General features: G+C 35.4%; 6 protein-coding genes across 6 annotated transcripts in view; 4 read left to right on the forward strand and 2 right to left on the reverse strand.

The window, feature by feature from the left end:
- LOC146740912 (uncharacterized) overlaps positions 1–8,641 on the reverse strand; it is a 14,947-nt gene extending 6,306 nt beyond the window's left edge. Inside the window, exons 1-16 of the mRNA XM_085501894.1 lie at positions 8,561–8,641; positions 8,054–8,165; positions 7,538–7,651; positions 7,253–7,369; positions 6,813–6,926; positions 5,939–6,055; positions 5,720–5,833; positions 5,440–5,553; positions 5,186–5,299; positions 4,862–4,975; positions 4,584–4,700; positions 3,661–3,774; positions 2,755–2,868; positions 1,860–1,976; positions 1,319–1,435; positions 1–91 (exon numbers count right to left, since the gene is read on the reverse strand). The exon at positions 1–91 is cut by the window's left edge and continues 41 nt beyond it. Coding sequence (XP_085358020.1) covers positions 1–91; positions 1,319–1,435; positions 1,860–1,976; positions 2,755–2,868; positions 3,661–3,774; positions 4,584–4,700; positions 4,862–4,975; positions 5,186–5,299; positions 5,440–5,553; positions 5,720–5,833; positions 5,939–6,055; positions 6,813–6,926; positions 7,253–7,369; positions 7,538–7,651; positions 8,054–8,165; positions 8,561–8,641 — 1,781 coding nt within the window. The remainder of the gene's footprint in view (positions 92–1,318; positions 1,436–1,859; positions 1,977–2,754; positions 2,869–3,660; positions 3,775–4,583; positions 4,701–4,861; positions 4,976–5,185; positions 5,300–5,439; positions 5,554–5,719; positions 5,834–5,938; positions 6,056–6,812; positions 6,927–7,252; positions 7,370–7,537; positions 7,652–8,053; positions 8,166–8,560) is intronic.
- A 60,883-nt stretch (positions 8,642–69,524) lies between these two features.
- On the reverse strand, positions 69,525–82,253 carry LOC144348142 (putative methyltransferase-like protein 24). The gene is made up of 7 exons (XM_078007641.2): positions 82,166–82,253; positions 81,912–81,985; positions 73,966–74,042; positions 73,548–73,816; positions 71,507–71,578; positions 70,892–71,042; positions 69,525–69,965 (listed from the first exon to the last, which is right to left on the reverse strand). Exons 1-7 carry the CDS (start codon positions 82,171–82,173, stop codon positions 69,651–69,653), a joined length of 966 nt encoding a protein of 321 aa, XP_077863767.2. The 5' UTR covers positions 82,174–82,253; the 3' UTR covers positions 69,525–69,650.
- A 4,021-nt stretch (positions 82,254–86,274) lies between these two features.
- On the forward strand, positions 86,275–86,907 carry LOC146740913 (uncharacterized). Its single transcript, XM_085501895.1, has one exon. The coding sequence runs from the start codon at positions 86,275–86,277 to the stop codon at positions 86,905–86,907; it is 633 nt and encodes a 210-aa protein (XP_085358021.1).
- Positions 86,908–95,226: 8,319 nt separating this feature from the next.
- On the forward strand, positions 95,227–99,990 carry LOC146740914 (uncharacterized). Its single transcript, XM_085501896.1, has 2 exons — positions 95,227–95,575; positions 96,188–99,990. The coding sequence occupies exons 1-2, from the start codon at positions 95,227–95,229 to the stop codon at positions 99,988–99,990; spliced, it is 4,152 nt and encodes a 1,383-aa protein (XP_085358022.1).
- An 8,720-nt stretch (positions 99,991–108,710) lies between these two features.
- Positions 108,711–115,233, forward strand: LOC102802006 (putative methyltransferase-like protein 24). The gene is made up of 4 exons (XM_085501897.1): positions 108,711–108,937; positions 112,358–112,429; positions 114,298–114,448; positions 114,919–115,233. The coding sequence occupies exons 1-4, from the start codon at positions 108,711–108,713 to the stop codon at positions 115,231–115,233; spliced, it is 765 nt and encodes a 254-aa protein (XP_085358023.1).
- A 6,801-nt stretch (positions 115,234–122,034) lies between these two features.
- LOC146740915 (medium-chain acyl-CoA ligase ACSF2, mitochondrial-like) lies at positions 122,035–123,750 on the forward strand. Its single transcript, XM_085501898.1, has one exon. The coding sequence runs from the start codon at positions 122,035–122,037 to the stop codon at positions 123,748–123,750; it is 1,716 nt and encodes a 571-aa protein (XP_085358024.1).
- The last annotated feature ends 20,429 nt before the right edge of the window (positions 123,751–144,179 follow it).

Below are 144,179 nucleotides of genomic sequence, written 5' to 3' on the forward strand. Positions count from 1 at the left end.
CAGAAATACATACTGCCTTCTTGATTAGTTCTACATGCACCTCTTGACTGACATGGGTTGGAGTCACAGGGCGTATCTACAGTATCGATATCTGCATTTGAAAAAAATGCTTTAAGTTAGTTGAGTGTCCAAGTAACAAAGATGGCGAGTGTGTAACGTCATTGAATGATAAAGCTTTGTTATTATCGAAATAAATCTAACGCCCAAATCGTATAACTGGTTTGAGTGTGTATATTAATGACTGACCATTCTTTTAAACACGACCTAATTAAAAACTATTATGTAACGTGACCGCAAACTGACCTAGTAAAATTAGTCATAACTGACTATTCTTTTAAACACGATATAATAAAAACTACTCTAGTACTGTGACCGCGAACTGACCTAGTAAAATTTGTCATAATAACTGACTATTGTTTTAAACATGATATAATGGAAACTACTCTGTAACGTAACGGCAATATATATAAATTATTAATGCCTGTTTATCAGCGAAAAACATTCATCAATCAGAGTCCATTGACACTTATGTTTGGGAACGAATATTTAAATATATGATTTTGACAATAATTTTGTAGCAATTATTGTCGTATTAGAATGTGCACAGGGACGGGGGATGCTTGCGATGTAACCTAGATCAATCACCTGTGTATATAGTAGTGATTGAAATGCATGATGGGAACCTTGCCCACTATATTTTCACAAATAGAAGCGTTATCCTTTTTTTTTAATTTATTGTTCAAATATAATACTTACCCACATAATAAAATGTCAATCATATTTGGAATATACTGATAGGCAGAGTACATAGATACACTGGTATGTACTTTGTTTACTGTTGTACAGTGTACTTGTAATTTCCCTACGCGACTGTAGTGATGTTCTACGGTGGGCCTGCTATTCGAATTTTGCATTAGACCCCATTACATGTTAGTGTAGGCAGATCCGGGCATTTTCACCGCCTGGCAACCATCACGGTGAAAACAAAGGCCAAAAACTCTCAGAAAACGGTACTTTGGGATTGTTGTTGAGACTTCCCTGAACGGTGTAACAAGATTAGCCCTGTGTGTGCAGAATATATAAATTTGGTTGTTCAGGATTACTTCAAAGTTACGTTAAGTTTGTACTGTTTTCTCGAATTTAGCGGTTTTCGCTGGCTCTTCGCCCGGCGTTCTACAGCAGCTCGCGCACCGCCCCTAGAAATACATGGTGCAGTGGTGCGCGTCTTAGTAACGTGGAACGTCTTGTGACGTAACCCCGCCCCGAGGTAGACAGTCTACCCCGAGAATACAATAATTACAGTGTTCAATGTACTCACGTGTCTCACAGATCTGTCCTGTCCAGCCATTGCTGCATTGACAAAATACTTCCATTCCAGAATACACGCATATGCCGTTATTGAGACAAGGCGAAGGCGAACAACTATGCAGTGCAACTAATTTAAACAAATCAAGTACAATAAGCAATTACACATATCATTTATGGTAAGTTATGGAACACAATAATATTTGCATATTATTGTTCAACAGCAACTCTGTGAATATTCCAAAGCTCTTTCTCAAGTAAGACATGTCAATGAGCCAACCCACATTTTTCATATTAACAAAGGTTATCATGTAATACATTTTTCGACAGTCCATAAATTATAATTGAAATAAAGAACCATTATTTTAGATGACAAGGCTCGGTCGGACCGCGTGTCGTCTATCATTGCGCACATGCTGTTCTTGACTCGTTATTTAATCTCTAAGTAATATCCGACAACGCCATTCAAGTCAACAAACACTTATCTCCACTGTATTCATAACAATTAAAACCACTATTGTTTCATATCATATGTATGTATGTCCGTTACTTACTAAGTTCACAATTGGTTCCAATATATCCATCAGTGCATAAACATGTATGTGAGTTAATTCCATCAATACACGTACTACCGTGTTTACAGGGGTTGTGATGTGCGCATTCATCAATATCTGCAACGAAACAACAAAGCAAAAAAGATGAGAAGCATTTACAGCTATATAAATAGATTTTCACGCCAATACAATTGCACATAATTTTGTTATTTGACCGAAAACGATATTTGTGCCTACCAAACAGTACTGACATATGAAAGTCAAATAATTCAATTAAAAAGCCTATATTTACAACAAAATTATCATTGCCATAGGCGTACATCAATGTATATTGTATTACATTAGATGTTTTTCTATTGATATATTACTGGAATATAGAGAAAATCTATTAAAAACATCTACACTCAAAACACCACTTCATTGAATATTGACTCAACGAACATATATGCTTATATGTTTAATTCTGATTGTGTCATTAAATAATATGAAAAAGTTAAAAATAGTTAAAACTTTGTATAAAGTGTTCAGTCTGGAAACTCGGGAAAGTTGACGAATATCAGTAGAAGAAAACTGAAGCTGGAAGTGCAAAACAAAAAATACAAAAAGTTGCAGTCATCACGTATTTACTACATTCATGTTACATCACAACAACAACAACAACAACAACGCTGTCTGATTCTTAGTTAATTTCACTTTACAAAGGCATACTCTCAAACACACGATATTTTCACGCAAACTCGCTATTGAGTGAAATTTAGGAAATGCCATGCCGTAAAATAACCTAACCAGACTACGTACACGTTGTTCATATATCGCATGATACCAAAATGCTCAGTATATCATATATTGCAATATATTACTCAATTATTAGGTTACTTTAAAGCAGTTCACTTACTTATTTGACAGTTATCGCCAGTCCAACCTGGTTCACATACACAGTGATACAAATGCGGCCCATCAATACACTGTAAACTATGACGGCAAGGGTTTGAGGAACACTCGTTTATGTCTGAAACAACAATACATATAGATTTGGTGTTAATACATTTTCTTTTCAGTGGATTTAGTGGGGGAAAACGCCAATCATCCTGTGAGGTAACACCGGATAATAAGACGACATCGCCCAGCATGCACAGCGTAATACAAGTATTTTACTAACAATTGCTCGTAGAGGCGAATTTCTCTGAAATCTCATTGAGAACGGCATTTGAGATCTCGTTGAGAGCGAGAGTGTCGCGAGACTTGTTTTTGGTCTTCAAATGGTGTTACTTTCATGTCCGACGTCATGCACTTTGTTCAAATTGCCATGGTAACACAGCTGATGCGATGAAGGAAGACAATGGAACAATAATCAAGGGGCAAAAACAAGGTACGTGGCATTCTCGCATTCCACGAGATCTCCACGGCCATTTAACCCTAATGTATTATTGTGTATTGAGTAAGATTTGACGAGACTCAACGAATTTATATACATCTTGTTGTGTACGTAATACCCTGCTGGTGGACAGCGTGGCTCCCGGGATATAATGATCACCAATCTTTTGATTAATCAACGGTTGCTTAGCATGATACTTCTGTCATTAGAAATTACCATGCTGCATGCGTGTGAATGTTTAGAAGGGGTGTTTTTATGTCGGATAGTCGAGGGGCGAAAGTGTGACGTATTACAAATACAAGCCATGCAAAATAAACCGACGTATATATGTTATAATATATGATTAGACCAATATTTAGCTTTATCAACACTCAGTTACTAGTCTAAGTGTCTAGTAGTTAGTCATAAAAACTGCCCCATACTTACCAATCTCACAGTTTACCCCTTCATATCCCGATGCACAGTAACAATTGTATGCATTCATTGCAGACGTGCAGGTTCCACCATGCTGGCAAGGACCACTCAAACAATTGTTAATAGCTGAAATAAACGAAAGGTACTATTGATTCTTTATAATTCAGCCGCTAAAAATCTAATTATTTTATAAAAATTAAAAAAAAGATACTCCTACTAGCGTTTACTTAACACTACATTTTAACCAGTCAGTTAGTTAGTAAAGTGCGATTTCTCGATCACATTGATACCTGCGTATGTGCATATATTGATATTCAATTGTATCCGAGGGGTGTAAACGATATTCAATTGACAAACGTATGTATATGTAACTGGCCGGTACCCATTTCACGACAGTCAGCAGTGGCATATTGTACCATACATATGATTGTAAATTGGAATGTCGATGTTCTACAATTCATGATATTCATAGCTTCTCTGATGTCACAATGCAACAGGAACGGACCGGCTTAAAGGTAATTGGACACCTCGACACGGTTCCCACAGAAATCATCATGTTTCACCAAATGTAGGCGAAAAAAACACACAAAAAAACGTTCTCAACCGCGGTTATAACACTATCCTCAACGCAAAGCTAGCTACAATGCAGTGCAATCACAACGGATAATTGCTGTGTTCCAGATAAAAAGAAAAACACACACACTTGAAAACGAAACTTAGTCAGGTTTGGTCCGTAAAATATGCTGATTCAAGTCACCAACATGCCTGATTTTCAATAAAAAAACACACATACAATATGATAGTGCTTTGACACATAAAACCCGACCAACATAATTTCGGCAATTACTACTCATATACACGTCGGTTAATAATATATAGCAAAATAAAACACAAGCTTTTTTGATTATTTAGTAATTATGAAGCAATGTTGTTACCTTCACTACACCGTTGACCAGTCATACCCACTGGGCAAATACACATATAACTATTTGTACCAGTATCTCTGCATACTCCGTTATTTAGACATGGATTAGGTATACAATCGTTGACATCTACACAAAAGAATATCTAATTTAAATCATCTGATATTAAGAAGATATGCAGTTAATTCAAATGCTTACTACAGCTCTATTCCGTAGCTAAACGATTTCTTGTAAGACTTCCGCTCGTTTCTATTTTCAAAACCCAAAGCAGGAATAAACGGAATACGTACCCTCCTCACAGTATGTTCCCATCCATCCTTGAGCACATGTGCATGTATATGTAAGCACGCGACTAATGCACACGGCACCATTCTTACACGGGTTACTGACACACGGATCAATCCCTGAAAGACGTGTAGATTGGTATCAGTACCGCAACACTATAAACCAGTTGCGCACTGTTTCAACTTACTCATGTAATATAACAAATTTATGTGAAATATATACGCAGTGATGTTCGAGCATATCTTTACATATGATTGTGCAGTTTGTTTTCAACTAACTGTTAACTTGTTTTTTCTTTCTTTTCAACAAAATAAAGTCGATGTACTCACTAGATTCGCAGTCTCTACCAGTGTACTGCGATGCACAGTGACAAGTATACGTGTTAATTCCATCAATACAAGCACCACCATTAATACAGGGATTCCGTTCGCATTCATTTATGTCTGAGAAAAGTACCGTTTAACGTATTGATAATGTTGCTTTTATGAATAAATTATATTCATATGAAGTAAAAATCTGATACATATGATTGACGCTAATGTTTAAATTTCGGTGAATGTGTGTATACATTATGTGGACTCACTTATTTCACAGTATGTTCCCGTATATCCAAGCGAGCATACACAACTGAATGAGTTAACTCCATCGATGCAAGTACCTCCGTTTAAACACGTGTTGGGTCTACAATCAGGTTCATCTAAGAATTATATGAAAATACAATTGTTATAAACTCCACATTCAACATGCCACACCAAGTCATATCTCACGATATCGTGTCGATAACTTGTTGACTGTAAAGCGAATGGTTACATCGAAATATTTGTTCTAGGTTGATGACAAGGGAGTATTCAGGCACTACTTACCCAGTTCACAATCTGATCCTGTAAAGCCCGTAACACATTTACAAGCGTAGAATTGCAGGCCATTCATACACGTTGCGCCATTTTTACATGGATGACTACCGCAATAATTAATCACTAGAACAAATGAGAATATTATTCACACCATTTTTGAACTGTCGCGTCTTAAAATGACTCCACGTATTATTTCTTGTTGGCATGACAACTGACAATGTTACTTACGGTCTTCGCAGTGTTGTCCAGTGTAACCGGCACTGCAGTAACACTCATAGTAGTCAACTCCCATGTCCACACATTGACCATTGTTGTAACACGGGTTCGGATCACAGTCGTTTATATCTGTTGGAGTAGATGCGATAATAATGCATTTATTGAATATGTGTTCTATGACAATACACTTCACAACCAATTCAAGTTTACTATCTTTCCTTCACACATAATTCCTTTAACGCAACATACCGTTGTTTTAATTGTCGTATATACCACTTACCGTTTTGACAGTAAGCTCCTGTCCACCCAGACGCACAGCTGCATGTGAAATAATTCAAGCCGTTTACGCATGCGCCACCATGCATACAGGGATTTGATGAGCATTCGTTGATGTCTATATACAAATATAATTTATAATAAATAAATGTACGCTGCCCGTTCATTGGCGCAACGTGGTGACAAGATCTACTCAGACGATAATGAGGAACAATATTATTATTGTGCATCAACAAAATACCCTCTAGTTATCATACATTTCATTATTGACTGTGATCTTAGCTAGGACTTTCCCACAGATAGAAAAACAAAACCGAGAGTTTTAAAATAAAATCGCGTGTCTAATAACCTCCTTCAGTTACGTTCTTCAATCAACCCTTTTATGACGTTCTCTGATGCTAATGGTCAAAGCAAGTTTGATTGACGCATGCGTGTAAATTGTATGAAATCTACACCGCATGTGACCATACTTTAATAGGAATATCGAATGCATGTATCGTTATAAATCTTTGTGTAACATAGTCCCACCAATCGTTAAAAGAGTATACATTGCTAACCTGATGATCACTGTCACATTCAGGAATTCAAAATAACAACAATAATACAATACCTAGTTCACAGTTTTGACCAGTCCACCCAACCTCACAAACGCACACGTAGGAATTTATGGTAGATATGCACTGTGCACCATTCATGCAGGGATTGCTTTCACATCGATCAATAACTGTTAAAAAAATAACATATAACGAATGTGGAATTGTGGGACAATAACAGAACTGTCTCATGGGGGAAATCTCAACTAGACAGTAGTGTCTTGTTAAAAATAACTTACACGCCTATTTCGAATTGTTCTTCCTTCGACGGCGAATGTGGCGTGGCCAGTAGCAGGTGATCGTAAGTTCAAATTTTGTATTGAGCGCAATTATTATTCATTGTACAGTATACTGAATTGTTCAGTCACCAAAATGTGTACATGTTACTGACAAAACACAGCAGATATTTCGTATTCAATGATATTGACAAAAATCAATCAGAATTGTATTTTCTTACCCGTTTCACAATTTTCTCCGGCGAATCCTTCGCTGCAGAAACACATATAGGCATTTGTTCCGATATCGTGGCATGTTCCACCGTACATACACGGATTCGGCGAGCAATCGTTTATATCTTAGACGAAACCAAAAGTTAACGATGAAAAATATTGCGTATAAAACACAACGGATAGGGGGCTGGGGACACAAACAGTGGTGAACTATATGTTTATGCTGATCTACTACCTCTTCGATTGGGCAGTTACTGATAGTAGGCATATTAATTAGTTGGCATATAACTTACCAAGTTCACAGTTATTGCCATTCCATCCAGTTGTGCATGTACATATATAAGAATTGACATCGTCATCGCATGTACCGCCATGTAAACAAGGACCAGAAAAACACTCGTTTATGTCTGCAAATAAAATGAAAAGCGTTATTCGTTACCGAGCTCCCGATTATACAATATAAAAATTGATCTTATGAAGTGAATTCTCTGTTATGTATTAAATATACGTTTAATATTATATTTGTTTCCATTACTAACCTATTTCACACGTATCACCGTCCCATCCTGGAGCGCACTGACACAAATAACCATTTACCATGTTTTGGCAAATTGCGCCGTTCTTGCACGGGCCACTGGTACAGCGATTTATGGCTGATTAGAACACGATTGTATATTATCATTAAACGAATATACCAGTTAATGAGATGTCTGAATAATATGTAATTTTGTAGATGGAAAAAAAAATATCACGAGTACAATAACACAATTACATTAGTGCTTTTGTAAAATTACACAAATAATACTTACTTGTTTCGCAATGTAATCCAGTATATCCAGACAGACATATGCACTCATATGCCCCACCAGTATTGTAGCATAATCCACCATTAAAACACGGATCTGACAAACAGTTATCCACCTCTGAATAAATGTATAACTAGTTATTCCAGTAGTGTCGCACAAATTTATTCAAATTGATTTCAGGTGAACCTAATGCATTCTTGCGCCTATGATAGATATGTGTATTTTACCAAATAAGCACGTGTATAATATAACAAAATATAGAGGATTAAAGGAATGACAAATGTTTTGATTTGGAGATACCTATATGACAGTATCTTCCTAAATATCCCTCCGGACAAAGACAAGTAAATCCAACAATTTCGTCTTGACACGTCGCTCCGTTTTCACATGGATTGGGAGAACATTCATCAATATCTTTGAACAAAATAATAGTAGATACGTAAGTTTATGTTGTTCAAAAGTGATAATATGAATGAATATGTTTATACACTCTTTTTGCAATCAACTTACTGATGTCGCATAGCGTTCCAGTCCACCCAGATGAGCATACACAAACAAAATCACTTCCAGTTTTATAACAAGTTCCGTCATTGTGACATGGCCCACTCAAACATGCATCTACGTCTGTAAAATACAATATGCATTACTTCATAAATCTACATGTGATTTTGAAGAGACATGTTCGAACCCTGAGTCAGGCTTCTTAACAAATGGTTCTACAATCGAACTTAGTTTATTTTTATTTTGACTTCGTCCAAAAGTCTAAACAAATGAAGCCGATTAAACATAAAAGTGTTTATTAAAACATTTCTGGTCAATGAAATCTTATTCACCGTTTTCACAAAATGTTCCTAAGAAACCTGGCAGACACTGGCACATGAAACTGTTTGCACCGACATCAGTACAAATACCACCATTCACACACGGGTCAGGATCACAGCCTCCTTCAACTGAAATAACAATAACCAACATTAGTCGTTTAACCCACCATTCATATAAACGTACTTCTTCTACTATTTTTTTTATTCAAAATTAATTTATTTTGTAACACAAGGTGAGGTATCGTAGGAACATTCAGATTATTGGGAAGTTTCAAAACGAAAGATTACAATTATACACCAGAATGTTGACACTATTTATTGCACAGTACGTGAATTTCGTGGTTAATTCGCGATTATAAAATATAAAGGTTTAATGTACGATCCGGATGTGCTATGACGAAAGAGACATGAATAAAGGTAAAATAACATACTTTGTTAGCAAAATAAAATGTAAGATATCTCTAAATAAAGATAAAATAAAACTTCAGGAGATAATTTCAATTTATGTGACATACAATGGGATTGCGTGACTATATTTTAAACTTGACACTGAGATACAAGCAGCATACAGTGCATTAAACGTGTTATGTCATTGATAAAAAACACAGTGCAACTGTTAATAAAGTACATGCAAACCTTTAGTGCAATGAAGTGCCTGTGAAACACCAACTACCTGGTGTATATTATCATAGTTTATATATTTGAGCACAAATTACAACGTTTTTTTTCAATTATACTCGAAGATGGTTTAGTATATATATATATATAATTGAGTAGATGGGCATTTTATAGATGAATGCCAATGCTGCACACAAACTGGTAGTAAATAGATTGTAAAAAGCAATGATGCACATGCAAACTCCGAGTGCATTAATCAATAACTACAACTCCAAGAGAGAGTTCCAAGCATATCGTCATATTGATAGATTCCCAACATCTATTCTCCATAACTGCTTAACATAATATTCCACGTTCTATATTTGTGTTGTGTTTTTCAGCCGTAAACTTAAAATACACTGATTGATGTATTGTGAATGAATCGTTCACAGTAATTATCCATTATTCATGCCATTATTCCTTTAGTACTCTAAAATGTAGTAAATCGGTCTGATATCAACACTTCAGCCGGTTTAGTGTAAGAATATTCAGAGTAATATTTAATATCAAATGTTGTTGTACAATGCAGTATTGTCTTTAAGCTGGAAAAACAAATACATACAGACAATATCTGCCACAATTATAAACATTTAGATAATGATAATTATCTGTCAGGAAAGGGTTGTCTTTGTTGAAATGTTCGTAGTCGTAATCTCGTTCCGTAATTATTTGCGAATTGACCTTATAAGCTCTGCCATTGAAACTACAAGAAAAAGGTATCAATTATTGCAATTAATTAACGTGAATCTTTCTTATTTGACGAACATGCATATCTTCTTATCATACCGTACGTCGCTGTTTATTATAAAACCTGGCTGTACAACGACGTAAGAGATACAAATATATAATTGCGCACTGATTATTACTTGAATGTTACAGAGTATTTTAAAATTCATGCACTTTTAGAGACATCGACTTGCAGTGCACAGGCATGTATGCAACAACTTGGAAGATACCATTCATTATCTCATTCCCAATCGTGAAATGTATACTGGTTACCTAGCTCGCAGTACGTCCCTGTATATCCCGACTCACACGCACAAAGAAAACCACCATCCACAATTTGACAATAAATAGAATTTGCAGAACAGGGGTACGGTTCACAGGCGTTAACTTCTGTAACAATTTCAAACACATGTGTAAAGCTGAAGAATTGTTAGTATATTAGAACGGCTAACCAATAGTTCATTCCTGAATATGCAGTGTCATTGAGTCGATAATACTAAATTGTACACGATTTATTAAACTTACCATTTTCACACAGTAAACCATTATATCCTGACTGACAGACACACGTATACGCATTCACTGCGTCGATGCATGTACCTCCATTTAAACAGGGAATGGATAGGCATTCGTTGATATCTGAGAAACAAGATCAAATAGATAGTCGATATACACTGCACTGATGTAACGTTGAGCAGACTTGTCAATTCTAAACCTAACAATGCACGACATTGTCAGAAACAAATTTTCAGTCAATATGTCACAGCTTAAAATGTGTCGATTTTGTACCAAAAACGTATTTGTTAATATTTAAATATACAAAATGCAAATAACGTTACACCAACACAATTATCGATCAAACAAAGATAACAACGAGTCGATTGCAACAAATGCATTGTTGCTGACCTACACTAAGTATGTTATTATTTAACAGTTATAATAGTCATAGAAAAATCACAAATAAATCCAGTGAAACATAAATCCACTTCTAAAATCTTAACTGAACAATGAAATTATATTTACCGTTTTCACAAACTGTTCCAGTGAAGCCTGGCAGGCACTGACATGTGAAAGAGTTCACACCGGCATCAGTACACGTAGCGCCGTTCAGACACGGATCGGAATCACAGTTACCTTCAGCTGAAATAATGATAATTTTGATTAATGATATATTGATGTAATATATAACCGACTTAATTAATATTAGGTTCATGTAAACGTATTTTCGAAACTAGTTTTATTTTATGGAATATATGTTACGGTCTGAGAGTTAGTAAATTTGTCACTGAGTACAAAAGATTAAATATGAAACTTTGAGATATAAAACTCAGACATCATTATGGTGATACTATTAATATACAGTGATGACATCCGTGATTCATGCGAGAATGGGAAATGTCACTGTTTTTTATATGACTCTGATGTAGTATGACGAACGAGAACTAAATATATATCCCGTGGCATGTATTTCTTGAATATTACATTCTATCTTATCTAAATACATAGTAGTATTTTGTTATTTATTAATCTAAAACTACATAAAATGAAATTGCAGCAAACAAATTCAATACATATGATATACAATTCGACTGCATGCCTATGATATTTAAACTCGGCATTGAAATAGCAATCAGAAGTCAATGGTGCAGATTTGAACTAGAGTACATTAATTATAAATTACTTAATAATTTGACGTCAGTATATTCAGAATAATGTAATAATATGTCAATGGTGCAGCTAGTGTATTAAGAATGATTTCCAATGATGCACATGCGTCCTGCTGTAAATTAATTATTGATACATACCAAATGATACGCATGCAAACTGTTGTTACATTATTTAATAATAAACTGTCAAATAAACTCAACTCGCAATGTGCGTTTCTAATTGGCTAACATCATTTTTCACCTTCAAGGGTGATGGTTTGAATTCTTTTCTTGCAAGACGATGCAGAGTAAGTTGGGTGCAGATTTATCGAATATATATAATAATAACTAATTCAAACATTTGCACCTTATTCACTTAGGTAGTGTTTTTAAAGCTCGATGATACGTATGTTACAAAGTGACTGCCTTTGATGTTTTGATCATAGATCCCTTTGATTATGTAACTGGACAGGTAGTATGATGTAAGGCAATACGTCGTTCTCGATCTACTTTCATTATTAAGTTTTTCCGTGGCCGTCAGATTCACTTTTCATGCTGGCAATCTGCTCTCTGTCATGTTGACTAGTTATATTGCCCTAATTATAGATGGTGAGTTTTGTTAAGTGTTCTCATTGATCTAAATTTAATATGAATCTCTCCACTTCACTTCACCATTTCCATAAGGGCATCCTGGTATCTTGTGATGTTTAAATGCGAGATCATTTGCAGATGCAGCTTATTTATTACTAGTGAAAATCAAACTATTTCTGGAAGAAACAGTCACTGGCAATACGAATAACGAATATAATTTAGGAATCACTGCTCAGAATAAAGTTGAACATATAATTTCCAACACTAGGTAACGCGTATAGTCTGCGGTCACCATTTGGCAAATGTCGATATTAACTTCGTTTCGCGGTTCCTTTGATAATGAGCAATAAATCAAACCATTTTCGTTTGTCGCTGTTCGGTCATGACAATTCGTCGTTGGAATCCATGCGCTTTGTTGATAACATCTTGATAAAATCTTCCAAGATTTTTAATTCAATTTACTTATGTGTTTTATTGCATGTATTTTTAGGTGATTACGTTAACTCCTGACATCTTCGTCGCCAATATAATGAAATGATATTTTTTGAAGATTACATAGTCTTATGAGAAACATGCACTATTATGCAATTACTTGGAAGATACCATTCATTATCTCATTCACAATCGTGAAATGTTTACTGGTTACCTAGCTCACAGTACGTCCCTGTATATCCCGATTCACACGCACAAAGAAAACCACCATCCACAATTTGACAATAAATAGAATTTACAGAACAGGGATACGGTTCACAGGCGTTAATTGCTGTAACAATTTCAAACACAAGAAGTAAAGCGGAAGAATTGTTAATATAATTAAACATCCGACCAATGGCTTATTACTAAAGACGCAGTTTCATTGAACCGATATCTGCATGACCTTTTAGGCTTACCATTTTCACACCGCAAACCACTATACCCCTGTTTACAGACACATGTGTATGTGTTTAATGCGTCAATGCAGGTGGCCCCGTTTAAACACGGACTGGATAGACATTCGTTGGTATCTGGGAAAAAAATATATTTGGATACAAGTTATTCTGAGTGATCGATTTTTTTTACGTTCAATCTAATTATTCACCACATTGTCAGATAAATAGTATTACTAGTTTCAGGGTGATATAGGAAAAATATGTGATAATATATTAGGGATGAGTAATAAGTGGAACATTCTATCTTGTTGTTACTTATGGTAACTATTATTTATTTTTGCTATCTTACTGAATTCACAGTGTGGTCCGCTGAACCCCTGTACGCAAACACACTCGTAGCCGTTGAGTTCTTCCAGGCAAGTTCCCCCATTTTGACAAATACTGGGACCACAGTTGCTGATAACTGCCAACAAAAAAACGTAACGAAAAGTAAGTATATAATGCATACACTATTACCAATCACAAGTAGCTTAGATTCTTGTGTCTGAACGATATCAGGCTTACCTAGTTCACAGTTCTTCCCACCATAACCAAACGGACAGGAGCATGAATAGTCGTGAACGCCATCGACGCACGTTCCGCTGTTCAGACAGGGACTTGGCAAACAGTCGTTTATATCTATTGCGTAATAGGAACACTAGAACGTTATGTATTATACAAGATACATATGGCATTATGGCAAAATATGGCATTAAAGATTTTCACATGTAGCCCTTCGCCACTTGGGCTTTTAGTGTTCCATTTAAATATGACGTCATCATTTTGTAATTCATACACTTACTGATTTCACAATGGGTTCCAGTATATCCATTAAGACAAGCACAGAAATAGCTGTCAGAAATTATGTCGTGACACAACCCACCATTTAGACACGTGTCAGTGGTACAACTTGTCATAGCTGTAAACGTGAAGAGAAACTTACAATGAATATACAACTATATATGTATTATTCAACATAGTTACTTTAAGCTCATTGGTGGACAAATAGTAACTTGTATGACACATGGATGGTACTAGTACGTTCCGTGTATGAAGTAAGTACAATATTTCTGTTATCAAATATATTATTATTGAAGGAAGAATTAACATCAACTAAACAGAAATTAATACTGTAAAATTGCGATTGTTGTAAACATAATAGTAGTGTATGTTGTTATTATATTCCTGTGTACTTACTAACATCACATAGTTTACCCGCATAGCCATTTGGGCAGTAGCATGTGAAATCATTGATTGAATCAACACAGAGTCCGATATGACATGGGAATGGGTCACATTCGTTGATATCTGAAATTAGTCACAAAACACTTCAATTTATGCCGTGCACAACAATGTTACAAATATTAATATCTGGATACGACGACCTAGACACATGACTGATACATATTTGCATATGTGTGTACTCACTGATTTCGCATTGATCCCCTTCAAACCCAGCGACACATTCGCAGTGGTATCCATCACTTTCATCAACACAAGTACCCCAATTACGACATGGGTTCATCCCTGAACATCCACTTACAGCTAAACACGAGATGATTGACAAACAACATTATACTTTGCATGAAATACAACAATAATATTGTATATGAATAAGTCACAATTGTATATATTATGTTTTATATTTGATGTAAATGACTCACCAAATTCACATGTATCTCCCATGAAATCGGCAGGACAACTGCATGTGAATGAGTTCAAATAGTCTGTGCACACCCCGCCATTAATGCACGGATTTGGTGAACAATCGTCTATATCTGAAGAATTCACCAGAAAAAAGAAAATATTAGTATTTTTTATGGTACATATTTCACATCGATATGTTATAATATGCGGTTATTACGAGGGTACCTCAAAGGATGCACGAAGACAGTACAGCGAGAGTATCCACCGACGCGCAGCGAAGGTCGATGCGACGGCGTACTGTGAGTGCATATCTTGTGGTATCCTCGTAATAACCTTATTATTATCTTTTGCTTCCAAGAATACATCATGAGAATCCCGAAATCCAAATTGTTTAGAACAGAATCAGCGAACTTCTTCTGGTCACACCCACACCCCGGTGGCAGCCATGTTTGTTTTTATCCATTAGAGGACGCTTACACGCGTAATCATTCCATATTTGGAATTCGCATTTCCTAATAGGGTAGGATGAAAATACCCTGTAAAATACCGCAAAATTAGACACATTGTGACTTATGGCGATACGGTGACAGATGTATAATGATATAATATACTAGTTTATGCAATGTGCACTACGATATGAAATGCATGTACTCACTGATGTCACAGTGCTCTCCGGTATATCCCAGGAGGCAGAGGCATGTGTATGTACTCTCTGTCTCCACACACGTCGCACCATTGTGGCATAGCCCATCCAAACATAGTTGCACTTCTAAAACAATACAAACGAATATTGTTCTCATGTCACAAATTCTTTAAAACCCAACTTTTTTAGATTATATTCTTGGAAAAAAAGAGAGTATTACCGTTTTGACAAGTAGTTCCACTATAATCACTTGGACAAATACATGTGAACTTGTTAGTTCCGTCAATGCATGTAGCTCCATTATCACAGGGGTCACTGGCACACTCGTCAACGTCAGTAACTAATTCTGCATAAAATACAATTATGTGTTAGCGAATGCGTTTATAACTATGAACTGACATACTTATTTAGGTAACCTTAGTAGTTTATGTATGTGGCAACACATCATGTGCATCATACACACTTCTACATTCATTATATGTCAGCTCTCGAGCAATCATCACTCATAACATGAATAGGCAAGCAATCAGCGAAAATAAAAAAAAAATCCCTAATTGCTTCAGAAGACGTAGATGCTGGGTTGTATGTGTTTTTGTTTCATTGACCATTATCTAAAATTTAATAGTAGATAACTGATAGCCGGGTCTATAGATTTTAGATAGATATTATATAGATACAGTAGTATACCGGCTGTAACTTTTGATAAAATTCCAATTATTGATTCAATTTTGCACGCTGCGCATGTTGAACTCTCGAGCTGAATCGATTTTCGCTGTGATAGGACATGCACATTATCATTTATGAGCATCATGCAGCCAATCAGTTACCTCTCATGAAACACAAGGATTTAAAAACAGCCAATCGACTAGCACGTAACATTATAAACTCTACATACCAGTTTCACAATTTGTTCCCGTGTAACTACTAGAACACGTACAAGTATACATGTAATCGCCATCGATGCACGTGCCTCCGTGCATGCAAGGTCCACTTAGACACTCATTGATGTCGACGGGGATGACTAGATGTAAAACAATGTGTAATATATTCATATATTTGCTACTACGAATGACACAAGCATAAGTTGCAACGTTGATTCTAGACATTGTATAGAAACATCATATATTCTACAAATGTAATGACGTAATAGACATACCATGTAGTGCCGATACACATATTGTTAATTGATAGTTTATGTGCCATACCTGTTTCTCAATTGACACAAACTGTTCAGCAGGATTATGTGTCAACACCTTAGTCATATTGTGGATTGCGTGATGTGTGCATTTACCTGTTTCACAGTAAACACCCATAAAACCGTCCGAACACTGACAGCTATACATGTTTACAGCATCGATGCATGTCCCAGAGTTTTGACAAGGACCACTAGCACATTCATCGGTATCTGCAATGCAAACAAATAAATAAATAAATAAACGAATCAATAAAAATATTGTTTGATGGTACACATTTAACTTGATGTATATTAATTATCCCACATTTGGTATAGCAGAAAGCTGTATGTATATTAAGCACGTCATTCTTTTCAGATTGGCGTACTGAATTATGCAGATGGAAAAATATGTTCGCGTAAAATACCCATGGACATAAATTCATACCTGTTTCACAGTTTGTTCCTTCATAACCAGGAGGACAGCGACATTCATAACCATCACCGGTATTTAGACACGTGCCACCATTCTCACATGGACCACTTGCACAATGGTCTTCCACTGAAAAATAATGTTGGGATACAAAGAACGTTATTCAGATATTAAGATCACCTTGTATACAGAAGCAATGATTATCGTTGTTGTACTACATATTACGTTGTTTTAATTTTGCTAAATACATTCGTCTATGTTAACCCAGCAGACACATATTTTATATTTCCATCTTAGTAAATTATTTTAACTAATAAACAATGAAAACACGAGTGTCTTTACCAGTGGTGCATACGTCATTGACATATCCAGATGGGCAGTAACATTCATATCCATTATTGCTGTTGTTGTTAATACACGTAGCTCCTTCCTTACATGGACCACTAGCACAAAAGTCGATGGCTGTAAATCAATAATACGATCTGTGAATGATTGATTGTGTTGATTTCTATTTTTCCCCTGAATTAATAATTAAACGTCCTGATTACATTAAATAGTGTTGGTTCCGTAATAGAAAGTCAGTATGTATTCAGAAAACTAGATTTAGGAATTTATGTGTAAAATTTCAATGAAAAAAAGCAAATATTTACGCAAATAGAGTATCGAACATACCCGATATTGGATATTCTTGAATACACATACGGGACTCTGCCCAATAAAGTATAATACGGAAGATTCTGCAAAGCTAGCGTAAAGGCTAATTTTGAGCGTAATGCACTACATGCGCCTGTTTGATTTTGTTTTCGGTAAACAAACAATACAATTTACACGGGTTGCATACGTCATATGAGACCTCTATCGAGCACGAATTTCCATATTTAGTAGGATCAGGCTTTATTATACAAAACAATATAATACGCATGTAAATATATTATATGCAAATATAATAAAAAAATCGTCCTTACCTACGTCACATGTATCACCTTCCCATCCCTCTGCACAGTCACACGTGTACATATTGACGCCGTCAAAGCACGTGCCGTCATTACGACATGGTCCGCTAATGCATTCATCAATATCTGCAAACAATAATACACATGACAGACAACTGAATAATGGACCCCTAACTCGCAATGTCATTGTGAAATTAAATTGAAAAATATTGCAGGAATTTATTAAAGTTCGCCAAACTCAATCACTGTGTATTTATTGCAGCATACCCTACCTGTTTGACAGTTGACACCGGTGTATCCACTTAAACAGGTGCACGTATACTCAGTATCGCCATCCTCACAGATTCCGCCATTTTGACATGGTTCACTTAAACAGTAATTTTCATCTACAGGAATAACTAAGTAAAATATTAAGAAATTTGACTTACTTTATTCATAACAGAATTACCCGAGATTTTGTGAACATGTTTTATCCAGATTTAGTTCTGAAATACTGTGTTGATTGTTTCCTGTTAAGCACTGTATTATATTAGTACAGCTATGTTTCCCTATCATATAACTGCACCGGTTATTGACGCCAAAATTTGGCTCAGTTAACATCATAATTTCTTTTAGAATTTAATCTCAGGAAAGCGGGTGAATGTTTTTGGATGTTAATTACGTTCTGGGAAACCCATTGTTACGGCTTTTTCGTATTTAAAGACATCGCCACACTCACTGATCCATTAACACAATGCAACAACGTACATTAAATGTAATTGACTTTACCTATTTCACAGTTAACGCCCTTAAAACCATCCCTACACTGACAGCTATACCTGTTCACATCGTCAGTACATATGCCAGCATTTTGACAAGGACCACTAGCGCATTCATTTATATCTACAAATAACAAGTTATATTTGTCTTCATTAACACAGAACTACGCCTTTATTGAGCTAATAATCTCAACAATGTGGTGTTTACAACCATTCATTGACTAGCGTATGAAATCCTAATAATCGGTTGGTCTTACGGACGGGGATTACACCAATGCAATTTAGATATATAAGTGTCTTTTGTATTTCGAGAGTAATGGTATATATATTCATAGTTCCAGGCCCGTTGGCACTTAGTGCACAGCATGTACATTATGTGTAAAATTATACACATAATATATAAGTTGTATATCGAAAGTCAAAGTTTATTGTTACAGTGTTCTTCGAGAATGGATGCTGAATCAGTGCACATGTACACAGCTGCAACCGGGATCCGTAGACCACCATGCATCTTCCGAAATACTAAGAAGTCGTACGCAACAGATAAGAACACACACACAACATGCTACAGTCACAACAAATAAATGTTTTTGGATACCGTGAGTGTATTATAAATATAGTCTTACCAAAGTCGAATGCCAAAATATTAACGACAAGTATGCCCATGCCATACCTGTTTCACAGTTTGTTCCTTCATAACCAGGGGGACATCGACATTCATAACCATCGCCGGTATTTAGACACGTGCCACCATTCTCACATGGCCCGCTTGCGCAATGGTCCTCCACTGATGAAGCAACATAACAATAAAGACAATCATTCCGGAGTGAGCAATGTCAATGATATAAAATAAAAGACAACACAGGTATGCGTCCCTGTGTGGAAGTTTTAATTACCTGTGGTGCAAACGTCATTGACATATCCCAATGGGCAATAACATTCATATCCATTATTGCTATTGATACACGTAGATCCTTCCTTACATGGACCGCTCGCACAAAAGTCGGTAGCTGTAAATAAAAATCAACATTTGCGAATGATTATTTCTTCTAGTGTATATAATTCGAGATGTGTGTTTGGTATCAGAAAGACCAGTATATGACGTCATATCCAGGTTAATACTATTTGAGAACTGCAAGAGGCATACCACATAGAACAGTGTGCATACAATGTTACAAATATATCAATTTGTCACAGTGAAGTGATATAATATACGTATTTGTTCATCGGTATTTGTACATTCATCCATATCTGCGAGCATCAAAGCACATGGCAAATAATTTCAACACGAGACCTGTCTAATGATCTACCAAGTTAGCTTGCGATGTTAAATTTAAATTATAAACAGCAGTGTGGTTCGAATATAAGAGGTTGTTCGAACAAATACTCGCACTTATACAACCACTAAATGACTCGGTCTTTAAGACGACGCAACACTGGCTGACCAAACTGAAATAACAAAACTACTTCATTTCGAATCACTGCTTTGCATTCGAGTATGCAATTATTGTAGCAATTATATGTGGCTATCATATGATAAAACATGTACGATTATTGATTTAACTTGGTTAAAACTGAAACAGTGGGGTTTGTATGTGTAACATATTGCACCTGTTTGACAGTTTACACCAGTGTATCCACTTAAACAAGTACAGGTATACGCTGCATCGCCGCCTTCACAGGTTCCGCCATTTTGACATGGTTCACTTAAACAGTCATTTTCATCTACAGGAATAACTGAATATAATACAAGAAATAACAGTGCAGATTCGGAATTACCCGAGACAAAATATGGTTTACAATATTGCACTATAATTCATAATCCCACACAATAAATAGATAATATGTATATTTCAATAATTGCAAAAATTGATTTTCGAAATTTCAGATTTTGGTTCGACTATATTTTATGCACAACAAATAATAGAATTAGTTCACCAAATGGCGCAAATCATGTGAAATCAAACCATCTGAACAAGACGTTTTTGATTATAAATATACATTACCTATTTCACAGTTAACGCCCATGAAACCATCTGCGCAATCGCAACTATACCTGTTCACAGCATCAATACATATGCCAGCATTTTGACAAGGACCACTAGCGCATTCATTTATATCTGCGAAATGAAATGTTTGTCCCGGAAAACTCAAAAGTTAATAAACTACCGCATTATTGGTTAACCATCTAAGCATGCGGTGTTTACAGCCAGTCATTAACTTAGATTTTAATTTACCTAGATTTGGGAAGGATTTTTACGAGCACTTAAACCCACTATTAATGTGTATCAAGTATACACACAATATTAGTTACCCATACCTGTTTCACAGTTTGTACCTTCATAACCAGGAGGACAACGACAATTATAACCATCACCGGTATTTAGACACGTGCCACCATTCTCACATGGACCACTTGCACAATGGTCTTCAACTGGTATGGAATATTTGAAAAACACAGTTATAGTTAAATTTTTAAACGACAAAGTAAATATAATAAAAGTGCAATAAAATTTACCAAACCCACAAAATTAATACATATATTAATACATTGGTACATTAATTTATGTAATTGGCAATACCGAATATTTTTATTAATATAGTTAACCTAAGTTACAGCATTATGAATGCGTAAGTTGATGTATATAATTACCTGTAGTGCATACGTCATTGACATATCCAGATGGGCAGTAACATTCATATCCATTATTGCTGTTGTTGTTAATACACGTAGCTCCTTCCTTACATGGACCACTAGCACAAAAGTCGATGGCTGAGAATAAACAAACAATAACGATATATCTACAAAATGTTCCAGTCTACACTTTAGCCACACTATAGGTTTTATTCAGTGAATCGTCACTAGTTACCGTCCCTTAGTTTGAATAATATAACATCGCACCAACTGTTTAGAGTGTGCATGCCCTATTTTTTGTCACACTCGCACGTTTCCTATGTGATACCTAATCATGCAGCTCGACTCGTATATAAATCTCATAATGTGCACGTGTTTCTTGTCACTCACCGGTTTCACAAAGCTCTCCTTCCCATCCAGCTGCACACTCACACGTAAATCCATTGACCCCGTCGACACAAGTCCCTTCATTACGACAAGGCCCGCTAACGCATTCATTTATGTCTGCAGAGACCAACATACAATATTACAAATTGATATATTATTATTGGACGTGATGCACTTCAGATATCATGAAATGTAAACCAGACACAGCAATCATTAAAAGAAGGGTAGGAAGTATTGTTATGATTACAGATAGCTGTGTCATACATACCTGTTTGGCAGTTGGTTCCTGTATAGCCACTGGAACACGTGCAAGTATAACCATCGTCAACATCGGTGCAAGTTCCGCCATTTTGACAAGGTTCTTCTGAGCATGCGTTCACCACCACCACAACTAATAATAATTAAGAATAGGTTGTTTGAATATCTAGTTGCAAATTAACGAGACCTTTTGAGGGGTTCAAATTTACGGGAGTTTGTTACGTCATCCTGACTTAAATATTCACCGCCATCTTTGATCTGAACAAATTGTGCCGGCCGGTATCTCTGATGTTTCCAATCACAGTTGGTCAGCATTTCGATGTAAACGAGTCGGAGGCAATATCGCCTAGCTGAACAATGGCGCCATTATACCGACAAAATATCCGAACCACGAGGTCGACAATCTGTTCACGCACATCAACAAACCATTTGTAACTGAGCTCAGCACAGCTCCAATTCCTTTAACGAAGGCTTTGAGTCCACACACACCAAAGCTCAGATATGTGCGTAGAATAACATAATTTTATTTTTTTAATGTATATGCCAGATAATGCTTAAAGCGGGAGAGTCGTCACCTGCGCATGCGTCAGCTAGCCATAGCCTGTCATTGTTTACAAACAAGCGTCTACCCATGAGCCTTTGCGTTTTTAGCGTGTGTTGTTATCGTCGCTTGGGATTCGATTACTCAGGTGACGACCCTCCCGCTTTAATAAGCATTTATAAAGAGATACGTAGGGATTTTAACAAACAACACAACCTTCAAAAAACAGCAAAAAGACTAAACAACTTCAACAACTTGTAGCTTGGTACAATTACTTAGAGTTAAGTTAATTAGAAACATATAATTATTCATTCCAAATTAATCAGTTAGAACTGTCGATCATTGTCTGTTTTCAGTCGACATGTTTAGAGTTCAGCCATGTTGAACAATCTCGCACATAGCGGGCGCTGTATTCCCGTTTCAGCGAAATACAAGAGATCCTATTCAATGTAGGAAAATATGAAACGATTAAAAATTAAAAACTTTGTTTTTTGAAAATATTGTACTATTTATATATCGGCACATTTTATCCAGCAAAACTAGGCAATAACTCTCATCCGATAAAACAAAAAAAAAACAAGCAAAGAAACATTAGACGAGTGCGACTTTCAGCAATTTTTGTACGGCTAGATTTTCACGGAAAGTACAAAAATCTACTTTCCACAACATGAAAAGCCATAATTATACCTGTCTGGCAGTTGACCCCAGTGTATCCTTCCGTGCAAGTACATGTGTACATATTGATGGCATCTTCACATGTAGCTCCGTTTTTACATGGATTGCTGTCGCATTCATTGATATCTGTATGCAAATGAAATAGAATGCAAGTAATGAAGTAAAATATGATGTTAAATAGTCCACAATGTACAATCTCTGAATCTGTCAAATATGTTGTCATACGTTCACATGCGATGCAGTTCACAATGATTCCCAATTCTTGTGAATTTGTTTGTTGTATAAGAATTCATTGGAACAAAACGCTAAATACCTATTTCACAGTTAACGCCCATAAAACCGTCTGAACATTGACAGTTATACATATTCATAGCATCGATGCATGTCCCAGAGTTTTGACAAGGACCACTAGCACATTCATCGGTATCTGTAATGTAAACATAAATGTGGAAAAATCGCCGTTTTGAAAGTTTTTGTTTGTCTTCAGTTATTCGTTCATTTACCAAATAGAAAATTCATACCTGTTTCACAGTTCGTTCTTTCATAACCAGGGGGACATCGACATTCATAACCATCACCAGTATTTAGACACGTGCCACCATTCTCACATGGACCACTTGTACAATGGTCTTCAACTGAAAAAACAAACAAAAAACGACTGTTATGAAGTTTGGAACATGACAATAAACGCGCATTTATATATATATATATATATATATATATATATATATATATATATATATATATATATATATATATATATATATATATATATATATATATATATATATATTAAAATATGTATTTACTTTTGTAAACAATTTTAGTTGACAAGCGTGTATAGTTTTCTTAACTGCTGTCTATATACAAAATATACATTGAATATTTGCTGCATGCTATTTTTTTCTCACTCAAACTCCATCAAGATATTAGATACATATCTAGTATACTCTAATCATATAGCTGCCTCACAGATCAGAGTACACGGTACTTACACTTAAAATAAACATTTACTATTATGCCAGATAATATGTGTTGTACGGCGATGTCTATCTGTTGTGCTTGTGTTGGCAGTAGGATGTATTCTTAGCTAACTCGTTAACTACGCATTGTAGTATTATTCATCATAACATTGCAGTGAGAGATGCATGCGGGTTTCACTCATCAAACTATAATTACCAATGTAGTTTACAATAATCATTAATAGTGCTACAAACTATTCTGTGACAGTCCTACATAGTCGACAATATGTATAACATGAAACACAGAAACCGGCATGTTAATTAACTGAAATAAGCAATAGACGAGAAAAATCATTAACATATTCTACTTACCAGTGGTGCATACGTCATTAACATATCCAGATGGGCAGTAACATTCATATCCATCATTGCTATTGATACACGTAGCGCCTTCTTTACATGGACCACTAGCACAAAAATCGGAAGCTACAAAAGTATATAATTATGTATTTTATTATAAACCAATAAATATACCCTGGGAAGATCATATTTATATGTTGGCATGTCAGGTTTGTGAATGAAATCAAACAATGTCATAAACTACTCATTTACATAGACAAATAGTGTTTCTTTCACAAGTAGTACCTGTAGCGCAATATTCTCCTTCCCAGCCTGCTGCGCACTCACACCTATATCCGTTGACGTCATCGATACAGGTTGCACCATTCTGACACGGGCCACTGATGCACTCGTTTATATCTGGTCGGAAATTAATAATAACAGTAATGTCATTTATGTGACAATTACACAGGTGTTATTTGTCGGTGCAGTTCTTCATCGCAATTGGCAAAATGACAGGCTGTGAAGGTTTGTGAACAAAAGATATTTGATTATATTTGTAGATGTTGATACACCTTAGCGTGCAAGACAGATGTCCTGAAGACGCACTTTTGATACATTATGTAACCACACTACCTGCTTCACGTACCTGTTTCACAATTCTTCCCCGACCACCCCTCAACACAGGCACATGTATAATCATTAACACCATCCGTACACGTACCTCCATTTTGACACGGGGCATTAACACACTCGTCGATATCTAGTATAAGCAATGTATTGAGGATTTAAATGCGCATATGATACACTAAATATGCACATATTTTTATATCGATATATATATATATATATATATATATATATATATATATATATATATATATATATATATGAACAAAAGTAAGTGATACTCTAGCTGGTGTTTTTTTTTTGAAAGGAAAGGAAGTATATCGTGAAAAAGAAAAAAAAACCGAACATTCAGTAGTGTCTACAGTAGCTGAAAATCAAATTAACATGTTGAAGATTCATTTCTTGTGAGAAACTTCAGCCAATGACGGTACCAACTAGTTACATAAATTTTCAGGTAAATTTACCTAATTAAGTGTAGTTAAAGTTATAGTGTAGTGTACTACCCACCTATTTCACAATGTTCTCCCGTGAACCCGTCAGCACACTGGCAAGTGTAATGGTCATTTTCATCGATACACACCCCGTTATTTTGACAAGGATTTTGTTCACAGGGGCCAGGTGGGCCCTGCGTTTGTTCTCCACCTGGAGTCACTGGGCTTTGAGTTTGTCCTCCGGCCGGAGTCACTGGGCTTTGGGTTTGTCCTCCGGCCGGAGTCACTGGGTCTTGGGTTTGTCCTCCACCCGGAGTCACTGGGCCCTGGGTTTGTCCTCCACTCGGAGTCACTGGACCTTGGGTTTGTCCTCCACCCGGAGTCACTGGGCCCTGGGTTTGTCCCCCGTCTGGAGTCACTGGGCCTTGGGTTTGTCCTCCGTCCGGAGTCACTGGACTTTGTGTATGCTCTCCACCTGGAGTCTCAGTCACCGGAGGACCCTGCGTCCCTCCTCCGCCCGGAGTGCCACCACCACCGCCACTTTCTGAAATAATTGTAGAGAAAACATAAATACATTGCAATTTCACATTTTCATTACAAGAAAACATTGCCATGTTTTGATCATTGACCGTGAATGATTCGTAATTATTATTATATATACATGAATGTCAATCTTGCTTTTTCAAATAAAATGCATATTCATCTCTCAAAACCACAAAAACTGTACAAGAAATGTGAGGAAAAACCTATCCAACTATCTTACGTAAGGTCGTTACAATAACTTCTTGCGGTGAACTCTTGACACCAGCCTCGCTAATGGTACTGATTTCAAAGGTGTATTCGGTGCCAGAGTCAAGGCCAGTAACAATGTTGTTCGTCAATTCTTTGTCTACTATAACCGTTTCAACCGGTTCTCCATCAGCCGTCCTATAAGTAACTTCATAATGGTCGAATTCCCCCTCAGTCACTGCATCCCAGCTGAGATCAACACTTGATGACGTCACATCATTCGCAATACCATTTGTAGGACTTATCGGACCTGGTTAAATTACACAGTAAATATATTTGATGTGATACACACTGTGGGCGTAGCTAGTCGCTTTTTCGGAAACCTGCGTTAGAATAGCGTTAAAAATATACTCCGCAGAATACCGATACACTAACCGTGACCGATGCTGACATGCTTTATAAAAACTAAAATTATTTTATGATGTTTAAAAGCGTTGCCTCATGTCACAAGGAATACCGCAATGAATTCTGAGAGATAACACAAGACATTGAAGTGGCATTCAAATGAATAATTAAAATGACCTTATTCAACAAAGTTCTACTGCACAGATATAATATTAACAGCAAAATGTCTCGGGATTTTTGAATATTAAAAATATCAATACGCAATTGCTTAAAAATACACATAACAGACAGATTAGTAGTAAGATTTTGATGTAATGAAAGAATATTTTAGTTCGAGCTCACTTACTTGGCGAAGTTCTGATGGAGCGCGGTTCACTTGTTACACCGCCAGTCGTTACTGTACTGACGCTTATATCGTACGATCTACCGGGCACTAAATCATCAATAGTAAATGATCTTTCTTCTTTCGTCAACGTTGCAGGTATTCCATCCACACCTTCTACATTTAGACGATATCCAGTGTAGTCCCCGTCCGGCTCACTCCAGTCGAGTGATATAGAGTTGATCGAGCTTGTGTCAGCGTTCAGAGTATCTGGCCGATTCGGAACTATAACGAGGTATTATATGTAGCAGGATAATTACGCAACATCAAGAAGCGCGAGCATGCGTGAACATTTATTTTGCCAGCATGAGAAATGTGGCTGTTGCTTATGAGATGTTCAAAAATGAAAAAAATACACACAACAATAGCCCAAAACAGCAAACATTTGTGGATTTGTATTATGATAATTTTCAGGAAAAATGCATAATATTGAATCAATTATTCGATCACATATCTAGCCTCCATCTAAAAAATGGCGGACAACATACACTCATTCATTCGTTGCTAACAGGGACGAACAGACATGAGTGGTGGTTATATAAAACTGCGCCAAGTATATAAAAAGTCTTACTCGTTATGGCATACGTCTCTCCTACCAATGTTCGGTTTCCATAGCCGTCTATGGCGGTCACCGAATAAGAATAGTTTCGTCCAGCAACCAAACCGCCAATGGTGGAATTGTACATGAATGTTCCGTTAGATAAATATGTATAATTGTAACCATCCCACAATGACGTAATGTTGTACAATTCGTCGTTGTAATACAGGTAGGTGAAGTTTGCACGGTCCAAGCTGATTGGCGGCGGAGGCATGCCGCCGTCTGTTGGAGTGTAGTCTACTTCGAGATAATTATAGTCAATTGCCGGCTCTTCCCACGTCACCATCATCGACCCGGTCGTGGTGAATGCTCCCATCTCAACTGGGGAATCAAGATCAAAATAATATCAACTCTGTGAACGGCCCATTTTTATCCATTTACGCCATAGAGGCACCTTGTCGATAGAGGATGCTATTTATTTTAATCTGTTATATTAATTGACTTATTTGTTGAAATCCTTCAGGATGTCTTAATTTGTTCGCTGGAACATGACAATAAAAAATAACGACGATATTTATTAGTGGGCGAATATATGAAAACTCTTATAGTTATCGATAGTGATTCGTGCATATCTAATGAGTATTTCCTGTGAGTTAGTACTGTACCAGTTTTAGTGTTATGAACAGCGTTATAAATGTAAACACACAATTACTACATTGATATTATTTCCATATCCTAAATGTGTGTGTGGTCTTTGGTACTGAGGTCAATTACAATCTGATTATACCGACAATATGTATCATGAACTAGCCCTCATGCTCAAAAAACGGGCGATAGGTATACACCTGAGGTGAAATGCATCATGGGATTTTCGCTGTACACACACCGTGGCGACTTCTTTAAATGGTGTTAACGAGCGCAGCTAGAAGTAATTTGTTTTTAAAGCGGAGGGATCGTCACTTGCGCACGCGCGGGAATTGAGTCTCAAGCGACGATAACAACGCATGCTAAAAACGCAAAGACTCATGGGTAAACGCTTGTTTGGGTAAACAATGACACGCTATGGTCGTCTGGCGCATGCGCAAGTGACGACTTCCCCGCTTTAATTATTTACTTTTCTAATTGTCTGTGTATGGGTCACTGAGTCATGTACACATACGAGAAACAACGCAATGTAGTCTTGATTTTTAAATAATGGATCATTGACTAAACACGAAAACAAGACTTACGTGTTGTTGCATTTACTGTGTTTGCATCGCCAGCAATCTCCATTACTGTCCGTACAGAGTAATTGTAGGCAGTTCCCGGCTGTAGCCCTTCAAACGTGTAGCTGTTACCTTCCGATGCGTTCAAGAAAATTGACCGGCTGTCTATGCCATTTTGCGATTCGTATTCCAGCAAGTATCCTTCAGCGCCCTCTACGTCGCTCCAGCTGATGGACGTACGGGTTGCCATGACCATGTCTATAGTGACATTTTCCGGCGGAGGAGGCGGGTCAACTGTGAGTAATACGCTTAGGTTACAATTATGGGTCATTTTCAAAAGTTAATCCGCGTATTTGATGTGAAAGGGCGATAGTCGTCGCGCTGCGCATGTGCGACATTTGTGTTGATAAACACTGATTTTCCCACAATCCAATGCGCTCTTCTAATGGAAATCACAAGTATAAGGTTTGACCTGGGCGCGACTGGCAATAATTACCACTGGTGACGCCTTCGATACCTTCCAATCACCTACAAAATACCTAATTAAAGCTTGGTAACGTCTTAGTTTGTCCTCGTTGATTTGCGCAACGGCCAAAGTCGTCATTTTTGTTTATATGATACCCATATATCTAGCGCATGCGTTGCGCGACGACTAGCGCCCTTTAACGTTTTACTCGAGCAAAATATGACAATTACACGACTAATATACAAATTATGTAACATTACGGTGGAAAGTTTAAAAACACTATGAATAGCACATGCAATGAAATTGCCAATAGCTCAATGTGAGGGCGCCATCATACTAGTATGCAATTTCTCACACAATTTAGGAAGCTTAGTACTCACGTGTAGTTGCTGCAGCGTACGCGGCGTCTCCTTTGGCTGAACCAAATGACGCCCTCACAGAGAAATTATAAGAGCTAGAAGGAGCCAACCCTTCGAAAACAAATCTTCTCTCCCCCTCTTCCGAGCTCACAAATTGAGACTCTCTCATCGAACCATCTCGCGGGAAATAGTCCAACCAGTAGCCGTCAGCGCCTTCTACGGCGCTCCATGTAATACTTGATGTAGTTGCAGTTACGCCAGTGACGGTGACATTATCAGGAGCTGGACCAGCGCCACCGGATTCTCCTAAACAAAAAATATTCATGACATTAACTATTCCTTTCTGATTTTCTTTTGTATCTTTGGTAGAAACATACTAACACAGGACAACATTAAAAACATTTACCAAAAACGTTCGTGGAGCGCCAATCTATCATTTTAGTTGAGGTTAGAATTGAGTGAATGACGGCCATTTTAACAAGATCAGAATGATTTGACCATACGTTTCTATGGCAGACATGATGAGATAAGAGGACAAATTAGTGATAGGATAATTGTTGGTATTCTGAAATGATTTTTAAAAATGGGTTCTATTAATTTGTTATATATCAGTATAATGTTTTGTGTTACCATGGGATTATAGTTCATTGTACATTACACAATTTATGACCACATTTCTCAAATGTACTGATGGGCTTTTACATTCGTATGAAATTTGAAATCGTGGCAAAGCTTTTGTGTTCTAAGTGAGTCACGGTTGATAGACATCCTGACCCGGGTATCCTCGGGGGCGGACATCCGGGCATTTTCACCGCCTGGCAACCCGCGGCGGTGAAAACAAAGGCCCAAAACTCGCAGAAAACAGTACTTTGGGATGATTGTTGAGACTCCCCTGAACAGTGTAACAAGATTAGCCATATGTGTGTAACATATATAAATTTGGTTGTTCGGGATTACTTCAAAGTTGAGTTTGTGTTGTTTTCTCGAATTTTCACCGGCTCGACCAGCGTTCCACAGCAGCCCACACAGAGCCCATAGAAATGCATGGTACAGTGGTGCGCGTCTTAGCAACGTGGAACGTCTGTGACGTAGCTCCGCCCCCGAGGATAGACATGCAGATAACGTCGGGATTAGTTTGTGCGTCCTCTTAGATTTGTTTCCACTGCGAGACATATTATAACAATGTTGATATAATAAAAACGAAAGTAACACGGAAGTACGCTTAAGTGTTTATATTTTTAATGTTAAACTCACCTGTGGTGGCCCCCACATACGCGGCCTCGCCCTTTTCCGAATCAAACGAGCCCCTCACGGAAAAGTTATAGAATGTTGACTGGCTTAATCCGTCGAATAAGAAGCTTCTGCCTTGTTCAGAGCTCACAAATTGAGATTCTTGAATCGACCCATCTCTTGGGACGTAATCCACCCAGTAACCATCGGCGCCCTCTATTTCACTCCAGGCTATCGACGCAGAGCTATCAGAGATATCGATAACAGTCACGTTGTCTGGAGCTGGACCATTTCCTGTACTGTCAACTGTAACATTTGTAAAATAACCCTGTTATTATAGGAGGTAGTATTTGCATAATATATATATATTAACTTTTGTCATTGAATAGCTAAATAGTTTAAATATGACTTATGTATAAAACGGTTCCTCTATTATATTTTTATCGGATAGTCTTGTTTCCTTTTGCTCTTTTTTTTGTGTGTGATTAAACCGTACAGCCTCGTTTAACGTAAAACTATTACACGCGTACATGGATTATCAATATGGAAATAATGAGTTACCAACATCGACGTGTACTTACGTGTTGTGGCTCCAGCATAACCTGCCTCTCCTATGTCTGAACCAAAGGATGCACTGACAGAAAAGTTGTAATATGTTGACGGGCTCAACCCCTCAAACATAAAACTTCTTTCTGTTTCAGCGTCCACGAATTGTGATTCTGTCACGAAACCATCCCTGGGTGAATAATCTACCCAGTAACCATCAGCGCCTTCTACGCTGCTCCATGTGACTGTGGCAGTGCTGTCAGTGACGTCGACAATACTGACGTCATCTGGAGCGGCCCCAGCACCAGAATTTGCAACTATGATAACACAAAAACCAAATTAATGGATGAATTAATGAATTAACCATCGCACTTTGTTTACGCAAAGTACTAGCGACATATTTCATTACCTGCACAGTGCTATAGGGCGGTTGTCGTTCACGTTCTGTACAAGTAACAAGCATTATTATACATCTGTGACAGTAACGCCATAAGTTGCTGCGTGCCGTAATTTTGCGGTATTTTATTAGGAAATATTAGGAAATGCGAATTCCAAATATGGAATGATTACGCGCTTAAGCGTCCTCCAATAATAAAAACATGGCTGTCACCAGGGTTTGGCCGGACTCCACACACAGAAGTTCGCTGATATCTCAAAGTACGTACTCGACCTCCGCTGTACTGTCTTCGTGCATACTTTGAGGTATCCTCGTAATAACTTCATATTATTGCAAGTTTTGATCTGGTCGCATATATCAAATCAATTTGAGTCTTTAGAGTTATTTATTTGATGCGTCAAACCATCCCCGAAATTACCTAATTATAATTGTTGACAGAGCCTCATTCTTGTACACGTTGATCTGTGTTAATATATATTTTCTCATGCAGTGTGTATTTACAGTAATAGAAACTTGTATATACTTCTAACTCGTTAGAACGAGGTTACCTACGGGTCGTTTCACCAGCGTATCCTTTCTCGCCCACTTCTGAACCAAACGAAGCACTCACTGAGAAGTTGTAATATGTAGAAGAAGTCAGTCCTTCAAATGTGAAACTTCTATCTTCCGATGAGCTGACAAACTGCGACTCTGTCATAATACCATCTCTCGGAAAATAGTCCACCCAGTAACCGTCAGCGCCCTCTACCGCACTCCACGTCAACGTTCCGCTAGTAGACGTGATGTCAGTAACAGTGACGTCATTCGGTGCGGGGCCACCAGCAAGGTCCACTGCGATAAACAAACATTTGTAACTGACACAATCATTAGAATGAAAATAAATAATAGCTATAACTAGAAATTACCCCGAAAGTGAAAATCTCCGCCATAGATTAATACCTCTATCCTATTGTATGTATGGTATGATAAAGCATATTTATCATTATTTACACATATTCAATTTCTTTATGCACAGTGGTAACACATTGAATCCTTAGTAGTTTATTAACTCAACGAATCATACAACGACACAATCTGAAAATGACGATGATTCAGCTTGATTCAGATCTGTCAAAACATATATGATTTTCACCAATAATAATAACAATTCTAGTAATCTTATTATAATAATAATAATAATAATAATAATTTCTTGGTGTGGACCACAGAGGTAGTTCATCCGAGCTAATCTAGTCTGTGGCCCAATCCTAACCAATATACATTTCTATGCAGGCTATATATATATATATATATATATATATATATATATATATATATATATATATATATATATATATATATATATATATATATATATATATATATATATATGTATATATACGTGTACACACATACATATATACACATACAAACAAAAAACGAAATACAAAATCTCCAGAAATAAATAAGTAAAATAATAATAATAAAAAAAAATGAGAGAAAAAAAGAAAGAAAAAAAAAATGGAGCTGTTAATGCGCTACTCTGCACATCATATTATTAGTGGAACAATCGTGGGCAAGTACAAATAAAGTTTAGCTGCAAATAATAGTTGTATCATACATATGATAAAGCTAGTATTTAAATATTAAAGTACGGTGTTCAGTATATGTTGTTTTAGGGAACTTTTGAAAGTTATTCTATTAGTAATTTGTTTGATTGGCTTAGGTAGAGAATTCCAATGTTTTACGGAAAGTGAAAGATTCATCCTGGGGACATAGTAGTTATTACCTGACGCAAGTCGTGTTGGATATAAATGAGGTAGAGGGGAGAGATAGTCATTGATAGTATGGGCATAGCGGCTGCTTTTCAGATCATAAATGAACAGACATATCTTAAATTTACACAACTTGTGAATATCAAGTATGCCCAGTTTTTTAAATAGAGGGGCAGTATGTGCATTGTAAACAGCAAATGAGATAAGCCGTACAACTTTCTTTTGCAAAAGAAGAATAGGCTCTAATAGTGTATGATAGACGTTTCCCCATACTTCTAAACAATAACTAATATGCGGGAGAATCAGGGAATTGTATAACAAAAGTAAAACTGATTTGGGCACATAATGTCTGATTTGGGAGATAATACCAACTTTGGGGGCAATTATTTTTTTTACTTTTTCAATGTGAGGTTTCCAGTTGAGGTGCTGGTCAATGGACACGCCAAGATAATTGATTGAACAAACGCCCTCTATCTCAAACCCATTTATATCCAAGCTGCCCTCAATGCCCAGGTGTTTATGAGGCGTTTTAATAGTCATGCATTTGGTTTTTTCTACATTGACTGTAAGTTTGTTGGCACTGCACCATTCACAGACTCTTTGAAAATCGTTGTTAGTATGTGCAAGTTTGATTGTGTTACTTTTAATATACTGTTTATTAACAATTGATTCAACAATTTTACTAAATGTAGGCAGGATAGATATGGGTCTGTAATTGTTGGTATCTGTAGTAGGTCCTTTTTTATAAATTGGGGTAATTTTAGCAGTTTTGCGAGAGTCTGGAAAAATGCCTTGGCTCAGTGAACAATTGATAATATGTGCGAGAGGATGAGAGATTAGGTGCGCGGGGTCTCTTGCTAGTTTTGGGTGAATGCTGTCATGTCCAACAGATTTTTTCGGGTCAAGGGAAATAATTTCTTTGAAAACGTCGATGTCGCTTACATGATGAAAGAAGAAAGAGTTTAGAAAATTGCCAGTGAGGTAATCAATGAAATCACCAGAGCTAGTAATTTGAGCGGCAAGATTTGGACCGATATTAACAAAGTGGTCATTGAACTCATCTGCAATATCTGAACTAGTGGTCAGTATTTTGCCAGAATTGCCTGAAATTAATTTCTGTGGAACGGTTGAACGATTAGACTTATTAAGGACTTCGTTGACCACTTGCCATGTTTTGTTGCTATTGCCACGGGATGCTGAAAATTTGTTTGAATAATACCGTTTCTTGGCCAATTTTAGTAATTTAGTTAACAATCGCTTGATTTGTCATGGGAGGCAATCCCTCCGTAAAATATTAACTTTTAACGTTATCTTGCAACGATTAGTCATTTAAAACATTGCTGTTTACAGGTCAATCAAATTTATATCTCTACAAACATTCAAACAGTTGATCCTTGTTACCAGGGCAACCCTTCCTAACAATCATAGAAGTCAGTTCTAAAATACTGATCAAATGGAGCCGCACCCACATCACAACCAAAATGTAATTTGTTGGTTCTCGTGTCAGACAGACAGACGTATGTTGCAATAAAAACATAATCGCTTTGGCGGAGGTTAACAATGACTTCATGCCTTATTCTATATATTCAAATCGACAGCTAAACAACTAAATAAACCTAAATTCCACTGGCAAAAATGATTCACGAATTAGCACATATGTCGCTGCACAGGTCTCTCAATGTGGCCATTATTTGTATAGAATGTAATTCTCTTCAACTGAAATATCATCGTTATAACGAAGTTACTTACGGGTAGTTTCACCAGCATATCCCTTCTCACTTACTTCAGAACCAAACGAAGCACTCACAGAGAAGTTGTAATATGTAGAAGAAGTCAGTCCTTCAAATGTGAAACTTCTATCTTCAGACGAGCTGACGAATTGCGACTCTGTTATAGTACCATCTCTCGGAAAATAGTCCACCCAGTAACCGTCAGCGCCCTCTACCGCACTCCACGTCACAGTGCCAGTACTGGACGTGATATCAGTAACTGTTACGTCTTTCGGTATTGGTCTAAGTTCCTCTGTTCATTACAAACAAGCGATGTAACAATCAATATATTTATCAATATATTTTTAAAAAAATATGCCGATGTGATATATTGATCTCATTTTTATGGTAATTATTAAAACATTATACATATTTAACAGTTTGAGCCTGTATATCATGTCACGCAATCGCAGGAACTATTACTTCAACATACATAATATTAATTAAAATAAATCATTTTAATATCATAATTGTCATAACTAGTACTCGACGCGACTTTATCACTAACGAGATTTTGGCGTGAATAAACTATTGATACGAATAAATATACATTGGTGTGAAAAAATTACCCGTTTCACAGTTAGTTCCCGTGTAACCCTCCGCACATTCACACTCGTAACCACTCGGTGTATTAGTGCACTGCCCGCCGTTTTGACATGGATTGCTTGCACAGTTGTCCGCAGAAGCCACTGAAAAAATAGAAGGCTAGCTTAGAATTCAGCGACGAATATCTCGACGCGAAACAGCCATACTCCAGCTGTAGTAATATCACATCCCAAAAAAGCAAAAACACATTTTCTATATTCAGAATATGATAATGTCATTGTTATAAATTATAGTAAATTAATCGGATTTAATATATATACTTCAGCGATAAATATATATAACATTATATGACATTTAGATAGTGTTGATATTAACGTCTGTCCTCGGCGACAACATTACCCATAAGCGAGCAAAGAACGGATATCATTTTCAATATAAAAAAATAAACAGAGAAAACGTCTTAATTGAATCCCCTGTGCAGTTAGAGACCTAAATATAACCCCCTACATCTCAGCTTTCGGACAACGCACACGTAACCGTTTTCACAACATTATTGTTAGATTACTTTAAATGTCATGACATTATTTGTCTACGACAGCTATAAAAATAACATGTACTCGTTGCACCACGTGAAACGAAGTTTAATGAGGTGACAAAATATGGCTGCCATAGGAAATAAATGTCTCTCGACAAAAGTCATGCTTTCTCAATTTTTTCCTTCGTTCTTTGTGACATTTAGTATCGCTATATCTTTTTTTTGTAATTCAAATCACCGGAATAGTCACGTACACATTCAACTTATTCAGATACTACTAAGTAAGTATCATTGACCGAAATATCTGATTATATTGAATAACTACCGGAACTACAATTACAAACTTCCGCTTGCTATAAATTGTGTTTAATTGTTTAAAGTTGAATTGTATACATTGACAAGTTCATAAAATAGTTTCGCTATGAATTCCATACACTTTCCAATTACCTTAGTTACGAAGATTTGTGGAAGCACTCGTATACTTCATTCACGATGAAACGTACTGCTCGATTCGTCGTTTTTATATAAGTATAATAACATCCATGACTATTTTCCTTAGCAGGCGTCTAAAAAGCGTGCATTGTTTAAACCGTATTAACGAATGTTTTTCGAGACTTTTACCTGGAGTCTATGAATTTATTATTACCAGTTCTAATGAGTACAGAAGTATTAATTTTACCTAATCCCTGTCTTGTTAAAAACATATATACAGTTTTTGTGTGTAAATTCTTTATATTTATGAGTCCCGTTCAATATTGTGTATATGCTTTATGTTTATGTTTTTAATTGGTCATTTAATAATTCTTGCCTGTTTGAATTGAACAAAAGAAAATCCAGTCACTAATTAGTTATTATTTGAATGATTTGCATGCACCCCCTCCATCGCCATTAAGCACAATTCTATATCATTAACAGTCTTGTAATCGACGGATGATATTCAAAACTTACCTTTCGATGCATTAAATGAAATACGGAACCCCGTGAACGCATTTGTGAAATCCGCTTCGAATCTAACGAATCCCCTGTTTCCAGGAACTGTAACCTTCGTTGAAGGAAGGTCCGCTAATGTTCCGCTAAGTTCATTCAGTTGAATTACGTCATGATCGAAAGAATCGCTATCAGATCCCGGACCGATCTCGACCCAGTCTTTATCTACTTCTGTGTCAAATTCCAGCATATAAAATCCTATTTCCTCCGCTTCGGGTATCATTACTAACCACACGCATTTTAATTTATTCCTGTACAGTGCTGGGTAACCCGGTGTCGTCAGCTCACCGGGACCCAGAAAACTGCCTCCACATCGCATAACTGAAATTAGTAATAGTTTCTAAATTATTGCAACAAAAAATCGGCATAATTAATAACTCAATACATCATACTTATCATTAATTTCTAGTCATTCGCAGCTTGAAACAGTAACAAAGCCACTTTAAAGTAAACGTACCACCTGTCACCGGATAACCAATCATGAAGCATATAGCTATATAGTTCAAATTAAAAAAAAATTACATGCTCTTCTATGATAAGTTTTCCCAATCGCAAATCAGGCGACACCTTGCTTGTATATTTGTTTACGAACAAATAATTTCCGGTTTGTTTACTAGTAAATGTATATTTAATCGGACTTATAATAGAGAATATGAAATAATGTATGATTATAGAATGTTATGTGTACTGTATTGCATGAATATTGTCTAATTGTCTACCGTCTATTTTGCGCGAATGAAATAAGAAAATCGTTCATTGTGACGCAATTTGTAATATTGTAGGCTAGAAATGTATTTCACTGCTTACAGTTGGGATCGTCGCATAGATCTCCTTCATAACCCATGTGACAGCTACAGAACTTCTCTTCATTGTACTGAACGCAGCTGTCAGCGTCGTCACAGGCAGTGTCACAGAGATCGTCTACAGGAATATAGCACAAACAAGAACAATATAATTTAGTGTCGCTGCAGACATCTTTTTTTTTCAAGTTTCATCAGGTGTACCGGCCACTCACAGCTATGTATAGCCAAGCATTAAAACAGGCAAGGGATTCCGTGCGATGAAAGTATTGTTCACGGAGTATCAATTTCAAGTAATTCTGTATTTATATATACGTGTGTGTACTTACATTGTACGTCTTGTAAGTCGGAACCGGTTATCATGATTAATAATACAAATATTACTAATTTTCCTTTATCCATCGACGCCATGGGTAATAATAAACTGTGGCTGACACGCGGATTCGCGGCCTCACATTTGGCATATGCTATTTAGCAAAATAAATGTAGAGTTATTTTGGCGATCGCGAGTGGCGAATTGGAAGATATTAAACAAATCAGCGATAAAAACTAGTTTTAAAACGTAGCAACGATGTGAATATTGTCATAGGGTAAATGTTGATTCGTTTCTAACGTTTATCATAATTATCTCACTTGAGGCTGTTTTGAGGCAATTAACGCAACGCGCGTGTTACTAATGAGTTGGTATGCAAATGTTTTGCCATTTATATATTATGTTATTTCTACGCCCGCCATTAATTTACTATGACTGTTTCACGACTTCGGGCGTACACCAATAAAGTTGGCATAACCATGTCAATATGATTCATTCTCGTATATAATAGACTGACTGTGGGTGGAATTAACAATTAACACAACAGACACAATCGGACATTAAATAGACAAATCTACGGACTACATACACGTTTAGCATGCCCTCACAGTCCTAGTGTAGTATATTTGCTAATGGTAAAAATGAAATTATAGGAAATTATTACCCGGATAACATAGCGTTTACCGTTGTCGCGTCATTATTCAGACACTAACTTTCAAGCAGTAAACTTTATTAGTGGTGAACTTTTCCAGTAAAACGTGTTATAAACATTACACGCAAGAAACGTGTTTTGTGTTTCAAAATCGACGTACAATCATAAACTGAAAGTTCTTAGCGTCTCTGGGAAACAATCGCATGCGCATGCGCGAAGATCGTTTTGTGTTCTGTCTAAATATCCGCTTATTAATGGGCCATCCGTACATATTTATGTTTTTGGCGAATTAGAAGTAAAAAAATATAAAGTATCCTTGGAATGTTTTGTAAAATGCCATTGTTACTCCCAATTCAACCGTGATAAATCATGGGAGTTGTGAAGAATTTTACTGAAAACGCGTTAATATCGATCATGAGATTAGTGCTTATGGTAGAAAATATGTAAAATACATTCTCAATTAGTGGGGTTGCATTGTTTTACTCTGTATTATAAGTATTATTGATAAACCGTTTTTCTTTTTGAAAGTTCGTGATCAAGTGATGACGTCACGCTGTTAAGTCATGTCAATTAGGAATACCATTAGCATTGAAATAATGGCTCATTTCATTAAAACAATTGTACACACTTTAATAACAATTGGTAGCGATAAACCGGGAAAACATATGATTGAGAAAAACGGTACCGTAAATAGTGACGTGGTTGCATCAAAAGATACAACATCATAGTACTACCTTCCCTTCCCTCGGAGCTATATTGGATCACAGTAGGCTAGTAACCATGCAATTATTGATATTTTAACGCTACGTTCGGTACAGAGGTTCGGTAACTCTGTGGCCATGCGAACGGCAAAGCACCTATATTCATGACCGTAGCGTCCTGTCACAGGCGCTCGGTACGTCTCTAGGATAATAAAAAGTCGGTCGGTATACTTAATCAGTCACCGGTACATTCGTCGATCCCGGTCGTCGACACACTCGAACGTATCGGCGGCTGACTAAATGTGTCGACCCTTTTAATTATTCAAGAAACGGCCCGAGCGCCTGAGTTTTCTGTGGGACAAGCTATAGCCAACAAATTACTCGAATCCCCTAGTAGTCCGTATATATTTTAAAACCAGCATGCATAGAATTTGGAAACATAGTGTACTTACTGGCATTTTTATTCTCAGCGTACACTACAAATAGTGGGCACGTTTCATCTCATTCATTTCTTGGAGGACACAAAACTCCGCAATCCAGTTTGATGCCACAGAAACATCCGCGGTCGTCACTTGTAGTTTTTCGTGGCCTGTACCGTAAACCGGATGCCCCGGGAAATTGTGCCTGTAGAGTGCTTAAGAGCAAGATTCTATTGTGCCCTAGAGGCAATTCAATCGTAGATACAATTACTAGCAGTCGATACAAAATGGCGGTCAATTTGCTCGGGGAGTTCTGGAATATATTGCCAACTTCCGTTTCCATAAACAAAGTTTTTAGAAAATTATAGTTGTAGTCTTAGAAAGGAAATTTGTGTATGAGCTTAATTTTCTGTTGCGAGAATGTAAAGCTTGTCGTGTATTCGGTGTTTTTCCCTTTTTAAATTCAAATTTTGTTTTGTGAGAATAAAGTTGTGTTACGATAAATTGGATTTGGTGTTGTAAAAAAATAAGTTTTCATCGCGTGTAGTTAAAGCATTGTTTTGTTTGTAAAATAATGTTGTTCAAGGGAGAAATTAATTTGTGTCACTGGAAGTGTGCTTGTGAATTAAATTTGTGTTTCGAGAAATAAAACATGATGTGACGTCTGTGGGCCACCGTTTAAAAGTTAGACAGTAATTACCATTTATGAAACTTTGACGATATAAAATGACAAATTTGAAAGATGGAAAGCAACACTGGGTGTTATTGTTTTCCGATACCAGGTTAAACCCCTGCTATCACTTAATAATTTATAAAGACTGGTAATAAAACAGCACGTTAATATATGTATTTTAATTCATCTAATCTAGCGACAAGAAAGGTGCACCCTTATGGAAAAGATACACGTATAATAATTAATCTTAGTATGTTACTATTTTTATTAGCGTATGTTATAGTTCTATATTATGTGCCTGGACACAAGTCATAGTCATTGAGAAACGGAATGTTGCAATTCAACCGCTCTTCGTTTCTACGATTTTTTATATACTCATGTCTGTCATATTTTGTTTCAATTAATACAAAATATGAACAATATGAAAATAAAAATATGTGGATGGTACTACTTTTAATGTCATTTTAAAATAAATAAATAGGTAATTGTAGTGTTAATTGTAATAATTGATCTGTGAATAAGACATTAGTTCAAGGTTATTCCACTATAACTAGCTAGTGTATTTCATCTGAAAGCTTAGGTATAGGTGAATACGGCAATGCACGGCCCAGGATCAAGATGGTTAATTTCGCTATTGTGTTTTCAAACCATTTTGATTATTGAAAACACATTTTCTAGCACACCCAGTCACGCGAACGACTCGTGAATTGCACAGGTTACACCTGACTCCATATTGCTGTCGGATACTACAGACACTGCTTTTAGTTTTGGGATGTATAATACTGTACTGCCTATTGGCTTTTACTAGTTTCTTGTTTGACGTACCTTATAACTCAGATTACAAGTGAAGCACCGGACTACTTATAGGGTGTTACACGTTTTGTTTGCAAAGACGATTTCTGTCAATCAGTGACTTTTTACGGCCATTGAGTCTTTAAAATCATTGGGCATACATAATTTTGATTGGTAGGCACATGAACGTTTAGAAAAGGTGAATGATGTGTTATAGAGTTAAATTAGTGTAGGTAGCCACGATTAGTCATGTGCATTCGGGAGTGCAAGTATAGATAACAATACACATGTTTACGACCTATTTGTGCGATATGTTATACATTCTAGGAAGGATCGGTTAATTAACTGGATTACGATAAATTATTAGGAATCCGAAGCAGAACGTCTTGAAAGTATATGACAGGATATCATATTTACCATTGTTGCACTTCATTTCATGCGCTTTTCACATTCTCATCAACAATACTACTTTTTGGCTTGTCTCCATTGTTCTAACACTCCGCTAAACTTCAGTAGAGCAAAATTTTGTTAAAAAATTTCTAAGAAAGTAGTGTTTTGTACTGATTTCTTTGTTCTTAATAATGCGCGTTTACTAGGAAAGAACTGTTTCTTTGATGTAAACAGTATCCGTTACTGGTTTCTTTGTCCTGAACAATACTCGTTTAGTAGGAGAGAAATGTTTTTCTCAGAACGACCTTATTCTCATATCATCTAATTGGAGTGTCCAACTGTGTTTCCAATATTTAAAATGGGACATTTTTTAAGCTTGACGGAACGATCTAGCCTCGAATGTTACTTAATCCCCAACCCCTAAAAAGCTGTTAACTACATAACCGTTAGCGAAAACACTAGTATTCAATGTTTATTTACTGATTCAAGCAAATATACAATAAAAATACTACAACAGAGAAATGACGAAATAGACTTTGAAAATACGCAAAAGAAGAAAACAATTTAATATATATATATATAACCTCGATTATTTTAATTGTTCGAAGTTAAAAACAGAAAAGTAAAATTTACGTATAATAACAGTATAATGAAATTGAAGAGAAATCTTCGGTTAATTTTATTGAAACATTAATTTTATCTACCGTTTTGAGATATTCAAATACCACGCCATACTACATGTACCTAATTTCAGCCAAGATATTTTAAACATACCTAAACTGGGTAATCTTATCACACTTTTCAATGCAAGTAAGATTCTTATCACACAATTAATTAATAAATTATATTAACATATTAAATATAATACATCATATTACAGCATTTGACTGATATGTTTAGTTAGTGTACAATCGTTTGAAGCGTTGAGACATAGAAAGCGGATAATTACTTTACGGTGTACATGCTCCAGTCGGTGTTACCCTGGCAACAACTTAATTGATTTGCTTGTGATCAACCACTTTCCCGGTTTTGGTCTGCATTTCAGACAAAGACATTGTCTACGAATATCCTTTGTAAGTTCTATATACGCCTGAGGTTCATTTCATTTCATATGTACTAGGGTTCAACAATATCCACATAAAGTACAGCAAATTCATTTTAGACAACCATCCGGCTTAGTAATTATAAATTGGTGTTCGGGAGCATTGCAATGTACCGGAGGCATCAACGCGTTTGTACAAAACAATTTCTGAATTAATTAGAAATATAAGGGAATAATAGCCTAGCATGAATTTATCACCTGCATATTTCCACAGTACAACATATAATGAAACGGCATCGGTAGAAATATTACTTAAAGCAAATATATTATTGCATACTTGTATGATATATTTGTTGACGTCACGGTGTTTTATTTACCGCGAACGCATTGCGTACGCTGTATGTCGATTCAGCTCTTTTGTTACATTTGCTCAAATTTGTCAGATGTTTTTTTTTTTTTTAAATTTCAACCAACTTTCGGCGGGACTGAAAAATAAATAATTCCAAAAATACACACATAAACTTGCCAAAATGAACTAGTGATACTACGATCAGTAGTTAACGGACCGTATGTAATCCTGACATTGGTGATACTATATTATAGGTCTAACTTAGTAGATACAATTTCCACGACTATTCAGTGATCTATTATAATTCTAGAAACGGGGAACTTTACAGGTGCAAATTCGTAAAACGGTGTCAAACTTAAAACAATCTATTGTCTATAAAATATAGGTAAGTTTTAAACCATCATGTAACCATCAATCAATACACAAAGAAATGCGCATAGAAAATGAACATGTCAATCTGTGTATCAACAGATTTGCACCAACATTATCGGTTACAACACATTTCTGTTATTATAAAAAAATCACATGGTAAACTAATACACGTGTGATGTATATCACACATTGAAAATCCCTTGGTTACTGATAATATAACATAAATTATACTTATAACGATACACTTGTGGGTATTATTTGTACTGTGTCAAACATGACTAAAAAATCTTTATCTTCATTTAATCAGTTAATCATCTACGATTAAGTCGAACTGCTGAATGGCGTAACTCGATTATTACTTTGATGGCAGAAGAAAGCAGTTTTCAGACCTTTGCGGAATTTCGTATAATGTAATGTATATATGAAAGGATTCACACACATATTACAAAACACTAAAACAACAGCTGTGTTAAACATTGGCCCATTGAAATCCGTTGCTCCACCTAGATTGTAACGTAGATACAATATCTGATTAACGCACCAACATACTGCATACGTAATGGACACGAAACACAACGTCTTTGTGACATTTTTCTTCGCTCGCTGTGTAGATGTACTTTGTTGTAATGCGTTTGCCTTCATTTTCATCAGAATACGCGTATAGGAAAAAAACATAACAGAAATTGGGGCGAAATATAGTACCAAAAAGACGAAAACACCAAACATTTTTTGGACATTTTCATTCGGCCATAGAGGATAGCAAAACCCACCAGTTGCCTTGTTGACGAGCAGCCAGTGCAGCTCAAAGGCAAGAGAAGCAACCCAAATGCAAGCAACAATGACCTTAGCTTTGTTGAATGTAAAATGGTCCCGATAGAGTAACGGACGTACTACAGCGAAATATCTTTCCATCGTCATAGCAACCAAATTGAAAGTGGACGCAACAAAGAACCACCACAATATAAATTCAGATGCCCAGAATCTGCACAGTAAATCGCCTTGTAAGCCGTACGGCAGTAATAGAGTAGGACCAAATTTCAGTGACAAAAAACAAAACGCACTCAGCAAATCAATCACGGACTGGTGTAGTATGAGTGAATTGGTCAATGTCTGTAATGAACGTACTCGAATGAACACAAATAACACAAGTAAGTTGCCCAAAACACCCAATCCTCCTAATATTCCATACACCACGTGCAGTAATATGTAAATAGCGGGATCGGGCATCACATCGGTAGTCGGGATTGATGTAGCATTACTTGTCCACATCTTCTTTTTGATTGACGAACGGCTGATTTAAGGCAATTCGATGATATGTCTCACTGGCGTTGTAAACGTAACAAAGATGTTGTGAATCCTGGAAGAAATGAAACCATGAAGGCTTGGAAACGAACGTACGGAAAATGGTTGTCATTTATCAATGTGCTAGTTAGCCTTAGTTTCTCATTTATACGCTACACATGTACATGTAGGATTTCTGATGTAACACGAGCCAAGACGTGAAAACTATATATTATCAATTAATATAGCCAACTTATAAGCTGGAGTAAAAACTATCGTTGATTTAAAATGTTGCTTTTACCTTGATGATAGTGTGTTCTCAGCTACATACAAATATACCGTCTACTAACATTATCGCCACACCTGGACATGAAGTACTTCTTAGATTTGATATCTAATAAAGAAGTACAATCACGTTATTAGATAAACACTATGAGTACTGTGGTACGGCTTTACTTAACCTGCTAATACGCAGATATGTGGGTTTATCGCTATCCACTTTGCCCAATTATCGCAATTGTACGGCAACCGAGGTGGCTCACAACATGGCATTTTACAAAACCATTTTTACAATTCATTTTTATTTTATAAATCTTTTTTAATAACCATTTTTTAGTTCTGAAATCGATTTTAAAAACCCACTTTCGTTTCTGGTATCTGTTTTCATTTTCAAAAACAATTGTTTAAATCCATTTTCGTTTTCAAAATTCATTTTCATTTTTAAAATTCATTTTCAGTTTCAAAATCCATTTTCGTTTTTAAAATCCGATTTCATTTTTAAAATCCAATTTTGATTTCAAAATCCAATTTCGTTTTCAAAATTCATTTTCATTTTTAAAATCTATTTTTTTTTAAATTCGTTTTCATTTTTAATAATCCGTTTTCACGTTTTTGTTGACATTTGAAGTATATAAGTATATACGTATTTTTCACATTGAAGCAAATTTTCCATCGGAATTTACATAAAAATCACTGTTGTTTCCCGCTTATTGCGTTAACTTTAACTGATTTTAATTGCTTTTACTAAGATTCTCATTTCGATTCGATATTGGATTTGTGTTTTGTTTATAATTTCAACTTGATCAATAGACCCTCTATTATCATGCTTGATCTGATAGTTTGTTTTATTTCAACCAGTGATGTTTCCATGGTTCTTTACATAAGTTACTCTTCACGCTATAATTTATTTAGCCGTGGTTCCGCGGCGACTTTGGTCCAATAAGGGTCTCTGGCTTCATCGGTCGGCTTACACTTTGGCGTCAAATGCATTTGTGGTCAGGTCCACCGACGACGCTGTCTTGTTTACCCTACCTGGTACCAAAACGAAGCAAACCCACGGCTATAACATATTCTAATCAATCTTGGAGCTCTCATTTTATCAGTTGTAAGGTCAGTGGCGGATCCAGAGGGGGGCATGGGTGCCATGCCCCCCCCCCAACGCATGACGATTCATATCATCTGGATTACGCATAGCTTCTCTGCGATTTTCGCTCCGTATATCTTAAGCGAAGCTTGCCCCCCCCCCCCCCCCAAATACATTTTGCTGGATCCGCCACTGTGTAAGGTTGATAATCAGATTAGAACAAGTTATAGCCGTGGTTCTGCTGTGTTATCGTATCGGATAAAGGTACTGTCGGTATACAAGGCAGCGCCATCGATATATGTATAGGAATTCGACGCCACAACGTAAGCCGACAATCGAAGCCAAGAACGCTCCAAAGGACCCCAAAAACGCCGTGGAACCGCCGCCAATTTGGTTATAGTCTGAAGAATAACTTACGTAAAGAAGCTTTATCATGGAAACGTCACTAGTGGAAATACACAAACTACCAGAATCCGAGTTACAATTTATAGTCACGTCGTATGAGGTCAGAGGGCGAGGTCACAGGTCAAAAATGAAAATGGATTTTGAAATTGAAAGTTGCAATGAGATTGAAAAAACTAATCGAAAATCGAATCAAAATGAGAATCCCATTAAAACAATTATTATGTTTAAGTTAATGGGATAGGCGGGAAACAGCAGTGATTTTTAGGTAAATTCTGATGAAAAAATTGCTCGAAGGGTAAAATGCATATATTCCTATAGTTCAAAGGTCAATGAAATGAATTTTAAAAATGAAAACGGATTTTGAAAATAAAAATGGATTTGAAAACGAAATTGGATTTTAAAAATGAAAACGGGTTAAAAAAATAAAAACGGATTTTAAAAACAAAAATTGATTTTTAAAATGAAAATTGAATTTGAAAACGAAAATGAATTTTAAAAATGAAAACGGATTCCAACAATGAAAATGGATTTAAACAATTGTTTCTAAAATGAAAACAGATATCAGAAACGAAGGTGGGTTTTAAAAATTGATTTCAAAATCGAAAATGGTTATTAAAAAGGAATTATAAAATAAAAATGAGTTTTCAAAATGTAAATGAATTGTAAAAATGGTTTTATAAAATGCCATGCTGTGAGCCACCTCGGTTGCCGTACAATTGCATCAGATTTGAACGCGAATATTCATGCATCTATTTGGACATCGAATGGACTTGCACAGTCCTAGTAATGTTATTGCTTAATTATATCATTTCTGTGAATAACAAGTTGTTGGCAAAATTACCTCCAACATTTTGCTAATCAAGTTAATTTTGCTAATCATGTTAATTAACGCATAATTGGGATATTAAAATATGAATTTAAGTAATTATTCTTCCTTATACGAGCATTTAACAGAAAGTGAACGCGATATATATGAACAAAAAGCGCACAAGCATGAACAAAAAAAAAACTGGTTGAATTAATTGCTATTTGATTGGACTTTAAGATTTATAGAAGTGCCCATCATCATGAGATATATTAATTGGATGCAAACAATATAACAAGAACTTTTACTTAGTTACTTCAAATAAAAAAAGTGACAAAGTACAAATTAAACTAAGAATAGGTACCTAAAGTATGTTGTTCCCATAAATAATGAAGGCAAATATCGGCTCATATTTTAAGAACACTTCGTATCTCGGTAAAAGTACGTCACTTCGGTCGCATATTTAAACACTAGATATCACGGTAAAATGTATATAACTCGCGATATTTTGTGCAAACCTTAACTATCGTGCTACCGTGCTACACATCGCCATTTCCGATATTTTGTTCTTTAGCTTACCGCGCAATGTTACACATCGCCTGATTGGCCGACTTTCCAACTGGCGCATCCAATCAAACTACTTGCATCGTCCATTTGTTTAACATAACATACGCGTTTACCAGCAGACTGACCCCGCACGGGTTAATGGAGTTGGCACCAACAAACTGTGCGATTCGGACGATGCTCACAAGTTTTCTCCAAACTTAGTGATGTTTTTCCGTGCGTCTTGTGTCCTGACCACTAAATAATATGACTGATTTAGTTCGACCCGGACAATGGAGTTGTAGTTATTTAATGTTACCTATATACATAAATGACATGTGCTCGATGTCTATGAAAAACAAAACAAATGAGATCGTGAGACATGTGAGACCGTTTACACCTTGTCTATCGTGCGGCGAGGGCATACAGTGCATACACATAAACCAATACAGATCGGTACGAGTGTAAATAGGTGATCCCACGAAGGGTGATAATTGTAATATGCAACAACTATTTATGTAAACTGGATCACATACAATAATAAAGTACAAATATAATAATATATTCAACCAAAACAAGATGCAATAACAAATTAAAAACAAAATTGAAACGTTCAGCTATTGTCTAACGGATATGGGATAAACATAAACCGTGTCATTTGCCGAGTTGCCTCCACATACTTCTTCTTGCATGGTTTACTTAAGTACGTGTGTGCTTTGTGAAGTAAAGATCCCCAAATTTACTGCAAGGTTATAATACTGCATGCGTGACTCGAACAAATGTTATATTATCTGTAGAAATCCAATCAATTTCGTCCGAATACTAACTCGAGGGCCTTACTACAAACAAGACTTACATACAGTGTCTCTTTTTTTAATAAAATAAAATATGAAATGCATAAATGCATAATACTGCATGCGTGACTCGAACAAATGTTATATTATCTGTAGAAATCCAATCAATTTCGTCCGAATACTAACGCAAGGGTCACATTACAAACAAGACTTACATACAGTGTCTCTTTTTTTAATAAAATAAAATATTAGAGTGCATAAATGGCCTAAGTGCATAAAAACAACACCAAAAAAAAAAAAAAAAAAAAACTAGCCTACACCCAAACACGTATCGAAGTGAAACGCGTTTCAATGGTTATAATCGTGGCTTTTATTATTTATTGTATTATCAGCAATATAATCCCCTTTATCATATTACATGAAAAGCAGTCTTTTTGCATGGAACGTTCATAAAACAATAGATTGTAAAACAGTTGTTGAAATTCCAACTTAACAATTTCGAACGTTCGGTATTGCGTTCATACTCACGGTCTGTTCAATAAAGCTGTTCCAAGACAGTAATACCTAAGAGAAAAAAGCGATACATCTAGTACCGGAATATTTCGAACGTAGAAATGTTCGTACTCACCATCTGTTCAATAAAGCTGTTCCAAGACAGTAATACCTAAGAGTAAAAAGCGATACATCTAGTACCGGAATATTTCGAACGTAGAAATGTTCGTACTCACCATCTGTTCAATAAAGCTGTTCCAAGACAGTAATACCTAAGAGTAAAAAGCGATACATCTAGTACCGGAATGTTTCGAACGTAGAAATGTTCGTACTCACCATCTGTTCAATAAAGCTGTTCCAAGACAGTAATACCTAAGAGTAAAAATCGATACATCAAGTACCGGCATTTTTTGAACGTAGAAATGTTCGTACTCACCGACAATAAAGCTTTGTCAAGACAGTAATACGTACGTACATGTGTGCTTTGTGAAGTAAAGATCTCCAAATTTACCGCAAAGTTAATCATAATACTGCATGCGTGACTCGAACAAATGTTATATTGTCTGTAGAAATCCAATCAATTTCGTCCGAATACTAACCCAAGGGCCTCATTACAAACAGGACTTACATACAGTGTCTCTTTTTTGTAATAAAATCAAATATGAAATGCATAAATGCATAATACTGCATGCGTGACTCGAACAAATGTTATATTATCTGTAGAAATCCAATGAATTTCGTCCGAATACTAACGCAAGGGCAAGCTGTTCCAAGACAGTAATACCTAAGAGAAAAAAGCGATACATCTAGTACCGGAATATTTCGAACGTAGAAATGTTCGTACTCACCACCGATAAAGCTATTGCAAGACAGTGACACTTACTGCATTTGGATGGAAGTTGAGATAAGCTTATATTTGCGGTGTATGTGTAACAAATCGACATACACTGGCAACTTCCGGATGTACGTTGCATGGCAACCCTTGACGTATAAGACGAAAATAGTCCAATGAGGCAATACGTGCATTACGAATCATATTATACAATCTGGAGAAAAAAATAAATCCAAACAATTTGCTACTAAAACAATACAGAGCTCGTGATAAAATCCATACATCAACCGTATATGTAACCACTTCTTTCGAACACTCACTTTCCAACAACACCAAAAACAAATCAAGTGATACTTGATAATATCACAAATAACATGTTCAGTGGTAAATTGGCGGACAAATTTAGTTAGTACTATACCGTGTCGCTTGTCGCTACACTACATCTCCAGACATCTCCACATTACACCAGCAAATGATGGGTACCCTATGTTATTGTACGTGCGTACGACGCCGATTGCTTTGTGGAGTAAAAGACTTCAGATCTACCGAAAGTTTCATACTATGTACTGTATGCGTGACTCGAACCGACTTACCCATGAAGGGTGATAATTGTGAGCGTTGCGTAAGTAACTAAAGTATTCGGCATTATGTATTTGTGACACGCCGTGTAAAAAGTGCCAACCAAGTAAACAATTAAAAGAAGCAATTGCTAGTTATATAGCGTACAGAAACACATATTACAGTAGAGCACACATAAAATACAACCATATAATTGTGGCGGGGAGAAGAAAGGTTTGAAAGATTCAGAAATTATCTTACCGATATGAAATAACCCTAATCCGTTCCGTTTCTGCTGCATCACATCTCTTGTGGTGCCCTTCGGGAGTTTACCTCCGCACGAGCTTGCTCTGCGAAGAAAGAACTCCCGAATATCCGGTATACTTGCGTGCGTGACTCGAACCGGCGTAGACGCAGGGCACCAATCGTCTAAACTATTACTTTGTGATTAGAAATGCAATTAATTTAAGCCCGAGAGGCTTCGCTGAAACGAGCGTGGATACAACAATGACTAGTATTAGTAGTCTATGTATTTATATAGTAATTCTTTGTATAATATCGTAATAACTAAAAAAAATGGATACATAATCGTTTCAAAGGTTGCCATTATGTGTTTATGATGGTAGAAATGATAAACGTCGCATGGAAAGTAGTAGCCGTTTCCTTATTTGCAAATGCACGGTACGTTCAATCAATAAGTGTGTTTATTGAAATTCTAACTTTTTTTGGAAGTATTCTTAATTTCCAACAAACGATTTAACTGATGTTAAATATCTCAAACAATGTGTGCTACGGACAAGTATATATGTCATACGCCATGACAGTATATTATCACACTAATAATATTCAGAATGTCATAATATTTGAATAGTCGGAAACCTGCGCATTGTTGTGAATTTAAATTCAGTAATTTAGTTTTTTGATAAATAAAACAAATAATAACATAATAATATGAGTAAATTAAAACGAAACATCTGACCGGGCGGGATATGGATGAACTATTTTTGACATTTGTGCGTCTTTTGCAGGTCGCTCCAGGGTCGTAATCATAGTAAAGGACGAAAATTACAGTAAATAACTAGAGGTAGGGCGAGATAGGTCAGGGTATAATGATCAATAACACATCTTTTATAGTTATTTAGAATAATACTGACAATATAGTCTTCAACAATCGTACTGCCTCCCCTGCACTATCAATAAAAATTTAAATAGTTTTTACATAAGCAAATATCAGCGTGTGCACAATTATTATAATGTCAAATATATGATCAGCTACAATACGTACCTTTCTAATTTTCTCCTTCACCTTGTTTGGATATAAGACCCTAATCCAATGTAACACGTCAGGTTGATACTCATAGTGGCATCCCATTGAGACACTTGGCCGACAATATACACCGTGACCCAAACGAAAAGCCTGAGACCAGCAGCTGTAAGAAAAAAAAAACGTATGCGTCTTTGTGTAAGCATCCTGGTTTTATTTTGTTTAATCTCCACATAAATAACATAACCGATTCAATGAAGTTAGAGCCGTCATATCTGAAATGAAAAGTGAACTAAATGTAAGATACCGGCAGCGGCTGTTATGATACTATGTATTACGCGTTATATACGGGGAAAGTTTTGTCCCAGCAGTTTTGGGAACTAAAAAAAAACAGAAAACACGATTTATGACGAACGAATTATTTTACCAATCTACAAAATAATAACGGCGCATCTCCTGATTCAGTTCAACGCTCGCTGTGACTTCTCTCCCATCATTGCCATTCAAATAAGACAATGCAGATCTTCGGCCAGACATCTCACGTGATAAAAAACATCCAGCGTCCGAGAGAGCAAGAGAATGACCTTTCGTGAGGGTCGGCAAGGGGTATTTTCGCAAGCTGTTATTATCATTTTCGTAAGAATGTAATTTAAATAAATAAATAAATAAAAAAACGTAATTTCATAGACTTCGGCAAGGTGTAAAATGTATGTATTTCATTCGTACAAAGATCTTATTGTTTAATTTTTAAGCGTATAAAGCACAATTGTCATGAAATATCGTAATTCGTATGTACCGGTAATTTCCAACTTGCATTTGTTTTTTCGAAGCCCGTTATTAGGCGAAAAATCTTCAGTTCGCAAAACGTGTTTTTGCAATATACTTCCCGTTAGGTATAGTTGATTCTCGTATATATTGTGGATTGTTCAACGGAAATAGACACTTTGCTTGTAGTTCATATTGTCTATATCACCAAAAAACGATGGAAACTTCAACTATTATTGAATGTTGATGCATCAACGGCGTTACTTGTATCTCGAATGTAATAAGTTTGGGCTACAGACGTATCAGACACACTTGTTTTATATCATCGACTGAATCCTTGCAATTCTATATGTTTATTAGTGTTATTTGTGTATTTACTAATAGCCCATGCGTTGCAAGCACGCTGTATTTATTGGAGTTATTAATAAATACAATTAAAATAAATAATTAAATATAAGTATATGTAACTATACGTATACTGCCAGGCTTATTCAACAAGAAACACTTTCCGGGTGTCAAATGGTGGCCAACTCCCGCCCACCGTATATCTCATACATATTACAATTATCTTGTTAAAATTATCTGATAATTAAAATTATCTGATGCTGGAAGTCACAGGATTCTCTGAAATACTGATACCAAAGTGCTTGTAATATTGGAACTATCAGTAATACAAATAATACAATTATAAACAAAATACAACAACCTAGCAAAATAACGAACACCTGTTTTTATGCCAGTTTACAAGAAGTTCAAAATACAAACACTGGACGTGTCATTTTACTTAAAGGGTTGACATTAGTGTTATGAGCACAACAAACGTTGTGTTCGGGGATCAGGGAACTTCGTCTCGCTTGGCTGATGTCACTCAAACCTAGAGATACCAAATTATACCCAAATAAATAGACATTAGTTCATTACAGATAGTCCAGCTGAGGTAACCCCTCGCTGTACAGTTCTCTCGTTCTCCCTCCTTACAAAGGTGAAAAACACTAATGCGTGGCGGAGTAAATATGTGATCAGCCAATCACTGCAGTCGCTGACACAATCACGTGATTACCATGGATGTGTCTCACGGTTAAAGCTTTGCAAAATTGCCACTACTAAATACAATAAGTAAATTTCTTTATCAAATTCCTGTTATATATGTTTATAATCCCCACCCTAAACATGCAAGTTGTTGATTCTAAACAATAGTGTGATGGGAATGTGCGATCGTGAAGTCGCTATCATAACAAAATCCCTCTCTGACAAATTTGAGCCGTCCCTTAGTTCAAGTGGAAAAAGCTAAAATTACAAACAATATAATTCTTTAAATGATCTACTCTACAAAGAATACAAATAGTTAAATATACAATGTTTTATATAATGAGAGTAATGATAATACAGTGTTTACATAAATGTTTTATAAATCGCTTATTTACTACGTTTTACTACTATTCTTAACTTTATAATATAAGTAAAAACAAAATTACAAAGTGATCACATGAAAGTAAACGTATAATAAGCGTATATTACATAGCACGACTTCGATTGTTGACGGGGTGCTTAAGGCTACACATGGAAGTTAGATGTTTCTCGTACTTGGCCTCCCCCGCATGTCTACACGACACGGAGATATAGCTGTGTAGACCTGAACTTGTCCCAACAACAAGCGGTACTCCGCCTCATTATTCTCCAAGACAGGTATTAATTCGGTACTTAGTCTAGGCAATTTAAGCCATTGTGGAAACTTTCAAACTTTAATTGTACACGACTTCAGGCCAGGCAAACTTTATTTCGTGTCCGAATCTTGTTTATCCTATTTCGCAATTCGAGAAAAAAATGCCTTAGCAACCACGTGTGGTAATTTGGTCAATTTCATAATTTGCAATAGTATTCGTTTATTTAATCAATCCCGAGTATCAATTTAGTCATTATTTCTCGTGTTCCTGTCGGGATTTAAAACGAGAGTACAATTTGTTTATTAACAAAATTCATAACATTAAAATTGCAAAAACAGTTAGTATTAAAACTGTTTGTGTCCTGTTTTTGATGTCGGTATAATGCTGTCTTTGGGAACAGTTGTCTGTTTAGGTAGATTATTTTTGTCTGTAATGACGCCAATAGTAACATTATTGTTATCATACTGTGTAGGGCATATAGTGCAAGTACTATTGATATAATGGACATTTCAGCTATTTACTACTTTCAGTAATTGACACGCTAATTATATTTGAAAATATTGAATCGTTGGTCTGGGGTTCCCAGCGGTCAGCGCTCAATTTGTCTGTTTTTGAATAGAACACAGTGCTATCTGATTTCAGTAATTCAGCTGTCTTTTCTGGTCAACTACGATTTGTTTGTCTACGGCCGCAAAATTTGTATAGTTCCAGAGTCCCGTGTGTCAGGTGAGGTTAGGTAGATCCGCTTCCCACGAGATTTTATTTAAATAATAACACGTGTTTGTGAGGGTAATATCACTATTTGTTGCCTGTCCAAGGGATGGTGGCCATGACCATAATATTACTGATGCCAGAGACGACGGTGAGGCATCATCAATATTATGGTCATGACCAACAGCCCGGTGGCATACAACAAATCGTGATATTGCCCGAATGACCATGTGTTATAATTTATTTTATCACATGGAGCAGACATCAACCATGCACAACTCATATATACATCACTCACATCCGCTCTCCCGCAAAATACCAACACCTATATTTGAAGTATGCAATATTTATTTCATGTATTATAACAAGTTTCACATTACTCAATAGCATAAATACATTTTCTGCGAAATACACACAGTAAATGTTATATTCAGTCATGGATACTCGTTTTAAAAACCGTGTTTCAGTTATGTGAATCACTCAATTTATCAAGTATAAACATTTTGAAATGAATGGAGAAATTCTTAAACGCCAGTTAGTTGACCACTTGCCAGATACAAATGTCAGAGTTCCGTGGAAGTGACTGAAATCACTTTCTCACGAACGTACCACACCTGCTATTCACAAGTCACACAGCTTCGAGCATCTTCGGTTAGCGTGGAACGCGTAGTATTACAACGATCCCGACGCAGCTGTGGCGTTTCAGTGGCGGCTTTGCCTATCATTTTTGCTTCATATAAAAAATAGCCTAGAAATCAAAACACAGTATCTTACTTAATATCTATTCTCACACGTTCTGAATATAGGCTACACGCACGTGGTATTTTTATAATACATAAAGCACATTCTTGAATTTTGCGTATGCTTACTGTGAATTAAAATATTTCCTTCTCCGATGTCCCAAATTAACGGATTGTAATCTGGGTTTGTGATCATATGTACCTTGCAAAACTTCTGTATATTTGTTCGGAAACTTTAAATAAGGTACCACGTATGTGTGATGCTAATATATTAGGATATTGTCAATATTCATCACTCATTCAAGTAAAATTCCTTTCTTTGGTCGTAATATATAATCTCTTCTAGTTTCGGTTGGGTCCCATAACATAAACAGCATGACGATCCCGAACAAAATTGTAATCTTCATTCTATCGGAATACAAAATGCTAAATTAAATTACACGCCTACTTTTGGAATAATACTAATAAAATGTGGATGTTATATATGACACAGTGATATCATGAATATATGAAGATGAATATTTTGAGCTCGAAGTAATGACACAAATCTGATATTATATCACAATGAAAACCGTTGGCAGGCTAGTTCCTTGCCTGCTTTGATGTGTTTTTCTTTTGTACACAGGGACCAAGTGTTCCGAATGTGACGTGAGTTGTGTGGGATGACTCCACGCGTAATGGCACGAATGATATGATGCGGTTATTACATTAGTAAAATATCAGAGTTATCAGAATGAATGATAGTGTAGGAATAGTTTCGTGTTTACGCAATAGTATTGGGTGACGTAATTTGTATATAAGTTCTAGAATGAAGAGTTTTGCAAAATCTATTAATGTTTTGGCCTTTGCATAGTAAATGTATTTTGGTTGTTTTGAGGTCGGGTTTTTCGTTGTTGCCAGCTGGACATTTTTTTTCTTTATTGAATTCTGTTCGAATGGAGGCTTTTTTCAGTCTATTGACGTGTACCACGTTTCTAATTATCAAGCCGTCGTTGATTTTTTGTAGTTTAAAGTTAACTGGCGATTTGTTTGCGTATAATTTGAATGGTCCGGACCATAAATTTTGTAGTCACAAAGTTATTTCCAAACTATAATGTTAGATATATATCTCAAACAACGCAGAATGGTGGTGGGCGTTGTCTTGTTGTTTTGTTGCAAATGTTTGTTCATTGTTTCAATAATCTTTTAACGAAAATTGCTTTCTGTGTTTACACAGAGATCACGTGACTACACATGTCCATACACACATTAACTTTCCATCAATATATAGCTTTGCATGGTTCAGTGAATATTTCATACATAAACATCAGTTTAAAAAATAAATACCAACAAGCTATACAAGATCATTCAAAACATTGTCGTAGCAAAACACATACTATTCGTTGGATGCAATATTAAAAAGGTCTGCGTATATTATTACACGTACACGGGGTACATCCAGGGCACACACAGCAATTGGCACAAACAACCTTCAATGGAGAATATTTGTCATTGAAATCGCTATTGTAGAGACGTGATATCATGTGAATATAGTTCTATCGGGAAGGGATTTATTCCGAAAAATGCTGAATATAATCAGTTTTCCATCTCCGTACGTTATTAGCGTGGGCTAACAGAAAATTAGGAACGATTTGAACACCCTGTACTTGAATATTTATAAATCAAAATGTTGTATTCTCATTGCCTTTTATTTTGTTTATATGTATATCTTATTTTGAAATCCAAGTAATGTTATGGGTCACTAAATATGTATGTACAAGCATCTAAATGGATAACACAAACATATTCCATATGCGTATGAGTTAATGGCGTTATTTTCTTTTGAAATGCTGAAAATAAATAAATAAATAAATAAATAAATAAATAAATAAATAAATAAATAAATAAATAAATAAATAAATTAATTAATTAATTAATTAATTAATTAATTAATTAATAAATAAATAAATAAATAAATAAATAAATAAATAAATAAATAAATAAATAAATAAATAAATAAATAAATAAATAAATAAATAAATAAGTTTATTCTCCTTATTATAACCAATACAATTATAGAATCAAAAACTAAAGACAATGCAAGAACATAAGTGAGAATAGGATCGAAAAATAGCAGTCATGTGACTGCTAATCTAGTCCGTTCCCATCTTCTTAAATAAATAGTCATAATAATTAATTATTAGAGCTAGTCAAAGAAATAGCGAAAAGAAAATATATATAGATATGTATATATATTTTATGTACAAGAAAACACTAAGTTAACTAAGTATACGGAAGATATTTTTTGTATTCTTTTTTAAATATGTTTCTCGACTGTATAGATCTAATATGAGTCGGAATTGTGTTCCATATTTTTGGGCCAATATATTTTGTAGAAAATTGATCACATCTTTTCTTAATTTTGGGAAGAGAAAGATTACATTTGTAGTTTTGTCTTGTGTTATAATTATGCTCAATCTGCGGGAAGTAGTTGTGGACAATTGGTGATAATCTATCATAAATTGCATCATGCACTAAGGTTCCAATTTGTAGAGAATGTTGTTTATAAATATCTAAAATGCCTAATTGTTTAAACAAAGGTGCTGAGGGTGTATTGTGATTTTTAAAGGCGATAATGCGAGCAATGCGTTTTTGTATATGCAAAATGTTTTGCAGGTGAAATTGATATGTATTTTCCCAAACCTCTAATCCATAAGAAATGTGGGGAAGAATAAATGTGTTGTATAACATTATTAATACTGTCCGTGGAACTAAAAATCTGAGCTTAAAAATATATCTGCTAATTTACTGATTTATTTCTTTACTAGTGACATATGATTTTTCCATGTCAGATGTTTATCCATAGTAATTCCAATGTAATAATACTACAGGTTTCACTTAATTGGTCACCTTTAAGATTGAATTCACCCTCAGTTTTGATTTTGTATGTGTATTGGCAAAATACATGTAATTTGTTTTATCGGAATTGATAGTAAGTTTGTTAGCATCACACCACAATACCACCTTTTGAAATTCACAATTCAGAGCGTTTATGTTGATTTGGTTAGATTTGTTTTGAACTGTGTGGAAAATATTGGAGTTGTCAGCATATAGTCTGAAGTTAAAATGGTCAGTGGATTGTGGTATGTCATTTGTATATAACAAAACTAGTATGGGACCTAGAATGGAACCTTGGGGTACTCCACATGTTTGGTATTTAGTGTTATAAATGAAAACATACTGATTTATTGCTGTCAGATAACTTTTAAACCAGGACAAGGCAACTTCCCTTATACCATAATGTTTAAGTTTTGCAATTAAGACTTTATCGAATGCTTTCGAAAAATCTATAAACAATCAAATTGTGGCATTACCCTAACCATATATAGCACATATAATAGCAAATATTGAATTAAGCTAAGGAGTGAAAGTTTGCAGCTATATTTTTCCCGAAAGCCATATTGGTGTTTGTACAGTATATTATATTTTTGTAAGTAATTGTGAAGATCTAACCTGATAGTTTAAGTTTGGATATCATGAACAGTTACTGGGCGTAGGAAAATTGATTGGGTAGCTCGTTCCCCTAGAAAGTTGTAGAAAAATTTATTATAGTTTGAAGTTATTTTATTGGCTAACTTTTTGCCAATTGTAACGAAAAACTAAATTAAAGTCATTCGCAATATTTTCTAAATCTGTGTGTATAATTGGTGCGCGCCTATTATCCAGCTTTATCTCTTTTGGTTTGGTTTTGCCAATGAGTTCATTGATTACTTCCCAGTTCTTGTTCAGCTTTCCTTTATTAGAGTTGAATAAATATGTAATACGTCATGGCAGTACATTATCACACCCAATAATTATTCAGCATATCATATTTAATTAGGTTAATGGCGTTATTTTGTTTGCGAAGCTGAAAATAAGTCGTACTGGCATCCACATAACATGCAACTCTGGACTTGAACTAGACTGTCGACAGTTTTTCGGGCCTAATAAAAAAAAACTTATTTTCAAACGCCCTAGGCGTTTTCACGAAATGCCGAAGGCATTTCAAGCGAGGGCCGTAAGGCCAGAGATACGGATATAGCATGTAACGCCCTCATGCGGCATTACTCGGAAATTGCCCGGTGACGTTTCTACTGAGACTCTTCACTCAAACTACGTCATATACCGATCAACCAATCATGAGCGAAACGGGTCACCAATATTAGTAGTAGTTTGAGTGACAAGTCTACAACTGTCCTGAGTCTGTATAATTTATAGACATGATTCAGTGACACCACCTGGGTTTCAACAAGTCTCACAAAATGATCGTTGTAGCCTGTATCACTTGTCACACAATATCGTAGCAGCAACATACAGTATACTAAGTTGAAATGATGAACCACAACTGTCCTGAGTCTGTATAATTTATAGACATGATTCACCACCTAGGTTTCAACATGAGGCAATCAGAATGTGATCTTGCTAGCTGCTGTGTCACGTAGGCTATTGTAGCAACATTTATGATAGTGTCAAGCCATGCCTAAAATGACCTTACTTGCTTTACTGTTTCAGGTCTGGCTGCATGCTGTATGGATTCTATTTTATCTGACAAAACATGCAAAATTTCGTCACCTACCTGGTGACCAATAAACTCTAAATTAGTAAAACACTTTGAAGACCTTGTGGTTAATCATGCCGTCCTTAAACAGCCAAAATGTCCTGTAATCTGTACATGCTCCTCCCAAGACCTGCAAGACCTACCAAACAAATACGCATCACACATGACAAAATAGGCTGGTGCATACACACGCCCGAAAGGCATGCGTTGAAACTGAAATAGATCATCAGGTGTGAGAAAGGCTGCCTTTAATTTAGCCTCGTAACTCATAAGTATCTGTCAGTACCAATTGGTTAAATCAATTTTGGTACCGACCCCCTTTTAATCGTGAAAATAGGTCTTCAGGTGATGGCATTGGTTCTGTATCGAACACTGTAATGCGATTGAGTGTGCGAAAATCAATGCAAAACCTAACACCCCCCTCCGTTCTTATTTACCAAAACAATGGGTGAGGCATAAGGTTAATTTGATGGTTCAATCACACCTATCTCTAACATACACATAACCTCTGACCTCACTATATCTGTCATGGCGAATGGTAAAGGGTATGGTTTTGACCTAATTGGTTCAGATGTTACTAATTTAATATCATGCTCAGCAATTTCAGTGATTGTTGGACAATCAGTGAGAACATCAGAGCATTCTCTCATAACTCCATCAATCTCACTATGTTAGTCGACATTCATCTCATGGCCAACAATAGGATTTTACCTAACTGGTTCAGATGTTACCAATTAAATATCAAGCTAACCAATTCATCTCATGGCCAACATGACAATCAACAATTGTTTCTTGCACTGGATTGGCACAGACTCCAATTCACCACTAACATACAGTATTTTGTCACTGTCAGTAGTATCATATTCACCAACTGCAGTGCACACACAGTTCATCACACCTGTAACCATTTTCTTGTCATTCATTTTGTCCCATTCATAATATGCTTTCAACAAGTTAGCATGATAAATTTCACAGGACATATTGGTATGTAGTTTTAACCTTTGGTGTAGTGGCCTCCTTTGTCCGCAACTCTCTTAAAATCATCATTGCCCCCCCTAGGTCTACCATAAATATGATCGAAGGGTGAAAACCCCAAACTCTCCCGAGGAGCTTCTCTGTAGGCAAACAGTACTGGGTCAATATACCTATCCAATCCTTGGGTCGTTCTTGACACATGTGTTTCAACATATTTTTCAGAGTAGCATTAAACCGCTCAACCAAACCATTATGATATGGAGTAGTTACTTTAATAGATAACAGTCTACTCACTTCTTTCATATCGTCATAATGTCAGATAAGAACTGTGTCCCTAAATCAGTTAAAACTTCTTTGGGTACACCAACCCTACTATTTATACTGACTAATGCATCAGCAACCACTTCAGAAGTCATTTTCTTTAACGCTACAGCCTCAAGGTATCGTGAAGCATAGACTACAACATATAAATGTACCTATGACCTCTCTCAGTTGCTGGACTGATCGAGCCAATCAGATCTATAGCTATCATTTGAAATGGAACTTCAATCAAGGGTATATCGCCTAATTGTACCTTGCTAACACGACCCCTAGGAGTAGTCTTCTGACATATATCACATGACCTGCAAAATCTAATAACATCACCCTGCATACCAGACCCATAAAACTGAGTTGCTATTCTATCTGTAGTCTTTTTAGCACCCATATTACCTGCCATAACTGATTCATGTGCAAGTGCTAATACTTGACCACGGTAACACAATGGTACAACTAATCGGGAACACACACGTCCTCTATCAACATGACGTTACTGAAACTCTCTATACATCAGCCCCTTGTTCATCACAAACCTTGCCCGATTTCTACGACCAGTGACCAACTCCTCACCTGTACTCACTAACTTACTAGCACACTCTAATGTGGAATCAGACTGCTGTGCCTCTCGCACTGCATCCACAGTAATATGTCTTTTACCACCATTAATATCTCCTAACCCAACACCTGGAGAACAACCTTCATCCGTATATGGCACACTAGTCTGACTACTAGTAGATGTACAACCTTCATTACCTGAGGGAACACTAATCCTAATACCCGAAGGACAACAACCTTCACCACCAGAGGGCATACTACTCCCATCACTCGAAGGAGTACTATGTTCACCACTTGAGGGCGAACTGAGCTAAACCTAGCTTACAACCAATATCAGGATAATTGGGCTCCCTTGCTCCACTAATATTACAAATAATAAGATCATACACTCGGGTCCTCATACACAGTGCCTCGACTTCACCAACATAGAAGGGTGTATATATTTATAGTCTAGCTACTAGTTTTCCGACATGTACCATCCACCATCATACAGGTACGACTCTCCCAATTCGATTGACTATCCTCTACCAACTCTCTACGTACTACAACCGAACCACACCCACTATCACAAAGGACCTCTACCTCAGTACTGCCAATAAAGCCTTGAACAACTGGCACACCACTCACAAACCTATTAGCTGATGCATCAATGGCAACACTAATAATTGGCAGCTCATGGCCATATTTCAACTCAACTTTATCTCGTCCTTATAAACATGTATGCCTACTTGCATCTGTGACTTCATGAACTACACAAGTAGCACTGATTTGCTGTGAATCATTACAATTCTGATCACATGCCAACACAGCAGCTGACTTAACCTAAGGTTTGGAACTTTTATAATGCTTAGGACAACTGAGAGCACAGTGATTTGGATAACCACAGACATAACAGCCTGACTTTGGCTTAGAATGACCAAATCGAACCTGTCCTTTATCTTTCTGACTACCACCTTGAAATTGGCTAGATTTCAGGATTTTACCACATGTCTGTCTACGTGCATCTCTAAACTTATCAGCCATTTTTTTAACTGTCTTGGCTGACTTTTCACCTACGAAAATAGACAACTCATTACAAAAGGTAATCATCAATAGATCTCTCGTCACCAAGTCCTTAGCTCCATCAAAACTTCATCAACTTCAGACAGCTCTACCCATCGGTCAAAATAACTACTTAATCTAGCTGCAAATTGCGAAATGCTCTATCCACCTTCTGCCATATAACTTTCTTCATTCATATCATGACGCTTCAACAAAGCAGCCTTTACAACATTGCAATCGATAGAGTCTGCTGCAGACAATGCAGAAAACACATACAATGCTTTGCCGGTCAATAATACACTAAGATTCATAACCCAACTTTCACGCGGCTATTTCTGAGTTGCAGCAAATCGCTCGAATCTTGAAATACATGATTCCATTTTGTCCCCAGTCTCATCAAACAATGGTAATTTGAACTCTTAGAACTAACAATATACTGTGACAACTGTTCTAAGCCTCTTTTTTGACCATTAACTTCCGCACGCAATCTCAACACTTCAAGTTCATGCTGTCCCTCTGCTCATGCTTTTTTGTCTCACGCTCTGCCCTCACAAATTGAGTCAGGTCTCCCCCCTTATACCCAATCTACTACCTAACTTTTCGAGTTCAATAACAATATCCATGCTGAAAAGGTGTAGTTCAAGTTCCTGTAGTATTAAATACAGCAATTTAATGTCTACCTAACAGTACAAGATGGTCTGACACTATCGCGTTCTCCAGACCTGAGCAGTTACGAAACAATAAATTTAGTCAGGGGATTATTAACAATAGAATGCCAATCGATAGTGAATCAGTATCCCATTTCTGACACCAAAAATGCCCCAGTGTTAGGCCTGTTTTATAGCTAATATGAGGGTACCTACAGAACTCACACTGGACAGGGGGTTCTTACACTACTAGTATGGGGTAGACAAGTACTGGAAATGAAATACACATACACCAAATATCCAGTTAAAGGCTTTAATACCTCAAATAAAAAATAAAGCACAGGAAAATACAGTGAATAAAGTCACTAAAATAGGGGATTGCTTAGGGAAGTGTGCATTGGTGATAACTCACATTTCCAGGATGAGCAAATAGACGACAGTCAATGGCTTCTGCAACACAACAACGAAGAAATACAGGAGTTATGCTTGCAGAAGAACGCTTGAGGGCACCGCTGCAAGCAGGAGATCATAGAGCAGTTCATACAAGTCGCACAGAATGATGGTTGAAGCCTGTATCACTTATTACTTACAATATCGTAGCAGCAACACACAAGATACTAAATTGAAATGATGGACCCCAACTGTCATCAGTCTGTATAATTTATAGGCATACATGGCCCAAATTCAGTGACACCACCTGGGTTTCCACATGAGCCAATCAGAATGTGATCTTGCTAGCAGCTGTCTCATAAATATCTATGTACATAGAGGTGTATCTCTGAAATTGCTACCTTGAGTACATGTCCGACTAAAAGAAAAACTTTTGTTAAAATGTTTTGGAAACCCACCCTATTGGGATATTGAAACAATAATGAACGACCGGCCAACCTGGAAAGCTAGTGGGTGTTAGCCATCCTAGAAGGAGAAAGAACAGTGATTTTTTAAAGCTGACTGTATAAATAAATAATAATACACTTGGAACACAGACACTTTCATGTGTTTATGCAAACTGTGTGCGGACTTAAAAATACCAAGAGGTTATCGCTGAGGAAATACAAATCACGTCGGTCTTTCGTCGATCTCGTTTAGCAAAACAAATTCATCTCATCTCTATGCACTCGCGCTCTGCGTTACACTTACTTCGTTGACCGCATTTGCTTGAATCAAGATTTAGAGCAGACGACGATATTCGATATTGATATTCTTTTATTTGATAGCGATTTTAGTATTAAATATTTTTTATCAAAAATTTTCTCTTCTTTTTAAATAGTTTCTTCTTTATCCGTTTTTTGGAAGAAAAAAACATTGTATTCATATAAATGGTACGTGGCCTTGATGTTTAATAGTGGGATACATTATCGTGAATAATCTGATGCAACGACGTCATAAAATTCACTCGTATTGATAATGCTATATAATTTAATATAATATTATAATAATGTCATCAGGCAATATATAGGCAGTAGGAAATATATCTATTATGTATATCCGCGGGGGTTCTGCTCAGTGTTTTTTATATTAGAATTTTAAGAAACCTAACTTTTCGACTTGTTAATCAAACAGGAAATTAATTCACACATTCACTATGAAATCCTTAATTGTCCACATAAAAACGAGTGGTACATGCATACAAAATACTGAAATCGATAAATTTAATGATCATTGCTGCAAAAACTGAGCCAAATGCAGACCTTATTTTAATATAATATTTCACATTTCACTTCAATTTTAGACAAAACTAAAAAAAAATCTTGGTTTAATTTGAAAATAAATATCATTTCCAGATTCTAATTATAGCAGAAACTGGAATGAATAACATGTATGAACAAACGAAATTTTCATGATGAATATATATTTGCAAATAAGTGCCAGTGAAAATACGTGAACGACTATAAGTATGCAGTTTGGCTCATTTCTAAGATTCGTGATGTGACGAGTACTAAATCATTTGTTTTCTAGATTTCAAGATATTTTCATTTTTATGGCATACTAGGTAGAAACAGTTCAATGAGTTATGTATGTATGGATACATACAATGTATGACTTTAACATTTACCACTTGGTCTTAGCAATATACATAACATTGAGTAAAATACATGAAACATCTCGCAAATAATAATGACTAGCACCTAAGCAGATATTGTACATCAATAAATCAGCGGGTTAACATGGCTAAACAAGTTCGATTTTTTTTGCTTGAAAACCACTGTAAGGCATACATCTAGTTTTAACAAATACTGAGATTAATTGGTTTCAGTAATTTAAAAAACAACCTATCAACCACAAACTTGTGTTATCATAACACGATATCTAATGAGGGAATTCCTAGAAACATTATTTTATATATATCATGTTTAATGAGTTGTCATCGCAATTTCATGAAATTTCCCTACATTTTGTGGGGCCATACTTCGGTTTATGTAGTGTTCCTCTTCAATGTTTTACTAAAGGAACAATTTGGAACAGACAACATATTTTAAGTGAAAATCGCGGTGCAATGTAAAAAGGATGTTTAAAAACGATGTGTGTGTTTAAAAACGACGTGTGTGTTTAAAAACGACGTGGTTGTTTTAAATGGTGTGTATATTAAAATGACGTGCCTGTGAAGGCGTCGTCTCAAGTGGTAGCAATTTTCCAACTGCTAGGATTTAGACATTCTTTACACTGCACATTATAACTGTGTTTATTACTGTAGACTGTGCAGTTTTAGACATATGAACTAGTATCATTCAATGTGATTCAACTGCATTGAATATGTATATGTATATGTTACGTACATTATATAGTTAAGAGATGTTGCAATATAGTTTATACTGTCAAACATTGATAATATCGAGGCAAACTATACTGTGTTTTACTTGTTATAGTAATGCACTTGGCTCTGACGAACGACTTTATCATTCGTTAATACAATAATGCCAGTGTGTGGAGTTGCAGCTGCAAATATACAACTCGAACATAGTCTAAGTGTATTTGTTGTTGGAATTATATTGTGTACTAAGATATACTTGATTAGTCTAGGAGTTGTAGTCGTAAATACTGGTAACATATTCTTTAACGGCATAACATGTGCAAAATGGTAAAACAAATGTAAATGTAATAATGTGATGTTGCAATATTATACTCGAATTATTGAATGAACGATTTAGAAATTGATTGGATGGTGAAGTTAGACACCACAACTAGCAAACAACTAAAAAACAAACAAAGATTGTGTTTCAGGTATGAGTAAGTGAGTGAGTCTATGCCTTGAATGTATTTGAAAATTGGTTATTTCAGTTATATTTTTTATATGAAACTTGTTATGTTGGTATTAAGGTAGAGATGCAGTTTACCTGACAGGTATTTTAATTAGTTAATTAGGAAACCAAGATGTCCCCCCTTGTCCACTAAACTATATATTTTCGGAAAGCTTATTGTATGAATTTTAAAATTTTGTTAGTATTTTTTTTCTATGGACACTGTAGTTTGAAATATGCACAAAAATGTGCTTTTTTGGTCAAAAGTGATTTAGTGATTAGTTTCCTGTTAAAATTGTTATATGGACACATCTGTTTACTATGAAGAAATTGCCGTCTTGAAAACTGTCTACCAGTTCTCAAGTTTACAGGGCGGCAGCTAAAATTTAACTACTTCAAGTGTATGCATAAATTAACACCCAGGCTTGTTGTCTGTACGATTGTTGTAACACTGTTCAACCAAAAACAATTTTCCGATGGTCTGCATCTCTATCTTAACTGCCACTTTGAAACTTTTCACTAGCGGTAACGGTATTGTGTGTTATAGACTGGCGGTTCCACTGAATACTCGATAAACAAGAGAATAAACCCAAATAGCCAAATAAGCACTTTGTATGGGAAAATAGTCTTAACTGGTTCATGGTGATATGAATGGACAGCAACACCCAGATAAACCGCAACAATCTAGTAAGCTGACTTTCATTAAGCTTTTGGATAAATCATACAAATACTATCGAGCTATCGAGTGACCTGAACATCACTACATTAAACTACACTACACTACACTACACTACACTAAACTACACTACACTACACTACACTACACTACACTACACTACACTACACTACACTACGCATTGAGACATTGAATGAAGTAGTGACCTTAAACCTGTTTATCATGAATGGTAAAACCTACCTAAGTGATCACACGATCGTAATTTGTTAAATTTGTAACACATAGTAAATATTTAGATAATATAGAGCAGAGAAGACGAATTCAAGGCGGTACGTTGGGAGGATAATTCACAGTGTACGTTTATTAAAAGCACTGTAGCTTTGACAATAGAGTACGAATACGAAATATATTTGGAGTCGCACTGGGACTGATCATTAACATTCCTGGGGAACACCATTGAGAATAGGCACTTTGTTCGAAATGCTACATAACATTATCCCACCATTACAGGAGAATGACAAGGTAAAGTCTGGGTTCATCTCTAGACGACATAAAACATGGTGAACTGATATTTGATACTACAGTGCGTATAGCCCCACTGAGTGTATGACAATCGACACCTTTTTTAATTGTATAGCTCAGCGCGACAACGTTTTGTGAAATACTAATATCGCGTTATAGCCGTGATTTTATTGTGTGTAAGATCACACTACATTCGTTTACTTGTTATAGTGAGTAGTGGAATCACATCAAATTATAATTCTATTTAATTAAAGTTTTGAGATTCCTTTGAAAAACTCATCTCCGTTATTCACAATAGTGTTATATTTGTTTGTATTGCTGTTTTGTATAACTTGTTACTTACCTTTGACACAGGGTATATATACTTGACTGATTACGCTTGATTAATGTGAGATAAGCATAAAGCAGCTATATAGAGCAAATAAAGCAATCGACGGTTATATTTTGGGGATTGGGATAATAAACTGATTCGTTACAATAAGTAAAGAAAATACATTTTATAGCAAAATCATTAAGATTAGTAATAATAAAATGAGAACTCTTACTTATGTTTAGCACTATTTATTAATACATGACCACACGTGTACGCGTTACAAAACGAGTAAAATCCAAGCGAACAAGACAGACGTTATATCAGAATATCAGCATTCCCACAACACGTGATGAAAGATTTAGTTTTTCTTTTCAATAAATTTCATATTGACCCAATAAAATTCGACCCAGCAGAACGGTAAATCAGGGTGCTTCCTCGCCATACTTTCATTTTCATGCCATTTCCATAGCTTGAAACCATTTTGTTCAAAGGCCATCTTAAGGCCCCGGTAAAAGCTTAAGACCAGGTCTTTGTCGTTTGACGTCATAATATATGAGAAGTGAAGTTCAAATGCCACCACTTTTATATCACTGAGAATACCACTTTCGATCACTTGATGTAATATCAGATATTCACCACCCTCAATATCGAACTTCAGCACATCAATGATTTTCTATATGAGTAAAAAAGTTAATCCTGAACAAATACTAAACAATGAACGAAATGTCAAATATCAACAATAAATAATTATATGCGAGGCATTCCATGTCTTTTACTAGATTTTATGTATATTGCTAAGACCAAGTTGTAAATGTTAAAGTCATACATTGTATGTATCCATACATACATAACTCATTCAACTGTTCCTACCTAGTATGCCACAAAAAATAATATCTCTCGAGATTTAGAAAACAAATGATTTAGTACTCGTTACTCCACACATCTTGGAAATGAGCCAAACTACATACTTATATTCGTTCACGTATGTTCACTGGCACTTAATTGCAAATATATATTTATACTTAAAAAATACTTTTCTTTTTAGTTTTTTAGTTCATACATGTTATTCATTTCCTGTTTCTGCTATAATTGGATTCTGGAAATGGTATTTATTTTCAAATTAAACCAAGATTTATTTAGTATAGTCTAAAATTGAATTGAAATGTGTATTATATTAAAACAAGGCCTGTATTTGGCTCAGTTTTTGCAGCAATGATCATTAAATTTATCGATTTCAGAATTTTTGAAGAAGTCGGGGTTTCTTTCATTCTAGTAATTTTATGTACATATGTTTTTCTAAATGACACTTAGAATTAATAGAACAATAGAATTAAAATTCTGTAAAAATGATTTCGGACTGATGTGCTGTTTCTCACAAACAGCGTTGAATGACTTCATCAATTGTGTATATTAGATGTAAATACATAACCATATTGTTATTTCAAAATACCAAAAAATGGACACTATTTGGCGGTCTGTGTACATAAAATAAAAGAAGTAAAATTTTCTAAAAATTGTCGGTGTGATATACATTTGTTATGGCTTGTGTACTCTATATGATTTCGTATATACAGGGAATTAATATCTAGATCTACTCACATTTCCGTGGTGTAACATTTCTCTTATTGAGGATAGAGTTCTAGCTTTCCAATGGCTCCCATGAAGCTTTAAGTTATTTACGTTATCTCCATATAGACCAATATTATAGAACCAGACACGTTCTGAATGTTTATGATTCTCTAAACCAATTCTATGAAAGAACAAATGATGATATGGCAACAACACTTTTGCAAAGGTAGCTACTATGTATGTGATGTGTAAAACACACGACGTGCATTCGAATGTCGTGTAGTTCGTTAAATTCGCCGGGTGAAATTTATCCAAGCATTCATGAAACCTGGTTCTGTTACGTAATTCTTTATTACAGATCGAGTCAGACCTCTGGAAACGATGGCCGTGAACAAACAAACAAACAAACAAACAAACAAACAAGTCATGTTTATTGTAATCTATTAGTGCAGTGTGCGATTTGTTGGTTCAATGGATTATTTTACGTGAATTATCATTTGATGAAGTTGTGAATGTGGAATCGTTTATAGTTGTATCTTTGCGTATTTTACCAAAGTGACATACTTCATCGAAAAGAAAAGTAAACTCTCAGTAAGCACGACTTGCAGTAATACTTATATTACAATAACAAACGAAAACACTCACGTGGGGTCAAATGCGTAGACATTGCATCCATAATTAGCGATAGCATCGTCAAAAGACCAGTCATTATTAATACTATAATGATAGAAAACACATATTTATTAGTAAAAGCGGATACATAAAAATGTTGAATCGGGACGGAATGTCAGATAGTGGGTGCATGGTTTTGACAATTATTAGTTCTCATAAGAACATTAACAATAAACAATTGTATCTTTTTCCGAATTTACTTCATAATTATTATTCAATTCATGGTACATCAAACAAAACATGCTCTCAAATCTACCACAATTAGTGCTACATGCATTATTTCCAGAAAGATGACAAGGAAGCAAACTCATTTTCCCTACATGGATACAGCACATTGGTAAGTGCAGCTGTTTAATAACATATGAATATATCAAGAATATAGTGTAACATCTTGCAAATGGGATGATGCCATATATAACTATTAGTTATCACAGAAAGTGTCAAAGTTCAAAAATCATGAACACAAATATAAAGTGAAAACTACATGGTGATCCAGTAGGAAGATCTCGAAGACGGACAAAGAGCCACTATGTATATAACAAAAATGTTCTTGACACCTGTGAAATGTGTAAAGCATTTCAATCTAAGATAGTATAACTTCACTACATAATAAAGATCTGAGAAATGCAAGGATACTAAAAGGTGAAACCGATGTTGAAACTAATGTAAACAGTTGATTAAATCCTTTTGAGCAACATAATCGAGTTCTAATCAACCTTTCAGCCACAGTTACTGCACCATGCATTACGATGGATATAAATGTGGTCATGAAGCAAAAACAAGCTTTGTTCAAACTCTTCTTATTGGTAATTCACCAGTAAAGAATATTTATGGTCGGATACCATGAATGAGATCTAAAACTTTCAAAGTTTCACATGGTAAAATGTATTGGCATAGGTCAGGTCAATTATCGTGATGTATTCTTACCGGTGTATTCATAATGTCCCTTACATTTTTAGGACAAATTGTAACCCTGGTGTTTCAGTAATTGTGGAACAAAAGTCATAACAAGATGTGTTGATATAAAACAAATAGCACAAAAGGTACATGTATAGCATTTGTTGGTTTGCATGCACTAACTCGTTGTGCTTCGGTAAACGGCTTCGCTGGGAAGGAAAGGAGTCTAGCATTCCATCTGATAAAAACACATCCGTGATTTGTTTGTCACCTGTATGATTTTAAGAATACTCATTAAGACATTAACACATTCAGACACAAGGAAGTCACATAAGCTCCAACCAAATGATGGTTCTCTGGAGAGTCACTGTCAGCGTGCAAATTACCAGGCCTGCATCTTGAGAATATACATTAAACCAATGCCCAAGATTGACAATGCTCTAGATTATGTAATCTCATAAAATGTGTTTGTATGCAAAACGCCTTAAAGTGCACAGAGTATACTGAACAAAAAAGTGAACTATATGACAGTTCTGAAGATGATAATGATAATGATGATGAAGGTTGATAAGTGATAAAATAACACATAATATATTGAACATATTTGTTATTGGTGATTAATCAATCGATTATCTATTTAACTGTAAACATGCTTTTATATTGGTAACAAATGCGTGAAATATTGTTGATTTAAATTATTAACATTGGCAACCCAACTCGTGTCCATTACAATATACAATTATTTGCTGGTGGGAAAACGTTGTAAAGGTACTCTCCATGCATAAGCCCTTCAACAAAGTGTATGCAAATTACAGCAACGTGGCAAATCAAATCATGATTAGCTTTTTCACCTTTGATCACATTATTTAAATGTTAATGAGTAGCAGACTATATATTTATAAAGAGAAACACCCATGGCCACAGATGTGCATGCGTGAATTGTGAAATATTATTGTATACGCTTTACTCGAATAATAAGGCTAATCAGTCAAACAATGCATACATAAATCATTTATATGTGTTGACATGATCTTTACCAGGACTACATAAAGTGTGGTGCCTTCTCAATCTCACCTATGATATGATTCAGGTAATATATAATGATACATTAACTCACCCAAATGAATAGACAATGCAGTTATTAGGAAGAATACCAACGTCCATGCAAATGTTCCATCCACCGTCTCCAGATTTTCCGAATCGCGTATCATTCTGACACTTGTACGTGATAGTGTGTAAATACTTCACCATTGTTTCTTTTATCTGGCTCAATGTGAGGTTATCATCAAGTTTCAAGTCGTAATTAGTGGGTACTTTTAAAAGTGCGCTTGGAGGTTTCAACATCGACAGATTTTGTTTCACAGGAGGTTCCAGGTATTCATTAAACTGTCGTTAAGAAAAAAAAATTGAGACGTTTTAATGCTTAAGGTATGTGCGAAATCAGTTTACCAAAGGTATACAAAGTTTTTTCCGATCATCGCATATATATGTTCATATACGTTTTCATTCAATCACGAAAAATCATTATAAAATACCTTATTGTTTGGACTGAATTGTGGCACCATTTTTTTCGAGGTTGGAGATGTCGTTAATGTTTGTGACATTTTTGTTTCTAAAATAAAGCATAAATAAAGGACCACAAGTTCATGACAATTTGATATGGGACACATTGAACGAAGTTGCACATTTGCAAATTTATCCAGCCTTGTGGTTAAAATAGTAATACTGTTTCACAGAAGATCTTATTTTTTACACTAATTTAACCGTATTTTGAAATGTTTATCTCTATACTATCTATATATATTATATATATACTAGTGCAGTTGTATTATTCCCTCAATATAACATGATGAATGGTGAACAGTCTTGTGAGCTATTTACACTTTATGTGTAAAAATGTAGTTGGCCAGATATTACTCAAAATGTGTCAAATATTAACCAAAAAAGTTATTTAATAGCTTAAAGAGTATAATCGCAAAGTTGGATATTATTCAAATAAGAGTCATATTATGTGTATAGCTATGTATATATTATTCTATCTGTATCATTAAACATTATAAAAATATCATTCATACTCTGGAGTGAACAGCCTTTCCTTGTAGGACACAACTTTAAAAACAGCGTTTTATCTTATGTATAGTGCTCATTTAAAAAAAAATATTCTAAGTCTTTTACATCTGGTACTGGAGAGAGTGACACTATATAGTTGTTATATTATGAAAATAATTATGCAAATTTTCTATCCTGTATATAGGTTTCTGAATACAATAACTTAATTTTCAACAGTGCTAACCTTAACGCAATGATTATTCATATTGCTTAAAACATACATGTTTCCTTCCGTCAAGGTTCGTGGAAATTACGTTGTGCATTAGCGACATTATTCTATTAAAGCAAACGCACGCAACGTGGATAAGTATGATCTCGGTGCTTATATTAAATATGTGTAAGTAAATATATAATATTACACTTGTCTATAATGCAGATGATTTGTATAGTATTAGTTATTTATACATTCAAGCATTTATTTGAGAAATCTGTTGAGACATTGTGAGTAGCAGGCGTCATCTAGTGGCGAGTTTTTAATCATACTGAAGTTAGAGGTCATCCGACAGCTACAGTTTTTGTTTTATTTGACACATGTAGGAAATCTGAAAATTATTCTTAAATGGTCTGACAGAGGGATCTTACTCTGATATTAACAAAAGTGGAAGTCCTTATACCCGGAATACAATGTTGTTCATGGGTTAGATTATTGTTTCAGTAAGATACTGGAATTTCTGTTTTGTTTTTTGTTTTTTTTGCATCTTGACAGAGGAGAATGTCCTGTATCTAAAACCAGTGAGAACGTTAGTATTCAGGGATGTAGTTTTCCCTGGCTTGAAATATTGTTAGAATTTATGATACGTGCTTTAAATTGTGTTTATAGAATCGGTTATGTTATCGTTAAACTCAGGTCAGTGTTTTATCGAAATATTTTATTTAACTTTAAAGTATGTCATTCGAGCATTAAGCATTTCGAGCTTATGAGCACCGTGAACAATTCTGTTATTATGCTAATAAAATTATGCTAACGAGTGACATAAAGTTTAAAGGTCGGATGTCAAAGTATATATTCACAAAACAGAATACTTAGTAGATTATTGAAGGTTCATTTTATGTATCTCTGGGAACTTATTCATTTGTGAACAGAAATAAAGTGTGAAGAATACATTGATCAATTCTTGGTTTTGTTTACGAGAAAAATCAGCCCGGAGTAGAAATATATTATTGAACGTGACAATTTAGTAAGTCAGTTTGTGAAAATATATCACTGTATATGTATTTATGTGAGCAAATAGGTAGATAGGAACAGATAGGTCAAAAGACACGTTAATAAGTGAGAAAATATTAAATTAACACCATGAAATCATTTCTATGAAATCGTTGGTTCCATTCAGCGAATGTTGACCAGTTCCCACGTGTTGTCTCATGCATGCCATGTAGACAGTTTTATATAACTGCACAGCTGTCATGAACACATTGTCTGATAAAAAACAATGACAATATTACTAATATAGATACAAGTAAATTGGCACGTCGTCAAATTCTATTTACTATTTAGAGACTCCCAGCAAGGCGTTTTATTATTGTATAAACAAAATAGCAAACCATGTTTGTATTTGAATGAATACACCTATACACTCATATTTATAGACATAAATAAGTTTTGCATTAAATTTGAATCACCTATTTGATGAATCAAGGCATATTTGAAAATTCGTGTCCCATTAATTGATATTATTACACATCTGTCAGCGTAACGTAAGTTACAGCGTGCCCTAGTTGTGCGGTATTTTACTGGGTATTTCCATCCTACCATATTAGGAAATGCAAAGTTCAAATATGGAATGATTATGCACGTAAGCGTCCTCTAATAATAAAAAGAAACATGGCTGCCACCAGAGTTTGACCGAATTCAACACAAAGAATTTCGCTGATACTGATCTGAACATTTTTTTACTTCGGCATTCCCATGGTGTATCCTTGGAAGGAAAAGATGTATACTAATTATTATTACTTATTACTAGAATACCTCATGTACTCAGACATTACATTGCGCATCAACCTGCAGTTGTACTGTCTTCGTGCATACCTTGATGTATTTTACCCAAGATACCCTGGATCTGGAATTTGCAGGTGGCAGAACTAGAACTGCCCACTGCTGGGGGCATGGTTGTGGGTACTGGCTCAAGTCACATGGAAAAGTATCCCCGAAACTGAGATCCGTAGTTCTTACTAAACTGGAATTTTGCAAGCTGAATGCATAACCAGACTCCTCTTTGATATGTTGATGATCAATGTCTTGGCAGTGTTGAATATTTGTACGTCGCACATTGTGACGCCAGTGTCACGAAATATGGAATGATTACGCGCGTAAGCGTCCTATAATATTAAAACAAACATGGCTGCCACCAGCCATCTAATCATTCAGGTGAAATTTCTGATGACACAGGTACTAGTGTCCAAACATGAAGTCCCTGAGCAGTTGCTCAAGAGGATTTAATAACAAAATGTCAGATTATTTGTAGGGCTATCTGGGTATTATTGCAAATTTGTTCCTTTACAACCTTTCTGCCATTGCTGCAAAATGCGGAGTTTTATCGCCAACTGGCACTCACACTACTCAAAAATATAGTATTATGCGAATTCCCGATTTAGAGCGAACTTATGTTTTGCGAATATATGCCTCTGAGCTTGGCTTTAAAGCCATCCTGTAGCAATATTACTTTGCTATGATAATGTTGCATTCCCAGTAACATGTGCTAGCCAAAAGATGGGCCACGAAGAGTCACATTATGCAGTGATTGAAAAGGAATATCTTGCAATGGTTTGGGGAATAAAATGGTTTTAGTCGTATCCGTACATTGGTGAATTTAGGATTTAGACAGATCACCATCCTCTAATCTATATGAAGAAATTACTAATAATCGTATTATCGGGCTGTCAAATAATCAGCATATAGAGTCCTGATAATCTAGGATGATATTATTTGCTCAAAAACCCATGGTGTGTATCCTGTAGAGATGCAGTTTACCTGACAGGTATTTTAATTAGTTAATTAGGCAACCAAGATGACCTCCCTTGTCCACAAACACTTTTCGGAAAGCTTATTATATGAATTTTAAAATTTTGTAAGTATTTTTTTTCATGGACACTGTAGTTTGTAATATGCACAAAAATGTTTTTTTTTTGTGGTCAAAAGTGATTTAAAAAAAATAGCTTCTAAACCATGTTTTCTGTCAAAATTGGTTTACGGGTACATCTGTTTACTATGAAGAAAGTGCCGTCTTGAAAACTGTCTACCAGTTGTCAATTTTGCAGGGCAGCAACTCAAATTTCATTACTTAAAGTTTATGCATAAATTAACACCCAGGCTAGTTGTCTGTACGATTGTTGTTACACTGTTCAAGCAAAAACAATGCCCGATGCCATTTTGAAGATAAAAAAATAAACTGCATCTCCACCTCAAACTATAAATTAATTTAATCGATATTTGCTGATTTGATGCTCCAGTTCTCCGTAGCCATGACAACACTAATTGCATTGTTTGATGTGACCACAGTAGCAACTATTATTGCATGGTTTTATCTTATCATGGGGTATATCACAATGTATCTTGATTGTAATTATAAGATTTAATTATTTATTGTAACGAATCATATGTTGTAAACAAGAGTTTCATTGATGTATTTAATTATGTCCATCCTCAGATGTAGAGTTTATAGGCAAGTGTTAGGCGCGTTTACCACTACAATTATACATGTTGGCCGTGATACGTGTTCCTGATGGCATACTGGTCTATGGGTGCTTATCTGGGTGATGAATGTACAGGTGTTGTATACCAATTAAAGATTGACACAACAAACTTTGTAACGTCATGGCCGGTATTTAAAATTACACGGCGTGTTTCTATAAGATTGATGCTCAAGATTTTAGCCCAACGAAGTGAGCGGATCCACAAACTACCATAGCCAAATCCAGCGTTTAACATTATAAAAGTTAAAATCCACATAATTTCTCACGAACATGACTTTTATTTCTAACTGTTATTGAAGATCACGAGGTTATTATGAAGATACCTCAAAGTATGCACAATACAGCAAGAGTATCGACCAACGCGAAGAGAATTCGTATTTCCTAATATGGTAGGATGAAAACACCCCGTAAAATACCGCAAAATTACCGCACGCTGTAACTTCTGGTGTTACGTTGACATATGTATAATAATAGCATAGAATATAACGTCCTTTGAAAGTTGAAAGTAGATTTTTTTGTTTTTAAAGTGCAGCATTGTTTTTCAATTGTAATTGCATATGCTTCACAATATATATAATATAAATAATGTTCAACAATGTATATTTTCAAAACTGTTAGGAATCAAAATATACAAATATTGATGGTTTAACATATTAAAAGAAAAAAACACATCAAAATACAGCGAAAATACAGGTTTGATATTTTAAAACCCTTTTCCAATTTGTTAGTCTTCACCACGTTTTTGATGCTTGTAGATGCTTGTACTGGAACAAGCTGGCACCAGAAACGAGACAGAAACGCACAGCCGGTGGGGTTTATGTCGATGTGCGGTCTGATTACCAAGTAAAATGATAACAGTGGGCCTCGAGTTGTGTCGTTTATTTCCGCCGGTAGTTCGGTGGTTCTCCGATGTCGTTTTCAATTATACATTCCACATTTGTATAAATTGAGAAAAAAATAATAAAAAATGACAGTTTATCAACGTGTGAATTGAATATATTAGGCTATGTGACAAATATGTATCAAGGTGACCAACCGAGATTGCACCCATTATCTGTAAAACCTAGCCGAGCGAAACGACCACTAAGCGACTCATCAATGATGGTTAGTGTAAGTAGTAATTTAAAATAATAATATCATGATCGATTGGCCGATAAGCATTACGCGATGCTTTCAATAGTACACAACTATTTCTGTTTAGAAAAAACTAGTATTCGAACTCGACGATTAATGGCACCCACACTACCTGCAGGCTGACGCTAGCATAGTAGTTCTATGCAGAATCAGTAAAAACCAAAAGCCAATCGTAGAAACGCAGATGATTTGAAACTAACTCACCTATGAAACAATTTTACAAGAAAGCGCCACCTATTATTACAAAGTATAGTATAGTATAGTATATTTTACTTGAAATGAAATCACAAAGTTAATACATGAATTATGGCCAACAGAACATAACACAATATACACACAGTTCAAAATCATTGCCACATATCACATAATATACCCAAACAGCAAAAATACGACACCTTTCATTCCTAAAAATGTCACAAAGGAGCCCCTTGAACATTGAAAATGTCAAAAAGGACTCCGTGCCAATTATAAAACATAATTTACAACCGTTAGTAAGAAGCTCATTGAAAATGAACTTGTTGATTATGAAACGATACATGCTACGTGACTATGGGGGGGGGGGGGGGTAACACATACTGGGTTCTTTCTTATGCTCATGTGTTACCGGTATTAATTATACATTCAAAAATATACATATTCTATTCATTAACAAGAAGATATTGATAGCGAGACAACAGTATATTGAGGAAGGGGGATTTACCAATAGATCGTATTGAGGTCACAAGTGGTCAAACAGGTCGGCGTTTAAGTTTCCGCACTCTGACAACCTTTTTTGAAACAGCTAGGCTATGGTAACAATACGCTACTAAACTTCCAATGCAGTGAAACTGCTCACAATCAATCTGTACTAATAGGTCTGATAGAGCATGAAATAACAGCATGTTCACATGTCCTTCAAATGTTCTTAAATTAACACACTCTCTTTATTCATATAGAGTTATTGGTCTATGGCCCTAGTAATGTTTCAACCCTTCCTGAAGTATACACTGTATACGTCTGGGCTGGCCGTCGACAGTCTTGCCAGTCTTACACACACTAGTCTTAGTTAAGAGTAAGTGAGTATTGTACTTGATTATCGAAGACTTGGGCAGCTCGTAATGGTATTATAATATTATACATGGTCACGTCACTCACTCTCGATCTAATTTCAGACATTAACTTTTGAATGCATTGTGGATTTGTCTTTATATACTTCCGACTATTTCTCACACTATCTGCGGTACAGTTCGAATCAGTAAGAAGTGTATAGATACCAGATTAACTCTAAAAATTTAGTATTAATATATTTAATTTTTTTCAATACATAGATCAACGGAGATCTTGAAAAAACACAACACAGTATAGCCGATAGACACTACATAAATAACAAACAAACAATAAATATGTATAACATTGAAAAGTACTGTTGATGATAAAATATATTGGCCTGGAAACTATTCACTGCAGAAAAAATATGAATATTATTGAAGAATGACATTCGTTTAAAAATAGCTAAGATTTATTAATATTGACTCTTCCCAAACCAAATTTAAAGAGTTATATAAGCAATGTATTGTTATGAGTCAAGCTACTGAGACTGTAGCATGGAAATAAGTCAGCTGTATATGTTTCTGACATATTGTTTCCTGTTATCGAGTTACCCGCAAAATCTTTGATTGACAGTTCGTGTTTAATTCCGCCAATTTTGTGAAGTGGAAATAACATATCCAATAATAGATTGTTTGTGGTAATTGGCCAGTCCACGAGGGACCAATAACACAACACAAATAACAGTTGACAAAATATTCACTAAAAATCTAAAAATATAAAACAACAACTGATTAGTACTGATTACTGAGGAATCACAGCAATATCAGTCTACAGTTTAACAACCAAGCTCAAGAAGCAAAAATATTTCTGGAGATTAAAAAGCAACTTGAACTATAGCTATACACGCCAGAATAGCGCGCTCGTGGTGTATTGTATTGGATTATATTAATTAGTTATGGTATTAAAATTAGTCTATAACTCATGTCCCAATCAAATAAGTTATCCCGGAGCTTCCCCAATTAGTTTAAAATGTTCAACCATAACTGCGCATTCTCGTCTCTCCATATCCGCTCATGGATTTCTCTCTCTCCTTTACAGGTTTGTGTTCATGTAATTCAAATAAAAAAACTAACTATCTGGAGGGAATATGTTCCTAGCCACATGCGATGTTTTTGCCAAAATGTTGCAAATTACATGAAAATTGGGCTTTAATCATGTTTAGCTTTAGTTGATATTGATGTGCTATGCTGACCATCGTTATCAGCTATTACCCTGTAAAGCTGTACGGCTGTTGACCATGGGCAAACTCTCCAGCAATGCAGTTAAACAACCTACAATATTGGAAGACACTTAAATTGCATCATGTGGTTGTACTCCAGAATAGGGATTGAAATCGATATAATCAACTGTTCTGTTGTAAGTGAATGTGAAAAAGAAGAACAGCAATGTTTATTTGATTATGACAACACTCACATAATTTTTAAATATTAACTGTCATGGTACATAACTGGTAACTTACCCATCCAATAATGTATCACACAGACACATATGCACAATGCGACGCACATAAACACACCTTTAAACGATAACCACCTAAAAATAAAAAAATAAACGTGAACCTCCTTTGCTCAGAAAACAAATCAAACTACCCGTCTTGAATCTCATTTTCTATTCTCAAAGTATTTCGACCAGGTATACAATTGAGATGTACTAAACATTATAATTACGTAATTATAAACATGAAATAACTGGTCACAAATGAATCAATCTTACCTATTCATTTTTCCAGCAAATGTATGAGTTTAGGTGCAGTCAAACAGTAACGCTAAAATGACACACCACCACCGAGCTAAACCAGCTGTTGACCAACTAAACAGTGTGCGTGCTTTTGGTTAGATGTGGAATTACTAATTCACGTGATGACAGACAAACTAACAATCACAGTACAATCATACAGTTTTTATCACCATCAAACACAATGACAATTAAAGCAGTCTTGAGGCAAAGTCCAAGCAGGGAAAGCCATGTTGTACAATGAAAGTACAGTTTAATTGGTGAAGATGAACGTGGTGGAGGTTGCCATGAATGACACGTTTTCGTCATAATTATCTTTCCCTGACACAGTCACAGGTCAGAGTACTTATTGTGTGTACTCAATCCAAAATGGTAACCCTTGTAAACGACTAAATTAGTGTGATTTGTTTACTACAAATTAAATGTTATATCATTATGAGAAATAGGTTGCTGGAGATTTTGTAATTTTCTACTGAAATATTGAGTTCAACTGCTAAACCCCTGGAATTATAAATTATTCTCAATTTCATGGGGAACTATTTTTCATAAAATTTTTCACTATGGCGACTAAAAGTAATAGTTCAGAGCAACTAGTCAAAACATTAATTTGAAATATATGCTTGAATTCTGGGCCCGTCATACGGGACATTCAAAAAGGAAACATAATAAAAGTGTTGAGACTATTCACAAATTTAGCTTTGGGAAATATATATAGTTTCTATATAGTTGAAACCGCCCTTAGAGGGCAGACATCATCATCTGCTAGATACGTGAATGTTATGTTATGCAAGCAACAGCATGGAAGACCATGTGCCATTAAGGTAGAGATGCAGTTTATTTTGCAAATTTTGACAAATTTCACTTTTTTTATTTTTGATGGCATTGTATGAACATCTGTATTCTGTGAAAATTTGAAATTAAAATCATTAGTGGAAATTCAATGGAGATGTAAATCAGCATATATATTTTTACTTAACTATAAAATATGCAAATTAGCAATTATCTCAGCTTCTAGACGCTTTGACCTTTTCTTTTGAAATTTTCACAAATGATTGACAATGTATTTATCTTCAAAACGCCGTCGTGGCATTTTTGTTGGTTGAACGGTGTTACAACAATCGTACGACAAATAGCATGGATGTTAATTTAGGCATAAACTTGAATTAGTTAAATTTTAGCTGCTGCCCAGCAAAATTGACAACTGGTAGACAGTTTTCAAGACGACATTTTCTTCATAGTAAACAGATGTACCCGTAAACCAATTTTGACAGGGAACAGAGGCATGTAGAAGGTATTTTTTTTAATTTGTTGACCAAAAACACTTTTTTGGCATATTTCAAACTACAGTGTCTATAAAAAAAACTTACAAAATGTTTAATTCATACAATAAGCCTTAGTATATAGTTTTGTTGACAAGGGAGGTCATCTTGGTTTCCTAATTAACTAATTAAAATACCTGTCAGGTAAACTGCATCTCTACAGGATACATACCACGGGTTTTTGAGCAAATAATATCATCCTAGATTATCATGACTCTATATGCTGATTATTTGACAGACAAAATGATTGAAGATATATAGCCCGATAATCCGACTATTAGCAAATTTTTCATATAGATTACAGGCTGGTGATCTGTCTAAATCCTAAATTCAAAAATGTACGAATACGACTAAAACCATTTTATTCCCCAAACTATTGCAAGATATTCCTTTTCAATCACTGCAGAATGTGACTATTCGTTGCTCATATTTTGGCTAGCACATGTTACTGGGAATTTTTAAATAAAATTTTTAAATTCATACAATGAGCTTTCCGAAAATATATAGTTTTGTGGACAAGGGAGGTCATCTTGGTTGCCTAATTAACTAATTAAAATACCTGTCAGGTAAACTGCATCTCTACCTTAAAATCATGTAATCAGACTGTCAGATTAAATTTTGTATGTAATGCAAGTATCTGAAGACTGTGTTTACATCGCTGGGAAACATGCCCTAGCTGCACTCCCTCATCAGCATAATTTTAAATCCAGTGACTAAAAAGCGTTTTACGCATGCGCAGAAATCATTGACACGTGATTGTTTTGGTTAAGTGATACCATGCACCCAAAGTGTTTGATCATGTCGAGTCAGGGTCATGGTCAAGATCACGTGTCAAAAACACGACCGACCATTCGTCCTGCTGCTGAGACAACGCTTCATTAAGGTAAGCCTGATACAATTGATGATATTACACTCCTTTTGATTGGATTTGCTAAACGTGTTTATCTGTTTATTTGGGGAACCATATCCTCAAAACTTTGTTGAATTTTTTTTCAAATATTTTGGTTGATTGTGTTTTGTAAAATTGTATTGGTGGTCATTGTGGTGTTTTTTCATGATTCGCCATCAGTTAGTTTGGCGATATCATAAACGCTGGAAATCGTGTCAACAACGGGCATAACGCTAGCATATGAGACTCATTGTTTTTTCTTCATTTATTTTTGTTTTTTTGATGAACTTATTTATTTGTATTTGCAAGGTGCGAACTATTTTTTTCTAAGATTTAGCTCTGCAGATGTTTTATCTGGTTTATATAAGTGTTATTATAGTGATTATTCTAATCTGAATATTCTGATTATTCTTTGAGAGTTTCTTACAAATGAGAAACACTCACTCCATGATGTCACAAGAAAGACGGATGATTGGCAGAATGGTTCTGTTTAGTTACCTGTAAATCTTATGTTTACATCTCGTACACAAGATAAGACAACGCAACAGACTAACAAGACGTTATACAAGAAAATAGCTTCAGTAGTGAGCGATAACGCGCAGTATAATTGCACTGGGACATCAATTAAGAATCATTTATTTCAGTCATTTGACTAATTTCTAACTAATCATCGTGATGAAAGCTCTTGAAAGAGGTGTAACAAACGATTAGCAAGGGTTTACTATCTTGCTTTCTGAAGTGGAGGGCGATAGAAAGATTCCTAAAAGAAATAAAGTAGCAGGCTGAACTGCTTCAAGAAAGTGGACTAATAATAATAAACTTTTATTTGTCTTACAACCAGTTAAATGCAACGAGCATCAATCTATGGTATTTACAATTATATTGTGGCTTTAAAAGGTTAACTTCCAATTAGGTGATTATTTTGCGTAGTTTATACTCCGGTAGTGACGATTTCTGCTCACCGATTCAACCGAACACCGGTAAATTTTGCCGTCGATTGCACTGGAGATGGCTGATGTTTTGTTGTTGTTAATAATCGGAGAAAATCGTGAATACCAAAAGTTCATCAAAATGTATTGTGCAAATTGAACAGGAATTTTAGCTTTCAAAGACAATAGAAAAGTTCATTGGAGTATCTAACCACTTTTTCCTTGAGATGATAATGTCTTCATCGCCGGAGGGCGTTTCCTGATAATGTTCGTAACAGAAAACCACTTCGTCTAAAACATATAATCGGTGCTGCACAGACAATTTGTTGTTATGTACTCCGTCAGTGTCAAAGCTACTTTTTTTCATTCATTCGTATGGATTAATATGATTTAAGACGTATTTGAAAATAGGTTTTGTCAATAGTGAAATAATGAAGTGAAATAATTTCAACTACGAATCTAAAGTTGAAACTGATTTTAACTGAAGTTAGAGGGCGCTGTCCGCGGTACATGAAGGCAACAGGATCGTCTCCGGTAAACACGTAATTTTGCTTTCTATTATAGCATCTATACCTCGGACAATCACATGTTCATCTTTTATAAAGCCTGGTGAGTCTATATAACCAACTTTTAGTGCCATATCTACTGACGATTTCCACGTAAAGCAAGTTTTACTTGCACCGGCTTAGTTGTCACTGTGATCAAGTACGGCTCTTTGTTCTACGGAGATCATTACCATATTCTATTCAAAGGTAGATTGATAGAACAATGCCAAAAACGTGCCAAGATTGTGGTGGAGGATGACACATTTCTTTGTAATAAGAAGCGTATTCCCCTGGCAAAGAAACTCCTATACTCCCAACAACAATTGAAGATCGTTTGGATGACATCAGCCGTCAACTAAGCTGTATAACTGAACTTACACTCAGTATAAGAGAAATTAAGGCCTCAATGGACTTTCTTAATGATATCGTGGAAAATCAAAAAGAATTAATCATCACACTAGTAGAAAGGAATAAGAAATTGAAAGATTGTAACGCTAATCTTGTTCAGCGTAATACTGTCTTAGAAAAGACCAGTGAAGAGCAAAATCAGTATAGTAGAAGAGACAACATCGAGATACGTGGTATACCAGAAGTCACAACTGAAAGTACCAATGAAATATCACTTAAAGTTATACAGAAGATTGTTCCAAATGTGACATCAAGGGATATTGAAATCACCCACAGAATAGGAAAGATCATCCCACCAGAAAGAAATGGCGCAACAAATACAAGACATTGGTTAATACCTAGAATTGTTAAATTCGCTGGACGAAGAAAAAGAGATGAAGTGTGCCGTGAACGAAAGAAAATAAATCAGATAACCACAGACAATCTAGGGTATAGAGAAACGTGTAAAGAATATATAAATGAAAATCTGACACCAACTGGTCGAAATTTACTGAAATTAGCCAGTGCTAAATGCAAAGCTACAAATTACAGATTTCTGTGGACAAGAAATGGTCAAGTCTATGTTAGAAAGGCAGAAGGTACACCACATATTATAATCAAGAGTGAGTTTGACATTTCAAAAATAGTTTAAATTACTTGTAAATATATCCTATACTGTTTATACATATAACTAACCATGGAAGATGACAATGATCACCAATTATTCAATATTCACTGTTCGTCATATACCATTCCCAAGTTCAATACTGCATTCTCCAATTCACTCGACACATTCTCTATATCTCATATTAATATTCGATCTCTTAGAATTAACTATGACAATTTTAATTTATTTTATCAAAATTTGGCAAATTGATAGCAAAAATATTTACAGTTTAACAAATTATTCTTTTGAAACACATTGCAGTGATGATGGTAGAAGAGGTGGAGGGGTAGGCATTTACATTCACAATTATCTACGGTATTCTGTTTTGAACTCAGTTTGTGTCAATAATGCTTTGTTTTTAGAAATCTCTATTGGCAAACACAAATATATCGTTGGAGTATTGTATAGATCCCCAGCTACACAAATTGACAGTTTTATCAGTAATCTTGAGATTACACTGAATGAGATCAAAACACAATACAATGGCTGTATTTTAGTTGGAGATTTCAATATTGACCTGAATAACAATTCTAACCCCAAAGTAAATTTCCTTCTCAATACACTGTCATGTTTTCACCTAGAACAGTTAATCAAAACCCTAAGAAGAATAACAAAAACAAGCCAAACAATAATTGATCACATATATACTGATATATGCAAAACAGATATTTTTTCAGGTACTATCATCTCAGATCTTTCTGATCACCTGCCGGTTTTTGAATTTTTCCCTCTACTGCCAATTCATAAAGATAACAATTATATGTATTCCCGGGATTTCTCCAAATTCCAAGTGAACTCATTTAGATCTGATTTGAGAGCAGAAACATGGGTTGAAGTATTTGATTGTCAGGATGTTAATGTGGCGACCGCTAAATTCAACGATTTTTTTTAAATATGCCATGAGCATGCACCTATGAAATTAAAAAAAGTCAGCAAAAAACGGAGCAAAGATAAACCTTGGATAACATCGGCAATTAGGAAATCGATTAGAACAAAACATCGTTTATTTGGCAATATGGTTACAATTAGATTAGCAGTCACTTGACAGCTATTTTCCGATCTTATTCTCACTTTTGTTCCTGCATTGTATTTAGTTTTTGATTCTATTATTGTATTGGTTATAATAAGGAGAATAGACTTATTTATTATTTATAATTTGCCCGGTGGAAAGTCTCTAAAAACACGGGATTTTGCGGTTTTTTTCGTGGTATCTTCCGGAGACAGGAAGAGGACATCAAGATTAAAACTTTAATCCAATTCACGGATTATAACCCACAATAACTCTAAGAAAATACACAGTTGCCTGTCCCCGTATTTGTAAGGTCTATGACAGGAAGTAGAATTTGCCTTTGATGAATACCGCACTTAGCTGTCCCTGTAATTTTAAGGTCTTTGCATTGGTATGGACACTGAACAGTAAGCACTCTCACGTGTTTCTTCAGGTGCCATGACTGGGTAACATTGGTGTGGTCGCTCATTTGTATGTACTCTTGCATATTATTTCATGTGAGTTGCCTTGTTAAATCGTATTAAATTGTATTGTTGCTCCAAGCTATGCACACACATGTGCCTTTTCAGATTGCATATATTGCAGATTATAGATTGCAGATATCCAGATTACTTCGGAATTGGTTGAAAACTGAAAAGCGTCTGTTTCAGTATAAATTAAATTTAGTCAGCCTATATACTAACGGAAAACTAACAATCGTTTGTGTTTATTAGCATGTAAGTATGATGGGCGTTGTCGTAGCTGATTTGTTGTTGTAACTGGCAACCATGAAGTGTCCACGTGCTTAGTGTGACCTGATTGGTTAATGTTACTATCAATCACCTTGTATTCTCATGATCACTTAGAGGCAACCAATGATGGTAACTCATTGAGGCAACCATTCTATGACGCAAACATAAGGCAGTGCAATTTCTCACTATTTGCAGAAGCGGTGCCTTTTTTCAGAAATATTAATTTTTTTTGCTAATACTGAACCTTACTTTTAAGGTTTATGGAATCAAACTGGTAATTTCACAATGGAATATTACGCCACTACATGCAAAGGGGTTAGATAGAATGTGCAATTATGAGGTCACTTCTAGCATATGACCTACAATTTCATATAATATATGTATTCGTATATCTCGGGCCAACTTATGTACTTATGTTTGAGAATCAGGTTTTGAAAAAAAAAATTAAATACATTTGTTTACAATCCAAAATTGTAGACCCCCTTTCACTGACTGTTTTGTATTAAAAATATCATGGGTGCTGTAACGGAGACATATTAAGTTATGCGATATCTAAATGTTAAGTGCTCGGGTCAGTCAGTTACCCGGAAATAACAAAGTGAACTGCATACGCGATAACTAATTCGGCAAATTGCCATCGCAACATATTGGATGAAGAGAGATTAACTAGATTGGGTCATTGAAAATGGTAACTCGCTTTTACCTTTAAAACCTCCTTTTCACGCGTTTTCGTTCTCAAGTACAAGATATTCCTTCCTCCGTGTTGCTCCGTGTCGTATATCGCGCCACTATAACACCACTCTTCAATTTAGCTACAATTTATATTTCGAGGGATGTACACGAACACAAAATGTTTAGTGAGCTTCTATTTCAATTTGAGACCGTAAAGTGTTTGTTTGCCGTAGATGAAACATTGCAATGAAGACAAGGCCACGTGTACTGACGACATACTAAACATAATTGAAATAGCTTATCTACTATTGTCTTAATTCATGTATAGCATTATATTTTACGCAATATATTTTGGGTGTGGATACGTATAAGAAACGACTTATACACTCCAAAACGCCTTAGCAGCCCCGTCAATGAATATTTGTGAGTTTCAAAAGGTGATATATATATATATATAATTAACTCTTTTAAAAGATTCCTCTCATTAGTAAATAGCGCCCTCACTCAACAATAATTTGAATGAGTGGTTGGTTAGTCAAAAGTTTGATGAGTCAGGTGCATCTATTGACTAAGTTTGTTGTACATAGATGCAAATGAGTATGGGAACCATTAATGATGTAGAGTGTACTGGGAGGGGTGGAGGATTTCATGTTTGTAATGACTGGTTATAATGTGCTATCTCGTTGTTTTCAAGATGCAGCCTGATATTTGTTGCTTTCTTGGTTGTTCAATTATGGCTATGGCTATGGCTATAAGAAGCCATCTTAGACCATTGCACCAAAGATTGGAATTGTTCAATACATGTTAAATTTCATTCCTCGAGTCAGGAGGTATCAGGATTGTCAGCTGTTGAACAATATTTATACCGATGTTTGAATCCATTAATTTCTTTTACTCTGTTAGCAATGAATAAAGGCAATTTCTTATTACTGTTGATCCAATGTAAGGTTATTTGGCTATCACATCACAATACGCGTTCAGTAATGTTCAGTTTTGAAGATAACGCATTGTAAACGAACTTGTTCAATCGCGTGGCAACTAAGACTGCCATCAACTCTGGACGAGGTAAAGTCAGTGTTTTGCAGTTGATCGGCGCGACTCGGGTTTTTTCCATAACAACAGCACCATATGCTTTCATGGAAGCATCAGAGAAAACGTGCAGTTCACAATCGTTTGTGTTGTTGTGTGAGTCATATGTTGTTTCACTCAAATATTGACGATTCAAAGTAGTATTTTGTGATCTCATTGAGATCGTCAGCAATAGATTCCCAATTGTTAGACATAGTCTCATTTAAAGGTTCATTCCAGTGGATTTCCTTTTTCCAGATGTCTTGAATGAGCAACTTTGCCTTCACGTGCACTGGAGATACTAAACAAAGCGGGTCATACAATGACGCTATATGACTTATGACGTCACGTTTCATAATTAATTGTCCCGATGATTGAATGTTAATGTCTCTGTAAGTAAGTGTATCATTCTCGGTATTCCACTGTGTATACCAAGAATACCGACGTCTGGCGCGTTCTTCAGTTTATTATCATTTCCAGCAAGTTTTCGAATCTCACTATTGTTCGAGAATCACGAGCGAAGGTTGAAACCACAAGAACTCATTAGTTGATTGAATTATTTGTAATATTGTACAGGGTCCGATTCAAACATACAACCGGTTATGACGTCATTCACATATATGTTCTGTTTCAAATCGGAGGAGGTCAGAATGTCAAAATTTGCTTCCACCTGCATTTTTCCTACGGCATTCAAAATGAAAGGTGAATACAGAGCGCCGAATAAAACCGATTTGAAGTGACAAGTGACGAATTCGCTCTTGATATCTCTTGGATCAGAAAGCTACAAGAACTTTGTAAGCTTACGTTCATCAGGTCCAAGACGTATTTGGAAAAAGCTTTCTCAATGTCACTTGTCAATGCGATAAGATTTGCGCGGAATCGTAGTAGTGTCGAGATGAGGTCGTTGAGTAACCGTGGTCCAGTCATTAGGCAATCATTTAGGCTAGGAGAATCAGCGTTGTTCTTACAACAACATTCGTATACAATGTGAATTGGCGTGGTCTCGGAATCTTTTTTCACGGATCGATGTGGCAAGTAATGACCACACGCAATGTTATCGTTCTTGACGACTTCAATGAAGTCTTGTTCTTCTTGATCGGTAATTAATCTATCGTAAATGTCAACAACATTTGGCGGTAGACGACGAATCATGGATCGAAACGTTGTAGTTCGTAGGTAGTGGAGCGTGGTCTAGTTTCCGTGGTAACTTAGCAACACAAAACTTTGTCCTCTCGGCGCAAGTGGGTATCGCGATACGACTCGAATTCGGTTTCCTTTGTAGGCGTATTATCGGAGCGTGTATCATCTTTGATGCCAATGGACTTGAGATCTCAGTATGAAGTGATAGCAATGTAAGTTTTGCAAGTGTCAGTCATTACGTGTAGTACATTAGCAGCAGCGGTAGATTTTCCATTAAGTTTGAGACCAGATAATAAGTAACCAGATAAAGATGACAGGGCCGTAGGGCCTTTACCACGTCCAACTTCGTCCCCGACGAATTTCAGTAGTAGTTGGCACCGATTAAAATGTCGATATAGCCCTATCAGATATGGAAGTGTCAATAGTTCGGAATCACAAGATCGAGACGAGGCATTGAGACTCTCCGTTGCAGATTTTTTCATGCGAGAAATTGTCCGATTAGTTCTTTTCTCTCGGAGAACTGAATTTCTTATTCGTCTGTCTTTTCTATGTCGCTGCTCAGTTAGGAGTCTTGAGTTGCGTTGAAAATGTGTTCATCAGTAACGACGAGCCTTGCATACCTATCTTGAACAAGTTTGTACGTCTACCTCCGATTTCTGCTTCCGCCTTTTTGAAGATATTCGTAAGTTGGGCACGGCAAACTGTGCGTTTAATACCAGATGTCCAGCAGTCAGACACGACACGTACTTATCATTGTATAACATGTTGTTTATTACTACGTGAACATAACATAGAAGAGCCCTGAATAAAATACATATCACGGTGTTGAGGGTCTTATCCCGTTTTGTTACATTCAAGCTTACGCGGTATAAACGATGTATATAGCAGTACCATAAACGATACAATATTAGTAATAATAATAAAAGGTTATTACAAGTATACACGAAGGCAGTACAGCTAAAGTATCGACCGACGCACAGCGGAGGTCGATGCGCGGCGTACTGTCTGAGTGTATACTTTGAGATATTCTCGTAATAACCTTGTTATTATACAGCCTTTCCTTTCAAGGATATACCATGGGCATGTCGAAATCTAAAATGTTTAGAACAGAATCCGCGAACCTCTTTGTGTGGAGTCCGGTCAAACCCTGATGGCAGCCATGTTTGTTTTTTTGTTTTTTGCAAATACCCCGCAAAATTACCCATTTCTATTTCCGACACCCACATAGATTGGTTTGGAGGTGTTGCAGGTGCAACCTCTGTTGGTCACCTGATATGTTCAACTTCACACGTACAAATCAATTGTATGTACACAGTAAACAAACAGTTAATATTTTTTTATTTGCCCTCAATTTATAAAAATGTGGAATGTATAATAGAAAACACCCATAGGACACCACCAAACTACGGACGGAAATAAATGACACGACCCAGGCCAACTCTTATTATTTTACGTGGTATTCAGACCGGCTGTGTGTTTCTATCTGGGTGGTGGCAGCTTGTTTAAAAAAAAAATGAAAAGAGCTTTAAAATAACAAATCAGTATTTTTGCTGCAGATTAGCAGTGAAAAAATATTTTTGAATCAGTTATTTTGTTTTTACATAGTCATCACCATCACATTATGGCCAATAATTCAACTTTAAAAAATTTCGTATATTTTTGACCCCAACAAACATTTTGACAATACTTTGTTCAAAATTATTTATATTACATATATCGCTAAGCACCACAAACCGTCAACCACAAACTACATTGACATCAGAATCACAACTGAATGCTGTGGTGTTGCCTCTCACGTTTGCACATATCATGGTGGGGACATCTATCAACCGAACGCGTCCTCGTACACACAGCACTGTACGCAGGGCTAGGTGTTCAAGGTCTTATCCCGTTTTGTTACATTCAAGCTTAGGCTGTATAAACGATGTATATAGCAGTATCATAAACGATACAATATCAGTAATAATAATAGAGACATTAAGATGCGCATACGAGAACGGATACGTCACTGCTTTTTGCATAACCTCCGCGCGAACCAAAGACGTCATCGGTTGCCTGGTCGTACGGCAGTCATTTTGAACGTGATCAAGATGACTGACTCGTAGTTAATTTCCGAGAGCTTTTCTCGCTGTCAATTTTGATTAATTTTCACTGAAATTGATAATACGTTTTATATTAGAGTGATTTTGTATATTTATGATGAAATAAGAAAAATATTGGATGCATTTTAGCTGATATTTATACCCACTGAAAACGCATGACATTGATCTGCTAAAAAAAGATTCGGCAAACAGGCATGGGATCTCAGCAGAGTGGCTGGAAATAGCGATAGATAGACGTGAAAGAACTTAATACATTTTATTGGATAGTTTTATTATGGTTGCCCAAAGAGACGGATTGATATGGTTCTGTTTCCGTTACGTTCCCGTCGTGGGCGCTTGTACTTAATCGTTTCATGACACCTGAGAACGTAACGCAACGAAATTAGAACAACACGTTACGTTCCCGTTACGTACGCAAATCTTAAATTCTCTAAGATTATTACGAGAATACCTCAAAGTATACACGAATGCAGTACAGCTGAAGTATCGACCGACTGATGGCAGTCATGTTTGTTTTTTATTATTAGAGGACCTTACGCGCGTAATCATTCCGTATTTAAAATTTGCATTTCCTAATATGATAGGATGAAAATACCCCGTAAAATACCGAAAAATTACGGCGCGCTGTAACTTATGCGTTACGGTGACAGATGTATAATAATAAACCTATCCATTTCTATTTCCGACACCCACATAGATTGGTTAGCACATTAGATTTGTAGAAAATTACAATATATATATATATATATGTCGCGCGCAGTTATCTAACATGAACAAATTTTACTTTCTGTATGATGTTCTCTAAGCTAGTTTGTAATTTCAGACATTGTTTTGATAACCACGAGTTGAGTCCTGAGAGACTAGATCGGTTTCTGTAGCAACCGTGACGCTATATCCAAACGTTCGCTACATTGTTTCCCATTGCGTTCTCGCAGTATTTGTCTGTTTACCGCCCAAAATTCCCACCAAAGTTCTGCCTCGTGTTAGTCGCGTGTCACTCCTAATATGGAATGACAGCGCTATGTTTCGTTTGTATGCGCCAATCATTAGCGTTGTTTTATTTTCGGAACGTTTTGGCATGATATATTCTAGAGTACAAACACGTGTTTGGCACTTCTCCGATTAGCTGTCACCGAGACAAATGCTGCTCTAACGTTGACAATTACATTAACCAGGCAAAGCGCTGTCGTGAGAAGTCCGATTCAGGCCGTCGCTGTAATTCCTTCTATGGTAGCTTCGCAACTTGATGCTCGTTATGCACACCCTCCTTTCTATGCTCTCTACGATGCCAACTCCTCATGGAGCTATTATTTAGCGATCTATATTTCATACCAAGAAGTATTTGCTGTACAACGTATTGATGTTCATGTTGAGTACAAATAAACCAATTTGAATTATATCTCACGTCTGTTCAACTCAAGAAAACACAACGCAATCGATGTCCGTTTCAATAACAATTCCGCATGATTAGTCAGTTCGTTTTATGTGACGAAAAGAACACCCCAACGCCTAGTTTTGCGATATAAACTTATCCACCACATAAATTTGGTGCCGAGACCAGGATATCCAATACTGATTCATCATGCCTCGAAGAATCCTAAACAAAGCAATAGATAGACTGAACAAAGTTGTGACTCAATTAAATATCGCGTTGACACTTGCTGAGGATAGAATCCAAGACTTTGAAGTCACTGACAACAAATCTGAAGTATATCGGCTGATCAAAGTAAGCATACTAGCACTTGACAATCGTATCTCAAACTTACAAAAGGCCTGCGATGAAGTCAGAAATTACGCCGATGTTCTGGACGCAGAGTTTACGGAAACTGAAGAAATCGAACTCAAATTACTAGAGAGGTTTAGTTCGATCAATTTATTCCTGACAGAAAACAAGCCAGCGAAGCAAGAATTACATCCAGTCCCACAACTTGGTCAACACGAAGTAAATCAACAACCAATCCCTCCAGATGATCAACAAGCACCGGTCCAACAGCTCGTACCGCCGCCGACACCTCAAGTCGCACTGCCGCCGACACCTCAAGTCGTACCACCGCCGACACCTCAAGTCGTACCGCCGCCGACATCTCAAGTCGTACCGCCGCCGACACCTCAAGTCGTACCGCCGCCGACACCTCAAGTCGCACTGCCGCCGACACCTCAAGTCGCACTGCCGCCGACACCTCAAGTCGTACCGCCGCCGACACCTCAAGTCGTACCGCCGCCGACACCTCAAGTCGCACTGCCGCCGACACCTCAAGTCGCACTGCCGCCGACACCTCAAATCGTGCTGCCGCCGACACCTCAAGTCGTACCGCCGTCGACACCTCAAGTCGCGCCCCCAGTACCGACGTTTCAAGTCGCGTTTCAACCACCTGTACAACAGTTCGATCAACCCGCTAATGCACCAGTGCCTCAAGTAGAAGTTACACAAAATAACTTTTTGAACAATTCAATTCCAACAGCTCATATTTCAGGTATGAATCCACAATACACTCAATTTAATTCTGTTCAATTGCCACGTATTGATTTGCCCGTCTATTCAGGCGAGTATACGGGGTGGGCTGAATTTTGGGATATGTTCAATGCTGCTGTAGGTTTAAATCCACAACTTAGTCCTATAATCAAATTTGCTTATTTGAAAAGGTCGTTAGAGGGGGAGGCTCTAGAAGTAATAACCGGCTTAGATCTTACAATAGTAAATTACAGTTTGGCACTCCAGCTTCTGACCGAACGATTCGGCCAGCCTCATCAAATTATCGCTGCTCACATGCGTGCATTACGCACAGCAGACGCACCCAATTATGATGCCAATTCTTTACGGAAATATCATGATACCCTGGAAAAGCACATCAGGGCACTTCGTTTATTAGGTGTACCAGAGGCGGGCTATGAGAAACTCCTCATACCCATGATACTGGATACATTCCCAATTCAATTTCAACAAAGTTTAGCGCGATCCAACCCAAGCGGGGAATGGACATTAGTCACACTCAGTCAGCACATGTTACACGAGGTTAAAATCCTCGCCATAGGACAAGTAGATTACGACACAAACCCTTCAGCAATACATGCTTTCACCCAGAGTACACATGACTCAACACAGTTCAAGTCCAAACGATATGGGCGTCGTAATTACAATAATACTGACAAATCTTACAGTGGTACCACATATTCTGATCAACAGAAACAAAACCATGTCACACAAACTGATCACACTCATGGGAGAACACAAATTGGTGACAGAACCCCACATTGCATATATTGCAAAGGCAAGCATTACACCACAAATTGTACAAATATTTCAACTAGGAAGGATCGAGTCGAATTTATTACCCAAAATAAACGATGCTTTAATTGTTTGGGAAAGCACATGTTGTCTCAATGTAAGTCGCATTTCACTTGCCGTGTTTGTATGAGTAAACATCATACGTCAATTCATTTTGATAAATCTGGAACTGCGCAAACAAATTCAACGAATTCTAGCACGGCAAACTCGCATTTTTCACATTCAGCAAATACTGGTGAACAATCGCGTTTTACCGGGAGTGACTCAAAAATTAACTCTGACAGTCCGCGACGCGCAATGCTTCAAACCGCACGAGTTAGTACGCATTTTCGAGGTACTAACTGTGTTGCTACCCTCCTATTTGACAATGGCAGTGATAGAAGCTTTGTCACAAACTCTTTCGCACGTAAACTAGGTGTAATCCCAAATTATAACGAATTATTGAGTCTGAATTCGTTCTCCAATCCGCGTTCCGGTGTGCAGTCCATACCGAGAACCACGCTGTCACTACAAAGCAAAGATAGCATTAAATCCCCGATCGATGTACTGATGGTCGACTGTATTTCCGAGGGATTGGAGAACACTGTAACTTACGATATTGCACGTTTGCCACATTTGAGAGGTCTATCGTTGGCCTATCCGCCGTCAAATCGATCCACATTAAACATCGATATTTTGATAGGCGCCGATCACTATTGGGATTTTGTTACACACAACTCACGCATAGTTAGGGGCAAACCAAACGCTATACCGACTGTCTTTGGGTACCTATTGTCAGGGCCTTTCACTACACACAACAGGACAAACAAAACAAATTCATTCACCATTGCTTCTATCCGAGCACATGACAGTGTAATGGATAAAATGATTGCTAGTTACTGGGACCTGGAGTCAGTGGGTGTTAAAGATACGATTACAAGACAGCAGGCACTCAACATTACACATGAACAACAATACAAAGAATATACCGAAAAATCCAAAATTGAAAATAATATTTCGACCCCAAAAGTGTCCGAGAAATGTGCCCAGTGTCCGACCACTGGTACGAGCGACACCGTTAGCGATCGACCGCTACTTTGTACGCCCCCAAGTCAATCCAGAGGACATGTAAATTCGGAGAACGAAATTAGTCCTCATTTCCATAAATCAGCAGAAGATTTCATAAAAACTGCTGAAACAGTGTCAGGAGATATCATCGATACAAACCGCGAACCTCCTGAGCTACAAAACTCCAAAATTAATGATCAGATCGTTTCGTTACATGTCGCCTGTGAATCTGACAATTTACTCGGCCACCATTTTGAACTTCACAATGAACCAAACATCGCGCCGAAAGAGATTTTTCACGCAACTGAATCAAACTCAGAACCTAGTCTTGAAAAGATTATCGATATTCGCCGTTTCAACGATCTACATCGTCTGTTGAAAGCAACTGCTTATATATTTCGTTTCATTTCGAAACTCAAATCCAAATTGAACCACACTCCGAGTAATTTGTCAAGTAGACTTGCTCTCTCAACACAGGAGATATACGACGCGGAACACGCTTGGTTGACATCGATTCAGTCAACACATTTCGGAGACGTTGTCAGTTCTATTCGGAGACAACAATTTAGACATGGCGTACTTCAAAAACAACTTAAACTATTTCTTGACGATAAGTCAATACTGCGAATTGGTGGTCGGCTTCAGAATACCGACTTTCCTTTCGAAACCATGCATCCAATACTCCTTCCTGGTAAACATCGGTTTACTACGCTCATAATTCTTGATGCTCATCATTTATTAAACCACGGTGGGCCGTTAACCACAGTTAACAAAATTCGGGGAAAATATTGGATCACCGCGATTCGCAGACATGTGAATTCTACATTGAGATCTTGTGTCGTTTGTAAGAAGGTCGATGGAACTCCATTTCCCCTTCCTACTCAAGCTCCACTTCCTGATTTTCGAGTGAAGGAAGCAGTCCCATTCGAATTCTGCGGAACAGATTACACGGGACATTTGTTCGTTAGGGACCAACACACTGGTCTTTCTAGTAAAGTTTATGTACTAATTTTTACGTGCGCCTCAACTCGATGTATTCACTTAGAATTAAATCAAGATTTGACCGCCGCATCATTCATTTTGGCTATGCGACGTTTCACTGCTCGACGGTCAACGCCCCGGAAAATGATCTCAGATAACGGTTCCACATTTATAGCCGCCGCTAAGATTTTGAAAGGACTCGAGTCCAGTCCTGAGGTACAAAACTATCTTACCAAAAATCGTATATCGTGGCGTTTTAATCCTAAACGAATGGCGTGGGCCGGAGGCCTATTCGAGAGAATGATAGCCATAACAAAAAATTGCTTGAAGAAAATTCTAGGTCGTGCCAACGTGACTTTTACCGAACTATTCACAATTTTAGTCGAAGTCGAGTCGTCAATAAATGACCGCCCATTAACTCATCTCTCCGCAAGTGTCGAAGATTTAGCTCCACTGACTCCATCCCACTTGTTAAATGGACGTCAGATTAGAATGTTACCCCCAGCTATTCCTAGTGTTTCTGAACCCAATTTTGAGATTGATAATATTACTGCAAATAAAAGAGCTATGTATTTATCCTCCCTTCACAATGCTTTTAGTAAGAGATGGCAAAGAGAATATTTGACGTCACTAACTGAGCGTCACTTGAATCAAATCAAAGGGACAACCAATAATTGTATAAAGGTGGGGGATATTGTCCAATTACACCAGGACATCAAAAAACGATGTCATTGGTTACTAGGTCGTGTAACTAAATTGCTTCCAGGCAAGGACGGTATCGTCCGAGTAGTAGAAATACAGACCAAAAACGGCTCAACAAATCGTTCTATACACCATCTTTATCCACTCGAACTTAATGCAGAAACACCAGAGAATACACTCTCAATTCCCGAAGAAGTTATTGGTAGTCCGTCCGTTGAAAATGAATTTTCTAGTCAAATCCACGACTTTTCTAGTCGGCCCGAACCAAGGGCTTCAGCGCTCAAAGCGAGCGAAAGTATACGGCAAATGTGCCGTGATGGTGTTGTATAACTTTGTAGAATTTTGAACTTTGTATCGCACTGTAACTTTATTTCAAGTTTTCAATGAGAATCATTTGTTCCGTGCAGTAAAGCAAAATCTGCAATGTGTTCATGATATACTGTATTGTTTTGATATACCGTGTTATTTGCTGTTTTAGCTAAGATTGAAACTCACAATTCATATCTGATGTTCAATGTGATTGACATGTGTTTATTGTTGAGAGTCTGTCATTTAAATTTCAGAGATTTATTCAAGTTAATTTTAAAATTTATCATGTTCGATTCAGGTTATCCCGAGATCTTCTCGTGATTTTTGCGCCCCGGAGTATGTCGCGCGCAGTTATCTAACATGAACAAATTTTACTTTCTGTATGATGTTCTCTAAGCTAGTTTGTAATTTCAGACATTGTTTTGATAACCACGAGTTGAGTCCTGAGAGACTAGATCGGTTTCTGTAGCAACCGTGACGCTATATCCAAACGTTCGCTACATTGTTTCCCATTGCGTTCTCGCAGTATTTGTCTGTTTACCGCCCAAAATTCCCACCAAAGTTCTGCCTCGTGTTAGTCGCGTGTCACTCCTAATATGGAATGACAGCGCTATGTTTCGTTTGTATGCGCCAATCATTAGCGTTGTTTTATTTTCGGAACGTTTTGGCATGATATATTCTAGAGTACAAACACGTGTTTGGCACTTCTCCGATTAGCTGTCACCGAGACAAATGCTGCTCTAACGTTGACAATTACATTAACCAGGCAAAGCGCTGTCGTGAGAAGTCCGATTCAGGCCGTCGCTGTAATTCCTTCTATGGTAGCTTCGCAACTTGATGCTCGTTATGCACACCCTCCTTTCTATGCTCTCTACGATGCCAACTCCTCATGGAGCTATTATTTAGCGATCTATATTTCATACCAAGAAGTATTTGCTGTACAACGTATTGATGTTCATGTTGAGTACAAATAAACCAATTTGAATTATATCTCACGTCTGTTCAACTCAAGAAAACACAACGCAATCGATGTCCGTTTCAATAACAATTCCGCATGATTAGTCAGTTCGTTTTATGTGACGAAAAGAACACCCCAACGCCTAGTTTTGCGATATAAACTTATCCACCACAATATATTTCCCATAATAATCTAACATTTATTTCGTAGTAAACAAATCACAATAATATAGTCGTGTGCAGTGTTTGGATTGAATACACACAAGTACTCTAACCCTGACGGCTATACAGACACATATGTGTCAGAGTAAGGTAATTATGACAAAAAGGTGTCATTGTTTGCAACCATCACCATGCTCATCTGAACCAATTAAACTGTACTTTCATTGTATAATATGATTGTTCTTGTTTGGTCTTTACCTCGAGGCTGTTTGGAGGTGTTACAGGTAATTTATGGGTGCAACCCTTGTTGGTCACCTAAATACCTGATATATTCAACTTCACACATGCAAATCAATTTTATGTACACAGTAAACAAACAGTTAACATTTTTTTGTTTGCCCTCAATTTATACAAATGTGGAATGTATAATGGAAAACGCCCATTGGACACCACCAAACTACGGGCGGAAATAAACGACACGACCCAGGCCAACTCTTTTCATTTTACGTGGTATTCAGACCGGTTGAGTGTTTCTATCTGGGTAGAGAGCTTGTTCCAAAAAATCTACAAAAGTCGAAAACGTGCTGAAGACAAAAAAAATACCAAAATTGAAAAGAGCTTTATAATAACAAATCAGTATTTTCGCTACAGATTAGTAATAAAAAATATTTTCGAATCAGTTGGTTTGTTTTTATAAGGCCATCACCATCATATTATGACCAATAATTTAACATTAAAAATATTCGCATATTTCAACATTATCTATATGATATATATTAAGTGCAATTAAAACTAAATTCACAGTATTAAATGCTTACGGTCCTTTTCATCAGAATCCCAACTTGCGCAGTGGTTCTCATTTTCAATTGAATACAAAAAATACGTACTCTAATCTCTTACTGTTATACAGACACAGATGTGTCAGACAAAGGTAGTTATGACAAAAACATGTCATTCTTTCCAACCATCACCATGCTCATCTGAACCAATTAAACTGTACTTTCATTGTATAATATGATTTTTTGCTTGAAAGTTGCATTGAGACTGCTTGCAGTTTTAATTGTCTTTTGTCTGATGACGATTTCAACTCGACGGATGCAAACTGTATGCATGCTTGTACATTGTTTGTTTGTTGTCATGTGTTAGTAATATAATCTGACTCAGTAATTTCACATCAAGCCAAATGCGCAAACACATTGTTTAGCAGATAAACAGCTGGTTTAGGCTGACATTCTGTCATTTTGGAGTTACTGTTAGATTGCTCCGAGTATACATTTGCTGGTGGGATGAACAGGTAAGATTCGACCAGTAATTTCATGTTTATAGTTACTTTATTATAATTTTTAGTACATTTCAATTCTATGCCTGGTCGAAATGTTTTTAGAATAGAAAAAAGGATTACAACAATTCAAGACTGGTAGTTTTATTTATTTTCTATAAACAAACCGGGTAACCTTTTTTTTTTGTTTTTTTTTTTAGTTTGGTAATGTTTAAAGGTGTGCTTGTGTGTGTCACATTGTGCATATCTGTCTGTGTGATACATTCTTGGATGGGTAAGTTATCAGTTATGTACCATGACAGTTAATATTTAATAAATATGAGAGAGAAGTCATTATGTCATTATATGTTTTTAATATGTTATATTCACTACAATAGAACAGTTAAAAACAACGTATGTTTGTGAGGGTAATATCACGATTTGTTGCCTGCCCAAGGGATGGTGGCTATGACCATAATATTGATGATGCCTCGCCGTGCATTTTTGCTTCTTATAAAGAATAAACATCAAAACAAGCGTATCTTACTTTATATCCATTCCGGCACGTTCGCTTTTTATTTTGAATGGCTACATTTTCGCCGGAACATCACCAGTGTAGCGAACGACAATTTGCTATGCCCAGTATCGTTGCGCAGTAGTTTGAGTGACGTCATCCATGTGATATACATGAACACGAAACTGTGAAGAAGAGAAGGAAATTTATGGGCGCATATGAGAGATACGTAGTGTTACGGTTGCAAATTTTAAGCGGATTGAGTAAGCTTTTCTCCAGGATAATTCTTTTGATTATAGACTAATATTAATACCATATATAATTTATACAGTGCAATACAATACCTCGTGAGTGCTCAATTCTTACGTAGCGTTTTAGTTTTAGAATGTATTGTTTCAGTGTTTGAACAGCGTATAAGGAAAGCACACAATTAAATGTTTGGTTGAATTCGCTTTTTCTGACATTCGTTAAAATAGGAAACTGTGATTTCCATGGAAATTGTACAATTTTGAGTGTGTAATATTAGCATGACTGTCAAAGAAGGTATACAGTATATATAATATACCTTTAGGAAACAACGTGGAAAGAACTTGACTCAATGCCACAAGGTTACTAAGACTAAAACGAATAAAGAATGTTACGGCCTAAAAACAAATAAACAAAACAAAAATACTATAAATAAAAACACAAAAGAACTCGCATTTCATTTATTTCATTTTCAACATCCAGAAGGAGCTATATTTATAGCATTTTACAACAAGCAATTTAGTTATTTGAAATAACGTGGAAATTACGTGGCTTTGCACTTTTCTAAATAAAAATTATTGATGAATTATTCAAAAGAAATTAAAAAAAATATTATTTAAATAAATTATGACTGGAACAAAAACAGTGCAGCTAACGTCACGTAGTTCTTCTCAGGGTTACATGCAAATTATGTCATTATTAACAAAGCTTCACTCTGTGCAGTGCCAGCGATGTCAATAAGTTACCAGTGTTCAGACGGAAATCATCATTCAGTAGTAATCACGCATTAATCACGCAAAATAACACCTAAATTGGAACTTTACCAAGCCACAATATAATTATGAAAATCATAATATAATTAAAATAAGCAGCCTGTCGGCTGAGGTAGCTTCGCTGTTAGCAATGCACATTTCAATTAAAGAACTGAAATCATTGTAAAATGAACAATATGTATATTATTAAAAAAATTGGACTTGCTGTTTTCAACAAGAAGTCGAAAATATCACTTTCTACAAAAAATAACAGAAATATTCATCAAAATTAGAGAATTGAAGATATCGTCATGAAATGAACAAATCTGAGAACGGCCTACATGTAGTAACTATATATGAAATATCAAAGCAACCAGACTTGCGGTTTTTAACAAGAAGTCTAAAATGACAAATTTTTACCAAAAATTGCAAAAATATTCACCATTATTAGAGAATTGAAGATATCATCATGAATCTAAGAGAGGTCTACCCAAGGTACATATACACCATGTATCAAAGCATTCAGGCTTGTAGTTTTCAAGAAGAAGTCGAAAAAGTAAAACATTGACACGGACGGCGGCGACGATGACGGACGACGGACAATTACTCATATGTTCCACTCTGACAGCGGAGATAAAAATATTAGAATCAAATTAGGTTCATTTGATAATGATAAACTGACCGATGACGCCACTAGGCGCGATATAAAGGGGGCTATGATTTGGTTGACTAAACAAGTCCTAAGAATGTTTGTGTCGATAGTTAAACTAATACTACAATACGATGTACGTAATAATAATAAAAAATATATAGTCTGCTACACAGACCAGATGTTTAAGAGTAAGGTAACTGTGACGAAAACGTGTCATTGTTTGCAACCATCACCATGCTCATCTGAAACAATTAAACTGTACTTTCATTGTATAATATGGCTTTTCTTGCTTGTACTTTACCTCAAGACTGCTTTAATTGTCATTGTGTCTGGTGAAATCTAATCAAATGCGCACAATAAACATATACATATACAATATACATATCCTGGCGAGGTGAACAGGAAAGATGATTACCAGTTATTTCATGTTTATAATTAATTAATTGTAATGTTTACTACGTTTTAATTCTATTTCTGGTCGATATGCTTTGAGAATAGTCTGGTTTGTTTTCTAAGCAAACCGGGTAATTATCGTTTTTACCATAACTTGTAGTTTGGTAATGTTTAAAGGTGTGCTTGTTTGTGTCACATTATGCATATCTGTCTGTGTGATACATTCTTGGATGGGTAAGTTATCAGTCATGTACCATGACAGTTAATAATTATGAGAGATATCATTATGTCATTATATCTTTTTTAAATGTTATAATCACTTACAAAAGAACAGTTGATTATATCGATTTCAATTTCTAGAGTACAGTGACAGGCATTGTGTCTTCACAAGTTGTAGGGTTTCTTAATTGCATTGCTGGAGAGTTTGCCCATGGTCAACAGTTAGTACAACTTTACAGGGTAATAGCTGATGACTATGGTCAGCATGGCACATCAATATCATCCAAACAATATAAGTGTTGCAATTGGATTGAATTATTGGTTGGTTCAAGTTAAGTTACAACTTTGAACCTATTTTAGATAATAAGTACGATGCATTTTGATATGGATTATTTAAAATAAAAGATCAATAATTTACTATTTTCGTTTTTGTGAGATGATCTTGGCAAAGCAGCTCAATAATATTTGGAAATGTTTTCTTGGTGTGGGTCTTCATACATTCCGGAATTTACAACGAACAAATTATTAACTGGCAAGGTCGGTTTGTTAATTACTAAAGCTTCCATTCTTCAATTATTTGCTTAAAAAGGGTCTAGTGGCTTTGGTAATATCAATCGTTTATTACAACGAACATTTAATCCTGAAATTAATGGGGTTTGCCAAGCCTATTTTTAATTATCGAATAGAATATGGGTATGTAGATGAGATGTTATTAGCAATAACATGTTATATTACATAGTAAATATCATGAGTCAGTACCAGGTTATGCCGTTATTAACTGAAATCACCAAAATGGCAGTATAGTTTCAAGTAACTGTTTCAGAGTAACGCATAAAAATGATGATTACCTTCTGCAGTGGCTTGCACAACCATATATCAATGTTGACAATGAAGGGGTTTGCCATCAAATACCCGAGAACTGAGCAGACACATTATTCAATTTTCAAATATGCCCTGATTCAGTAAATAGGTGAATAACTTATGTCTATGAATATGGGTGTATAAACCTGCTCTGCTATTTTGTTTATACAATAATAAAACACCTTGCTGACAGTCTTTACATAGTAAATAGAATTTGATCTGTATTTATAATATTGTCATGCTTTTTTTGATCGGACAATGTATTCATGACTGCATTCAGTGATAACTGTTCAATATAACTGCATACATGGCATACATTAGTAAACATGTAGGAAATCTTAAACATTCGCTGAATGGAACCACCGATTTCATAGAAATGAATTCATGATGTTAATATAATCATAACGCATTTCTCTATTATTAACGTGTCTTTTGACTTGTCTTTTGACCTATACTTATACAGTGATATATTTTCACAAGGTCAGGGGGTCAAATATAGACAACTGACTTACTAACTGTTCACGTTCATGTTCTCGTAAATAAAACCAAGAAATGATCATGAGTTCAATGTATTCTTCACACATTCCCCAGAGATACATAAAATTAACCTTCAATAATCTATTCTGTTTTGTGAATATATACTTTGACATTCGACCTTTAAGCTTTATGTCTCCCGTTATATACTCAAGTAAACTGTTCACAGTGCTCATAATAATAACATGGCACATTACAATAACATGACACATTATCATGAACACCATTTAAAGCATGTATCATAAATTCGGACAATATTCCAAGACAGATAAAAATCCCTGATCACTTGAAATTCAATCTCCACTATTTATAGATACGAAACATTATCCACCTGCAAAATGTAAAACATAACGGGTCTAAGGGGTCCCAATTCTGTTAATATCAGTGTAAGATCCCCCAGTCAGACATGATAGAACATTTTCATAATTGTATGTATAATGTAACAACTATATAGTGTTACTCTCTCCAGTATCAGATGTAGATGACTAAAAATATTTTTTTAATGAGCACTATACAGAAGACACAATTTTTAAAGTTGTGTCCTGCATGGAAAGGCTGTTTCCCCCAACATATATATGATATTTTTCTAATGTTCAATGATACAGATAGACAAATATATACATAGTTATGCACATATTATGAACCTTATTTGCAATATGCAACTTTGCAGCAATTTTCGTGGTTGTTATTTGATACATTTTGAATAATATCTGATGCTGCCTATTTATTCCGTTATATATATACATATATATATATATATTCTTTAAAAGATTCCTCTCATTAGTAAATAGCGCACTCACTCAATAATAATTAAAATGAGTGGTTGGTCAAAAGTTTGATGAGTCAGGTGCATCTATTGGCTGAGCAAATGAGTATAGAAACCATTAATGCTGTAGGGTGTATTGGGAGGGGTGGAAGATTTCATGTTTGTAATAACTGGTTGTAATGTGCTATCTCGTTGTTTTTAGGATGTAGCCTGATATTCTTTGCTTTCTTGGTTGTTCAATTATGGCTAAAATGTGTGTGATGGGTGGAAAATGTGATTATTGGTTGTTGAGTCATTGTTTAGACACCCTGCAGCTTGAAATGGTATAATCCAAATCAAAATTTGACATGCCGGTGTCTTCTAAAAACATGCATTCAAAATGATTTATGTTTATTTATTACTGATGTAGATCCTGAGAACTAGCCACTGAATATGATGTCGGGAATAAATGGTATTCTGAACGAGCTTTATTAATTATTGCTGGCAATATTCCAATATGAATTGGGAGCGAACTGTGACACCAAATCTAGTCGTTGTATTGTTATGCTTCTAAAATAGGTTTTTCAAATGGCTTGAAACATATTCAAATATAAGGATATGGATTGTAAAATATTAAGATGAAATGGTGCCCAGCAAATTAATTTGTATATGGTAAATTTATTTCAAAGAATTCAGTGAAAATATTATTAAATAAAATAAATTAAATAGAAATATATGTATTGTTGTATGTGGAAGCTTGGCTGGTCCACTCAAATATATAAAGATGCCAAGGTCGAAACTTAACAATTGCCCCAACTTGGTAGTTTTCGATTTACCAGAATATATTATTTGAACATTTATACATATAAAGTGTAAATAACTCACACGACTGTTCACCATTCATCATGTTATATTGAGAGAATAACACTGAAATTGTATATATATTATATCTAGATAGTATATAGATAATACATTACAAAACACGATTAAATTCAGTGTCAAAAATGAGATCTTCTGTGAAACAGTATTTCACATTTCACTACAAGGCTGGACAAATGTGATCCTTTCTTTATTCATGCTTTCCGCTTTATTTTAGAAACACAAATGTTACACACATTAAGTTTACTCCGTGTGCCATCTCCATCAATTTCTGTAACTGACAATGTTAAAGATGCAACACATGTTACCTCGAAAAAAATTGTGCCAAAATTCGACAATATTACAGAGTCACAATTCAGTCCAAACAATAAGGTATTTGATATTGATTTTTTGTTATTGAATGAAAACTATATATATATATATATGCAATGCGATGATCGGAAATAACTTTGTATACCTTTGGTGAACTGATTTCACACATACCTCAAACATTAAAACGTCTCAAAAATGTTTTTGCCTAACGACAGTTTAATGAATACCTGGAACCATCTGTGAAAAGAAATCTGACGATGATGAACTCTTCAAGCGAACTGAAGTTGGTACCCACTATCTACGACTTGAAACTTACTGATAACCTCACAGTGAGCCAAATAAAAGAAACAATGGTGAAGTATTTACAAACTGTTACGTACAAGTGTCAGAATGATACAAGATATGGAAAATCTGGAGACGGTGGATGGAACATTTGCATGGATGTCGGTATTCTTCCTAATAACTGCATTGTCTATTCAGTTGGGTGAGTTATATTAGCAGTAAGACTTGTAACTTGGTAAGTAGATAACGTTGGTTAACAGATTATTCATTTCTTCACAGAAGGCTGGACTTCTTCTCCACAATCACTTTCTCACCGTGACGTTGATTGCGTTGATAACCACGAATCGCTAATAATTTCAAAATTCGAACAGTGGAGAACACGTTGACCTCATGCGCTATTTATAACGTATTGCGAAGCAATATGCTTTGTGTCGGGAACGCAAGCGATAGTGCGCCATCAACGGTGCTTATGTGTGAAGGGTGATGTCACTCCTCGTTGCGCGAGGTGTTACGTCACTCCTCTTCAAAGCAGACACCACAAAAATGTAAGTGGTTTTTCTTAGTGTGGTAAATTGGTGAAATAATACTCATTTCCCCTCCCTCCCACCCATTATTTGGCCCCACTCTCAGTGACGTTAAGTTTGTCATTTGTCATTCAACAAGCTTGATTTGCTACTTTTAGTCAAGAGTTAGGGATTTTAGGGAAACTTTATTGTTTATTCAATTAATTGGATATGTTACATTGTATTCAAAATTTTTCAATAACTTTGTCGTGTATTCAAGCAATTTGTTCACTTTACCCAAATAGTTATGGTCTTTGAATAAGCCGGCCACAACTGGGGTATCCAAGTTGCGGTAACCCAGTTGTGGTCTATTTTTCAGGTGTATTTTATTGTGTAAATGGTTCCAGACCCAAAAACTGATATTAGCCACAGTTACACAAATAAGCAAATTATCACAGGCTTAGGAGCAAAATCGTAGCGGGACGCTGTTTGTTTACCGGGTTATAAAATAAAAAAAAATAAAAAAAAAATTTGTAATAGCAATTACCTCGCAAAATTAGGAATATAAGGGGCATGGGTTGCAAATATACATTACCTGAATCATTCCATAGGTATGTTTCATTAATTGAGTGATTTCAAAGTGTCTAATAATCGAGCCAAACGTATATAATAATATATTTCACAAACCACGAAAAAAACATCTGTGGCCATGGGTGTATCTCTTAACAATTATTGTCTGTTACTCATTAACATTTAAATAATGAGGTCAAAGGTCAAATACCAATCTTCATTTGTTTTCATGGTTGCTATGATTTGCATACACTCTGAAGTTGAAGGTCTTATACATGGAGAGTAACTTTACAACGTTTTCCCACGAGCAAATAATTGTACAGCGTAATGAAGTTGTCAATGTTAATAATTAAAAATAAAATATTTCACGCATTTGTTACCAATCATCATCTTCAGAACTGTCATATAGTTCAGGTTACCCTGTGCACTTTGAGGCGTTTTGCATACAAACACATTTTATGAGATTACTTAATAGAATCATCTGTATAAAACAGCATCAATCATTGCACTGTTATTGCCTTTACTTCAAGGGTGCCAATACATATTTCAGGTCAAATTTCTAATTCATCTGGCACCGTGCAGGAAAACGTATTTTTTTGCTTTTATGATGGCTTCTGATACTTTTAGACTTCATCCTTGGTATCCGATCATAAAACTTATATACTGGTGACTTACCAATAAGACGAGTTTGAACAAAGCTTGCGTATGCTTCATCGCCACATTTGTATGCATCAATTAAACTGCATCGAACATCCACTGATGCAAACACTGCGGCTCACATGTTGACTAAATCTGTTCCTGTTGCCCAGAAGGATTTTTCCAACTGCTCTGAAAAATATCTACAATGGTTTCAACATCAGTTTCATCTTATAGCATTCTTGTTCATGCAAGATCTTTAGTGAAGTTGAAGATCAAGTTCGTGTCCCATTTCTCATTTGTGGTAATGCGTGGCTTTCTTCTCAATTTCTTGTATTATCTTAGATCGAAATTCTCTACACATTACAATTACATTTCATGTATACTTAGGCTCCTTGACAAAATATACAAATCCTGGAGGAGGATGGTTTCCCACAAAATCGTCTAACTGGATCATCATGTCGTTTCACTTCATCTTTGTGTTGTTAAATCTTTAAAGCTATGATATCTTGTTTCATTGCAAGATGTAACACTATATTCATAATGTATTCATGTTATTGTACAGTTGCACTTACCAATGTGGTCTATGTTTTGCTCTATGATTTGAATAATACATATAAGGTAAATTCTGGAGAAAAACCATGTTTTTTATTGTTAATGTAAGTTTATTATGAGTGTTATTACAATGAAATCACGAGGATACCTCCAAGTATGCACGAAGACAATCTAGTGGGAGTATCGACCGATGCCAAGCGGAGGTCGATGCGACGGCGTACTGTTATTATACATTTTTTTGTGTTCAAGTATACATCACGATAATGCCAAAATCCCAAACGCTTAGAAAAGATTCAGCGATCTTCTTTGTGTAGTGTCCTGTCAAACCCTGGTGGCAGCCATGATTGTTTTTAATATTAGATACCGCATCCGCGCGTAATCATTCCATATTTGAAATTCGCATTTTCTTACATGGTAGGATGAAAATACCTCGTAAAATACCGTAAAAATACGGCACACTGTAACTTATGGCGTTACGGTGACAGATGTATAACAATTCATATTATTTCTGATGTTTGATGAAAATTTTCATTAATCTTACAGCTGATATTAATATTTTAGTAATGCTGATTGCAATTGAACATTATTTCATCATTTAATTTATACTTATATAAAGAATATGATCACTTCTTATTTATTTGAAATCAATAAAAAAATACCGATGCTTTTATAATGCGATAGTGGTGAAGGCGCCAAAACTTACTGTATATGATCTTAAAATGAATACAATTTCTCGAGGGTCATTGATGTTTGACCTTCATATATCGTGTGACGTTTAAGTTATTGGCTTTTTTGCAATTCAACTCATTGTTTGATATGAATGTATGTAATAACAAGCCAAAAGCACTAATTTGTTTTGAATTTGTAAACTAATTCCCAATCACTGTCTCCTGGAAATCTGTTATATAAAATATAAAATGGAACACAGTAATTATGGCTTACATTGCCTCTGAACACTCTTATTTGTTTGAATCCGATCAGTATATATAAAACACTAATAATATCAAGATGGAGGATTGTTATTAAAGTTTCTATCCTGAATATTGAACATAAGATATATAAAAAATATTTATTTTGATACGTTTATCGCTACGAATGAATAACATTTCCGCTTAATATCAAAAATCACAAGCTGTGGCAACTGCAAATGTGTATTACCAACACTGTCATTACATGATACACGATTGAGCACATTTTATACATTTGGTGCTAATTCTATGTATGTTAAGTTCATCAAAGAAACACATTATATATGTACCTCCCAATGCATGACGCAAAAACGTCATCGTATTCTGTCCCTAATCATCATTTTAATGTATCAGCTTTTGCTAATAAATATCTGTTTTCTATCATTATAGTATTAATAATGACTGGTCGTTTGACGATGCTATCGCTAAATATGGATGCAATGTTTACTCATTTGACCCTACGTGAGTGTTGTTGTTTTTTTCTTATTGTAATATAAGTATTATTGCTTACATGTGAAATGTGTACATGGACTGCAAAACTTATCCTCTCATCTTTATATGATCTCTGTCGTTTTGAAGTGATATCTCTAAACATACACAATACAGGAATCTCGAGTGATGCCATAGTTGGATTTAGCAAGGATTTAACTGCCAGCGTGACAAGCGATTCCACGTACAATCACATGGAAGATACAAATATTTCAATCAATGTCTGCACAATTTTGGTACCACAATGAGCATAGGCGTGTTGAAGCATCTTGGTAACGTTCTGCCTTTTTCTAATAGATTCTCAAAACAACACCCATGTTTACCTGAACATGCCACAAGGGGGCCACAAACGTTCTCTGTCTAAATAATCTAAATATAAGTTACAAGGTTACAAATTATCAGTGTTAATGTTCTAGATCAGCAAACTGTGGTCATAACAAATTAATGGGAAAACTATGGGATGAATGTAACCTTAATCACATTTCCAAACGCTAGCTATAGGGTGTTTGGGTATCATCATTAATTCCATTTTTAACATGCTTGATCAGTGCCATACATTCCCCATATTTAGAATACCCTAAATAGTATAATCTGTGTAAATCAGCCAAAATTGATTTTTCTGGATTATGTTGATTAGTCTCGGCTCGTCTAAACTGGTATTATCAAAAATTACGATGATTATACATAGCTGAATGTGTATGTCCTCAAAGAGAACATGCCCATATTTATCACGCCCCCCACTGGTTTGTGGCAGTTGTGCAACTCTTATGTCATCTTATGACAAGCTTGATCACTGTATAGACTGTCGACATTTTATGAAGAAAATTTAAGTGACTAATGTTTTATTCATTTTAGTTCCCACAAGTCAAGCGTCCAGTCTCTACTAATCGAGCCAACATTCACAAACCAGCAACAGAACTTCCACAAAATCGATACATAGTTGAACACTGTCAGGCTTCATTCCAATATCGCCTTTTTAGTGTGAGTCACCATGTCTTGAAAGCGGTGACTTCAAAATGAAGACATAAACAAGCAATTAGAAATAGATATGCCGATTTACAAGCATTTGGAAAGCAGGTTACAAAGCGTGTAAATAGAAAATTATCTTCTGAAGTGTCGTAATATACTGCAGTGGGAAAATCTGGTGTGGGGTCGTGTTGTACTGTCAATCTTGTGAGTAGTCCAGCCACTGATATCAGACTCAGTCGGGAGTCGGATGATAATACATGAGATTGCCACATTGTGAATACAAATATGATAATAATAAGATAATAGTTTTTTTTTTACAAACGAAAGGAAAAGTCATTGAAAAGTAAATGCTTGCGTAAATATCACCCAGCAAATTAACAAAGGTACACGGTATCCCAACGCACACCATGTTACACAGATAAGATACATAGTAGCCACCTTTGCAAGAGTGCTGTTCAAAAGAATATTATACCTGCACGATTGATAGACGACAATGTTTGATATAAAAGATAAAATCCAACCAGCTTCACTGTCCAATACCCACATCTCAGTTTTACATGGTTCTTATTTTGTCCAATGCGGTACATAGAAAGCCAACTTTCAGACTGTGTACATTTTAGTACATTATAAAATAAAATTGCAAGCATATATTACATGAATAACACAGATTGGCGCAAAGTGGTTTACTGGTGGTATACTCGTAGACTTAGCTATATAAAGACCTAAATTGCCACCAGTTTTATATATGCCACCGGTGATTATATTCAGATCATATATACATACCACAATGTATTTATGTTGCATCTTGCAATATTCTTACAATACAAGCATAGGAGAACCATGCCATATCATCATCATTTTTTCTTTCATAGAATGGGTATAGAGAATCATAGACATTCAGAACGTGTCTGGTTCTATAATATTGGTCTATATGGAGATAACGTAGATAACTTACAAGTTCGTGGGAGTTATTGGAAAGCTAGAACTCTATCCTCAATAAGAGAAATGTTACACCATGGAAACGTGAGTAAATCGAGATATTAGTTTCTAGTATATATGGAATCATATAGGAATATAAAAACACACTTGAATATGTATATCACACCAAAAGCCATGTTTTCTTTATATTTTTAGACAATTTAACTTTTTGTTGTTTGTTATTATATATGTTATGTTCATACATTTTTTGAAATTTTATCTCATATGGAACACGTCATACAAAATCAACGCTGTTTGTGGAATACATCACATCAGTCAATACATACACATTTTTACAGAATGTCGATATATTGATTCTATTGTTTATTTGACATGTAGAAACATAATACGTATATTGCGTCTTAGAATAGCTAGAATGAAAGAAACCATGATTTCAATGACATAAATCGGATCTTCAAAAATTCCGAAATGGATGATTCAATTATTATTTCTGCAAAAACTGAGCCAAATACAGGTGTTATACATAACCACGATTAACTTTTTTACTCATATAGACAATTATTGACGTGCTGAAGTTCGATATTGAGGGTGGCGAATTCCTAATATTTCATCAACTGATCAGAAGTGGTATGCTCAGTGATATAAAAGTGATTGTATTTGAACTTCACTTAGCACAGATTATGGCGTCAAACGACCGAGACATGGTCTTAAACTGTTACCGAGCTCTTAAGATGGCCTTTGAACAAAATGGTTTCAAGCTATGGAGATTACATGAAAATGAAATTATGGCGGAGAAGCACCCTGACTCGCCGTTTCGTTGGGTCGAATTGTATTGGGTCAATATGAAATATATCAAACAGAAAAACTAAACCAAAAATGCCTACTCATGTATTGTTGAAATTCTGATGTAATGTTTATTCTGTTATCTTTATTGATGAGATTTTACTTGTTTTGCAACGCATGCACATGTGGCCATTCATTAATAAAAAGTGCTAAACATAATTAGAATTTGTTATTTTATTATTATTAATCTCAATGATTTTGCTATTGGCTTTTACATTTGAAACAGCATGGTTATTCCTGATAATGGTAACACACAGGCAAAACTAAATAAATGTTTATAACCTCCCTGACGTACAGAAAAATAAATTCAATTCCCGATCTTTGCAATGGTTATTTGTTCAACAGAAACCTCTCACCATGGTACCTATATTCACCACTTGTAGAATTTAAAAATGTATTGTTTGGGAAATAAATATTGAGTGTGGCGCTGTTGTGCGAAACGACAACACAATAAAGCCATTTCAGAGCTGTATTTACTCATCTGGTTTAATTTTGTGTGCTTTTGAAGCATCGTCATATAAAAATAGCTAAAACTGCAAAAGTTGTATTCAGTCCACAGAAATTAGTACTTTTTAGTTGATGTTCATATATGTATTATTATATGATCACTGTATTTACATTATACCTGCTTTATGTTTAAATATGACTATTTGCAATCTAAGCGACTGTAAAATAGTACGTTTATCGAAATTATATTGAGCGTAATATCGTGTTCTAAATCGTCATCACAGCAATATATATCCGATAAGGATACGTTATGACTTTCGCTACCATTAAACAGTTAAACAAAATAATGTTTTTCACACAGAATAAGTTTGAAAACCAACAAATACATACATCTGCATCATTCACTGTGAATGCCAGGGGTGACGTAATGTTAATCACCGCAGCTATCATTGGTTGAGTAGAATTAATTTGTATAACCCTCAACATAGACAGTTCAGCAACACATACTAATTTGTAGTTATACTAAATGTGAAATTTTGTATTATTTTTTCCTAACCAAATTCCGCAACATTCATATCAGCTTTATTTCTATGTTCTATGTTTATCTGAAACACATTGTTGTCAGTCTTCTTTTTTGGTATACAAATCATAAAAGATATAAAAGATATAGTTATAATTATATAACATATAACGGTAACGTAAAAACTCACTATACCTAACTAAAATATAGATTTACAAATACTTTGTTAATAACCTTCTTAATTCCTTAATTTCTTTAAATTTTTCTCCAGTCATTCTTTCCAGTAAAACTATGAAAAGAATGCGAATGAGATGGAAAGATTCATGTAAATAATAAAAAATCATAGCGATGGCATCCAATATATATTGGTCTGATGACAACTGTATATTGTCTAGGAATTCCCTTTTTTGATATCGTTTTATAATAGAAGTTTCTAGTTGTAGGAATTCAAAATTTAATAAATTTGTCACAAAAAACAGTAAATATCGTGTAATTCGTATATATATATGTATTGAAAACATTCCATGCGCCAACCTGTTGAGTCTTGTTTTCATTTTAATTCATCATTGTTCATTAATACAAATTTTAATTTAAGTAATATGAACTAGCTGTTATCAGAATAGTAAATTGTTATTAATTAATATTATTTATAGCTCAATTTATTACTTTTAAAAATATTATTCGTGAATATAGAATTGATAAATTGACTTTATTTAAGTATAATCTGCAACTGTCGTGTCCGATAAGATGCCAGCACCCATACATATTTTTTGCATGTATTGTAGCGTATGTAGCGTGTGTACAGATTGTCATGTGTGAACATTACGCAGCATTGTTGTTTGAGAATGATAGCCTGACAAAATAATAAAAATAAGTATAAATAAAAAGTTCAGATTGGTATATCACGCGTGTTGCATATGAGGGTTTGATCTAAGATCAGACATTAACTCGTATAGTGAAGCATACAATGGGTGTCAATTTGAAGCTACTTTCAAAGGACAGTTATTTTATCCACAAATTGACCGAAGAAGTAATAGGCCAGAGCTAAATTTAGCCTGTGCGAGGCTATGTTAGGAGTGGGCTGTATATCACCATTTGTATGGTATATAATAAAGTTGGCATGCTATTGAATAAATCGGAACTATCTAGTGAGTCGGGGATAAGCCCAATATGTCAAACACAATGATGAATGTTTAACCATGGATAAATATCAGTTAATGGTGAAAGAAGGGAGTTTATATTCCTTGTCCAACTAGGACAAGATCCAGCATTGACAACAACGACATCAAATTATAAATAAAAGTATTGTAATGACAACATTGGCCACGATTAACGATCGAACGTGCAACATCAAGGATGCGGTAATGGCTATAATGAAAAATATACGATTTGTAATGGTCCTTTGAATGTTATGTGATATACATTGAATTAACAACACACAAGTAACATGGCGTAGATATTTTGTATTAAAAACTCATTGTACTTGCTCATTGTGCTAACTTGCTGAATCTCTCAGCTTTATCGTTTTCAATGTGCACTACTAAAATGCAACTGATAGTTTGACTAATAAGTATTCTAGTTACATTTCACTATGATTTCACTAAAAATCCATGTCTCTTCTATCCAAACTACTCCTTTTGGTAAAAAAAAGAGAAGGACATTAATACTAACACACAGTAACAGAAGTATGGCATTCCAAAATGTAGGGGAAATATTATCAAATTTTTATGATAACTGCATTAAACATGACATAGATGATAATGTTTCTATAAATGTGTTTATTAGATATTATGTTATGATTTAAGATAACATATCACACAAGGTTGTGGTTGATAAGTTATTTTTTAAACCGAAACCTACTAATCTGAGTATTTGTTAAAAATATATATATATGCTTTACAGTTGTTTACAAGCCAAACAATACTAGTCCATGCACTAGCTTGTTTAGTATTGTTCACCTGCTGATTTATTGGTGTACAATATCTGCTTTAATTTAGGTGCTAGTAATTTCTTATAAAACAGGTAATTAATTATTCACAAAATATTATTTATATCATAATTTATTATCTTCAAAGGAATGGTATGCAAATACGATAAATACAAATTCGTTTAAATACGACTTTATTAAAGGGTATTCTACATTCGTTTGTCCGATCAGAAGCTTGCGTCTACCAATATTTTTATTATTTCGCAAGAGATAAACATTAACTATATGGAGAACAGGTGAGTAATTAGAAATTTGTATGATATCACGATATAGTGTGTGGATGACTTACATCAGATTGGTGTGTTATGGGTAATGCATGTCGCTTGTGAGAATTATATGAGATTGGCATAAGTTCACTCAGACCAGGAAAGTACAATTGATAAAAGTAATTAACATCTTCATATTGATTGTAACAAATATCTTTATATTGATGTGAAACAATTTTACTCATGCCGTATAGTTTAAAAATTGTTGAATATTCCTAATATGTGAACACAAATGATTACTTGGATGTTTCGAGTTCAGCCATTACCTTAAACAATAGAGTACTCGGATATAAAAACGTTCCAATTATATTTGCTTAGGGAGGCTTGATAACGTTCGATAGCTCATCAGAACGCCACGAACAAGGTAAACCAGTGAATAAAATGCGCGAATAAATTCTTCGCTTTTAGATCATAAACACGTAATTATAATTTTTTGTGTGATAATATCTCGGTGTGTGTTTAATGTGAGAGCAGAATTCAACAAGTTGAATTAAGAAAATGAAGTTGTCCAACCATACGGAGTAGATTTCCATGCAATACGTGACCATGATAATCTGACTTTTCACTGGCGACTTACTTACTTACTTACGATCATTATGGGTCACATTGTTCATTATTAGGTTACATTGTGATGAGAAAACATCTATTTTCAGACACATGTAGACAACAAGTTTTATACTGTGTCACTTGTATACGTACATTTATATTGCAAAGTGTTTTAGAATTGGATACATAATCTCAACTAGATCTGCCGTTTCCAACTTTGTTCTGCCCACAAATATGTTATAACATATATTATCATGTTATTCTTTATACACTGTGTGGTATTCTGGTATTACAAAATATGTCTTTTTTTCATTAAAAAAACGCACCCCCTCCCCACTGAAAAACGTATAAAAAAACATGGCCTTTATATACATTGCTTCTAACAGTCTAACTACGACGTGAAACTTTCAGGGTTGCTAAACACTTCATTACCTCGACCAAGGAGGTTATGTTTATATCAGCGTGTGCTTTGTTTGTCAGTATTATGTCCAAAAATGAATGGGTAAATAAATATCACAAACAGTATGTGAGATAACTAAGATAACGGGGAAGTTTATGAGGCTATTTTAAGTACATAGTTTTCAAGAAAACATTTGAACCTTGAACGTGACTTTAGGTTTTTGATAGCATACGGTGGGTCGTTCGACAGATACATTATTGAGTACGGCAATGAACTATGGATATTATGAACGTTTCAAAAAAGTCATTATTAGATTTTGACCATGTATTGTAGGTAATTCTTGGATATAACGTTCAAGAGTGTGTGCATAGCTTCGATGTTTGTGGTCGAATGTAAAAATATTAGTTTGCATTTTATAAAGTTAATAGATATCTAGAATGCGTAGTTTCCGGAAAAGGCGAGAAGTGTTGGCATTGGGTGTCGATAATGTTTTTAAACGAACTAACGTTTTTGCAATTTAGGCAGAGTGTCAAACATACTGTTTACATACTGTGTACGCAATTGTAAGTAAGATTGTAATCATTTCAAAGTAAACCCACGATTGTCTAATTGTCCGATTGTTTAGTGAATAAACTAAGACCCAATTTAATCACTCTATCAACAAAATTAAAGCTTATATAAATATAATAAGTGTGCTTGGCATGAGAAAATATATTTAGACAATGAAGTAGAAGTTTGCTTTCTCAAAATTCTTTCAAGTTGTCAATATTATTTCACCTGTGTTAGCAATTCAGCTTAAACATCATTTCATATATGGAAGCTACGTGTTTGTTCCGTACATGTCTTAAAAATTGAAATAATGGATATTACAGGCATTTAACCTGATTATTTATAAATTCATGGTATGTTTAGAATTTCTGTATTTACTATTTGCATAACGTGTTTATATACATCTGTGTTTTTATATTATCAGATTATGAAATTATATGCCAGTTTAAAACTCCAGTTAAATATAATTAGCTATAATTAACATAATATATTTATATATACAAACAAATAATTCACCATAAAACATTTCCATGCAAGCAGCCTGGAATTAATTACATTGAACACTTGTGCTGGTAAAAAATGTATAGTTACATTACTTTTTTAATAAACATATGACTACTTGTTTAGTGAGTATATATATACTTTCACGTATTTTTTTTTTATTTATTGTTTCAGATTGAGAAAAATTACAATACACGAATGGCGATGGTGTGTAGTTTGCATATATCAATTTAAAAGGAAAAACTTTTTCTCCACCATTTCCCTCACGTCATAATATTCACAAAAGAGTCCCGTTTATAGTCTGCACTTTCCTTCAAAAGATTGGGACAAAAGTAGCCACATTTCTTGAGTAAAAAACAAACAAAAAAATTTGTCTCAAAATTTGGGTTCATTTCCAGAAATATTGCAGAATACGCTATCGAAAAAGAGCTAATGCTCAAAATTTCAGCGCACTTGATAGCAGTACCGTGATATTGAATATGCCCAATTGAAGCAATTTTGTTGAACATTGTCACACAATAGATTTAATTTATGACAGTTTGTTTAGTAGCTAGTGTTAAAGTCTTTTCACAAGTCGATCACGTGTAGTGTACACCTCAGTAAAGATACACATGTGGGATTATTAGAATGTCTGGCGAAATGAGACACACAGTTCCAAACGTAATGCGTCAGTTTGTGATGTTCAATAATCAACCAAGTACGCAAACTGTCGTGTTTTCTGTTTTATCTTTCGTTATCAATCAACCATAGAACGCGCTATGCACAATTTATAAATGCTGCTTTTCGCAGTACCACAATTTGTCTCTAAGTGCACACCAATGTGGGAACAAAAGAAAGCCGTACGACAGCGGGCGATCAGCGCTGTCAACGCAGCAATAATAAAACCATAGTTTCAAAAATAGGAATGCTGCTACACAACGCTGGGTAGACGAACAAACTTTATTTTCATTTTGATATCAATACTATTTTGTTTTTAATTGATATCTCGCCTGTAGAAGACGTGTGTGAAATGTTTGGGAATGAAATTCTACCGGGATTTTGTGCCTGTAACATACTAGACATCATCACATGAGCGGGTGTGGGACATCTGCAGCTTTTCTTTTATACGTAAATATATATGTTCATACTAGTTTGTGGGCAGTGAGGTAGTCAATCAGCAGATAATTTGTTTCGGCTTGCAACCAATATAAACACGTCAAGCTTGGTAATCAACGTGTTGAGTGGGTACAATTAATAACACAAGTGATCTAATTTACAATTCTGAAGTTGGGAGTCTATTTTTAATCATGTGATCGATCTGACTTTTGAGAGTAATTTGTGATTGTATATAAGTGTTTGCACGGTACTGAACTACGTGAGGGCGATGTTTTCTATGGTGTATATCACTGGTTGTTTATCATGTTGTACTTCTGCATTCGATAATGAATTACTACTTCTAATTCCACGGATATATACGGATACTAGTATTCAGAGTATACGACGTGTATGTATTTTTGCACAGTATGTCTCATTATCAACGTGCAATTGCAGTGAATTAGATAAACATGATTGTATATCAAATAATAGGTTATGCCTATTTTCTTTTCCTACAGTACTAAATCAGCAGTAAAAATGTTGAGTGGAAAATTAAAGAAGAGTTACTATCACTCAACAACCAATGTTCCTCTAGCAGCTGTTACAACTAGAGATATGTTGAACAATGTTGTAAAGAAGACACCAAACAAAGTAGCATATATATTTCCAGTAGAAAAGATACGCCTCACATTTGCTGAATTACAAAACCAAGTCACTGCCTTGGGAACTGGGCTTCTCTGCTTTGGGTTGAGACGAGGAGATACTCTGGGTATTTTTTCGTCCAGTGCACCTGAATACATATTGGTACAGTTTGCTGCTGCACTGATAGGAGTGGTATTAGCACGATTTCACATCGGCTTGCCAAATAATATGCTGAAAAATGCTATAATTAAGAGTGAGTGTGTTGCTCTGGTAGTTGGTGCCAAAAATGACGAGGTGTACAAGCAGTTGGAGACAATTGTTCAAGATTTGAAAGCATCAGATTTTAAAATATTGCAAAATAATGAAAAATCTAAACTTCAATCAATAATTACCAACGTGGCGGCGTCTCAAGACAAATGGAAGTCTATTGATGATATCATGGATATAGGCAGAACAAACCCCGAAAAGGGTAAACGGCTACTAGAGGAAACCAGCAAAATGCTGGAGTTTGGTGACCTGTATACCATTTTCTACACATCTGGTAGTACTGGGCCATTGAAAGGCACTCTCCATACTAATGTCACAAATCAAAACATGTACATGGTATGTGTAGACAGATATGGATGGACGAATGACGACATTCTTCTGTCAGCGTGTCATTCATTATCTCATATCTGTTCAGAAATGTCTCACATCGCTCCACTCATACTGGAAATGACATCAGTCATACTTTCCCCTGGTGCAAACATACAAGATAATGTTGCAGTTATACAAGATGAACGCTGTACCGCACTTTTTTCTACATATCCTGGTCTTTATAAAATGCTACATCATGGCAACATAGATCAGTATGATTGTTCGTCTCTTCGCTACGTTCTGACTGGTGCCAGCACAATTCCACCATACTTTATTCGGAAAGTCAGTACAATATTCCAAGCTATAGTACTGAATGCATATGGCTCATCTGAAGCCGGATTCGTCAGTGGAAGAGATATCATAGCGAGTGAAAATGAGGTTATTGATAAAGTTGGGCGCCCATTTGGTCACACTGAAGTTAAGGTAGTGAATGAAAATGGTAGGATAGTGCCAATCAATACACTTGGTGAGCTGCATGTCCGTAGCAATTTCCTATTTCGTTCTTATATTAATGATGAAGACGAGACAAGGCACGTTAAGAGCGTAGATGGATGGTATAAATCAGGTGACATAGCTAAGATAAATTGCAATGGTTATATTACTATTGTTGAAAAACGCCATGATATCATCATGAAAGGAGGACAAACAATGTACTATTCTAGCTTAGTGGAGTCTTTATTGAGTCATCCAAGCGTTAAAGCAGCATACATAGTGCCAGTGCCAGATGAAGAATTACAAGAAGACTTCTGCGCATGTGTCTCATTGATTGGCAATATTTCACTGTCTGCAGACGAGTTGAAGACCTACTACAGTAGTAACATTGGAATGTCGGATTATATTCCAAAATATGTGATCATTTTTAATGATTTTCCGAAAACATTAGTTGGTAAAATAGATCAGAAGACGCTGTGTCTCGAAGCGTTCAGTAAGTTAGGTTTGGATGAAGACTGGCTTCTGCATGAAAGACAAGCATAAGTATGTGCTCACTCTAGTTCACGATCCCTAAACAGAGAAATTGTTAAGTAGAAACAATTATAATATTTTAATTTAGTTTTGAGAAAGAGATATTTCATTAAATTGTCTGTTAATTATTATATTAGAATATTCCCTGGACCTGAATAGTTCGGTAGATACACTTCGCAATAATCATGTGTTATTTTATCATCACTGAGTCGCTGTGAAACGAACACTTGGTAATTAATATGAGAAGTTAGTTTCAGTCATCTGCAATTATGTGTGTGTGGCTGGATAACACATTATACAATAACAACTTTGAAGCCAAGATGAAAATTGTAAAAACAGAATACAAAGTTTGAAAGTGAAAACAAATGAAGGTCGACTCCGCTGCTGAATGTTTGTTTTTTTGAATTTTGGGGGAGTTTTTGTATCAGTTGAAGAATGTTTTTGGAAAGTCAGTAAAATTGGCCTGACAGCAACGTCACAAAATTGAAAAGATAATTTTAAAGTCGACAATTTTGGTTTAAAGTTTGTAAAATATTGCTGAAAAGTTGTAAAAGTTAGCTGAAGGAGAGTTATTGCCTAGAAGTCAAAAGTATGTTAACAAATTAAATCAAAGAAAGCTTAGAAAAAACTCCCATGTGCTTGAGAGTATTGGAGACACATTAAATATAATTCAAAATTACTTGTACTTGATTGAGATAGTGATGGAAAAGCTGAAAACTAATAATGCAAATCAGAAAATTAGTATGAACAGATTTGAGTGTAAAACTAATGAGGTCTGCGCAATGTAACAGACCATCCATGTACCAAGTTTTATTGAAATGGGATTGGAACCCAAAAAAATGATGAATTATTATGCTAGTTAGGGAATTAATATAAACAGATTTTAACCCCAAACTAATCAGGTTTGTACATTGTCCTAGAGCATCTTTGTACTAAGTTTCATTGAAATGGAATAATTAGTACTTTAGATATCAGTGTGATAGCTTAAAAGTGGTTAATTATGCAAATTAGCAATTAATATGTACAGATTGTAACCCACAATTATCCAGGTCTGTCTATTGTCCTACAGCATCCATGTACAAAGTTTCAATGAAATGTGATGATTAGTACTTGAGAAATCAGTATGAAAGCTGAACATAATTAATTATGCAAATTAGGTAATTAATATGCACAGTTATTTACCTTAAAACTACTCAGGTCTCTGGATAGTCCTAAAGGATCTATGTACCAAGTTTCATTGAAATGTGATGATTATTACTTGAAATATCTGTGGTAAAGCTGAAAATTAACTAATTATGCAAATTAGGTGATTAATATGCACAAATATTTATCCCAAAACAATCAATCTCTGCATAGTCCTTGAGTATTTATGTACCAAGTTTCATTGAAATGTAATGTTTACTACTTGAAACATCAAAAGCTGAAAATTAATTAATTATGCAAATTAGGTAATTAATATGCACTGATATTACCCTAAAAACTATCAGATCTGTGCAGTGTCCTATAATATCTATGTACCAAGTTTCATCGAAATCCAATGAGTTGTTGTTTAGATATCAGTGGAACAGTCATGGAACAGCTAAAAATTAGCTAGTTATCATGCAAATTAGGTAATTAATATGCACGGATTTTTACCAAAAACTAATCAAATCTGCGCACAAGTTCAGAGCATCTATTTACCAAGTTTATCAAAATCCAATGAGTGGTTTTTTAGATATCAATGGAACAGCTAAAAATCAGCTTATTGTCATGCAAATTAGATAATTAATATGCATGGAATTTCACCAAAACATAATCTGCGTATTGGCCCAGAGCATCTATGCACCAAGTTTCATCAAAAACTGATGTATGGTTCTTGAGATATCAGTGGAACAGATGGACACACATTCACACACACATACATACATCCACACACACCCACACGCACACTCACACACACCCACACACACACACACACAGACACACTAACTGCAAAGACTCTCATGTTGTGCTTCGCACATGGGAGTCAAAAATTGTACTTCCAGATTAGCTCCTTTTCCCATTCTTCAACTTGTTTTATCCTTGGGAAACTTCAGTGATATTTTCACTGCTGAGTGATCCTGGACTTATTACAACTTTATTAACACTGTTGAAGATCAACACACAACCCAGTCTCCTCTGTATAATAAGAGGTCTGCCTATGCCGTGAAACTCTTTTTACGCCTAGATTGAGTAATCGCCAACAATCTAATTTATTTTATCTATCTATCAGCTTCTTCATGGTTTTCCCGATTCCTTTCAAATTCTATCAATGTAATTTATATTCTTTTCCTTATTTTGAATTATCCACAATGAGAAAACCATTGGTCTAGTACTGGGACAATGTGGCGTATATACTTATACACATTGACACTTTTCTTGTTGGATATACTGTCTTTATTTTTTGTTAACTCGTGTTATAGTATATAAACACCTGTGTTCTTATAAGATACTATTCAAATAAAGTTATGGACACAATACTATTGTAATGTCAAATCGATGTGTCTTAGAAATATAATTGCAATAACACTACAAGTACAATGAACTTGTCTAAGCAAATGTATATCAAATGCCACTACTGACCACATCAACTTTGATACGTTGCACGTAAAATGTCTGGCCAACGCGTCTTATAAGAAATTTACAAATTGACCGAAATAACTTCACAATAACCTAATGCAGTGATGTATTGTGGCACTGTACTACAAGCTATCATTTCACATTCAACTTAAATGAATTCCATTCCCATTGAAATCATCAGGTCATTGACATCATTTGCTGCTTTAATTTTTATGTTACTTTTTTCAATTCAGCTTCTTTAAAGTATGAATGAAATTCTTCCCCAGTAGCCATTACGAATTTATATTTGGCCCATTCTGGTATTATTTCAAATAACCATCCCTAAAAAGAATATCAAAGGATTCATTTGAAAGAGATATATGCTAAATGTTCTCAATATATGTTCTCTATGTGCAATAATGTAATGCATATTCAGCTATATACTAATATGTAGTCGTTCTCAAAACAAAAACCATGATTGTATAATCTTGAAAGTATTCACGTAAAAGCGTAATACATTGCAACTACAGATTTTATTCATCAACTTTAACGAAATAACCTTGACAAATCTAGAAATAGCGACAATGAATTTAATCAAATGAGAATTTATAGAAGCTAAAGCCTGCAACAAATGATGGAGATAGCAAATACCGGTGACTTCACCTGTATCGAGTGAGCAAGGTAGCCATTGGTTCTGTGTTCTAAACCAACTGTCTGCAGGGCACTTTTAGTATAGTCTGTTGGCGTAGGTATCATTAGATTAGCATTACATAATGCAGAAATGTCAAATTTCTAGACGTTAAACTAACCTGCACTATTATGCCCATCGGTGAATATTCCTTGTGTAGACCCCGTGAAAAAAAATCCATAAACGCCTGTAATATTTCAAAGCGAGGGAAATTACGTGTTACTATACCAAGATATATGAGAATTAAGTGTTTGCATTCGGTCAAACCTTGTAAATGTCGATTACAGTGTGTGGAACTTCGTTATTTGAATTGAGGTGACAATATACACAAGGTACTAGTATTATAAAGAAGGTATTATATGCATACATTGATTCATTGAATTTGTCTAGCCTTGTGGTTAAAATAGTAATACTGTTTCACAGAAGATCTTATTTTTTACACTAATTTAACCGTATTTTGAAATGTTTTATCTCTATACTATCTAGATATATTATATATATATATACTAGTGCAGTTGTATTATTCCCTCAATATAACATGATGAATGGTGAACAGTCTTGTGAGCTATTTACACTTTATGTGTAAAAATGTAGTTGGCCAGATATTACTCAAAATGTGTCAAATATTAACCAAAAAAGTTATTTAATAGCTTAAAGAGTATAATCGCAAAGTTGGATATTATTCAAATAAGAGTCATATTATGTGTATAGCTATGTATATATTATTCTATCTGTATCATTAAACATTATAAAAATATCATTCATACTCTGGAGTGAACAGCCTTTCCTTGTAGGACACAACTTTAAAAACAGCGTTTTATCTTATGTATAGTGCTCATTTAAAAAAAAATATTCTAAGTCTTTTACATCTGGTACTGGAGAGAGTGACACTATATAGTTGTTATATTATGAAAATAATTATGCAAATTTTCTATCCTGTATATAGGTTTCTGAATACAATAACTTAATTTTCAACAGTACTAACCAGAACGCAATGATTATTCATATTGCTTAAAACATACATGTTTCCTTCCATCAAGGTTCGTGGAAATTACGTTGTGCATTAGCGACATTATTCTATTAAAGCAATCGCACGCAACGTGGATGAGTCTAATCTCGGTGCTTATATTAAATATGTGTAAGTGAATATATAATATTACACTTGTCTATAATGTAGATGATATGTATAATATTAGTTATTTATACATTCATAAATAACTCATCATTCAAGCATTTATTTGAGAAATATGTTGAGACATTGTGAGTAGCAGGCGTCATCTATTGGCGAGTTTGTTAACCATACTGAAGTTAGAGGTTATCCGCCAGCTATAGTTTTTGTTTTATTTGACACATGTAGTAAATCTTAAAATTATTCTTAAATGGTGTGACAGAGGGATCTTACTCTGATATTAACAGACGTGGAAGTCCTTAGACCCGGAATACAATGTTGTTCATGGGTTAGGTTATTGTTTCAGTAAGATACTGTAACAGAATAGATTATTGAAGGTTCATTTTATGTGAACAGAAATAAAGTGTGAAGAATACATTGCTCAATTCTTGGTTTTGTTTACGAGAAAAATCAGCCCGGAGTAGAAATATATTATTGAACGTGACAATTTAGTAAGTCAGTTTGTGAAAATATGTCACTGTATATGTATTTATGTGAGCAAATAAGTAGGTAGGAACAGATAGGTCAAAAGACACGTTAATAAGAGAGAAAAGATTCAATTAACACCATGAAATCATTTCTATGAAATCGTTGGTTCCATTCAGCGAATGTTGACCAGTTCCCACGTGTTGTCTCATGCATGCCATGTAGACAGTTTTATATAACTGCACAGCTGTCATGAACACATTGTCTGATAAAAAACAATGACAATATTACTAATATAGATACAAGTAAATTAGCACGTCGTCAAATTCTATTTACTATTTAGAGACTCCCAGCAAGGCGTTTTATTATTGTATAAACAAAATAGCAAACCATGTTTGTATTTGAATGAATACACCTATACACTCATATTTATAGACATAAATAAGTTTTGCATTAAATTTGAATCACATATTTGATGAATCAAGGCATATTTGAAAATTCGTGTCCCATTAATTGATATTATTACACATCTGTCAGCGTAACGTAAGTTACAGCGTGCCCTAGTTGTGCGGTATTTTACTGGGTATTTCCATCCTATCATATTATGAAATGCGAATTTCAAATATGGAATGATTATGCGCGTAAGCGTCCTCTAATAATAAAAAGAAACATGGCTGCCACCAGAGTTTGACCGAATTCAACACAAAGAATTTCGCTGATACTGTTCTGAACATTTTTTACTTCGGCATTCCCATGGTGTATCCTTGGAAGGAAAAGATGTATACTAATTATTATTACTTATTACTAGAATACCTCATGCACTCAGACATTACATTGCGCATCAACCTCCAGTTGTACTGTCTTCGTGCATACCTTGATGTATTTTACCCAAGATACCCTGGGTCTGGAATTTGCAGGTGGCAGAACTATAACTGCCCACTGCTGGGGGCATGGTTGTGGGTACTGGCTCAAGTCACATGGAAAAGTATCCTCGAAACTGAGATCCGTAGTTCTTACTAAACTGGAATTTTGCAAGCTGAATGCATAACCAGACTCCTCTTTGATATGTTGATGATCAATGTCTTGGCAGTGTTGAATATTTGTACGTCACACATTGTGACGCCAGTGTCACGAAATATGGAATGATTACGCGCGTAAGCGTCCTATAATAATAAAACAAACATGGCTGCCACCAGCCATCTAATCATTCAGGTGAAATTTCTGATGACACAGGTACTAGTGTCCAAACATGAAGTCCCTGAGCAGTTGCTCAAGAGGATTTAATAACAAAATGTCAGATTATTTGTAGGGCTATCTGGGTATTATTGCAAATTTGTTCCTTTACAACCTTTCTGCCATTGCTGCAAAATGCGGAGTTTTATCGCCAACTGGCACTCACACTACTCAAAAATATAGTATTATGCGAATTCCCGATTTAGAGCGAACTTATGTTTTGCGAATATATGCCTCTGAGCTTGGCTTTAAAGCCATCCTGTAGCAATATTACTTTGCTATGATAATGTTGCATTCCCAGTAACATGTGCTAGCCAAAAGATGGGCCACGAAGAGTTACATTATGCAGTGATTGAAAAGGAATATCTTGCAATAGTTTGGGGAATAAAATGGTTTTAGTCGTATCCGTACATTGGTGAATTTAGGATTTAGACAGATCACCATCCTCTAATCTATATGAAGAAATTGCTAATAATCGGATTATCGGGCTGTCAAATAATCAGCATATAGAGTCATGATAATCTAGGATGATATTATTTGCTCAAAAACCCATGGTGTGTATCCTGTAGAGATGCAGTTTACCTGACAGGTATTTTAATTAGTTAATTAGGCAACCAAGATGACCTCCCTTGTCCACAAAACACTTTTCGGAAAGCTTATTGTATGAATTTTAAAATTTTGTAAGTATTTTTTTTCATGGACACTATAGTTTGTAATATGCACAAAAATTTTTTTGTGTGTGGTCAAAAGTGATTTAAAAAAAATAGCTTCTAAACCATGTTTTCTGTCAAAATTGGTTTACGGGTGCATCTGTTTACTATGAAGAAAGTGCCGTCTTGAAAACTGTCTACCAGTTTTCAATATTGCTGGGCTGCAGCTCAAATTTCACTAATTCAAGTTTATGCATAAATTAACACCCAGGCTAGTTGTCTGTACGATTGTTGTTACACTGTTCAAGCAAAAACAATGCCCGATGCCATTTTGAAGATAAACAAAAAGTGAAATTCTTTTAAATTTGCAAAATAAACTGCATCTCCACCTCAAACAATAAATTAATTTAATTGATATTTGCTGATTTGATGCTCCAGTTCTCCGTAGCCATGACAACACTGATTGCATTGTTGATGTGACCACAGTAGCAACTATTATTGCATGGTTTTATCTTATCATGGGGTATATCACAATGTATCTTGATTGTAATTATAAGAAACGAATTATAAGATTTAATTATTTATTGTAACGAATCATGTGTTGTAAACAAGAGTTTCATTGATTTATTTAATTATGTCCATCCTCAGATGTAGAGTTTATAGGCAAGTGTTAGGCGCGTTTACCACTACACGTATACATGTTGGCCGTGATACGTGTTCCTGATGGCACACTGGTCTATGGGTGCTTATCTGGGCGATGAATGTACAGGTGTTGTATACCAATTAACGATTGACACAAAAAACTTTGTAACGTCATGGCCGGTATTTAAAATTACACGGCGTGTTTCTATAAGATTGATGCTCAAGATTTTAGCCCAACGAAGTGAGCGGATCCACAAACTACCATAGCCAAATCCAGCGTTTAACATTATAAAAGTTAAAATCCACATAATTTCTCACGAACATGACTTTTATTTCTAACTTTTATTGAAGATTATGAGGTTAATATGAAGATACCTCAAAGTATGCACAATACAGCAAGAGTATCGACCAACGCGCAGAGAATTCGTATTTCCTAATATGGTAGGATGAAAACACTCCGTAAAATACCGCAAAATTACCGCACGCTGTAACTTCTGGTGTTACGTTGACATATGTATAATAATAGCATAGAATATAACGTCCTTTGAAAGTTGAAAGTAGATTTTTTGTTTTTAAAGTGCAGCACTGTTTTTCAATTTTAATTGCATATGCTTCACAATATATATAATATAAATAATGTTCAACAATGTATATTTTCAAAACTGTTAGGAATCAAAATATACAAATATTGATGGTTTAACATATTAAAAGAAAAGAACACATCAAAATACAGCGAAAATACAGGTTTGAAATTTTTAAACCCTTTTCCAATTTGTTAGTCTTCACCACGTTTTTGATGCTTGTAGATGCTTGTACTGGAACAAGCTGGCACCAGAAACGAGACAGAAACGCACAGCCGGTGGGGTTTATGTCGATGTGGGGTCTGATTACCAAGTAAAATGATAAAAGTGGGCCTCGAGTTGTGTCGTTTATTTCCGCCGGTAGTTCGGTGGTTCTCCGATGTCGTTTTCAATTATACATTCCACATTTGTATAAATTGAGAAAAAATAATAAAAAATTGACAGTTTATCAACGTGTGAATTGAATATATTAGGCTATGTGACAAATATGTATCAAGGTGACCAACCGAGATTGCACCCATTATCTGTAAAACCTAGCCGAGCGAAACTACCACTAAGCGACTCACCAATGATGGTTAGTGTAAGTAGTGATTTAAAATAATAATATCATGATCGATTGGCCGATAAGCATTACGCGATGCTTTCAATAGTACACAACTATTTCTGTTTAGAAAAAACTAGTATTCGAACTCGACGATTAATGGCACCCACACTACCTGCAGGCTGACGCTAGCATAGTAGTTCTATGCAGAATCAGTAAAAACCAAAAGCCAATCGTAGAAACGCAGATGAATTGAAACTAACTCACCTATGAAACAATTTTACAAGAAAGCGCCACCCATTATTACAAAGTATAGTATAGTATAATATATTTGAAATGAAATCACAAAGTTAATACATGAATTATGGCCAACAGAACATAACACAATATACACACAGTTCAAAACCATTGCCACATATCACATAATATACCCAAACAGCAAAAATACGACACCTTTCATTCCTAAAAATGTCACAAAGGAGTCCCTTGAACATTGAAAATGTCAAAAAGGACTCCGTGCCAATTATAAAACATAATTTACAACCGTTAGTAAGAAGCTCATTGAAAATGAACTTGTTGATTATGAAACGATACATGCTACGTGACTATGGGGGGGGGGGGAGAAGTAACACATACTGTTTTTTTTCTTATGCTCATGTGTTACCAGCATTAATTATACATTCAAAAATATACATATTCTATGCCTTAACAAGAAGATATTGATAGTGAGACAACAGTATATTGAGGAAGGGGGATTTACCAATAGATCGTCTTGAGGTCACAAGTGGTCAAACAGGTCGGCGTTTAAGTTTCCGCACTCTGACAACCTTTTTTGAAACAGCTAGGCTATGGTAACAATACGCTACTAAACTTCCAATGCAGTGAAACTGCTCACAATCAATCTGTACTAATAGGTCTGATAGAGCATGAAATAACAGCATGTTCACATGTCCTTCAAATGTTCTTAAATTAACACACTCTCTTTATTCATATAGAGTTATTGGTCTATGGCCCGAGTAATGTTTCAACCCTTCCTGAAGTATACACTGTATACGTCTGGGCTGGCCGTCGACAGTCTTGCCAGTATTACACACACTAGTCTTAGTTAAGAGTAAGTGAGTATTGTACTTGATTATTGGAGACTCGTAATAGTATTATAATATTATACATGGTCACGTCGCTCACTCTTGATCTAATTTCAGACATTAACTTTTGAATGCATTGTGGATTTGTCTTTATATACTTCCGACTATTTCTCACACTATCTGCGGTACAGTTCGAATCAGTGAGAAGTGTTAGGTACCAGATTAACTCTAAAAATGTTGTATTAAGGTAGCGAGACTATTATTTGTGTTGAAAATTACGATTTTCACATTTATTTATTAATTAATGAAATGCACTATAAACTTTCATGCGATAAAGTCAACATGATATAGAATGTCATGTAAGTTGGTTAAAATGTAGATTTTCTGAAGGGAAGCAAGGCAGCCTCAGTAGTGTTTTCCAAAATCAGCAACACAGGTTTAATATGTGTGCCTATAAGTTTTAAAGATAAACTCAAGACAAAGCAATGTTAGGATGTGTTATCAGTAGCTATCTGACACAATGAGTGTTTCCAAACATTTGAGTGGTTTGTCTCCGCCCCTGTTTGTTTCACAGATTAGTCATTTGCATATGAATGAGTTAGACACAAGGAAACACAGCCACTGAAAAAAATTCATTGATTTTGGTGTTTTCATATGCCGAATTTATCCAATTATAGCTATCCCATTCCTTTATTTTTTTGGTTTCCAATAGCCTTACACATTTGAATGTCCCTACACATGTTAAAACAGACCTTGATGGGAAAACAAATTGATTGTGCCGATAAACAAGCTTGAAAATCTTTGCTGTTACTTCATGGACGTTTTCTAGGAGTTTATGTTTTTCAAAATACAAGGTCTTTAACAAAAAATAACGTATACTTATTGTCGTCGGATTAACACCAAATTTTCACAGCTTTAAGGTGACAGTGAGAGGAACTTGAATGTGTCCATACAAACTATTTCATCGATTATTTACCAACGAGTTGTGGTTTGAGTTGGGGGCAATGCGACTAAAACAGTAATTGAAATTCAGCACACTATTTTTTAAAACGCGTTGCTTGAATAAAACTGACCAGACACATTCACATTACCTGACTACTGAACAACTAGGAAAAGTGAAAAAAATACTTCTTATCGCCAGCATAAATGCGTAATTATTTTTTTTTACAGAAAAAGTAATTTTTCACCTTTGATTGAGTAACGCGTTGTAGAATGCTGATACGGACATGCAAAATACACTTGTGAAAAGCTTGAAGTCTGGCGATTCTAAAAATATATACTTTCCTGGGTCTATTTGTAGTCATTTAGTCACAACTGGAAAATGAAAACAAGTATGCAAATAATAGTCTCGCTACCTTAATATAGTTAATTTTTTTCAATACATAGATCAACGGAGATCTTGAAAAAACACAACACAGTATAGCCGATAGACACTACACAAATAACAAACAAACAATAAATATGTATAACATTGAAAAGTACTGTTGATGATAAAATACATTGGCCTGGAAACTATTCACTGCAGAAAAAATATGAATATTATTTAAGACTGACATTCGTTTAAAAATAGCTAAGATTTATTAATATTGACTCTCCCCAAACCAAATTTAAAGAGTTATATAAGCAATGTATTGGTATGAGTCAAGCTACTGAAACTGTAGCATGGAAATAAGTCAGCTGTATATGTGTCTGACATATTGTTTCCTGTTATCGAGTTACCCGCAAAATCTTTGATTGACAGTTCGTGTTTAATTCCGCCAATTTTGTGAAGTGGAAATAACATATCCAATAATAGATTGTTTAGGGGTAATTGGCCAGTCCACGAGAGACCAATAACACAACACAAATAACAGTTGACAAAATATTCACTAAAAATCTAAAACAACAACTGATTAGTACTGATTACTGAGGAATCACAGCAATATCAGTCTACAATTTAACAACCAAGCTCAAGAAGCAAAAATATTTCTGGAGATTAAAAAGCAACTTGAACTATAGCTATACACGCCAGAATAGCGCGCTCGTGGTGTATTGTATTGGATTATATTAATTAGCTATGGTATTAAAATTAGTCTATAACTCATGTCCCAATCAAATAAGTTATCCCGGAGCTTCCCCAATTAGTTTAAAATGTTCAACCATAACTGCGCATTCTCGTCTCTCTATATCCGCCCATGGATTTCCCTCTCTCCTTTACAGGTTTGTGTTCATGTAATTCAAATAAAAAACTAACTATCTGGAGGGAATATGTTCCTAGCCACATGCGATGTTTTTGCCAAAATGTTGCAAATTACATGAAAATTGGGCTTTAATCATGTTTAGCTTTAGTTGATATTGATGTGCTATGCTGACCATGGTTATCAGCTATTACCCTGTAAAGCTGTACGGCTGTTGACCATGGGCAAACTCTCCAGCAATGCAGTTAAACAACCTACAATATTGGAAGACACTTAAATTGCATCATGTGGTTGTACTCCAGAATAGGGATTGAAATCGATATAATCAACTGTTCTGTTGTAAGTGAATGTGAAAAAGAAGAACAGCAATGTTTATTTGATTATGACAACACTCACATAATTTTTAAATATTAACTGTCATGGTACATAACTGGTAACTTACCCATCCAATAATGTATCACACAGACACATATGTACAATGCGACACACATAAACACACCTTTAAACGATAACCACCTAAAAATAAAAAAAATAAACGTGAACCTCCTTTGCTCAGAAAACAAATCAAACTACCCGTCTTGAATCTCATTTTCTATTCTCAAAGTATTTCGACCAGGCATACAATTGAGATGTACTAAACATTATAATTACGTAATTATAAACATGAAATAACTGGTCACAAATGAATCAATCTTACCTATTCATTTTTCCAGCAAATGTATGAGTTTAGGTGCAGTCAAACAGTAACGCTAAAATGACACACCACCACCGAGCTAAACCAGCTGTTGACCAACTAAACAGTGTGCGTGCTTTTGGTTAGATGTGGAATTACTAATTCACGTGATGACAGACAAACGAACAATCACAGTACAATCATACAGTTTTTATCACCATCAAACACAATGACAATTAAAGCAGTCTTGAGGCAAAGTCCAAGCAGGGAAAGCCATGTTGTACAATGAAAGTACAGTTTAATTGGTGAAGATGAACGTGGTGGAGGTTGCCATGAATGACACGTTTTCGTCATAATTATCTTTCTCTGACACAGTCACAGGTCAGAGTACTTATTGTGTGTACTCAATCCAAAATGGTAACCCCTGTAAACGACTAAATTAGTGTGATTTGTTTACTACAAATTAAATGTTATATCATTATGAGAAATAGGTTGCTGGATATTTTGTAATTTTCTACTGAAATATTGAGTTCAACTGCTAAACCCCTGGAATTATAAATTATTCTCAATTTCATGGGGAACTATTTTTCATAAAATTTTTCACTATGGCGACTAAAAGTAATAGTTCAGAGCAACTAGTCAAAACATTAATTTGAAATATATGCTTGAATTCTGGGCCCGTCATACGGGACATTCAAAAAGGAAACATAATAAAAGTGTTGAGACTATTCACAAATTTAGCTTTGGGAAATATATATAGTTTCTATATAGTTGAAACCGCCCTTAGAGGGCAGACATCATCATCTGCTAGATACGTGAATGTTATGTTATGCAAGCAACAGCATGGATGACCATGTGCCATTAAGGTAGAGATGCAGTTTATTTTGCAAATTTTGACAAATTTCACTTTTTTTTATTTTTGATGGCATTGTATGAATATCTGTATTCTGTGAAAATTTGAAATTAAAATCATTAGTGGAAATCCAATGGAGATGTAAATCAGCATATATATTTTTACTTAACTATAAAATATGCAAATTAGCAATTATCTCAGCTTCTAGACGCTTTGACCTTTTCTTTTGAAATTTTCACAAATGATTGACAATGTGTTTATCTTCAAAACGCCGTCGTGGCATTTTTGTTGGTTGAACGGTGTTACAACAATCGTACGACAAACAGCATGGGTGTTAATTTAGGCATAAACTTGAATTAGTTAAATTTTAGCTGCTGCCCAGCAAAATTGACAACTGGTAGACAGTTTTCAAGACGACATTTTCTTCATAGTAAACAGATGTACCCGTAAACCAATTTTGACAGGGAACAGAGGCATGTAGAAGGTATTTTTTTTTTATTTGTTGACCAAAAACACTTTTTTGGCATATTTCAAACTACAGTGTCTATAAAAAAAACTTACAAAATGTTTAATTCATACAATAAGCCTTAGTATATAGTTTTGTTGACAAGGGAGGTCATCTTGGTTTCCTAATTAACTAATTAAAATACCTGTCAGGTAAACTGCATCTCTACAGGATACATACCACGGGTTTTTGAGCAAATAATATCATCCTAGATTATCATGACTCTATATGCTGATTATTTGACAGACAAAATGATTGAAGATATATAGCCCGATAATCCGACTATTAGCAAATTTTTCATATAGATTACAGGCTGGTGATCTGTCTAAATCCTAAATTCAAAAATGTACGAATACGACTAAAACCATTTTATTCCCCAAACTATTGCAAGATATTCCTTTTCAATCACTGCAGAATGTGACTATTCGTTGCTCATATTTTGGCTAGCACATGTTACTGGGAATTTTTAAATTAAATTTTTAAATTCATACAATGAGCTTTTTGAAAATATATATTTTTGTGGACAAGGGAGGTCATCTTGATTGCCTAATTAACTAATTAAAATACCTGTCAGGTAAACTGCATCTCTACCTTAAAATCATGTAATCAGACTGTCAGATTAAATTTTGTATGTAATGCAAGTATCTGAAGACTGTGTTTACATCGCTGGGAAACATGCCCTAGCTGCACTCCCTCATCAGCATAATTTTAAATCCAGTGACTAAAAAGCGTTTTACGCATGCGCAGAAATCATTGACACGTGATTGTTTTGGTTAAGTGATACCAGGCACCCAAAGTGTTTGATCATGTCGAGTCAGGGTCATGGTCAAGATCACGTGTCAAAAACACGACCGACCATTCGTCCTGCTGCTGAGACAACGCTTCATTAAGGTAAGCCTGATACAATTGATGATATTACACTCCTTTTGATTGGATTTGCTAAACGTGTTTATCTGTTTATTTGGGGAACCATATCCTCAAAACTTTGTTGAATTTTTTTTCAAATATTTTGGTTGATTGTGTTTTGTAAAATTGTATTGGTGGTCATTGTGGTGTTTTTTCATGATTCGCCATCAGTTAGTTTGGCGATATCATAAACGCTGGAAATCGTGTCAACAACGGGCATAACGCTAGCATATGAGACTCATTGTTTTTTCTTCATTTATTTTTGTTTTTTTGATGAACTTATTTATTTGTATTTGCAAGGTGCGAACTATTTTTTTCTAAGATTTAGCTCTGCAGATGTTTTATCGGGTTTATATAAGTGTTATTATAGTGATTATTCTAATCTGAATATTCTGATTATTCTTTGAGAGTTTCTTGCAAATGAGAAACACTCACTCCATGATGTCACAAGAAAGACGGATGATTGGCAGAATGGTTCTGTTTAGTTACCTGTAAATCTTATGTTTACATCTCGTACACAAGATAAGACAACGCAACCGACTAACAAGACGTTATACAAGAAAATAGCTTCAGTAGTGAGCGATAACGCGCAGTATAATTGCACTGGTACATCAATTAAGAATCATTTATTTCAGTCATTTGACTAATTTCTAACTAATCATCGTGATGAAAGCTCTTGAAAGAGGTGTAACAAACGATTAGCAGGGGTTTACTATCTTGCTTTCTGAAGTGGAGGGCGATGGAAAGATTCCTAAAAGAAATAAAGTAGCAGGCTGAACTGCTTCAAGAAAGTGGACTAATAATAATAAACTTTTATTTGTCTTACAACCAGTTAAATGCAACGAGCATCAATCTATGGTATTTACAATTATTTTGTGGCTTTAAAAGGTTAACTTCCAATTAGGTGATTATTTTGCGTAGTTTATACTCCGGTAGTGACGATTTCTGCTCACCGATTCAACCGAACACCGGTAAATTTTGCCGTCGATTGCACTGGAGATGGCTGATGTTTTGTTGTTGTTAATAATCGGACAAAATCGTGAATACCAAAAGTTCATCAAAATGTATTGTGCAAATTGAACAGGAATTTTAGCTTTCAAAGACAATAGAAAAGTTGATCGGAGTATCTAACCACTTTTTCCTTGAGATGATAATGTCTTCATCGCCGGAGGGCGTTTCCTGATAATGTTCGTAACAGAAAACCACTTCGTCTAAAACATATAATCGGTGCTGCACAGACAATTTGTTATGTACTCCGTCAGTGTCAAAGCTACTTTTTTTCATTCATTCATATGGGTTAATCTGATTTAAGACGTATTTGAAAATAGGTTTTGTCAATAGTGAAATAATGAAGTGAAATAATTTCAACTACGAATCTAAAGTTGAAACTGATTTTAACTGAAGTTAGAGGGCGCTGTCCGCGGTACATGAAGGCAACAGGATCGTCTCCGGTAAACACGTAATTTTGCTTTCTATTATAGCATCTATACCTCGGACAATCACATGTTCATCTTTTATAAAGCCTGGTGAGTCTATATAACCAACTTTTAGTGCCATATCTACTGACGATTTCCACGTAAAGCAAGTTTTACTTGCACCGGCTTAGTTGTCACTGTGATCAAGTACGGCTCTTTGTTCTACGGAGATCATTACCATATTCTATTCAAATGTAGATTGATAGAACAATACCAAAAACGTGCCAAGATTGTGGTGGAGGATGACACATTTCTTTGTAATAAGAAGCGTATTCCCCTGGCAAAGAAACTCCTATACTCCCAACAATTGAAGATCGTTTGGATGACATCAGCCGTCAACTAAGCTGTATAACTGAACTTACACTCAGTATAAGAGAAATTAAGGCCTCAATGGACTTTCTTAATGATATCGTGGAAAATCAAAAAGAATTAATCATCACACTAGTAGAAAGGAATAAGAAATTGAAAGATTGTAACGCTAATCTTGTTCAGCGTAATACTGTCTTAGAAAAGACCAGTGAAGAGCAAAATCAGTATAGTAGAAGAGACAACATCGAGATACATGGCATACCAGAAGTCACAACTGAAAGTACCGATGAAATATCACTTAAAGTTATACAGAAGATTGTTCCAAATGTGACATCAAGGGATATTGAAATCAGCCACAGAATAGGAAAGATCATCCCACCAGAAAGAAATGGCGCAACAAATACAAGACATTGGCCAAGATCTATAATTGTTAAATTCGCTGGACGAAGAAAAAGAGATGAAGTGTACCGGGACCGAAAAAAAATAAATCAGATAACCACAGACAATCTAGTGTATAGAGAAAAGAGTAAAATATATATCAATGAAAATCTGACACCAACTGGTCGAAATTTACTGACATTAGCCAATGCTAAACGCAAAGCTATCAATTACAGATTTCTGTGGACAAGAAATGGTCAAGTCTATGTTAGAAAGGCAGAAGGTACACCACATATTATAATCAAGAGTGAGTTTGACATTTCAAAAATAGTTTAAATTACTTGTAAATATATCCTATACTGTTTATACATATAACTAACCATGGAAGATGACAATGATCACCAATTATTCAATATTCACTGTTCGTCATATACCATTCCCAAGTTCAATACTGAATTCTCCAATTCACTCGACACATTCTCTATATCTCATATTAATATTCGATCTCTTAGAATTAACTATGACAATTTTAATTTATTTTATGAAAATTTGGCAAATTGATAGCAAAAAATATTTACAGTTTAACAAATTATTCTTTTGAAACACATTGCAGAGATGATGGTAGAAGAGGTGGAGGGGTAGGCATTTACATTCAAAATTATCTACGGTATTCTGTTTTGAACTCAGTTTGTGTCAATAATGCAGAGTCTTTGTTTTTAGAAATCTCTATTGGCAAACACAAATATATCGTTGGAGTATTGTATAGATCCCCAGCTACACAAATTGACAGTTTTATCAGTAATCTTGAGATTACACTGAATGAGATCAAAACACAATACAATGGCTGTATTTTAGTTGGAGATTTCAATATTGACCTGAATAACAATTCTAACCCCAAAGTAAATTTCCTTCTCAATACACTGTCATGTTTTTACCTAGAACAGTTAATCAAAACCCTAAGAAGAATAACAAAAACAAGCCAAACAATAATTGATCACATATATACTGATATATGCAAAACAGATATTTTTTCAGGTACTATCATCTCAGATCTTTCTGATCACCTGCCGGTTTTTGCATTTTTCCCTCTACTGCCAATTCATAAAGATAACAATTAATATGTATTCCCGGGATTTCTCCAAATTCCAAGTGAACTCATTTAGATCTGATTTGAGAGCAGAAACATGGGTTGAAGTATTGGATTGTCAGGATGTTAATGTGGCGACCGCTAAATTCAACGATTTTTTTTAAATATGCCATGAGCATGCACCTATGAAATTAAAAAAAAATCAGCAAAAAACGGAGCAAAGATAAACCTTGGATAACATCGGCAATTAGGAAATCGATTAGAACAAAACATCGTTTATTTGGCAATATGGTTACAATTAGATTAGCAGTCACTTAACGGCTATTTTCCGATCCTATTCTCACTTTTGTTCCTGCATTGTATTTAGTTTTTGATTATATTATTGTATTGGTTATAATAAGGAGAATAGACTTATTTATTATTTATAATTTGCCCGGTGGAAAGTCTCTAAAAACACGGGATTTTGCGTTTTTTTTCGTGGTATCTTCCGGAGACAGGAAGAGGACATCAAGATTAAAACTTTAATCCAATTCACGGATTATAACCCACAATAACTCTAAGAAAATACACAGTTGCCTGTCCCCGTATTTGTAAGGTCTATGACAGGAAGTAGAATTTGCCTTTGATGAATACCGCACTTAGCTGTCCCTGTAATTTTAAGGTCTTTGCATTGGTATGGACACTGAATAGTAAGCACTCTCACGTGTTTCTTCAGGTGCTATGACTGGGTAACATTGGTGTGGTCGCTTATTTGTATGTACTCTTGCATATTATTTCATGTGAGTTGCCTTGTTAAATCGTATTAAATTGTATTGTTGCTCCAAGCTATGTACACACATGTGCCTTTTCAGATTGCATATATTGCAGATTATAGATTGCAGATATCCAGATTACTTCGGAATTGGTTGAAAACTGAAAGCGTCTGTTTCACTATAAATAAAATTTAGTCAGCCTATATACTAACGGAAAACTAACAATCGTTTGTGTTTATTAGCATGTAAGTATGATGGGCGTTGTCGTAGCTGATTTGTTGTTGTAACTGGCAACCATGAAGTGTACACGTGCATAGTGTGACCTGATTGGTTAATGTTACTATCAATCACCTTGTATTCTCATGATCACTTAGAGGCAACCAATGATGGTAACTCATTGAGGCAACCATTCTATGACGCAAACATAAGGCAGTGCAATTTCTCACTATTTGCAGAAGCGGTGCCTTTTTTCAGAAATATTATTTTTTTTGCTAATACTGAACCTTACTTTTAAGGTTTATGGAATCAAACTGGTAATTTCACAATGGAATATTACGCCACTACATGCAAAGGGGTTAGATAGAATGTGCAATTATGAGGTCACTTCTAGCATATGACCTACAATTTCATATAATATATGTATTCGTATATCTCGGGCCAACTTATGTACTTATGTTTGAGAATCAGGTTTTGAAAAAGAAAATTAAATACATTTGTTTACAATCCAAAATTGTAGACCCCCTTTCACTGACTGTTTTGTATTAAAAATATCATGGGTGCTGTAACGGAGACATATTAAGTTATGCGATATATAAATGTTAAGTGCTCGGGTCAGTCAGTTACCCGGAAATAACAAAGTGAACTGCATACGCGATAACTAATTCGGCAAATTGCCATCGCAACATATTGGATGAAGAGAGATTAACTAGATTGGATCATTGAAAATGGTAACTCGCCTTTACCTTTAAAACCTCCTTTTCACGCGTTTTCGTTCTCAAGTACAAGATATTCCTTCCTCCGTGTTGCTCCGTGTCGTATATCGCGCCACTATAACACCACTCTTCAATTTAGCTACAATTTATATTTCGAGGGATGTACACTAACACAAAATGTTTAGTGAGCTTCTATTTCAATTTGAGACCGTAAAGTGTTTGTTTGCCGTAGATGAAACATTGCAATGAAGACAAGGCCACGTGTACTGACGACATACTAAACATAATTGAAATAGTATATCTACTATTGTCTTAATTCATGTATAGCATTATATTTTACGCAATATATTTTGGGTGTGGATACGTATAAGAAACGACTTATACACTCCAAAACGCCTTAGCAGCCCCGTCAATGAATATTTGTGAGTTTCCAAAGGTGATATATATATATATATAATTAACTCTTTTAAAAGATTCCTCTCATTAGTAAATAGCGCCCTCACTCAACAATAATTTGAATGAGTGGTTGGTTGGTCAAAAGTTTGATGAGTCAGGTGCATCTATTGACTAAGTTTGTTGTACATAGATGCAAATGAGTATGGGAACCATTAATGATGTAGAGTGTACTGGGAGGGGTGGAGGATTTCATGTTTGTAATGACTGGTTATAATGTGCTATCTCGTTGTTTTCAAGATGCAGCCTGATATTTGTTGCTTTCTTGGTTGTTCAATTATGGCTATGGCTATGGCTATAAGAAGCCATCTTAGACCATTGCACCAAAGATTGGAATTGTTCAATACATG

The sequence above is a fragment of the Saccoglossus kowalevskii genome, chromosome 7 (assembly GCF_978046115.1).
Source record: "Saccoglossus kowalevskii chromosome 7, keSacKowa6.1, whole genome shotgun sequence".
NCBI classification, from domain to species: Eukaryota; Metazoa; Hemichordata; class Enteropneusta; family Harrimaniidae; genus Saccoglossus; species Saccoglossus kowalevskii.

Coding starts and splice junctions, on each gene's coding strand:
- LOC146740913 (XM_085501895.1), top strand. CDS start 86,275: ATGGACTTTCTTAATGATATCGTGGAAAATCAAAAAGAATTAATCATC.
- LOC144348142 (XM_078007641.2), bottom strand. Junction 74,043..81,911: donor TGTGATACATTATTGGATGG/GTAAGTTACCAG, acceptor GCTTTATTTTAG/AAACAAAAATGTCACAAACA. Junction 69,966..70,891: donor AAATGTTACACCACGGAAAT/GTGAGTAGATCT, acceptor TTACTCATATAG/AAAATCATTGATGTGCTGAA.
- LOC102802006 (XM_085501897.1), top strand. CDS start 108,711: ATGATGAACTCTTCAAGCGAACTGAAGTTGGTACCCACTATCTACGAC. Junction 108,938..112,357: donor TGCATTGTCTATTCAGTTGG/GTGAGTTATATT, acceptor CTATCATTATAG/TATTAATAATGACTGGTCGT. Junction 114,449..114,918: donor AAATGTTACACCATGGAAAC/GTGAGTAAATCG, acceptor TTACTCATATAG/ACAATTATTGACGTGCTGAA.
- LOC146740914 (XM_085501896.1), top strand. CDS start 95,227: ATGCCTCGAAGAATCCTAAACAAAGCAATAGATAGACTGAACAAAGTT. Junction 95,576..96,187: donor ACATCCAGTCCCACAACTTG/GTCAACACGAAG, acceptor CCGTCTATTCAG/GCGAGTATACGGGGTGGGCT.
- LOC146740915 (XM_085501898.1), top strand. CDS start 122,035: ATGTTGAGTGGAAAATTAAAGAAGAGTTACTATCACTCAACAACCAAT.